The 144,179-nt window shown below is 41.5% G+C and overlaps 6 protein-coding genes across 7 annotated transcripts in view; 5 read left to right on the top strand and 1 right to left on the bottom strand.

Annotated features, from left to right (window-relative positions):
- fam161a (FAM161 centrosomal protein A) overlaps nucleotides 1-3,230 on the top strand; it is a 12,516-nt gene extending 9,286 nt beyond the window's left edge. Inside the window, exons 5-7 of the mRNA XM_072383612.1 lie at nucleotides 486-585; nucleotides 2,141-2,280; nucleotides 2,811-3,230. Of these exons, the coding sequence (XP_072239713.1) occupies nucleotides 486-585; nucleotides 2,141-2,280; nucleotides 2,811-3,078 (508 nt within the window). The 3' untranslated portion in view covers nucleotides 3,079-3,230. The remainder of the gene's footprint in view (nucleotides 1-485; nucleotides 586-2,140; nucleotides 2,281-2,810) is intronic.
- Nucleotides 3,231-37,316: 34,086 nt separating this feature from the next.
- On the top strand, nucleotides 37,317-72,719 carry akt3b (v-akt murine thymoma viral oncogene homolog 3b). 2 transcript variants are annotated; one of them, XM_072383628.1, is made up of 14 exons: nucleotides 37,317-37,603; nucleotides 45,389-45,856; nucleotides 58,596-58,721; nucleotides 58,802-58,913; nucleotides 61,536-61,680; nucleotides 61,906-62,037; nucleotides 63,033-63,098; nucleotides 63,190-63,258; nucleotides 63,977-64,099; nucleotides 64,215-64,343; nucleotides 64,802-65,016; nucleotides 66,288-66,375; nucleotides 67,134-67,236; nucleotides 69,634-72,719. In XM_072383628.1, exons 2-14 carry the CDS (start codon nucleotides 45,811-45,813, stop codon nucleotides 69,717-69,719), a joined length of 1,440 nt encoding a protein of 479 aa, XP_072239729.1. In that variant the 5' UTR covers nucleotides 37,317-37,603; nucleotides 45,389-45,810; the 3' UTR covers nucleotides 69,720-72,719. The 2 variants fall into 2 exon arrangements, with proteins under 2 accessions (XP_072239729.1, XP_072239730.1); XM_072383629.1 differs by lacking the exon at nucleotides 37,317-37,603 and adding an exon at nucleotides 45,020-45,220.
- Nucleotides 72,720-73,887: 1,168 nt separating this feature from the next.
- Nucleotides 73,888-101,193, bottom strand: pus10 (pseudouridine synthase 10). Its single transcript, XM_072383627.1, has 18 exons — nucleotides 101,079-101,193; nucleotides 88,162-88,289; nucleotides 85,703-85,963; nucleotides 85,528-85,614; nucleotides 85,407-85,441; nucleotides 85,202-85,316; nucleotides 84,967-85,028; nucleotides 84,069-84,114; nucleotides 82,365-82,429; nucleotides 82,207-82,289; nucleotides 81,996-82,121; nucleotides 79,515-79,571; nucleotides 78,545-78,621; nucleotides 77,062-77,117; nucleotides 76,842-76,959; nucleotides 76,440-76,582; nucleotides 76,231-76,330; nucleotides 73,888-74,528 (listed from the first exon to the last, which is right to left on the bottom strand). Exons 2-18 carry the CDS (start codon nucleotides 88,285-88,287, stop codon nucleotides 74,490-74,492), a joined length of 1,596 nt encoding a protein of 531 aa, XP_072239728.1. The 5' UTR covers nucleotides 88,288-88,289; nucleotides 101,079-101,193; the 3' UTR covers nucleotides 73,888-74,489.
- A 506-nt stretch (nucleotides 101,194-101,699) lies between these two features.
- Nucleotides 101,700-110,324, top strand: cct4 (chaperonin containing TCP1, subunit 4 (delta)). Its single transcript, XM_072383616.1, has 13 exons — nucleotides 101,700-101,982; nucleotides 102,598-102,650; nucleotides 102,736-102,825; nucleotides 103,260-103,368; nucleotides 103,645-103,909; nucleotides 103,991-104,123; nucleotides 104,430-104,569; nucleotides 104,654-104,750; nucleotides 105,475-105,585; nucleotides 107,004-107,134; nucleotides 108,436-108,670; nucleotides 109,941-110,054; nucleotides 110,175-110,324. The coding sequence occupies exons 1-13, from the start codon at nucleotides 101,865-101,867 to the stop codon at nucleotides 110,187-110,189; spliced, it is 1,611 nt and encodes a 536-aa protein (XP_072239717.1). The 5' UTR covers nucleotides 101,700-101,864; the 3' UTR covers nucleotides 110,190-110,324.
- Nucleotides 110,325-112,680: 2,356 nt separating this feature from the next.
- Nucleotides 112,681-130,984, top strand: ltv1 (LTV1 ribosome biogenesis factor). Its single transcript, XM_072383630.1, has 11 exons — nucleotides 112,681-112,831; nucleotides 118,476-118,607; nucleotides 120,225-120,428; nucleotides 122,479-122,566; nucleotides 122,781-122,913; nucleotides 123,578-123,812; nucleotides 124,175-124,302; nucleotides 124,450-124,580; nucleotides 126,983-127,035; nucleotides 129,057-129,257; nucleotides 129,749-130,984. The coding sequence occupies exons 1-11, from the start codon at nucleotides 112,829-112,831 to the stop codon at nucleotides 129,857-129,859; spliced, it is 1,419 nt and encodes a 472-aa protein (XP_072239731.1). The 5' UTR covers nucleotides 112,681-112,828; the 3' UTR covers nucleotides 129,860-130,984.
- Nucleotides 130,985-134,329: 3,345 nt separating this feature from the next.
- atpv0e2 (ATPase H+ transporting V0 subunit e2) lies at nucleotides 134,330-142,399 on the top strand. Its single transcript, XM_072383635.1, has 4 exons — nucleotides 134,330-134,540; nucleotides 135,010-135,057; nucleotides 137,625-137,723; nucleotides 139,754-142,399. Exons 1-3 carry the CDS (start codon nucleotides 134,437-134,439, stop codon nucleotides 137,716-137,718), a joined length of 246 nt encoding a protein of 81 aa, XP_072239736.1. The 5' UTR covers nucleotides 134,330-134,436; the 3' UTR covers nucleotides 137,719-137,723; nucleotides 139,754-142,399.
- Nucleotides 142,400-144,179: the final 1,780 nt, after the last annotated feature.

The raw sequence follows: 144,179 nt of genomic DNA, 5'->3' as shown, positions 1-144,179 counted from the left end.
TGAAGTTGGATCAGCCTGTAATGTGATTTTCCACTTTTATTTTAAGTATTATTCCAAGTCCAGACTTCCATGGGATAGTAATTTTGATTTACATTGATCATTTTTGTTATTTTGTTCTCAATGCATTCCACTATGTAATGAATAATATATTTCAATATATTATATTATATTATTATATTTCACTCGTTGAGATTTAGGAAGTGTTATTTTAGTGTTCCCATAATTTTTTTGAGCAATATTAATTGATATCACATTTTGATATAAGTGACAGGATTTTCATGTAACTATATGATAAGGTTGCAGTAGACAAAGTATTTTAAGCCATTTATGTAGAATATTTATAGAACGCCTGTAGTTTTAATGTTGTAGACCCACATCGCAGAATTTTTCCTAACACATTTCCTTAACCCCATGACGTTTTCCATGAAGGCAAGGAAACAAGCTCAGGAATAGACTATATAAGTTTTTCTTTTGTTTCTCTGCAGGAAACAAGACCTTCAACGCAGGAAGGAATATCAGCAAGAGATCAAAGAGATGAGGGAGAGGGTGAAAGGAAGGCCGCTGCTGTTGGAGCAGGTTGCTCAGGTGAATTTCTGCACTGTTTAGTCTTTTTTTTGTTTGTTCTCATCCTCTAACGTGCAAACTGTTGCAAACTCATCTAGAAATAACAACAAACTTTGTTTTGATAAAGAAGACTGAATATGCCCTAATGAACAACTGCAGTATCATATTTATAAATGTGCACCTCTGGGTATGTCATGGAAGGCTGGATTTTTGTGGGTGTCCATTTGCCCAGAAACCCGTTGTACATCACGCTAAATAGAAACAAATCAACTCTCATTTCTCTCATAGGAGAACAGAGAGTTGCTAGCTAAACACGAGTTGTTGTTTTGTTTTTTGTTTTTTTTGTTTTTGTAGTTCTTGAGCCAAAGCTTTGGAGGTGAAAATGGAGAGAACTGGATCTAAGCAAGGCTCTGGCATTGAACCAGCACTGTAAGAGTGTTAAATGGAGAGGGGACACTGACTGATTTCTCCTGTTGTGATGGTCAAATAAAAGGCAATTAAAAACTCTGATGTTGAACCCCTCAATGAAGCAAGAGAACAATCCAGAAAAAGTATGAAAATACAGATATCTACTGTAAGTGCACAAAAAAAACAGTTGGTCAAAGCTCAGGTATTTAGATTTTCCTTTAGTCTCTTGCTTACCTCGTGAGTAATTGATCTGAATTAATGCTTTTAACTAGTTATTTTAATTTTTTTTTTTTTTTTTTTTTTTTTACAATCCCAGTTCTCCAAAAAAATTGTGACACTGTAAAATGTAAAAATATTATAAATCAATATCTATTTCACTGTAGAACATAGAAAAAATATCAAATGTCCTGACATCTTAAACATCTGGGAACTGAGTCCAGTTGCTTGACCTTTGGGAGAGAAATGTTGACTCGCTGCTCAAAGGTCTTAGATCTTATTTGTTGTTCATTTCATGTTGCGCCAAATCTTTTTAGTTGGTCAAAGGTCTAGACTGCTGGCAGGCCATTTGAGCATCCAAACTCTTCTACTACAAAGACACTGGCTCTTGTAATGGATATAGTATGCCATTTTGCATTGTCTTGCTAAAAAAAACAAAACATGTTGCTCTAAAACCTGTATATACCTTTCAGTATTGATGTTACCTTTCTATATGTGCAAGTTGCCAGATCCATAGACAGGAATGCACCCCCATACCATAAGAGATACAAGCTTTTCAGCTAAATGTTGCTAACAAGCCAGATGGTACTTCTTGTTAAGCCAGAGGACATGGTGTGTGGGACTTCCAAAAATAATTTTTCATTTCATATCGTCTGACCCCAGAACAGTGTTCCACTTTACCTCAAACCATTTAAAATGAGCTTTGGTCCACAGAAGACAACACTGGCCCAATTTTTGTTGAAAATTATCCATTCTACAAATTTGAAGTCTCGATTGTAGTATAACTGTAAGTTCAGCTTGGTTTGAATAACAGAATACAGTTCAGTAAACGAGGAGATACTTGACTAAAGATGGTCACTGTAAAGGAAAGTTAAGGTGGTGTTCTTTTTAACAGCCTTGATGAGTATGTCAAAGATTGACCAAGCTTTCTGAACCTGTGAATTGATAACAGAGGAATGCCAAACAAGCAGCAGAGAAGTGCTTCATCAAAACCCTGCATGGATGTGATGTGACTGAGGAGTTTATCAGCAGTAAGGCAACTAAATCGGCAACACAACGCACAGCCTCCCTTTTAAGTGACAATAAGTACAGGTAAATCTAACATCTTTGTCTTGCAACCTATCATAAAGATTTTGGTATTGAGAAGGTATAGTGACATTCATCAGTAATTCTGGACAGTCAACGATATGAGTTGCAGAGTATCAAGTCATCCTATCAACTGATGTAATTGGAATAAAATGTTTCTCAGGATGGTTTAATTGTGTCAGTAGTGGGAAATAAGATGGCCTGCGCAAAAATTGGGTGCATTAATGCTTGTCATACACTGCATTGCTTGTACACTGGTTGACTGGCTCAAACCGTAGCACCTGAGTTTGCATCTCTTTAGAAGCGCTCAATAATCTTTGCCAAAGCCAGAAATTAAAGTTAAATATGAAAGCCTATTTGAAACTTGGTCAAATTCAGCTTTAATGTGGATTTCAAATGTTAGAAATATAAGAATGTAAGAAGTCCCATCTTATCATAAGCTAAAAATATATGAAAATGCTACTGGGTTTAATGGTGAAAATGTTTCTGTAATCTGAGACTGGTTCTCTGCTGATAATTTTTCTCTTGTGGATTAGTGACCCGGGAGAGGCAGACACAGACTATGAACGTGTTCTCTACAGAAAAATCTTCCTGGATAGTGAAGACATGGATGATCCTGCTGAGAATGAGGAAGGAAGTGAGGAAAGTGAAAAACCATTAAACTACCAAGATGGAGACACTGGCAGTCATCACACAGAAGAGGATTATCATGACAATGATCACCATTATTCTGATGAAAGTTACCACTACTCAGACGATCATGAAAATTACTCAGAACACAGTGACCATGATGCTGACAGTTGATGGCAGGAAGCAGGAGAGTGATGCCAAATGTCACTTGGCATGAGATGTGTACAGGAGCTCTGACAGACAAAACCTTTTTAAAGAAATGATAAATCAAGTTATGAGGATAACTCTTTTGCTAGGAATATAAAAATTTTATTGTCTACCGAAGTGTAGAGAATGAGAATAAAACAATGTTGAACCTGATGTGATGTCATTGGTCTAAAATGTCTCTGGTTGCTTGGTTTTTTTTTGTTTGTTTGTTTGTTTGTTTGTTTTTTCCTCGACATGTTGAACTCTTTGTAATGAGCAAGATTAAGATTTTCAACCTATCAGTCATTATTATTTTGCATCTTTCCTGGGACAGATCTAGTGTTTTATAAGAGTGACAGGCAATGGCCATTTGCACTGTACACATAAAAACCCATGAAAGTTGGGGAAATTTTGCAGTTACATCTTAAATATTTGTTAATTTGCAAGTACAAATAAATAAGTTTCATTGTCTTCACCGATAGTCTTCATTGTATGTTGAAAATGCAAAGAATTTTTGTAGAATATACAAGTAAGGCCAAAGGGTTAGTCTGTCCTAGCAAAGTTGTGTTGTATTCATCTTTGTGCAAAACCCAACCAGAATATCATCAATAAGTTTCTAAAGAAAGTATTTCACAGTATTAGATTGCTTCCTGCAACTACAGTGTATAATATTGTAAAACGTTTTTGTAAGTCTGAGGAAATCTTAATGAATAGACGTATGGAATGGAAACCAATGTTAGATCCATCGAGGTTAATAACTTGCCAACTTTACCCACCGCTCAAATGCCATCTGACATCTATTAAACCTCATTGTAGGCACTACCATGGGTTAAAATAACCATCACCTGTGTCAGAAGGGTGTAAGGCTGTATAACACTTGCTGGTATCTAATAATGATCTCCACCTGCAGCAAGTGAATTTTAATGTTTTTGCCCAATATTTCTGAATGGTCTCACCAGGTTTTTGACATTGATTTTGTGTCTCATTAAACCAATCAATCAATTAAACTTAAAATTTCCGGAGAATCTGTTCAGTTTCTTCATATTAAAGAAGCTACAAGGAGATACTTTTCCATGTCTGTGAAAGATATTTGTATGTTTTCTAAATATTATAGACGTATTACATTGTTATGGTATAGACTAGTTTTAATCTATTTTAAAGATTCAAATTATGAAAAAATTATTAAAGAATTTTTTTTTAAAACATATATTTGTTTTTTGTGTTAATACAAGAACATCTAACAATTAAACCGTCGTCAACACATGGCAGTAATGGGAATAATAATGAAAATATTAATAAATCTGAAGAGGACCAAAATGAAATAATAATGAAAACAAATAAAGAAAAATACAAATAAATAAAAAATAATTCTTAATGTAAGATAAAGCGCACATTCCCAACAACAAATTAGATATTTTCCATTATGTCATTCTCCCAACGCCTCCCCCATATCTCCACTCCTCAACAGTTCCAGAAATAACTTCCAAATGTTGTAAAATTCAGAAGTTCACTCCTGTTGCTTACTGTTAGAGTTTTCCTTATAGTTTTCAACCAACATGTTATAAAACCGGGAGACCAGTCTTTTACCAAAACAATCTTTTGTAACATCAGAATGGAGAATGAAGGTTGTTGCACTGAATTGTTTAAGTGTGCCAGAATAAAACTTTTAAGTTGTAAATATAGCGAAGCATTTATATCAAATTAAATTACATTATATGCAGTATGTCAAAGTTTGCCTTTAACTCCGTGAATGACATTAGAGTAAAATTATATATCATTAGAGGTTCCCCAATGACATGTTGATCAGCACTACTCATTGGTCTATATAGGGATTACAGGGAATTATTTACTGAGGCTGGTCCTTTTTTTCTTTAGCACAAGTTTCTTGTGATTACCTGGAATCTAAATCTAGCCTAGCTAGTGACTACTGTGAATAGGGCAGCTGACAACAAGGGAAAGACCATATGACAGATTGGAAAGACAGCTGACAGGAGGCAAAGACCCCAAAGGTGCTACCATGGGCTAGCAATCTATGGTAGCAGTAGCGAGGCTTAGCAACCTTGTTACAACTATCATAAGCTACAAGTAAATTAAGGAGAATACTCCTAGGGTCAGCGAGAACAGGGGTGTAAGATGACTCACAGGCAGACTACATGGCAACTGACACTGGAACGAACACGACTATGAGGTGGAGATGTGACTCAGTGAAGGATAGGGGCACGGACGTATTCTCTAGGGCTAGAACTGGGCAGAATAGTTCTCAGAGCAAAGAGAATGTAGCTGGAGAAAATAAAAGTGGTAGGCTAAAGGGAAATAAGCTCCAGGTTTGTCCTTGTAGCTGGCAGAAAGTAATGTCAGTTAGAGTCCTTAAAATGCATCAGGGAATAAAGAGATGTATGGTAAAAGAAGTGCAGTTTTTAAGACGTACTGATTGAAGAAGCAGTAGGTTGTATGCAGTCCAGCGGCAGGTAGAAAACCACAGTCCAAAGGATATCAATAACACAGCTGCGGAGGTTCTAAAAGTCAAAAGTCTAAATAAATCAAATTTATTTATAGAGCACATTTCATGTACAAAACAATTCAAAGTGCTTTACATAAAATAAAAGCATTGCAGCAGGGAGAGGAAAAAGCATTAAAAATATGTAAAAGAATATAAATAGAAAGAAATAAAATAATTAAGATTAATTAAAATTAATAAAAACAAGCAACAGTCTAGATAAGTTAGAAGATACCGTGCAGATTTCATGCATAGACACATGAGAAAAGAAATGTTTTTAACCTGGATTTAAAAATGTCTACATTTGGTGACAGTTTAATTTCCACTGGCAGTTTGTTCTACTTGTTTGCAGCATAACAGCTAAATGCTGCTTCTCCATGTTTAGTCTGGACTTTGGATTGGACCAGCTGACCTGAGTCCTTGGATCTAAGAGCTCTGTTGGGTTTATATTCTCTGAACATATCACAGATGTATTTTGGGCCTAAACTGTTCTGGGATTTGTAAACCATCAGTAGGCTTTTAAAATCTATTCTGTTAATGACTGGAGGCCAGTGTAAAGCTTTTAAAACTGGTGTGATGTGTTCAGATCTCTTAGTCCTGGTTAAAACTCTAGCAGCAGCGTTCTGGATGAGCTGCAGATGTTTAATGCTCTTTTTGGGAAGTCCAGTTAAAAGATGATTACAGTAATCAAGTCTACTGGAGATGAATGCGTGGATGAGTTTCTCTTGGTCTTTTTGGGAGAGAAAACCTTTAATTCTGTTGATTTGGTTGGTAAAAAGCTGCCTTGGTGACAGCTTTGATGTGGCTGCTGAAAGTCAGATCTGAGTCTATCGACACTCCAAGGTTATGAACTTGGTCAGAGATTGTAAGGGCCCGAGTCTCAAATAATTTACCAATGCTGACCCTCTTCTCTTTGCTACCAAACAGAATGATCTCAGTTTTTTATTCATTTAATTGTAGAAAATTCTCTCTCATCCAGGAGTTTATTTCCTCCAGACACTGACACAGTACATCTGCTGGGTTGCAGTCATCTAGTGACCGAGACACATAAAGTTGTGTATCGTCTGCATAACTGTGATAATTGATGTTAAAGTTCTGTAATATCTGACCCAAAGGTAGCACATAGAAGTTAAACAGAAGAGGTCCAATAATTGACCCCTGGGGGACTCCACAAGTCATGGCCACTCGCTCACATTCATAGCTGCCAATTGTAACAAAATAACTCCAGCCTTCTATATAGGATCTGAACACGTTAAAGACCGCTCCAGAAAGTCCAACCCAGTTTTCCAGCCTGTGCAACAGGATTCTGTGATCTACAGTATCAAATGCAGCACTGAGATCCAACAGAACCAGGACTGAAACATAAACAGACTCAGTATTCAACCTAATGTCGTTTAACACTTTGACCAGAGCTGTTTCAGTGCTATGATGGCGTCGGAAGCCTGATTGAAAGTTATCGAGTCTTCCACTTTCATTCAGAAAGTCATTGAGTTGGTTAAATACAACTTTCTCAATAATCTTGGATATAAAAGAGAGATTAAAAACAGGTCTGTAGTTGTTCATCACAGAGGCGTCCAGAGTTCTCTTCTTTGGGAGTGGCTTAATGCAGCTGTCTTTAGTGACTTGGGAAAAATGCCTGATGCCAGTGAGCTGTTAACTATTTGTAGGAGAACACTTTCTGCTGAGGTAAAAACAGTTTTTAAAAAGTCAGATGGTATTATGTCCAGAGTGCAAGAAGGGATGCAGCTGATACTAAGATGAATAGGCCAGTTAGAGAGTGAAATATGGAGCAGAAAGCTAGAGTTAAATGGCCTAGGGCAAATAGCAACAAAGAATGGGAGGTGGTCAATAAAGATTCATCGATAATATTAGGTAGGTTAGGAGGAAATGCAAGCGATAGGCTAGAGAAGATGGGAGATATCATTTACTCCTATGGTGTAGAAAGATTTGGGGTGCAAGATAGAAAGAGGGTTGAAAGAGTACATTTAGTTAAGTCTAGACGGCAAAGACAGATGAAGATATTGAATAAGGAAAGAAGAAACTTAAGAAAGCAGTGGAAAAGAGCTACAAAAGAAGAGTGGGAGGGAATTGATGTTTTGCAGGAATAATTGAGAAGCAGGCTAGCAGTACTCAGAAGATCTGAATATCTTAGGAAAAAGAGAAAGAAGATAGAATATGTAAGGACTGCGTTTTACATGGACCCGTTCAAGTTTGTTAAAGGGTTATTTAAGCAGGAAAAGGGAGGGCAGCTTAAAGCAACAAAGGCTGAGGTGGAAGAGTATCTAAGAAATACATGTTCAGATCTTGAGCAGTGTAGAGTAGTAGGCCATCTACCTGACATGCCACCATTAGGAGAGATAGCTCATAAGATGGATGTTAGACCACCTAGGTGGAAAGAGGTTGAGGAGGTAGTCAGAAGTGCAAAGGCTTCGTCGGCCACAGGGCCAAATGGAGTCCCCTATCTGGTTTATAAAAGTGCACCTGATATCCTAAAGTTTTTGTGGAGGCAATTAAGAATAGTTTGGGAGAAACAGTTTATTCCTAGAGCATAGAGTAGGGCTGGAGGCGTTCTTATTCCAAAGAGAAAGAGTCCTCGGACCCGAGTCAGTTCTGGATGATCTCTCTCCTAAATGTCGAAGGGAAGATTTTCTTTGGTGTAGTTGCACAGAGATTAGCTAGTTATTTAGAAAAGGATAGCTTAATAGATACTACTGTGCAGAAGGCATGAATACCAGGTTTCACATGGTGTTTAGAGCACACTAGCATGATTTGGCATTAGATTCAGACAGCGAAGATTGAGAAAAAAGACTTGCATGTTATATTTCTGGATCCAGCAAATGCATTTGGTTCATTGCCACGTAGCCTTATTTGGAAAGCGTTTGATTGTTTTAGAGTGCCTGTAGTTATTGTTAACTTAGTAAGAGCATATTTTCAGGATATTAGATTGTGCCTATTTATAGCAGGTTTCACAACATGGTGGCAGAGGCTAGAAATAGGCATTATGGCAGGGTGTATGATTTTCATTAGCATTAACGTATGGTAATTTCCAGTATCATTAGTAATTACAATGGTGATGGAGATAATAATTAGAGCTTCCAAGTGGGTTGTAGATGGAGAGAGATGTCAGGATGAAGAGGAATGGTAGCATATGTAGTTTTTCTCACCAAAGAGAAAGGCGAGAGAAGTAGAAAATTAACAACTTGGAGGAGATGAGGTAGAAGGAGAGAGAGAAGGGCAACAGAAACGTGACAGAGATAGAATACAAGGCCAAGGCGACCAGGGACATGAGGAGGTGGGAGAACACCACAGCAGTGAAGATATGGAGGGGGGAGAGCATCATCAAGATGAGGAGGGAGAAAGCGAGAGACAATATGTTGTGCAGGACTCAGACAGTGAAAGGGAAAAGAGAGAGCCCGAGCTGGTCCATATGGTATGGAATTTTTTGCTGCATAGTTATATATGAATAGGAAGAAAAACATTTTGCTATAAGGTGTATTTAAGAGACATTGCTTAGATTTCTTTAGATAAATGTGAATATTCATGTTTGTTTAAATATAAATAATTAGGGAAACTTGTAAGTGTGAAAGTGTGATAAGATGGGGACAGAGTTTTAATATTTTGTGTACAATGTATTTTAGATCTATTGCTCAGGTTAATTTCCAAAATTAAACAAATGAAGCTGAAAATACTAAAATTGTCACACCGTAATGAAGTGCGGGCCCCGGTGCGGTCACAGAGTCAGGAGGACAAGAACTCTTAGTTCAAACAAAAGTTTATTAGTTAACAGAAAATCTCACACAGAGGAAAAACCTGGCCTGGTGAGCAGGGAAGTCGGCCTGCAGAACCGGAACAAAAAACCAAGGTAATCCAAGAACTGAAAATAATCCACAAAACATCAAGGGTCAGGATCCAGGTCGTGAACCAAACAGGCATAACAAATACATTAACACACGAGCAAAGAAAGGTGGAGAAGACCAGGTATTTAAACTAACGGGGCAATCAAGGGAAGGGAACAGGTGAGTTACGAACCAGGTGTGACAGTACCCCCCCTCCGACGACCGCCTTTAGGCGGCCCACCAGGCTTGTTAGGGTGGGTTCTGTAGAAGTCGTGATGAGGGCATGGTCCAGAATAAACCGACGTGGAACCCAAGAACGCTCCTCCGGCCCATAACCCTCCCAGTCAACCAAATACTGGAAACCCCTGCCACTACATCTGACATTCAGAATCCGATCAACCGAGAAAGCAGGATGGCCATCCACGACCAGGGGGGGAGGAGGAGGTTCAGCTGGAGGACCAAGTGCACAAGAGGTGACTGGCTTTAAGAGGGACACATGAAATGTGGGGTGTACCTTAAGGGAGTCTGGGAGCTTAAGGCGCACAGCCGAGGGATTAATGATTCTGACCACTGGAAAAGGACCAATGAAACGAGGGGCCAGCTTACGGGAATCTACCTGCAAAGGCAGGTCCCTGGTGGATAACCACACCATCTGCCCAGGCTGATAATTAGGAGCGGGCGAACGCCGACGGTCCGCCAACAGTCGGTTCCGGGCAGCGGACCTAACTAACGCAGCCCGAGCCTCCAGCCACACTCTGCGAACTCGTCGCAAGTGTTCCTGAACAGAAGGGACGGACACATCATCCTCCTGGGAAGGGAACAAAGGGGGTTGAAAACCATACATTACCATGAATGGCGACATACCAGTAGCAGATGTGGAGAGACTGTTATGAGCGTACTCCACCCACGGTAGCTGAACACTCCAGGAGGATGGGTTACGTGCACACACACATCTTAAAGCGGCCTCCAGGTCCTGGTTGGCCCGTTCTGTCTGGCCGTTCGACTGAGGATGGTACCCAGACGATAGACTAACCCTCGCCCCCAATGCGCCACAGAACGCTCGCCAAACCTGGGAAGCAAACTGGGGTCCCCGATCAGAAACGATGTCCATGGGGATACCATGGAGACGAAAAACATGATGAACCAAGAGCTCAGCAGTCTCCAGAGCAGAAGGGAGCTTCGACAGTGGTACAAAATGCACAGCCTTAGAAAAACGATCGACAATAGTAAGGATGACAGAGTTACCTGCAGAAGGAGGCAGACCAGAGACAAAATCCACCGCGATGTGAGACCACGGCCTTGAGGGAATGGGGAGAGGGTTCAGCAAGCCAGCGGGCCGTTGGTGCGAGGCCTTCCCTCGGGCACAGACAGAGCACGCTGCCACAAACTGATTGGTGTCACGGACCAGCGTGGGCCACCAGAACCGCTGTCGAATGAGCTCAAGTGTGCGTGCAGCCCCAGGATGGCAGGCCAATCTGGAGGAGTGCCCCCACTGCAGCACCTGAGACCTAACGTTCTCGGGAACGAACAAAGAGTTAGGTGGTCCGATCTCTGGACGGGGACAACGGGAAAGGGCCCTCTTAACCTGCTGCTCAACCTCCCAATGGACCGCTCCCACAAAACAGCTTGGAGGGAGCACAGGCTCAGAAGGATCAGTCAATGGTTGTCTCTCTGTCTGACGGGAAAGGGCATCAGGCTTTAAATTACGGGAACCAGGTCTATAAGAGAGTGTAAAATTAAATCTGCCTAAAAAAAGTGCCCATCTGGCCTGTCGAGAATTGAGACGTTTGGCTTGCTGAAGGTAGGCCAAGTTCTTATGGTCCGTCCAAACCACAAATGGAATTTCTGCTCCCTCCAGCCAGTGTCTCCACTCCTCTAATGCCAGAACGACTGCTAAAAGCTCCCGGTTGCCCACGTCATAGTTGCGCTCAGCCGGAGACAGCCGGCGAGAAAAATACGCACACGGATGCAACTTCTGTTGTGAGACCTGCGAAAGCACGGCTCCCACACCACTGTCAGAGGCATCCACCTCCACTACGAACTGCTTAGAGGCATCAGGGTGGATGAGAACAGGCGCAGAGGAAAACAGCTCTTTAAGTCTTGAGAATGCCTGGGCAGCTTCAGAGGTCCAGGTAAAAGGGCTGGAGGTGGAGGTAAGTTGGGTGAGTGGTGCAGCCACCTTACTAAAATTCCTAATAAAGCGCCGGTAAAAATTAGCAAAACCAAGGAAACACTGAAGTTGCTTGCGGTTCTCAGGTGCTGGCCACTCAACCACCGCCCTTACCTTGGCTGGATCAGAGCGAATCTGACCTCTTTCAATGAAAAAGCCCAAAAAAGAGACTGACTGGACATGAAACTCGCATTTCTCAGCCTTGACAAATAATCTGTTCTCAAGCAATCTTTGGAGAACTAATCTGACGTGCTTGCTATGTTCCTCCAGTGTGCTAGAAAAAACTAAAATGTCGTCCAGATAAACAAAAACAAAACGGTTGAGCATTTCACGGAGTACATCATTAACTAAGGATTGAAAAACTGCCGGTGCATTAGTTAACCCAAAAGGCATGACCAAGTACTCAAAATGGCCAAGAGGTGTGTTGAACGCCGTTTTCCACTCATCCCCCTCACGAATACGGACAAGATGGTATGCATTCCGAAGATCTAGTTTGGAGAAGACAGTGGCTTGATGAAGGGAGTGAAAAGCTGAATCCAATAGTGGCAGGGGATATTTATTTTTGACAGTGATAGCGTTCAGACCACGATAGTCAATGCAGGGGCGCAATGTCTTGTCTTTCTTAGACACAAAAAAAAAAACAGCACCTACAGGGGAGGAAGAGGGGCGAATGATACCTGCTGCCAATGACTCCTGTATGTACCTCTCCATGGTCTCTCTCTCGGGACGGGAGAGAGACCAAGGCGGCTGGAGGGGAGAGGAGACCCAGGCAGTAAGTCTATGTGGCAGTCATAGGGACGGTGTGGTGGGAGAGAGAGAGCTTGATGTTTGCTAAATACCTCAGCCAAGTTATGATAACAAGGAGGAACCCCAGAAAGATCAGGAGAGACGGAAGGAACTAAGGCAGGAGGGCTCAAGGCTGGAACAGCAGATCTAAGACAATTATTGCGGCATGCTACACTCCAGCTAATGATTGTGCTCTGTGTCCAGTCAATGTTGGGATTGTGCAGCCTAAGCCAGGGGAGACCTAAAACCACAGGAGTATGAGGAGCAGGCATAACAAAAAAACTGATAAGCTCATGGTGGTTACCAGAGATAAGTAAAGATAAAGGAACAGTCTGGTGAGTAATTACCGACAACAACCTACCGTCTAGAGCATTTACCTTACGAGGTGCTGTAAGTGACACAACAGGAATATTATGTAGTTTAACAAAATCTACGGAAATAAAATTCTCATCTGCCCCAGAATCCACAAACGGATTCATAGCCACCTCCTTAGAGTCACAAAACAAAACGGCAGACAACTGAGTACGTGTGGAAGGCAAACAACTTGAATCTTGGCTCACCTGGGTCCCCCCCTCCTCAGGTGAGCCTAGGCTTTTGGCAGATTGGGGCAGTTCTCTCGAACGTGGCCGGGTTGGCCGCAATAAAAACAAAGCCTCGCCTGAAGTCTCCGTTGACGCTCCGTCGGAGTCAATCTGGCCCGTCCAAGCTGCATGGGTTCAGGAGGGGGCAGGACAACAGGAGTGTGAGCACCTGCTGGAGTGGACACCTCCACCTGTTGGCCAGAGGCAGGGCCAAACAACGGGGTACAGGCGGAAGCGATGCAGCTCCGGTCACGCTCCCGGCGTCTCTCTCGCACGCGGTTGTCCAACCGCCTCGCAAGGTCTATTAAATTGGCCAAGGATTCTGACTCATCCCGAGCCGCCAGCTCATCCCTCAAACTGTCATTCAGGGAGCGAAGAAATATTCCCATCAACGCAGCCTTATCCCAGCCGCTCTCCGTCGCCAGTGTGGAGAACTCAATCGCGTGGTCGGCTACTGACCTGGAGCCTTGGCGCAGTGAGAGCAGTCGGTTGCCCGCCTCTTTACCACGAACAGGATGGTCGAAGACCCCTCTCATCTCCGCCACGAACCGCCGGTAGGAGGAGCAGAGCTGGGGGTTGCCTTCCCACGTAGCCAGCGCCCACTGTGCAGCCCGTCCGGAGAGGAGGCTGGTGATATACGCCACCTTGACGCGGTCCTCCCGGTACATCCGAGGCTGCAACTCAAACACCAGAGCGCACTGGAGGAGGAAACGTCCACAGGCTCCCACGTCCCCGCCATAACGCTCCGGCGTCGGGAGATGGGGCTCAGGAAGAGGGGGCGTTGATGGCAGAACCGCGACAGGTGGCGGATAAGCAGCACACAGTTCCAGTCTCTGAGAGAGGGAAGCGACGCTAGAAGTCAAGGACCCCAACGCCTCCATAATGTCCTTGAGGTCCTGGTGTCCCAATAAAGAGCCCTGGGCGGTCAGCGCCTGGTGAACCGACTCTGGATCCGCAGGGTCCATTTGGCTCGTGTGTTCTGTCACACCGTAATGAAGTGCGGGCCCCGGTGCGGTCACAGAGTCAGGAGGACAAGAACTCTTAGTTCAAACAAAAGTTTATTAGTTAACAGAAAATCTCACACAGAGGAAAAACCTGGCCTGGTGAGCAGGGAAGTCGGCCTGCAGAACCGGAACAAAAAACCAAGGTAATCCAAGAACTGAAAATAATCCACAAAACATCAAGGGTCAGGATCCAGGTCGTGAACCAAACAGGCATAGCAAATACATTAACACACGAGCAAAGAAAGGCGGAGAAGACCAGGTATTTAAACTAACGGGGCAATCAAGGGAAGATGGAACACAGGTGAGTTACGAACCAGGTGTGACAAAAATGTTAGTGTTAACACAGTCAGATGGTTATAACTAATCAATGACAGTTCCAAATTGATTATATTTTTACTAGTTGTATTTTATAAGTAGTTGTGCAGATGTAATGCAGTGTAAATCTTTCCTCCCCTCCATCTTCTAGACGTATCCAAGTCTAGATATGAGGTACCAGTGCAGCCAGTGTGGGAGAGTTTCCCTAAGACCCTCCAGGGAGGAGCCAGGACAAGCTGATGAAATGATGACCTCAACAGAATCTGCAAATTTCTGTATTTATCTTTCTTATGCAACAGAGAAAATCTGATATCACCTTTAATAAAACCTAAAGTGTGAGGGGAAAAAAGTTTAAAATGTGACACTGGTGTAAATCCTGCTGAACATGAAGTGGTATTGTTGTTTTTTAATGTCTCTTTTGTATATACATTATAAAACTGTCCAGAAACAAACTAAGTTTGTCTGTATGTGAGTTTGTAAATGGCGCCCGTGCCCTTGTGTAGTGTATACGTACTATTTCTCATCAAACTGATTAAATTCAATATATATATACACATACATACATACATACATACATACATACACACACACACACACACACACACACACACACACACACACACATCTGCCATATGTTGCCACCCGCCCCTGCAAGGCACATAGGTAAGTCCACTCTTTAAGGAGACAAGAGATGTGATCATGAGATTAAGAAAAATATACAATTTATTTGAAACAGTTTTCTTTAAAAAAAGTTTCAACCTCATTCACACCAAAGATAATCAAATAAGGGGACTGGAGCTGGTGAATGGACAAGGCTAGGTGTAAGGGGGAAAACACACCAAATTAAGAATAACAAACTTAAACCACCGGACATGCGTGACACACACACACACACTCAGTGAAGGGAAGGGCCCTCTTCCCAGGACACAGCAGACAGAGGGAGAGGGAATACCACCACCCGACCACCAGCACCGCCACCACCAGGCTCCAGCAACTAAAAAAAAAAACAAATGAATCAACAACAAGATGAAAACAATTTAATCCCTTCCAAAATCATCATTATAAGACAGACACCTAAAACTCATTCAACCAAACACACAAGTGTTAAAACACACGCCTGGTTAAAACACAGGCGTGAGAACAGTTGGATAAAGCTGATCTGCTTCACAAACGGGGGATGCCAAGCAATACACCGTGGTGACCAATACTATTCGTGCCAGAGCAGGTTTCAGAGGGAGACCGGCAGTGGGCAGGCAGTGCAGTAAATGGACTTGTACTTGTATAGTGCTTTTCTAGTCTAACTGACCACTCAAAGCGCTTCACCCCATTCACACACACTCATACACACTTACACATACTAGTTAAGATACACATAACTACGTGCTTGCTAAGCATTCACACACATTCATACCCCCAATGATACACTGGGGGGGCAACGTGGGGTTCAGTGTCTTGCCCAAGGACGCTTCGACATGTATCCTAGGGAAGCCAGAGTCGAACCACCGACCTTCCGATTGGTGGGCGACTGCTCTTCCTCCTGAGCTACAGCCACCCCATGTGTGGAGACAAACTTTGGTGGAGACAAAACAGCAGCGACCCCAATCAGCTGATGACAGCGGCTCCTGATTACAGGAGAAATACCATTACTGTTATTTATAGAGTACTGCCGTTGCTCGTGTATACTAAAAACACACATACCTGTTTCCGGTCACACGCTCGCACAGAAAGAGGGACGGAGAGAGGACACTGGCTGATGCTGGCATTTACCTGCGACCACCCTATTGTTAGCCCTGAGATAGCATTGACAACGCCAAGAAAGAGATGGACACTCACTAAGCCACATCACCACTGTACATCGAGGTGCACGCCTAAAGTCGCCCTACAACCACACAAAATGCCGTGAGCACAGAGAAGAGCCTAAGCGTCCAAATGTGGAGAAGCAGCAGGCAGCCATACCTTACCAAGCACCCTTTGGCCCGGAAATGACGCACCAATGCGGAATGAGGAGCAAGAAGAAGAGCCGGTGGAGGAGTGCCCCTTTTATACTGGCTCACCTTATGACAGTCACCTGTCACTAAATTCACACAGGGTCACCCTGTAGCATAGCGCTTCTATACCGCTACACAGGCAATGCAGTTTTGGAAAGATGTTGCTGAGTGACTGAACAGAATAGATAAATCAGGGCTTTCAGGAAAGTTGTTGCTGTGGTGTCTGCAATTTGAATGGTTTCATTGGTTGATGTGGCCACTGTCTGTGTATGAGATTCTGTTATCTGTTGCAGAAAAAATGGAAAGATTAGTTAGCTTTTACATTATGAAGTGGCTAGGTGTTCCTAGATGCTTAAGTACTGTGGCACTGTATGGGAAAAGCATACTCAAACTCCCAGTATCTAGTATAGTAGAGGAGTTTCAATGTACTAAAATCAGGACAGAGCTCCTATTAGCTGGGAGTAAAGTTGTGGTAGTTAGTAAGGTGATTCCAAACCCAACCAAGGGGAGGAAATGAAATGCAAGAATGGCAGCTCAAGAGTTAGAAGCAAGACATAGACATACTCTTAGACATACAGAAATGTGGGTAATGTTCAAATAGGCGGGGGAGGCTTGGGGCTTGGCCCAGGCAAAACCGTGTGGAGTAAAGCAGGTCCCAAGGAGAAAAGACAGCTAGTTGTAGAGCAGGTTCATAGATGGGGAAATGTTAAGGGGTACAAAGGCAGTGGCTCAGGCTATGCAGGGATAGTGGTTGAATTGGGAAGGTGTAGAGGAGAAAAAGCTTAGTTGGAAAGAGCTGTGGAGTATGGAGGAAAGGAGTATTAGATTAGGGGCAACCTATGATGTATTGCCAACTCCTCAGAACCTAAAACTCTGGGTAAATGGAGACCTGTTATGTTCACTATGTTCACATACTGCAACTCTTAGGCATATTTTGTCAGGTTGTAAGGTTAGTCTGTCACAAGGCCTGTATACGTGGCGACATAACTAAGTATTAAGAAGCTTAGCTGCAGGTATTGAAGATAAACGAAGGCAGGTAAATTTAGGAGGGTCTAAGGTGAAGAAAGTGGCAATTCAGTTTGTCAAGAGGGGGAGAAAATTTATAAGATAATAAGGAGGCAAGGCAGCTTAGAGGATGCTTGTGATTGGGACATGCAGGTAGATTTAGGAGGAAAGCTAGTTGTTCCACAGGAAATAGCCTCTACAACTCTGAGGCTTGATATAGTCTTGTGGTTTAGTAGTAGAATGAGAGTCTATTTCATAGAGCTGACTGTTCCATTGGAGGAATTAGCATATGAAAAGAAAAAGCTTAGGTTTGTGGAATTGGGGCAGAAGCAGAGGATGGAACGTTAGTATATTTCCAGTGGAAGTAGGATGTAGAAGATTCGTTGCGAAGTCTGTTGTCTCATTGTTGAGGAAGTTGGGTATAAGTGGAAAATAGTGTGAGGAAAATAGTGAAGGAAGTGTCAGATGAGGCAGTAAAGTCCAGTCAGTGGATTTGGATTAGAAGAAGCAATAGTAGCTGGGGGCCCAGCAGGGGGAGCACCTTGGGTAAACAGACTCTTGGAAGAAGCAAGGAAGAAATCCAGGATATTTTTAAGTGGACGATGTGGCCCATGTGAGCCTTTTGAAACCAGGTGGCCATTTTAGGTGAGTTGGCCTGCATGGCCTTGTTTTTGCTGGCATTTTTAGTGATTGTGGGTTTATTTGAGTTTGTTTGCTGAATCTGCGAGTGTAGCTTGTCCTGCCTCCACCTCTGGCACCCTCTATACTTTCATTACCCCCTAGATAGCTATTCAATGGTAACCCTTTCAATTTCTAACCAGGGAAAGAAAACATCTCTCGTAAACCAAACCATGAAAAATTTATAAATATCTATCGGAAGCCCCTCTGGACCTGAAGCCTTACCTCCTCTCATATTTGTAATGGCGTTAGAGATGTTCAAATTTAATTCCCTCTCCAATTCCATCTTCGTACCCTCAGGACGTAAAGGGAATGATCAATTCATCCAGGAAGCTATTTTGGTTTACCAAGTCTAGTGAACTGTCAGACTTATAAAAGGTTTTATAATACGAGACAAATGTGTTATCAATTTCTGTGGGATCTGTTAGTGTTGTAGTACTCGAGATCGGTCTTGAAGGTCTCGGTCTCATCTCTGAATCGACTGCATTTTTATTCGTTCTTGGCTCTGTCTCGGACAAAGTGAACTTGGGATTTTATTTCAAGACCGGTCAAGACCATAGACATTATAAAGAGTAGATAGCCACATAGACTGCTAGGGGATGAGAAATACAGCCACCATCTTGGTCATCCTACCCATAGACAGCGGGTATTTAAGATGCCAGAACATGCTTGGCCCTCCCGGGTATTGGGTGGGGCCTCTGCTGGGGGGGTTGGGGGCACTCGAGCTCTTGAGGCCCGGGTCCGGTGCACGGCCCATGTCGGTGGGCTGTTGCCCCTGGCTCCCGGGGGGCCTCTGCCCTATGCTTCTGGGGGCTCTGTCTGGGGGCTTCCTCTGCAGTCTTCTGGGTGGATGCGTGGTTGTCCCTGCGGTGGGCTTCCTGGGTTCTGTGCTCCATGGGGGCTGCTGGTGGCCTGGGTCTTGTGGCCCTCTCTGCCTGCTTCTGATTGCTTGGGGGGGCTGTGGATTGTGGCCCTGTACACTTATACACTCATAACTAAGCACGGATATCATGTAGGTCCTGTGCCATGGGTGTTGCATGTTCACACACACACACACACACACACACACACACACACACACACACACACACACACACACACACACACACACATTCATTAGTCCAGTAGCATGGTCGCTAAGCAGTTGATGTATTATCATGTCGTCTCAGGTCATCTATATCCACAGCTGTGTTGTATGCGATTGCTGCTACTTGTGCTTGTTTTTGTTTGTTTGTGTGTTTGTTTTTTCTCTGCTTGTCTGCTTTCAGGTGCTCCTGGTGGCGCTAAGGCTGGATTCGCAACAGAGACCATGGATTGTTGTCTGTTTTGTTTTTTACAGGTGTAGCAGCTGGCTGTCTGGTTTTTGTTTCTATTTTTGTTCCGTTTTCTCCTCTTTCCTCTTCTTCTTTCCTTGTCGTCCGGTCCGGTTTAGTTCTATTACATGTTAAACAATGTCGGACTCCGTAGTTTTCTCTGGTCCCCTGCCAAATCTGACCAGTGATGACATGTTTAGCCGCATGTCCTCATTCAATCGCTGGTTGTCTAGATGGTGTCCAGCAAACAATGTGGGCTACATAGATAATTGGCAATCTTTCTGGAGAAAACCTGGTCTGATGAGGAGAGACGGCATCCATCCCACTTTGGAAGGAGCTCTTCTCATTTCTAGAAATATGGACGAATTTATTAGTCATCCAAAAACATGACAACCCAGGGTTGAGACCAGGATGCAGAGTTGTAGTCTTACACACTTCTCTGCGGCTTCCCACCTGATGCTGCCCCCCCCTCAATCAAAAAACACAAAAGGAGCAAATCCTCTTGTGCAAAAAAAAATATTTAAAACAAAAACTTTAACTGAACAAAAACATCAAACTATTAAATGTGGTTTGCTAAATATTAGATCTCTCCCTTCGAAGTCTCTGTTCGTGAATGATTTGATTTGTAATCATCATATTGATATATTTTGTTTTACAGAAACCTGGCTGCAGCAGGAGGATCATGTTAGCATTAATGAATCAACTCCCTCTGACTATTTAAATGTTCACGTTCCTCCAACCACAGGTAGAGGAGGAGGAGTGGCAGCTATCTTCAGATCAGGGTTACTAATCAGTCCTAGACCCAAGATTAGTTTTAGCTCTTTTGAATCTCTGATTCTCAGTTTTTCCCACCCAAAGTGGAAATCACAAAAACCTCTTGTGTTTGTTGTTGTGTATCGTCCACCTGGCCCTTATTCTGAGTTTCTCTCTGAATTCTCAGAGTTTTTATCCCAGTTAGTGCTGAGTACAGATAAAGTCATTGTAGTGGGTGACTTTAATATTCATGTAGATGTTGAAAATGACAGCCTAAATGTTAACTTTAATTCTATATTAGACTCTATTGGATTTTCTCAAAGTGTTCACAGACCTACTCACTGCCTTAATCATACCCTTGACCTTGTGCTGACTTATGGCATTGAGAGTGAACAGTTAACAGTGTTCCCTCATAACCCTGTCTTGTCTGACCATTTTTTAATAACTTTTGAATTTACATTACTTGACTACACGGTTTCTGAGAAGAATTCTACATATAGAAGGTGTCTGTCAGAGAATGCTGTAACCAGATTTAAAGAGTTGATTTCATCATCCTTTTCTTCACTGCCATGTGCTGATATGACAGAGGACGGCTACCTACATTTTACTCCAGTAGAACTTGACTCTCTTGTTGACAGCACTATAGTTTCAATGCGTACAACACTGGACAATGTTGCCCCTCTGAAAAGGAAGGTAATCAGTCAGAAGAGGTTGGCTCCTTGGTATAATTCACAGCTGCGTGCTTTAAAGCAGACTGCAAGAAAGCTGGAGAGACAGTGGCGTTCCTCTAATTTAGAAGAGTCTCAATTAGTCTGGAAAGATAGTTTAATAACGTATAAGAAATCCCTTCATAAAGCTAGAACTGCTTATTATTCATTATTGATAGAAGAGAATAAGAATAATCCCAGGTTTCTTTTCAGCACTGTTGCCAGGCTGACAAAGAGTCCGAGCTCTGTTGAGCCATGTATTCCTTTAACTCTCAGCAGTGATGATTTCATGAGATTCTTCATCAATAAAATTAATTAATGGAATCCTTCCCACTATTATCACTGATGTATCATCAAGTAGAGCAGCTTTAGAAGTATCTTTCGAACCTGAATTGTATTTAGACAGCTTCTGTCCCGTTGATCTTTCTGAGCTAACAACAGCAATAGTCTCTTCTAAACCATCAACTTGTATGTTAGACCCAATCCCAACCAGACTGTTCAAGGAGGTTTTCCCCTTAATTGACACTTCCATATTGGATTTGATCAATCGGTCTTTGTTGATAGGATATGTACCTCAGACTTTTAAGGTTGCTGTAATTAAACCTTTACTTAAAAAACCTACTCTTGATTCAGAAGTGTTGGCTAATTATCGACCTATATCCAATCTCCCTTTTTTGTCTAAAGTTCTTGAAATAATAGTTGCAGTTCAACTTTGTGATCATTTACATAGAAATAATCTCTTTGAAGAGTTTCAGTCAGGATTCAGAGCGCATCATAGCACAGAAACAGCACTGGTGAAAGTTACCAATGATCTCCTGTTAGCTTCTGATAGCGGACTTGTTTCTGTGCTTGTCCTGTTGGATCTCAGTGCTGCATTTGATACGATCGATCACAGCATTCTGTTACAGAGACTTGAACATGTTATTGGGATTAAAGGAACTGCATTAGGCTGGTTTAAGTCATATTTATCTGATAGATTCCAGTTTGTTCTTGTAAATGAAGAATCTTCCTCACATGTTGGCGTATGTCATGGAGTTCCTCAGGGTTCTGTGCTTGGACTGATTCTTTTTACTTTATACATGCTTCCATTAGGTAACATTATCAGACAGCATGGCATAAATTTCCATTGTTATGCTGATGATACTCAGCTGTACTTATCTATGAAACCAGATGAAACCAACAGGTTGGTCAGACTACAAGCCTGTCTTAAAGACATAAAGACCTGGATGACTCAGAACTGTCTGCTTTTAAATTCAGACAAAACTGAAGTTGTTCTCTTTGGACCTGAGCGCTTCAGGGAGAAATTGTCTAGTTATATAGTTACTCTAGATGGTATTTCCTTGGCTTCTAGTTCTACAGTGAGGAACCTTGGAGTTATTTTTGACCAGAATTTATCATTTGACGCACATATAAAACTGGTTTCTAGGACTGCCTTCTTTCACCTTCGTAATATTGCTAAAATCAGGAACATCCTGTCTCAGGGTGATGCAGAGAAACTAGTTCATGCATTTGTTACTTCAAGATTGGACTACTGTAATTCCTTATTATTGGGCTGTCCCACATATTCTCTGAAAAGCCTCCAGCTGATCCAAAATGCTGCAGCCAGAGTTCTGATGAGAACTAACAGCAGAGATCATGTTTCTCCAGTTTTAGCTTCTCTTCATTGGCTCCCTGTTAAATTCAGAATAGAATTTAAGATTCTTCTCCTCACATATAAAGTTCTTAATGACCGAGCTCCATCATATCTTAAAGATTTAATTGTAAGGTATTTTCCTAACAGAGCACTTCGCTCCCAAACTGCAGGTTTACTTGTTGTTCCCAGAGTTTCTAAAAGTAGAATGGGAGGTAGAGCCTTCAGTTATCAGGCCCCTCTCTTGTGGAATAAGCTGCCAGTAAATGTCCGGGAAGCAGACACCCTTTCCACTTTTAAGATTGGGCTTAAAACTTTCCTTTTCGATAAAGCTTATAGTTAGGGATGGCTCATGTAATCCTGAAACATCCCGTAGTTAAGCTGCTATAGGCTTAGACTGCTGGGGGACCTCATCTGTCACACCTTTCCTCACTTTGCTCTCTTTTTCCCCCTGTTTAATTTCACAATTGATTTTATGTACATGTGACATTATTGTGATTATTAACGTATGTTTCCCTGTTCCAACAGATATCCTTTGAATGGCGTTATGGTGTTTTTCCCCCTTCTTTTCCCTCTTTTCTATCTTCTCAAACCCCAGCTGGTCGAGGCGGATGGCCACCCTTCCTGAGTCTGGTTCTGCCAGAGGTTTCTTCCTGTTAAAAGGGAGTCGTTCCTTTCCACAGTTACCTCAGGCATGCTCAGGACGGGAGATTGGACTGAAGACAACTTTCGGTGCAATCTGTTGGTTTCCTTAGCTAGGATATTAATTTTTTGAATTGGCTCTATATGAATTGGAATGGATTATGATTACAATTAATTGAATTCCAATTGGCTTGAATTGGACTATATTACTTAAGTGCCTTGAGATGACAATTGTTGTAATCTGGCGCTATATAAATAAAATTGAATTGAATTGAATTGAATTATATATTGTAAACAATTCTGCTGCCATAATGCTGAACAGGACAAGGGGAAAAAAAAAAAAAAAAAAGATCCCAGAACACTGTGCGGCGTATTTCTGTGCAAATTAGCAGACGATTGCGAACAGGGTTCGGGAGATTAGTTTTCACAAGTAAGATTCAACATTATTATTGGTTGAATTTTGTGAATAGAATATTATTGTACTGTTTTTCTGTCTGCCACCGAAATCGTAGCCAGCAAACGTTAAGCTAGGCTATGCTTATAGCCGATCCTCACCCGGCTATTAGGTCAACTGAGACTTTATAAATCATATATTCCATAACACAGGCTTAGATTACAACTGACACAAGAATGCTATTGTAGAAATAATGCAAATATTGCTGGTATAACATTGACCAGCAAATTTTACACTGGTGACACAGGCTGTATTGTATTCACATGTAATTCTTTCATCCTAATAAAAGTAAGATACCTCTCATGTCTCATACCCGCCCCACTTACTTAAAAATACAGACAACAGAACATCTGACTGTAGAATAGTTTGCAAACAAGCTTATTTACAATTTCCGCAGCTTTGGTTTATTATCAGTCAATCAACTTTTATTTATATAGCACATTTAAAAAACCACAGGGGAAACCAAAGTGCTTTACATTGAGACAAAAAAAAAGGTTAAAGATTAAGATAAAAGGCATGAAAACACAAATACAAAAACACTTAAAAAAATTGTGTAAAGGAACAAACAAGCTCACTGCAAGTGCTTTTTAGGGAATGACAGACAAAATTTAAGGTAAGGTATTCAACAGATCTGCGTCAAAAGGGGAGTTTTGTTGACCCTAACCCTCTTAAGAAATTTGAAGGAAGAAAATAAGCTTGACCTCATTTTTGTTTTTATGTTGACTTTCTCGAATCTCACGTTTTTATTTTGAAGGTTTCCCAAAGATAAAGATATGAGGAAGAAGTGGGAAGTTGCTTTGAGGAGGGAAGGATTCACTGCAAGCAAGTCATAAGGCTACACCATATTGCCAAACTCACCTCTCAGAAAGGGAGCACCAGAAAGAAGCTCTGCAAAACAGTCCCCTTTCAGGGTTTTAGCTAATTTCATGAGCAACTTTGTGTAAATATGGTTTGGGTGTTGGGTGGTGTCATGTTCTTGTTTAACTTTCTTTCTCTATCAGCATGCTATCTGCAATGATGGTTGATACCATTCATGCCAATAAAGCCAATTTGAATCAATCTTGATATAAATTCTCATTTTTTCTAAAATATATGTAGATATATATATATTTTTTTTCTGATATGTAACTTCTGTCTATTGTTTTATTTTATATATGGACATGTATTATTTCTTCATTTTTCAATTTATTAAAATAGCTGTGTAGTACACAATCTGCTTCTACTTCTCTATCATATATTAGTATTTTTATATATATGTGTGTGTGTATTATATTATATATCGTGTGTCTTTTGCAAAAAAGCCTACCTATCATACATAACATATCACATACCAGAATATTCTATTACTGTTAAGTCTACTATGAATATTAAAATACTGCGAATCATGTGTCCAGTATCATGCGTGAAAATCAGTTTTGTATTCAGTGACAGAGGGCAGAGGGAGATGCAGACTATAAATACACATGAAGGGAAATGGGGAACAGGTGAAACACTCGGGGATTAGGGAAGACAATCAGACTGGTGACACAAGGGAAGGAAGGAAGGGCACCTGACCTGGAACGAGAGTAGAGTTAATCCTTCAAAAATAAAACAGGGAATGACGAGACAAGACCAACTAAAAATGAAAAGACCTCAACGTAGTGTGACACCTACCACATAGCATATCACATGCCAGAATATTCTATTACTGTTAAGCCTACTATGAATATTAAAATACAACTAATCATGTGTCCAGTATCATGCCTACATGTATGATATTTGCAGAAAAAAAACCCCTGTGAAAATCAGTTTTGTATTCAGCGAGTTATGATTGATTATATGCGTTGACACTTCATTGTGCCAGCCAGACAGATTACACTGAGTGTAGCAGGTGACCGGTCCAAGATGGCGTCAATAGGCACTAGCGGTCGATGTGGCGTCTATTCTTTAGACACAGTCAACTCTGACGTAAACATACATGCCGCGCCGAGTCAGCAGTCTTCACAGTGGAGACAGAGTAACATAAATGCTTTGCTTCTATAAAGTTACACATTAAATATGCTTTGCCTGGCTATAAGCATACATCACATACTTTAAGAGTGCTAATTTTGGGGTTGAATACACAAACAAATATATAGCTAGAGCTCCAACACAAGAGCTTATGTTTATAAGTGTTGTAAGTTCCTCTCTGGCTCAGTCAATCACTCAGATTTTCTCACACTGTGTGTTGGATGGGTATTTAGAAAAATACACATTTGTCCCTTTTATCCCTTTTCCATGGAAGTTTATTCACATTAAAGGTGATTGTTATTTCAGTGTTATGGTAAGAAAATTGACTGGTTTGGCCATATGGTACCATGTCAATCAGATCATTGTGTAAGTATTTGAAAGCTATTTGAAAAAAATAGCATGTGTTTATCATTCGTGGTGCGCATGGACTTAAATGTTTTGCATATGATGGCATCATTTTTTAAACTGCTTGCGCAAATTTTTTTACTATATTAGATGGATGGTAAATCGTTCAGTACAGTGTTAAATAAAAATGGGTAAGTTGATTTCAGCTCCTTACTGTTTGTATTTGTTTGCTTATAGAAAACAAAGGAAAATTCCCACACATGAAATTCATCTCTGCCGTGCCTTTTGATTATTTTATCAAGACATTTCATTATACAGACATATAATAAAGGTAAAAAAAAGAGGTGAATGAACAGGAATCTTCATTTGTTTTCTGCAGGTGTTTTTATGGGAATGTGGATTACTTACAGGTGTATTTTAGGGGTGCCTATGGTTTGCATGTTCCACATTTTATCATAAGTGTGACACAACCTGGCTCACAGGTCGCATCAATAAGGAGGAAGCACACGGTTTTAAGGTTTACAAAATAAGTATTTAATTTATTAAAGTAATCCAAATCCAAAACTAAACTGAATATGCAACAAAAGAGTAACTATGAGGAGTGGCAATCAGTTGTCAGTAATGTAGTGATGTTGTACATGGAAAATGTGCTGCCAGTGTGTTGTATGGTGCAAAACCTAAAAACCAAAAGGTAATGCCAACAGAACCCAAAATATGCTGCTGTCCTCAAGGAGCATGGTCTCTACCAAAGGGAAAGGGACAGAGCTTGTCTCAGTCTCGACCCCTCAAAGTCTTGGTCTTGATACACTGTGGTCTTGGTCTTGTCTTAGGTGGTCTTGACTACAACACTGGGATCTGTAGATAATTGTCTTTGTTCGTTCCTAAATATATATTGATGGCTCTGTCACATTCCAGTTTCTTTATCTGCCAAGCAAGCAATTTACCCGGCTTTTCACCCTGTCAGAATCTTGTAGCCATTTAGGGTTTAAGCGCCAGTTAGCCAACTGTCTATTCACTTGATCAATAGACAAAGATCAAAATAGTGAGGTTGGGGCATGATCTGACATAACAATACTATCATATATACAATTAGACATACTGGGTGACAGAAGAGAAAATTTAAAAATAAAATATTCGGGAGAGGGTTTTAAATACCGCTGAGTAGCATGAGAATTCCCTTTTGTTGGGGTTTTGAGTTCTCCACGGATCGCAGAGATTTTCACACCCTGTGTGATCACAGAGGTCTTTCATATATTGTTGTATTTTCTTTCTCATTTGAGACGAGCGATCAAGCTTTGGGTCTAAAGCACAATTTAAGTCACCTATCAATATTATCTTACCAGGGAGGGTGGCCATCAACAGGAAGAAATTCTCAAAAGGTTATGGGTTATCATCATTGGGGCCATATACATTAACCAAATTTATACTTTCTCTCAAGAGAGTTCCTTGAACCACCAAAAATCTACCAGCTTTATTATAAATAGTGTTGTTTACTTGGAAAGGCACCAAATTATGAATTGACACCATAACCCCCCTCGAATGAGAAGGGAAGCAGGATGCTAGCACTTTCGAGCTCATCGAGTTTGTTCATGAGGAGAGTCACTTGTTTAACAAGCGCCTCAGTCATGCCTTTCTCTGAGTTAACTGTCCTCTATGTTGCTAATGCGCGTTTCTGCTTCATCCATGCGCGCTGAGAAGTCCTGCACGTCTCTCTTAACGTCCTAAATGGCTTTTAGGACCACATTAATCTATGTGGAATAGTCATTTCTGATCCCTTCAAGTATCTGAATAACATCCATGTTGTGGGTAATTCCAGTATCCACGTCCATGCTAAGCGCGGTGCTAGCATCACCGGTTGAGTGATGCTAGCACTGTTGTGTGCCTTAGATTTGTTTTGTGCTTTCTTTGCCAGCATATTCTCGCGGGTATAAAGTAACAAGTTGCCACAAACGATAGTTATCACTGCAGAGATGAACTTTACATGACCCATCTGTCCCTCCACATTTAACTCCTTGTCCATCTCTTCAGTCCTGCCTGATTTCCGCCCATTCAGCCTTTCATCCTGCTTCCCTCCATCTCAGTCTCTGTGGTTTTCTTCTGCTTCCCTTCAGGCTTCCTTCACTCACTCTGTAAGGATAATATCCAGGCTAAACTCTTTAAAAATAGCTAATCAACTCAACAATAAAACCCTTTCTGCTGTGTATATCATCCTCAGGGACACATTTCTAATGATTTTGTAAAAAAAGAAATGAAAAAGTATTAAAGCCTATGGAGGCAGGTTTTTGTAGGAAGCAGACTAAAGGTCTTCTGCTTGTTTCTCAGAGAGAATCAAATCAAATCTTCACGTCACAATGAAAATACAAAGCACCAGAAAAAAGCTCAATTCCCTCAGATTTTTCCTCAATATATTCCTCTCAGTGCATGTTAAAGGAAAATTTACAGGATTTTACTAGAATATTGCCAGGGGCAAAGACGTGTGCTTAGTTCAGCGCCATAACCACGCCCCCCTGGAAGACACTTTATCATTCCAGCAACAACAATACTTATGGACAGCTAAAGATCCTGGTCAGATCGACTGTCCATCATGTTTATGTTTATATATTTAACAAACAAATGAGGATATAACGTTACAGCTAATATCAAAGCTAATAATAAGCTACATAGAAGGAAACCACTAGTCAGACTCTTTCAGAGGTGACAGTGTAGAGATAGAGTGCAGGCATAGAGGGAAGTACTGAAAGATAAAGTGCAGTAGAGGGGTTGGGGAAGTACAGGGTAAGTACTAGGATAGGAGATGCTCCCTGAAGAGCTAGGTCTTCAAGGGTTTCTTGAAGATAGACAGGGATGCCCCTGTTCTGGTAGTATTCGGTAGGTCATTCCACCATCGTGGAACGACACATGAAAAGAGTCTGGATTGTCTTAGGTGTGGTGTAGGCACTGCTAGACGACAATCCTGTGACGACCAGAGTGACTGGGTTGTGACATAAGCCTTTGCATAAGCATTCAAGTAGATGGGAGCCGTTCCATTAAGGACCTTGTAGGCTAACATCAGTGACTTGAATTTAATGCAGGCGGCTATGGGTAGCCAGTTAGGAGAGCATTTCAGTAGTCAAGGCGGGAGATGACCATAGCCTGCACCAGGAGCTGGGTGGCGTGTTGGGTTAGGTATGGCCTGATCTTTTTTATGTTTAGCAATGCGAAGTGGCACGATCAAACAACGCAGGCAACGTGATCTTCAAAGGTTAGTTGGTCATCAATCATGACACCCACGTTTCTAACTACCTTTGATGAAGCAAGAGATAGGGATTCAGTTTGAATGCAGATACTGTGGTGTATGGTTGATTTGGCTGGAAAGACACGCAGTTCAGTTTTCGAGAGGTTTAGTTGGAGGTGATGGGCTTTCATCCATTTTGATATGTCTGAGATTCGTGCTGAGACCATGTGGTCGTCAGGTGGGAATGACAGATAGAGCTGGGTATCGTCAGCATAGCACTGGTATGAGAAGCCATGTGATCGGATGATCTAGCCCAGCGAGGTGGTGTATAGGGCAAAGAGAAGAGGTCCCAGTACCGAACCTTGGGGGACCCCTGTGACGAGGTGGTGAGTTGCAGAAGTGTGACCAAGCCAGGATACTTTGAATGACCGACCAGTGAGGTATGATTCAAACCAGGAGTGTGCTCTCCCTGTGATGCCCATGCTAGAGAGTAAGAACAAAAGTATACAGTGGTTGACAGTGTCAAATGCAGCCAATAAGTCGAGCAGGATAAGTACTGATGATTTAGCTGTTGCTCTGGCTTCTTTGAAGGCTTCCGCCACAGCTAACAGAACCATTTCAGTGAAGTGGCAACTTTTAAACCCAGACTGGTTTGGGTCACGGAGGTTGTTTTGTGAGAGGTAATCAGTGACCTGCTTAAAGACCACCCTTTCAATGGTCTTAGACATAAACAGGAAGAGAGACCAACCGATTGGTCTGCACATGAGTTGGAGGGAGGGAAGGTTTTTTCACACACACAAAAAAGTCTCTTCACAGGAAGTTGGCCATTTTGAGTGGAAGATGCAAATTGGTGACGTTTTGCCTGTTTCTACACCTCGCATATCATCAAACTCCTCCTACAGATTTAATGGTAACAGCTTCAAACTTGGTCAGATTACTCTTCAGCCATTGGAGATTAAAAGTTGTGATCACCTTTCCCAAAGTCTGAAGGGTGTGGCCGTGGCAGACCCTCAAACTTTAAGGACTCGCTGCTGCTCACCACAAAACACAAATCAACAAACGTGTTCATACAGTAACCTAGTGCAGAAGTGCGCCGGGGAAAAGGTGAGGCTGATTAAGACGTTTCACACTTTATCCACAGGGTTTTTAACATTTGCACACGGAGACGATCAGGGGCTTGGTAGAAAGATCTTAAGCTGTTGTTTAACCATCAAAAAACAGCAAGTTACTAACTTTAACCACCAACTATGATGCTGTGAAGATGGGATAGAAATTGGGGGCGCAATGCTCAATGCACGTCTCAGGGAATAATATTAGGACAAATACATGAATATAGTTACTCACCAAGAAGCCACCCATCATGAACAGTGCCACCTTGTAGTCTGTTCCCAACAATTATTTTACTGAATGTATGAATCGTGCGTTGAACCAGGCCACCCCCATAAAGCATTTGCGCATCACATACTTGCTTTTATATCCACTCGTGTAATTACAGACACATGGGTGTGTTAACTGTTCATCAGTGTTAATTGTTCATGTGTCTCAAATGAGCACATCACTCAGTCTGAGGACAAATTGTGTTCACATTAATTTATTATAACAGTTTCCCAACATCACCTCTAAGTGTCGCCAAAGAATCAACAGCAGTAGAAAAGTGTGTACGCCAGCCCTGAAGTTTGGGTGAGGCACTGCACATTTCCACGGTCATTTCGCTCTTGATACATCTGATCTTTCACGTGAAAAAGAGCGTACGCCATTTTTATCTGAAGTTCTGGAAGCTGGGCCAGTCACATCAAGACGATGGTGGAACCATCACTCGATCTTCATCCACAAGTGCTTAGTGAGAGCCCAAAAGGATGGACAGCAGAGTAAGCAATCCACCCCAACTGACTGAAAAGCAGATTTGAAGAATTATTTGCCACCAAGAGGCCGCCAAACTTTCAACAATACAGCCTTCAATCGTTTCAAGAAATTGTGTCTGAATTCTCTCCTGAATTGTCCTTAAACTAGATTAGTTAGGGGAAAGGGGTTGGTAAAGACCCCTTCATAGAATAGAAGTGCTCATAACCCCTCCTTCCTAGCTAGTTCCAGATCGTACTGAACTGATGTTCAGCCAGAAGCTTAAACTTAAATAATTTGTCAGTTTATTACTTCATTGGATCACTACTCATCATTGTATCTCAACAAGGTCATATGTTCATGTTCACATGCATCTCATTAAATGTTGTTCATTAAATGTGTTTTGTTTCATTCCTTCTGTTGATTGGTCAATGTCCTGAGTTTTATTTGGTTGTTTTTCATCTGTCTTTTCTTTTTTTCTCAATATGCTTTTTGTTTTAATATTTGGTAAATTCTTCATTTATTTGATTTTTTCATTTTTGAGAGAACTACTTGTAGTTTTTCAGGCAAATTGTCCTACTACAAAAGTCAACAGTTGGTAGCGATACCTTTTGGAGTTCAGAGATCAGGGATTAGTTGCCACCAGGGGGATGGGGCCATAGGAGAATTTTCTCATCAATAAAGATATAAAGAGAAGCATCTGGATGGATTTTTCACTCCTATACGCTGCGAACTGTGGATTCACAAGATGGTAAAGGTTAATTATTTAGTTTTATTTTATTAGGGTTTAAGTAGTGTTTTGTTTTATCTTAACTTTTTTTGAAAGTTGTGTTTTTTTGCTTAGTATTTTCTTTTTTGTAATTAGCTTTTGAATTTAGTTAGCTTTCTTTTTTTTTTAGTTCGCTTTAATTTATTTAGTTAGCTTATTAAAATCACAGATTAGTAATTTCAGGGGGATATGTGGGAGGGAGCAGTGCATTACCACTGCTTATGCCACATATTGTCCACAGTCAGGGTGTTCTCTGGTAAGGTCAACAGAAGATGGTTGTGGAAATCTAAGACACAGTGGCGTCAAGTAAAGATTGGGTTTTGGCCATGTACGTGCAGAACTTTATCAGGTGTAAGAGAATATCACAGTCTGCTGTCTTTGGAATTTCCTTATACACTGCCGTGTAACATGTATGTATGATAATAAATTCCCCTATGGGGCTTCCAAGGTGAGTCCGACTACTCTGGTCTTTTCTACACAATAGTGGACAGAGACATCAATTGATTCAAAGCCTGTGGCCAGTTGATTGGGAGAAGCTGGATTAAGGGAAAGCCTCGCTTATCTCGAGAAGTCTGGCTCATTTAAGAGAGAGTTCCGTTCCACAAATGTGGCTTATTTGAATGCCCGCTGAGTAACCTTGGTAGTTTATGTCTGAACTAGCCTGCTCCTGGGCAAGCTAACGTTCAATAGTAGCCAAGTGGCTATCATATCACCATTTTCAATGTCTCGAAAAAATTTGAAAAATCAAATCAATCACTCAGTGCCAGTGCAACTAAACAAACGCAACTATACTAGTACTGAACATGAAATTGAGTTAAAAAGAACATGTTCATTTAAACTAATTGATACCTTATTACATCTTCGTCCCACATTTCACAAACACCCGACCTACACCCACCCAGGACCATACCCCAAAAATGGGGGACAGGTCCTTTCAGGCATCTGCTCCACATTTACAATAGCCGATAATGTAAAACAAACTACTGGCTGACGTATTTGCATTAAGTTCATCATCACCCTCAGGCTTCCAATGTTATCGGTGCAAGAGACTGTACCCATGTATGCATCCAGGCTCCTGCTGGACCTGTGGAGGTTGACTACGTAAACCAAAGTTTTTTTTCCATAGCCTAAATGTACAGGTACATACTGGGGATAATTGTCCATAGACTCTGAACTGGATTTCTCATTTTGAAAAACACCACATCAACCCCTTTGAGTATTGCTGAGCAATGTTACATTAATGCCCTGTGAAACCTAGTACCTCATCATGGACTCCTATCCTCCATGCATACAGATGATCTGTGATGAAGGCGATTTAATTTCGAACATTTAGGCTAAATGGCCAGGATCAGTTAATAATTCTAGGATCTTCCAGCATCCTCACTGGCAGAGTTTTGCACAAGGCGCGAGAATTTTTCTTACCCAAAGGAGTGTACTTTTGAAGCAAGGTGTATATAGCATAGGGATAATTTCAGTAATCTAATGAGAGGTCAGGTGTAGAGGTAATCTTAAAGAAGTGCTCGTGATACTTTAATATAGATGCCGTATAAGGCACATATTGTATCAAATTGCCATGTCTTAACACATGTATATCCAACAAACATTTCTCTTATTCTGCAGGAGAGTTCAATGGTGTTCTGCTTGGGGACAGAGATTTTGCATGCTGGCGGTACCTCCTCACGCCATATCCTGATCTTGGAACAAGGGTGGAGAGGGAATTCAACCATGCACATGCTAAAACAAGGGCACGGATAGAAATAACCTTTGGCCAATTGGGTTAATTTCTTAAAGTTTTTAGGCACCATGGCTGACAGAGCAATCTTAAATTAATAGTATACTTCATATTTTGTCTTGTGGACAACTTTTCAGGCTCGAGTCTTTTCTTGCTTGATTCCCTGCAGGTTCCAGTGCCTGAAAGGACTCAGAGTTTCTTGTAACCGGGCTTGTGACCTCGTCATTGCCTGTGCCATCCTTCACAATGTAGCAACAATACGCCGGGAGAGACTGCCCACCACAATGGTGGAGGAACAATGGGAGGACAGACATTCCTGAACAAATGGATGGAAGAACAGTGAGGGACCTATACAGGGACACAAATTTCCATTAATCCTTATTGTTGTGATCTTTGAGTTGGAACTTCTTTTCATAATTTATCATTGACACAGTAGCAGTTTAAGTAAGAGCGAGTGTAAGAAGGCTAAATGAATAGACATTAGGTCATGGCACCCCACTGTGAATATAAATATATAAACAAATGTCTAACACTTTGCATGAACCATACAATAATGACAAGTTTCAAGTTGTATTTAATTCATTTTCATTCATTTTTCAAGCTGTGGAGAGAAAACAGAATTAAACACAGTTCACACCATGACCTTCTCTTTTGTCAGAATTTATACTTGCATCCCTCTCCAGTTTCATGAATTCCATATCTAGTTTGGTGCTCTCTATACCCAACAGAAGTTTCCGTTGTTACAGAGTTCGGACATCCTGTGATAGAGGAAATGTGCCTGTGAGCAACTAAGTATGTAGGTAGTGATAGTAATGTGAAGAGTTACTTCACTCTTTGCTGCTGGAATTTGTGTTCCTGTTGCAACCTGCAGTAAAGTGTATTGGTGATAATTAGGCCTAATGGTATAGAATAGGTAGACTGCAGATGCATCCAAACCATTTTTCAATAATAAATAGCCTACCTGTGGCATTTCTGTGTCTACAGACAGTTTCATCATCGAATGCCTGAGACGTGCTGAGGCCAAACTGCAAACAGAAACACTGCAGTTGTTGAAGTAGGAGATCACAGGGATGCATAGTATTTCCATTGAAAAAAAATTAATTGAATACAACTACTCACACATGGGTTAGGGATGTCCTCTGTGGTCTGAGGATCAAGCAGGCAGATGGTGTCTCCCACCACTGACAGATATAGGCACACCATCATAATTGAGAGAAAGTGATCAATACCCGAACTACATACTGATCCTGTACACTTTTGGGAATATAGTGTGAGGAGTTCCCTCCCTCCATTCCTTCCAGTGGCTGCCCTCGATTGCTGGTTAGAGCAAGTTCCTCTGCTGGTGTGGGAGGAACTTTTTTTTGTTTTAAACCTCTGATACGATCAGATTTTTATTTTTTTATATATTTTTAAAGAAATAATAATAATAATAATAAAAAAGCGATATAGATCAGCCCATTGTAACCAATCTTGAATTTTCTTTGATATCGGATCGGTGCATCCCTAGTAGCTACAGTATAACATATTTACAGTTCAACACATTTTTTGGACAAACATTTGTTCAAAGGCTACTTACCACTCTGAAATATGTTGTACTTTACTTTCACCTGCTGCCAGGTACGCTTTTGGCTGTTAAGATGCAACAATGAAGAATTAATATGTGGGTCACACACTCAGATAATATAGTCACCAAGTATGATGATGTGTGCTGATTATTGAGTTATTAGTAAACTGAGCAGGGCCAGTATATTTGTGCAGTACATCTCAAACAGAGACAATTCAGCATGCTTTATGTGTATATATATATATATATATATATATATATATATATATAAAATCCACAGCTGTATTACCTTTTCTGTTGATCACTTTTAAACTCATCATACAGCTTCATCAGCTCATCAGTATTTTTTTTGTTCAGGAGCCGAGAAAAGTACAGCTCTTTTATTGCTCTCCTTTTCTGCCATCTCCTTTTTTCCACCATCCACTCGTCAGGGCGTCCTCGGGCACGTGCACATAGCCAGGCTATGTAAGCCTCGCTTGAATCAGCCTCGATTAGATGCAGCTGAAATGTCTTAGTGGAACGACTTGAGACTTAATTGGGAGATGGCGTTAGTTTAAGCAAGGCTTTGCCAATACAGCCTGGCTTTCTTTAGCTATGTTTGTGGAACACCCCTCAGGTGTTGCTGCAGGACAAGAGCCTGGGATTGCTCCTCAAGCTGTGGCAGATGAACAGTCTCTCTGCTGCCAGGTGTGTCAAAGTGTGCAAAGCAAATGTTTAGAGTGTCAGGCAGGGTGAGGTCGTGGCTAATCTTGAGGCGGAGGAGGAGACATTCAGCAAAGGGCCCCAGGCTGGGACACAAAACCTGGGTAGTTGCAGCCTCTGTGTATGGGGTGCCAGCTTAACCAGTTGAGCTATATAGCACTGGTGTGGTTTATAAATTGTAGTATTGGCTTGTGTAATGTATGATAGATTTTATTTAGCAAAACTGAAATTAAAATATTTCTATCCAAATTTTACCTAAATTGTCCTCTACAACTTTATTTCAAAACATGATTAATAATTTTCAGATGTCAGTGAAAATTCAATAAAAGTAAAATTCTTGTTCATCTTCTCAAGCATGTTTGTTATGAAGTCACTTACAGTCATAGACAATGTAGTGTCTAATGGCAAAACAGATAAAAACAAACTGATCAATTCTGCACAAAGTTCTAAGTGTATAATTTTAAATTTTGTTCCAACTGCACAAAGATGATATTGACAATTGTGAGAACATGGAAGTTTATATATATATATATATTAAAGCAGAAAAATATCCTACCTCTGTTCCTTTGTCACAGCATGGTGTGGAAGGGAGGACCCAGATGCAGAACTTAAACAAAATCTTGATTTATTTTAAAAAACGAGAACAAAAGCCAAGAACAAAAACCTATCCACTGCCCTAGTTACACAAATTCCATATGGCTTGAGATTATCAAAAAAGTCAACATGCCAAACAAGGTTTGGTGATATAACCAACATCTGAGACGATTACGTGGTCAACACCTCGGGGATCAAGACTTTTCAGGGTTAGGGTTACACTTGCTGGGTAACACAGAAAGACATTTACTGCCCTGCTATATGCATCTATATAGATTATATGTTATAGCCGGGGTTTTGGTCTTATTTAAGGGTTGGGAGATAGGCTGAGCCTATGACATACAGTACTATGCAACAGTTGAGCCTCTCCTCGTTTCTTTACATACTATATATTGCCAGGAAGAACGGGAAAAAGTTCAGCGATGTACTGAAACATGTGCAAATGTAAAGAGAAACACAGTTGTGAAGCAAAAACAGATTTTGAACAATTCTATCAATACTGAAAGCTATTATTTGCCATGATCACCAACCTTTTCTCTAACAGAATTTGAAGCCTCTTACAAATTTTCTTGAAAGTCGTCCTCTAAGTACTTTTCCGAGCTTGAAGGGCATTCTAAGGCTCAATGCTCATATTTGAATGCTGCCTGCATGTCTTCCATTCTCTGCCAACATAATCCCACACTGCTTCAGTGATGTTGTGGTCCAGGCTCTAGCGTTGATTCATCACTCCATAAGGTCTGTTGGGACTAATTTTCAGGCTAAAGTATGCCAAATTACTAAAGGTCTAGACCTTTAGTAATTTGGCATACTTTAGCCTTTTTTTTTTTTTTAAGAATGGCATCTTAACTGTCACTCTTCCATGGAGACCATTTTGATGAAGCTTGAACTTGAGGATCTTTTCCTTTTCCTAAAGGACATCCCCAAAACGCATTCCATGCAGACCGGGTCTAAAACATAATCTACTGTTATTGGAACCACAGTGGTGTTACCACTTTAAGCTCTAAATCAGAACACGAGGACAATTTGCTCCAAAAAACAGATTCAGACACAGTCAGTCGGTTGGATTAATGGGAGCATGAAAGATTACATTTCCGACAGCATTTGAAGGCAGCGGGGTCCTCCCATTGAGATCCGACTGAGCCTTGCAGAGTCGGAGCCGAGCAAGGTTTCCTAACGGAGCTGCTAAGGGAGCGGGAACTCTGCGGTTTGTCTGCCTGCGACCGCAGTCTCTGTTTGGGACACAAAACCTTCGTGCTTAGGCTTTCGCGTTCTGGAGTCGGCATCTGGAGCGACTATGGCTCTATTGCTGTCCTCCTGTTTTCGCAACTGAGGGATGTTACACCTCCTGTAACCATAGAGGAGAGAAGGAGGAGGAAGGGGCATCCTTATGAGTCTTCGATTAACAGGTGAAATAATTGAATGGTATGCCATAATATATTGGGGGTTGAGATGGGAAGAAAGGAGGGAGCATTCGTTTTAAGGGTATGAACATGAGGTTTGAGTTGAGCCCGGACTGGGTGGGAGGTTAGCATGCTTGCTAGCTTCAGTTAGCGGACGGCTGCTACGTCATTCGCCATTCTGGCGTCGGGATGCTGCTGCTGTTTCAGGAGGTAGTTGAGGGTAATAATGGAAGCGATACAGTCCTGGCCGTTCTGGCCTGAACCATCTTCATTATTAACGACACCCCCATCCTCAACATCCTCTCCTCCCCCAAATGACCCTCTCCCCTGAAAAAACACAGCGTCTTATTTCTATCTGTAATGAACCAATAAGGCGAATAAGATTGTCTGGTAACAGCCATTAGAATAGAATTACTTTAGACTGACCGTTTCCAAGTTGCAGAGCTAGCCTGCCTTTTAGCCAGGCATTAAACTAGCTAGGTGGTTGCTATTAACGCTAACACCCCCCCCCCCCCCCCCCCCCCCCAATCCTAGACCTAGCATCCGTGGTTAGCCGGCATGTTCCATCCGAGCCATCACAGGCCAGCCTGTTTTGCACAAGCGTCTGACTGCCGTTTCACACAACCTGCTACACTTACAGTAACTAATTGCCACTATAAATCGCAACCCACATTTTTTCTTGTCTGGCCCATTGAAATGTAATGGAGCACACCAAGTGAATTTAGTTATGTAACAGATAACACCACACGCCCTTGAAACAAAAGGTGTTTTTGTGTTTGTTTTTGTGTGGTCCAAGGCCCATTCATGGACAATAAATCTGAGACATGGGTGTGCTTGTCGTACCGAGGGTTGCAGCTTTTAAAAGACTTCTAGAATATGCAAAGGCTGCTCCTGTCGGGCATTGTTTTTGTTGTCATCGTTGGGGTTGGGATGGGGAGCCTCACGTTTATCTTCCAGCTCTGAATCTTTATTGATGGTTTAATTGGTTGCTTTGCTTTGCTACAGGGAATGTTATCACAACTCGTAATGTATTAGGTTTATAGAGGGGCTAGGATAATTGTGAAATATTGTTTCATTGCTAAATTACTTAGAACATATAGGGAATACTGGGGCATAAATGACTTTCTCATGATGGTTACAAGGTATAGGCTGATATGTGAAGTGCGCTTCTTTGCATTGATATTCCTCTATGAATCATCTTATCTGTGAAAATGAATGGAAAAACATTTACGTTGAAGGTTTCTGGGTCAGGCTTTTATGTAGCGCCATCCAACAGCTTGGGCACCACAATGTGATTTTCCAACATAACTGGAATGTATTCGAGAAACATTTAAAACCACATTGTAGTCCATTTGTGTATGTTCTATAGAGTGATTATCACGATGATACAACTTTTAATTTTTTATTTTTTATTCTGTAGGTAAAACCTTACGAGATTAGTTCAGTTTGAGCTTCACACATAATTGTGGCACCTTGCACAGTTGACCACAGTTAACTGATTAACTTTAGTGTGATAATTCTGTACTTTTGGCAAGTATGTGACTGATTTCTACTCTTGATCAGGGGCCTTTTGTGTATAAAACGGTGCACATTGAGCGCACATGCACAAGCTAGTAACCTCACCTTGGTTCCTTCCAAAAATGACAAAATTAAGTAGTAGAACACACCACCCTCCTGTCATGCATTGTCCAACAAGTATTGCAGACATTGCTGGTAAATCGAGCTGCTATGAACAAGAGAAACTTCACTGAGTGTGAGATTGAAGTACGGATCATAAAGATGGAGGCCTGAAAAAGAAGTGTAATTTAGTTGTTTATCTGCACGAATGCAGAGATTTAATTCAGGAGTGTGGCTGATACAGGTTGGCTTGCATGTAATCCAGAGCTGACTGCACATGAAGAGGGCATAGCTGCTATTCTTTTGATATAAGAATGTAAACAATTTTCACTTAATGCATGTTTTGTGCACTCTTCACCCCCCCCATTTTAAACAGAATTTCCTTTTTTGCTTTAGGTTATCAATCACAACTTATCTGTAACATAATTATGAACAACTAAAAAGATCTATTTGAAATCTACCAGCGTAGGAGACAGACACATTTTTTAATGTTAGCTTAATGTTCAATTTGTAGTTAAAACATGTAAAAGATTAAATTATTGTCCCTAAAAAAAAATTGGCTCCAGCATTGCTCAGAATGCTTACTTGAAATGAATATATACACAGCGGCAAATGTTTGCAGAGACAGACAATGCAATAATATATGCACACAGACAAAGCTGCTGTCTTTTTTAACTTTGTGTCTTATTTTCTAACATCCACTGGCTACATTTATGGTCCCAGTTACAAAGTAAGTTGAAACTGACGTTATATATAGTTAAGGATTCAACCGCCTCACTAACGTGAGTAAGAATCGTGTGTTACTCGTAGTAGCACATATGTTACTGTCTTTAACTTTCTAATCCCACACTAAGACACCAGGATAGTCCGGGGGACTCGGTTTGATTGGGCGGGGAATGCTGAAAAATGTCATTTAATTTGCTTTGGTTCAGTTGTACACTTCACTTTTGAAAGCGGAGCATGGACAGCGTCACACAGTTACAACCGCTGTTCGTTTGGAGCTATCCAGCATGTTGCTCTGTACATCAGACGATTGCAGCAGCACCAAAAAATATGCCACTTCCTCTCTTTGGTTCCCTGAATTGTCCATTTGCATATCCCACTGTAAGCGAACCGCACCAGGGTTCTCTTGCAAGTGAATCGAGTCCGATGCTTTCAGGCGGACCAGAGGTCACTTGTTTGGTCCGCACCAGAGTTCGGTTGAGCTTTCAAGCTCATCGCAGATAAAAAGCACAGACAATAGCTACATTGGGCGTCTTAATTATTTTTAACGCTTAGTTCCTCTCCACCACAAAGCAGTTGTTTGTCCACTAGAACTTCTCTCTTTTCTGCTTCAGGTCAAAGCTAAAAGATGAACAACAAAAGTAAGCTCCAACAAAAGCATGCACATATAGCCGAAATCACTGCTTAGACATAGACTTAAAGTTCATTGAATGGTAATTTTGTTAGAAAATGCTGTGGTTATAAAATCAGGATTTTGAAAATACAAACTAGAAAGACTTTGTCCTTTTTTCACAAATTGAAACAATTTACTTCAGTCCCAATAAAATGTGTGACATGCTTTGGTCAAAATAGCACAGACATTACAGTGGCTCCTTTTTCAACCAAGGATTCACACCTATATTCAAGGACGTGGGGTGACTCACTCAACTCCACTCCGGTCCTCTTCTTCTCGGGATCTGCCTCTGTAGAGATCAGTTGTACTCAACTGGAACTCTTGGTCCATGTTATTATTGTATCAAAGAGAATACAGTATACAGCCTGAGAGCTCAGACCACACTCCACATTGATAGAAAAATACTTGACTGGCAATTTTATTCTCCAATACTTACATTTCTTAGTCTGCAGCGTGACCTTGGACATCTGGTAGGCTACTGATACCTCTTTTAGGCATAGTGTCATTGCCAGTCGTGCTTAGCTGGCCCAGATTGTTGAAACACGCCGCAGAACTTAACAGTTGCTGGCTGGTAAATAACACCATTGAGAACTCATGTTGTAATTCCACCATCACATACGGGTACCAACTCTGGAGTTCTCTGTCTCCCCATTCCTTTGTGTTTTAAGTTTTTAGTTGCTAACATTACGATCTGTTGCTCGTGAATTATTGTTCACATACGTTTGTTTTCGTAATGAGTGTTACCAGCGCTGCTCTGATTGAGTATTCAATGACAAAGGGAAAATCAGAATTTCCAATTTCCGACTGGTAGAAAATTAAAGAACACCAATAAGAGGTCAGATTTTTAAACTTCAAAGAAAGTACTGATGTCGATAATGTTTGAGCGAAGCTATATCTTACTATTGCTGTATGCTCTCTCCGCGTCATGCCCAAGAGATCTCGACCAGGGTGCTATCTGGTAAGGTAAATAACAGAAGATGTTTGTGCAGACGCAGACATGGAGGTGCCAGATCATGGGTGTTTTTGGCCACATATGCACTAATGGTATCTGAAGGTAGAAATGATCCAAGAATCTCTTGTGTTTGGGAATCCTTGTATGCTGCTGGGATTTCTGACACCTTGTTGCATGACCAAAGGGAGTTGAGAGGCTGGTTGCCACATTCGGGATGGGGTCATAGGACAGTCGTTCATCTCCTGAACATTCTCCCCTCTTTCCTCATCGTTTTCCCTGCTCTGGTCAACACTGCATTTACATGAGGATAAAGCTGTATGGACACTTAACTGAGGCTTTGAGCAGATAAAGGCAAAAGCTGGTTCGTTTTCAGCAAAGGCCCTCATGTAATGTTAACTTTAACATTAACCTACAAGACGTTAGCATTTGAGCTAGCTGAAATCTGCCCAGACCTATTTTTAAGTGGGGAAGTGAACTCACCAAAAGGCTCAAAGAAATTCTTCACAGATGTGATGTAGTTACTCATTTAAGCTCCGGTAACGTCACCTATCCTACCTGCTGTCATTTTCCTGGCATCGCTGTAACCGGCTCAGGCTGACTGACAACGTGGCTGAAAATTAAAAAAAACCAGCGCAGTGCTCTAGAATCTTTGATCACAATAGTTCTAATCAGAGCTCTGAGGAGTTCCTGGTATTCGGTTTACCACCACAGAACAGAAGCAGCCAGACAGGTTTTCCGCTCCCACACACTGCAAACTGATGGTGATTTCACATGGTGATATTTATTCAGTATTTTTCATAAAAAAATCTTCTACTTAGTATGTATGGTAGTGGTTTATATCAATTATCAGTCAAGTTGATTGAGTCTTTGGTTTATATCAATCTTTGATGAATTTACTATTCAAATCACTAATTAGTGATTTCAGATTGGAACATCTATATCTTACTATCACGCACGCCATATGCTTTATGGTCTCTGCGTCACGCCTTAGAGATCTAGGCAGGTTGTTCGTAAGGTAAATGACAGAATATGGTCAAGGTTGCTTTTAGTCACATATGTGCAAATATTACCAAAAGGTATGAAACAGAATCTATTGTCATTTAATTTCTGTTGAATGTGTAAAAAGATTCCCCAAAGAAAGTACAAAGACGAGTCCCGACTACTCTTTTCTTTCTTTTTTTCTCACAACAACAAGGAAAGAAGCAACTTCCTACTTTTGAGGTACAGTGAAAGCAGCCTCATCTGAGGTGGAAGTTAGGCAGAGATACAGAGGGAAGAAGCTGGATAACCTTGTAGAGTTATGTATCCCTGCCAAATCTGAACCGTCAAACTGTCAGTGTTGTGTTTTTGAGTTGGTCGTGTCTTCACTACACAGAGAAAAATGTTGGCTTTTTTATGTCTCATCTAAGTGGGTGAGAATAGATTCATAGTCTTAATTGGCTGCTTTCAGTCACAACTCTTGGTGTGTTTAGCTGTCTGACAATAGAAACAGAAAAATATGTGAATGAAAGCAACATTATTTGGAGTATTAACTTTACTGGTTTTACAAAAGCATATACGCTTATTCCTTGTGCTTATTCTTTGTTGTTTCTGGCGTCTGTGTAATGGATGGGAGCATGCGCAGAGTTCTTAAGCCTATTTGAGTCTAATTGAGCAAATACATGCTAGAGTGATTTGACCCCCAACCACATAATGTGGGTGTGTTTTTCCAGCAGAACTGGAGCTGAGAACTTCGATTTTGTATGGTTTCGGTTGAATGAACTTGTTTATATGTATTTTTAAAGGCTGGTTTTAGTCTGATTAACACAGTTTTTCATAACATCAAAGTACTGGATATACATGCATAAGGAGACATGAAACACAGGGTAGACGCAGGAGTGGGATTGAGAGTGGCAACTGCTGAAGGAGGGATATGTCTGGGTCTGTTGCCCCAGTGGCTTGTGTGAAAGAGAGGCTGGACGATACAACAAAAAATATCACAATATCATTCTCTAAATTGATCAATCACAATATGTTTGTTAATGCTGTCAATCTCAAAAGTATACCAATAATAACTGCAACATAAAACAAGCATAGTTAACTTTAGAACGGAGTTTATTACCCATAGTTGAGTGACACCAGTAAACACTCAACTGTCCAAACATACTTTTTCACTCTTGCACTACCAGAACTGGTGCACCGAGTTGCTTCAGTCCACATTTTCATGCTTTCTGCATGAGGTGATACCTTTTCAGGTGATTAAACAAATGTGTCAAGTTTCCCGTTTTTGGCATTCACCATTGCATTAATTAATCAGTTCTTCATCATTTTTACTGAACTCAAACCACTTTGACATCACTGACATAGTGGGACCTTTTTTTATCAACTACTTTGAAAGTTTGGGAACGTGAGTTCAGTTTAACACCCCCCCCCCCCCCCTCCCCCCCCCCCCCCCCCCCGCCTTCCATGGCTCTCATTGGCTACACTCATTCTCTCCTACATTGCTGCTCAGTTTCCTTCCTCAGTCCGCTGGTAGGTCATTGTATTCTATTTCTTTTCCTCTTTCCTTTTGGGTTTTCTTGCTATTTAGGAACCAGCTTAGAGAAGCGTTACTGCCATCTAGCGAACTGGAATGTGCTGAGGGATACACAGTGGGCTCTGTAGATGGATCAACAGAAAATGTCTTATGCTTATTGCCAAGACTAGCATAAATTTATTCGCAATCTAATTTTGAGATCGTTTTATCGCCCAGTCCTAGTATGGAGGGAGATAAATGAAGTTAGATAGAAAGGTCTAGTCAAAAGAATAGGGGACATTAGAAAGAAAGACGGAGGGGAAACTCAAGTGTGAAAGCATAGGGTCTTTTCAGGTTTGGACTCATGCACCTTCATTGCACATGAGAGGCAGCAAGGGGGGGTTCAAGCTGCTCTGCTCTTGATATGCCTCAGAGCCCGCAAGGGAAATAGTGACAAAGGTGTGAAAGACCAACAAGTATGCAAGTAGAAGTCATGACAAGAGCAGTCGGAATTGTCCAAATCCTAAGGAAAGAAGCTCAAGTGGTTCTTTTGAGATCTCCTCTAGCATTGGATACTCGGGACCATTCCTTGGAGCTGCAACTTTCATAGCAACTCAGTTATTTTCATCTAGTTGTTCTGTGATTCGTGTGAATACATATGAAGACACAAGAGTGAGTGTGAATAGCCTGTGACAGTACAAAATTTCACTCTTTAAAATTTAGTTTTCCATTTTTAATGAACCTTTTTGATAAAGTTCTTATTTATTACCTTTATTATATAAGATAACCAACATGATGGTGTGAGAGGTTGCATCAGACAAAGTATCTGAAGCTCTTTTTGTGGAATATTGAACAGCTGTAGTTTCAGTGCTTCACAGCCACATCACAGCTTAGTGTACGTGTGGTTGAATTATCATAAGTTGACTTCCCTTAAGAAGTCCTAAAGAATTTTCCTTTTCATCTTTCCATAACCTTGTGACAGTTTCTAGGTCAAGGAAAATACAAATTAGGTAATTTTTTTGACAATTTGAACAGACCCATGGAGTAGGTGAATGATGTCAAGTGAGTGAAGGAGTGTAAGGGACCATAAAGAAAGGGAGAAAATAAGTTTGTGAAAGACTGAACAGAGAGAAGAAATGTCTACGGAAGAGATTGAGTTGCTGGGTAAGTAAGGGAACGAAAAGTAAGAATGAAAAGGTAGGAGTAAAAATGGTAGAAAATGTGCTAAAGCTCTAAACAATGAGTGCTTGCTTGCTGTATTTGTTGTGTGAAGGAAACTGTCCACTGACCTGCCCCCCTCACCCCTCCTTTTCTGCCTCTGTATCCTTCCAGGCTGACTCACCCCTGGAGTGCCTGAATACAGAAGTGGAGGAAGAAGAAGTTTGAGAGAACAAGAGAACAGAACACTGAGAAACAAAACGTGAGAAGGGAGGTGAGGAAGGGTGGAGAGGAGCACTAAAAGGTCGGAGAGACGGTCGACAGCAGGAGAAAGTTAGGTTGAGTTGGCACGGTGGCAGGAGGTAAGAGAAAGTGATAGTTGGGAATAAAGGGAGAAAAAATACAGACGCAGAGAATCATCCGGCCAGCAGGGAGCAGGTGGAGAAATCTGAGCTTAGGTGAGTGAGGGTGCAGATACGTTAGGAGGTTGAGCCTACAGACAGGCGTTTAGAAATTGACACTGTCCTCGGACACCTCAAACTACTGGTCCTTCACGCTGGGAGAACTGAAAGAACTGATATTCAGGAGAAGCCACCATGACCGATCAGAATGTCGTCAAGGAAGGCTGGGTCCAGAAAAGAGGTGAGATTACTTTTTTCTTTTTCAGTTTTTCCCATCAAAGAATACTTCTGGTGACACATCAGCTTGGTTTTTCTTTGTTCCTGTTATAAAAAAATGAATCGCATGTGCCTGAATTGAATATTTTTTCTAGTGAACATGTTAACTAACATTGCAGGTTGACTTTGAAGTTTCAAACCTATAATGTCTTACCTGGCAGGAAAGAAGGTAGACTTTACAGGGCTGCAGCCTAGTCTGGGCTGCACTCGGCTGGTGTGCGTTTCATTTCCCACGCTGGTTTGTGGAAGCGTGTAGCTTTGTGTTCATTAGAGGTGTGTTCTTCTCGTCTGAGCTCATGGCTTCTGGCTGGCAGGCAGGACGAAGTTTTCTGTGGCACCATGAACATACAGACGATGACTTAACACTTTGGTTCCTTCCTTTCTGCCCCCCCTTATTTGTTTCTTGCACCTACATGTGAATGCTCTTGTTATTCAGTCTTAACAGCTGTTACAGGGTCTCTACTGTTTTTATAGGATTAAAAAACCTTCAGGTGTTCCATCTCTCTCTCATACACTTGAATTGAATGCCTTACCCTAACCCTATCACTAAACCTAACCTAACTCTAAGCCTAAAAACTAATTTTGACCCTCAGAAATCCCGTAAAACACGTGTAAGTATAGAGGGCTCCTCGTTTCTTGTCCATATTAAAATAAAAAACAAGTAAATACACACTCAAAGGAGAATTGCATGTTAATTATAAATGATTGAGGGGAAAAACGAGAACAAAATAGTCTTGTCTGGATATACATTTTGAATTATGTAACAAAGTTGCATAAAAACAAATCTAAATTTTATTTGTTGCTCTGACTTTAACTACAGCTGAAAATGCAAGTTTTGAGTTGGTTCAATCAATTCTGAGTATGGTCACCTTCTGCTAAAAAAACCCTTTTTCATCTTGTCAACATGTCCATGATGTTTTGCTTGTTTCCTTCGAGACTTATCATGAGCTAAATCGGACATCAAATGATAATGCTTCAATTATTTACGTTTTAAAAAAGCACTAAAATGCCATAACTTAAACCTGCAGCTCAACACAGGCATGCTCATTTTCTAAACCTTTGTCTTTCAGTTACAGTGTGTTGATATTGATTGTTATTTCAGTGTTGATGGACACATGCCGGTACATAAGGAGAGCACGGCTGACTCAAAGACAAACATATGCGCTCCCTGTACAAGGGAGCCAGCAGGCTTTGAAAAGTGTGATTTTTTTTTTTTTATTGATGTATAAGATGGAATGGTGGAGGTGATTCTCTAAATTTGCTTATAGTTTTCAAGTAAACATACAAATTTAGCAGAAAACATCTCTAATCCTCTCTTCTCTCTGAAGTAACTGAAGGAGGGTAAGCCTATAGTTTACTATGTATTGCACTAATGCTTAACTTGTTAACTTTCTTATGCAAATGTTAATTTCAAGAGAGCGTTGCACTGTATTTGGCAAAGAGTGACAAGCTTCCTTTTAGTACTTTTCAAGTTTTCAGCGGGTGAAAAGTTTAGGTGCTCACCTCTTTCAGTCATCACACACAGCTGACTGTTGTGTAGTCAGTGCTCTACACAATCTGAAGGTCTCATGCACTTTCTCAGAGGGTGATAAGAATCGGCTCATACCTCAGGACAAAGGGAAATTTTATTGATTTTGATTCAGTGACTTTTTAAAACTGTTGTATACCTTGAAATAGGAAACAAACCTGTGCTTTTTTCAAATTGAGTTATTTAGCTCATGTAACAAGCTTAATCTGACTGACTCGGATCGGGTTACTTGCGATCGAATTAAGACCCCGGGATAGCTCGATCCAAACGTGCACTGAACGTGCACGTAGACGACAGTGGATCGGATCGAGCGTTTTGCGCATGCTCCAGATTTTTTCCCGCGATCGTCACCCGGAAGTCGAAGGAGACGATATTACTGTTGTTGTCGCCGCCGTCAGAAACAAACAAACAACGCGATGGAGAATGCGCCGTCGTGCATTTGTGCCATAACCAGCTCATCACAGATGGAGAGGGACGCAGCTTCATCTTGCTCTTCGTTCGCCATCTTTCTGAATGCCTGAGTTTGTTGTTGTTGGTGGTGAAGACGTCAACAGGAAGTGGCTCTATTAGCGATAGCTGAAATGGGGACAGCGCCACCTATCGTACCGGGGTATGACATGCTTTGTGCCAGTGATTCCATTCATTCACCGCCATATATCCAAGGACGATTACCCTCAGATAAGGAGCAGAACCCAACTGTAGCTATAATCCAGTTAATCTCATCATTTAGACCCACTGAGTGATTTTGCTAATCCTGACGATGGTGACACAACTCATACTGCCAGTCAAGAGGCTTTGACAACCCAAAAAAGAAAGAAAGAAAAGAGCTATGACAAACATTCAATGCTTTTGAGCTTGTTGTTCCCGGAGATGGATTTGCTAAATGCTTTTCTTTTCTTACACAGTAGGTGAACTGTGTCTGGGATGATAACTGTTGTTGTCAGTAACTCCATGTTTTGGAGTGGTTGTATGAGCAACAATTGGATACTTTTGGTTGCCTAGTGAATAAATGTATTCAAACAAAGTACTGTTCTACCCCTAGATGACTTTTTACTCAGTGTACCCATGATGTTCGCACTGAAATGTGTTCATGAATGCCAACACAACACACACATTTGAAACGGTCTATTTTACCGTTTAAGGTTAAGACTCATGCCCCGTTTAGTGTTGAAGAGCCTCGACTTTAAGGTTCTGTCCCCCTGCAAAATGAGCATTGGGCCATTCATTTGAATCAGGTGTGGTGGAGCAAGGAAACATGGAAACCATGCAGGGTAGTGGGCCTGGAGGACCAGGGTTGGAAACTCTGGGGTAGAGAATATGGTCATACAAGCAAATCTAGGAACTATGATGTGATTGGGGGCATGGTGGCACAAATCTGGGACTCCTGGATAAATCAAGTTCCTTTTTCATAAAAATACTAAAACATGCATTATTTTCAGGGTTGGGTGATACATCACATAACATACATGTACCATAGCCACACCTCTCAAACCTCATTCACAGAATGAAAAAATAGTTATGCAGTAGACAGATTCTTATTTCATTTAATTTACCAACTCTATATGAATGAAAGAACAAGAAAATTATATATTTGTCGTAATAAAGAAAAATAAAAGGAAATATTTAGTTTTAAGTTGCAGTTGCGGTCATTTATATATGAATTTTTAATTTTACAAAATGTTCTTAAATGCTGCATGTCTCACAGTCTTTGATATATATTGCAAAGTACATATCAGTATTATTTAAGGTGTACGGTTGCAGATCTGGCAGGAGCTGAGATGTGTGTGTGCTTTTGTAAGGGAAGAAGAGAGGAGGATCGCGAGAAAGAAGGCAGGGTTAGTGTACACTGGTGAAACTCAGTTGTGCTCTTGTCCCCACACAGAAGCCTCAACACATGCGACTGTGGTCCTTTACCTGTCAGATTCAAACAGCTCGACTTTACTTGGTGTAAAATGCTCCAATAACTACCTTTTAGTATGGGTACCATTACAAAGCTCAAATATGCAGTAGTTAACATTAGAGATAGACCGATATGTTTTTTTCCAGGGCCAATACGATTATTAGTAGTCAAGGAGGCTGATATTTGGAGCCGATATTCATTTGCAGTAAGAGTAAAAAATTTGGCGTCAAAATTTTGATTGATACATACTCCAACACTTACATTTGTTTAAATGCCTTTTAAGCATATGTTTATTAAACAGATTTTCAGATAACAGGCAAAGGTTTTTTTTCATAGAATTTTAAAACAAAGATGTCTATTGTCTAACAAAAAGTGCAGGGAGCTCCAAGGCTCAGCAGCATGTCTTATAAAGTTAACTGAAAATTTAAATAAATAAATGAATAGCTTCCTGAAGTTTTATAAAGTAAATACAACTCTCTCTCTCTCTCTCTCTCACTCACTCACACACACATACGTCTACTATCACGGACTATTTCCATATCGATATGTTCAGCTTGAGGGACTGTGAGCGAGCAGAGCTGCCGCCTATGTTTGTAGAACGTTATTGGGTTACTAGTAGTTGTGAGTTGTAGAGGGCTGGGATGTTTATTACAATTCCGGTAGAGTCTGCTGCCTTAACTTACTTCCGAAACATATATCTGCTCTCCGTAGCACTCTGAGCACTGTGCACTGTGAGCAGTGTGCGTGCACAGCTGTCAGTGCTGATTGGCTGCTACCTGGCTCTGTGGGTAACCAATCAGATGGTGCTGTGGGTGGGACAGTGCTGGAGACAGAGTAGAGACTACAGACAGAAGCACAGCTGCATCAGAGCCAAAAGAAACAAAAAATTTAAAATTGATCTCTTATTGGCCGACGGATTAATAAAAAGGTCGATGCCAATGTGCATGAAAATCAAAATGCTGAAAATCGGACATGCTGAAAAATGACATGCAGCAACAAAAAAAAAGAAATGACCACCAAACTTGGTAACTAAAGGAGTCGGTGGTCTGACCCTCAATACGTCTAACACGAGAAGATTCAATAGCAATTTACACACTATAATCTGAAAAAACTATAAACTGAAAAGTCTGCCTACAGAAAAATATAGAATTTAACAAAATGACAGCACACAACAACATATTAGCTCACATTTCAGTCCCTCATTCTGAGACCACAAACTCATTATGCTGCCAACACCTCCAATCAGCCATGTTATTTTCCATAAATGTCAAGCTCTAATGGGATAACGATATGGAATTAGAGTATTTATGCCTAAAGCACCAAATGCAAGTCACTTTTTATTCATAATAGATGTAGGAAATTATGCACTTACAAAAAAGTGCATAATTTCTGTTTATAGCCTACAGTGCCAGGTCACTGGTTGGAGAATCCTCACTGCTGTTTCTCAGGTAGTTTTTTTTAATAATGCAGACAGGAAAAGCCCCCCCCCCCCCCCCATAGTTAAGTATCTTAAGACGTGCTGTATGAATGTGTGTGAGTGGGGTGAATGCGGCATGTAGTGAAGCGCTTTGAGTGGTCAGTTAGACTAGAAAAGCGCTATACAAGTACAAGTCCATTTACCAAATTCACCTTTGTACGGCCTTGTTAGTGACAGAAGCTGTTTTTGGGCGGAAGCTGGAGTACCCGGAGAGGACCCACGGATACACGAGGAGAACAAGCAGAAAGAACCCAGCCGGGATTCCAACCAGGAATCCTCTCGCTGTGCGGCAACGGCACCATGCCGGCTGGGCAACATGACATGTTTTTATTAACAGTTTGTAAGAGAGAAGTGGATATAAATATGAACGTACAGACATAATATGATACAGTACATTGTATGAGAAAACATCAACAAAATCTTTTACAGTAAAGTGATTTTAGAGAGATGAGATACCTTTATTGTCCCTGACACAATGAAATGGCAGCTGCCCAACACAGTGGTATTTAAAAAAGAAAATGAAATTGAAAGAAAAAGAAATGCACATCTTATGACAACATAAGAAATACGTAACATAATATACAACGAGTGTAGACTTAAGACAACATTTATGAGAAAAATAAGGTGATGACTTAGGAGTGTTCCCCTGTTACGTAGTATAAATATATAGATACTGAGTCATCAATACAGATGTAATACAAATATTGCACTTTGGATGTGGATGAGTACAGTTGGAGGATGTCAAAGTCAGTGTGTGTGTTTGCTTTCGGGGGAAAAACAGTGTAATAGCCAAATGTGTTTCAGTTGACCTGTATCGCCTTCCTGAAGGCAGCAGTTCAAAGTGAAGATGACCAGGGTGTGAGGAATCTTTTGTGATGTTTTTTGCTCTGGATAGGCAGCGGGTTTTGGAAATGTCCTCTAGCTCAGGAAGAGAACAGCCTATGATTTTCCCAGCTGACTTTATGACTCTGTGCAGGACCTTTTTGTCAGCTGCTGAGCAACCTGCGCAGTGATGATGCTCTCTATGGCAGAGTGGTGGAAGGTCAGCATCAGTTTGTAGTTCATATTAAACTTCTTTTGATCACGGAGGAAGTGCAGGGGTTGCTGTGCCTTTTTTTTACAGCGGCCATGGTGTTTGTGGACCAGGATATATTGTCAGATGTGGATACAAAGTAGTGGGTACCAAATTTAAAACTATGGACAATTTCCACACAGTCTCCATTGGTGATGATGAGGTTGATGATGGTGAGGTTAAAGGTCAGTTCTAAACTTCCTAAAGTCCAGGATCATTTATTTTGTTTCGCTTGTGTTGAGTGACAGGTTGTTTGATGACCACCACATTGTCCGTTTGTTAATCTCGTCTCTCTTCCCCTCCGGAGATGAGGCTGACCAATTTAATGTCATCTGTGAATTTTATTATGGAGTTGGTGGGATGGGAGGGTGAGCACTCATATGTGTGCAGTGAGTACAGTAAGGGGCTTAGCCTGCAGTCCTGTGGGAAGCTGGTGCTGAGAGTGGTGGTGGAGGAGAGGTGGGAGCCCAACCCGACAGACTGGGGTGGCGGTTGGTGAGAAAGTCCATGATCCAGGAAGAGAGGTGGGAGGAGAGACCAAGATGGAGTAGCATCCTGATGAGTATGTCTGGGATGAGTGTGTTGAATTCAGAGCTGTAATCTACAAATGGCATCAGGACATAAGTCCCTCTGTGTTCCAGCTGTTGCAGGGCTGAGTGGAGAGCAATGGTGATGGCGTAGAGTAAAGGTAAATTGGTGGAGTTCAAGTGTGGGAAAGAGGCTGGTCTTGATGTGTTTCAGTATCAGACACTTGGTGACAATGGGAGTTGGAGCATGGCTGGCTATGGCAGGCTGCTTTGTGACTGGAACGATGATGGCTGTTTTGAGGCAGGGTGGAACAGTTCTGCAAGTGTTAAAGATGTTAGCGAAGACACCAGCTTCATAGGCACAGGTTTTGAGTATCTTTCCAGGGATGCTGTCTGGACCAGCAGCCTTTCTTGGGTTCACTGCTTTAAATAGCAGTGATTGATGTTTTAAATAAACATTGTCTGTTCCTGCACAGGCAGGACTGTAGCAGGGTTGCATGCATGAGAGGACGGAGTGTTCACAGTGACAATATCAGTGCAGCTGGTAACATAGAACAGCACTGATTGTGTGTACACTCCCAGGACATGATGCTCAAAAACCCACTATTTGATTCTTTCGAAGCAGTCGTGTAGCTGGGAGATGGCTCCCTTGGATCAGGTCTGGGCTTTGACCATTTCCTGATAGTTTTGGTAGCTGGGACCAGGATCAGGCAAATGTGGTCTGATAAGCCCTGGTATGGAGGGGACACGGCTCTATATGCTTGCTTGATGTTTAATGATAACTACCATCGGCTCTCTCAGCAAGTAAAAAGGCCTGTGTATGACTGATAAAGTCTCTAAGCAGTCCTTATCGATGATGCGAATCTGTAAGCACCAGTTATTATGAACATGTATACATATTCTCCCATCCCTGTTTTTGCCAGAATCTAAGTTGCAGTTCAGGTGAGTGTACGGCCTGGTTGCTGCACTGTGATGTCGGGAATCGCTGGATGTAACCACGTCTCCGTCACAATAATCACACAGCAGTCTTTTTAGATTTTTTTAGACTTTTTAGACTTTTTTTTAGACTGCTTTTAGATTTTACTGATATTAGACAAGTCTTTACCACAAGATGGCAGTACACTTGAACTACAGCTGCAGCATAACCATACTTAGAGTTTGCAGCTGTGCCACACAATATATCTAATTAAGATGGTTTAAAATTACACTTACAAAAGGATGCTTCATTTGGAGAAGCAACACCAACCAACACCGTCTACTAGCAAAGTAGCAGCTCTATGCCACAGCTGGCAACCACTTGCAAATACGTGGCAGAGGCAGAAAGAGAATTATTATTATCATTCACTGACATTTTAAATCATTCATCCACTGTAGACATGGTAATCCATATATGCAATGTCATTCGAATGATTAAAGTAATTAAACATTTTCCTAACCACTTGGCTCACGGATTATAAACCTCAGACTTAAGATGGCTTCTCTTACCTTACCAGGGATTCACTTGGGATTAATGAGCTCCCTGACTGGTAAACATCATCATCATTAGCTTTAGTTACCTGGTATCTGCTGTTTATGGGCCGCTGCAGGGTTTCTGCATGTACTTTACATTGGGAGAACGTACACACTTCCAACACTCTCATGACAGAGCATGTGGTAAGTGCAGGCCAGTGTTATGCAGGGAAAGTCACCAAGCAGGTGATCCTTGTAGGCCTCATGACAGCAGATTGACCTGCCAGCGACCACACAGTCATCAGGTGTTGTTGCCACTCCACTCCAGACTTAGGTGAACCAGGTCTTCCTCCAGAACTTCAGCTTGAACGTTTCTGCTCCTCACTGACTAGAACACATAAGCCAGAGTGTTTATGGAAACATAGTCAAAATCTCTCTCAGGTTCATGTCCTGCTGACATTTCCATGAAAGTAGAGCGAAGCTACTGCTGTATTATTGATCTGACTTTCCAATGGACACACTGTGTGTGGAAAGTCCATTTAGTTTTTTTTCACCAAAGACTAGGAACATGACTAGGGTGACCAGATGTCCCGCTTTTTCAGGACGGCACTGGCATGCAGCACGAGACATAGTCGGAAATGGAGGAAAGCACGAGTCGCGATACAAGCTACAACAAAGACTGGGAAACTATCTTAATTGTACTCAGTCGGGTGTGTTAACTTGAGAGGCAGTGTGAAATAGTATGAAAGCTCCATGCTCACTGTGTTTTCTTGCGTGAGAGAGCTTGGGAAAGTTGCATTTAAATAAGATATTTCTTAAGTTTTTATTTGCAGTCTATTATGTGCTACTGAATCAACTAGATCGCATAGTAATGTTACAAGGTAAGGGGCAGAATAGAAAGGTTTTTGAAAAAAAATTTTTTATTTTAGACTACCTTGATGCATTGTTAGCCGACATTGTCCCACACAATCATAGTCTTTGTCCCACATCTGGGGCCTCGTGTACAAAGGGTGCGTACGCACAAAAAAGTGGCGTACAAACTTTTTCACGTCAGCGATCAGATGTATCAAGAGCGAAATGACCGTGGAAATGTGCGGTGCCTCACGCAAACTTCAGGGCTGGCGTACACACTTTTCTACAGCTGTTGATTCTTTGGCGACACTTAGAGGTGAGGTTGGGAAATTGTTATAATAAATAAATGTGAACACAATTTGTCCTCAGACTGAGTGATGTGCACATCTGAGACACATGAACAATTAACACTGATGAACAATTAACACACCCATGTGTCTGCAAATACACGAGTGGATATAAAAGCATGCACAAAGTGTTGCAGTGCATACCATTAAAAACAATGGCTGCTTTAGTGGTGTTGGAAGACATTGTAAATGGTGCAATTGGAAAAGAGCATGTGTTCAGAGACTGAGGGGATTTACTGGTACATGATGACAACTGGCTCATTAGCCGTTTCAAGGGCAATCCTCCTGGAACTGTGCAGAGCTGCGGCCGGCGCTGGTGCGCAACACAGTGAGGAGCCATGCACTGCTTGTGCCACAGGTGATGTGCACACTGGGGTTCCAAGCGACCGAGGCATTCCAGAGGGAGCTGGCCAACCGATTGGGACTGTGCCAGATGACCCTGAACTGAGGCATGGCATTCATACATTCAGTAACAGAATTGTTACAAACTATAAGCAGGCACTGTGCGTGATGGGTGGCTTCTTGGTGAGTAACTTTATTCACGTAATTGTCCTAATATTATTCCCTGAGACGTGCATTGAGCATTGCGCCCCCAATTTCTATGCCGTCTTCACAGCATCATAGTTGGTGGTTATAGTTAGTAACTTGCTGTTTTTTGCTGGTTAAACTACAGCTTAAGATCTTTCTAACAAGCCCTTGATCGTCTCCGTGTGCAAACGTTAATAACCCCGTGCGTAAAGTGTGAAATGTCTTAATCAGCCTCACCTTTTCCCCGGCTACTTCTGCTCTGGTTACTGTATGAACACGTTTGTTGTGAGTTACACAAATATAGGTATTTACCTTTAATCAGAGTCACCCACACTCCCACACCCACCACCCCTGAGAGAGCAGTGTCACCCATAGTTGTGCCGACTCTCTGTTCAAACAGAGAACACTTCGGCGGTGAGCAGCCAGTCTCCGCTTCACATCCACCTTAATATTGGACCACTTCTTTTTCACCTCTGCTTGTGTGCACTTTTCAGACCCCACAGCATTAAAGGCCTCGCTCCCGCTCTCCCACCCACTCCTCTTACGTTTGCTGCTTATATTGTAGGCCAGCGTGCCAAAGAGCATATTTTTGCGGGCCTCAACTTCAGAAAGTAGCACCTCTGTCTGGATTTCCGTTAAGTTATTCTTTTTCCCGTCTTACTCATTCTTTTTTTCATTATTTTCTGATTGTGCAGAGAGAGGAATTGCAGGTGCAGGGCTCATTTAAGTATGATTTGCATATTTAAGTAGGGACGTGGACAGGGAGGAGTCGGGTACTCCGACATGTGCGCTCAATTCCACGATGATTTGGATGTACAAACAAAATGTGCTTGGATTCATGCGTGCACACAGATAGATACATCCGGATACTTTTGTATGTTGGAGGGCATTTGGTTTGAGCATACGCCATGTTTCAGTAGGAAATCCACGCAAGTCTTTGTACATGAGACCCCAGGTGAATTGGAATCTGGTCACCCTAAACATGACCCGGCAGCTCTCTCTGCTCTGTTTAGGCTTTGTTGGCTACACGTTCACAAAGCCATGTTGAACTAAGGAAATGAAAAGGGATTTTATGTGTAATAGTGTTTTTCTTTTGTATGCTTTTTTTCCCCCACCTATGGCCATGTGCTTGTGTTGGTTTTTGCTCATCACAGTGAATACACCTTCAGTGGAGTATTTCTTTGTTTTCTTCAACATTGCATTAAAAAAAATGTCACAAGGGTGTATCTGTTTTAACCTGCTTCACCTGAATGTCGAACTTATTGAGACATTATTTTCTACACTAGTATTACCAACTGAAGGCTATTTGTCACTTTGTCATGGATCGTTTAACATTGGATGATGAGAATGCCCTTTTAGATTTTGAGCCTAAACTTAGTAACCATATTAATTTGAAATTTGCATGATTAACACTTTCCTCTTCACTGCAGTAGTATCATACTTGTTTTTTTTTTTGTCTTACCATTGGTCCATCACTTAATAGCATTGCCACTGAGAGAACAAAGAGCAGGTTTGCTTTTAAATATAGTTCTTTCTGACTACAAAATGAAAAATCAAGCTTAATAGACTACATTATATAGCAAGTAATGTTGAACCAAAGGTTTAGGGTGACCAGAATTGTTTGTCACTGTAGCCCAACAGCTTCTGGACAAAACCTGAACCGTTATCCAAAGATAACGGATATTACAACGGTGGTTCTGATCTTTCTTTGTATAAGGCATAGGGTTAATAACCCAGGGAAGACTTCACTTTCAGGACTTTCATCAGAGTTGGAGGCAACAGAACCACCTGCTTTCTGATAGAACAGCTTGATTTATGGTTGAGTTGTCACTGGCCGATCAGATGGGTCAAAAAAAAGAGTTTTACCTGCACTTTTCTGCTGTGTATCTGTGAACAAATGCTCATGGGAACACTTCTGTTTGTTTTGTTTAAGTCCACTATTTCCACATATTTTTGGGGATTTATGACAGAGAATACCTTTCTCAAAACTCAAAACAGTGTAGACTGCCCCACATGTTTTCCAGATGGTAAAATACTAATAAAAAACTAAACAAAAGCAATCTGGTTTCCCCAGCCCCCGCAGCTTGGACCCCATAAGATAAATACAGTAATATCAGAGAAAAAACAAATGCATTGCTTTGCTATGAAAATGGCATCAATTGAACAGACATGTAATGTACTGCTTATGGGAAAAAAATGAAGCCTTAAAATAATATATTCAAATCCAATTTTATTTATATGGCAACTTTTATACTTTAAAAGCAACACAAAGTGCCTCACAGAGGCTAAAAACAACAATGATAAAACATACCAACCCTCCCACCCCCATAAATACCCAGAGAGACAGACTCAGGCTCAGACCCACAGCACCTATCAGACAGAGACATCGCGGCACCCAGACACCTTGGGGGGGCCGACTACACTGAGAGGGCTCCTGGCCCACGACCACAGGGAGCGCCGCCATAGAGACAGTCCCGACCCGGGCAGACAAGAGGCCCCACACCAAGGTGCAGAGTCCTCCAGCCACCCGGGCCAGAGCAGTCTGCAGGACAGTACACCCGTCAGTGGACCAAAAGCAGCTCCCAGTGTGGTCGGCCCCCATGAGGAAACACTGGAGCTAAAAACTGAAAGACTAAAACAGTTAAATAATATAAAAGGGTATAAAATGAACAAAATAGATAAAATGCTTTTCAGCTCATATAGTTAAAACATCTAACTAAAACATGGAGTTAAAACATAAGTAAAATAATATAGAACAAAAATTAAATATGATAAAAAGTTTGAATGAAAGGAATAAAGAAAATCGATAAACTCAAATAAAAGCCTGATTAAAAAGGTGAGTCTTGAGCCTCCTTTTAAAAACATCAACAGTTTATTAATAAATATGAAGCCAATACCAACATGCGACATAACTCTGGGACACAGTTGCATTCAACAGCTTGTAGAATGTAATAACTTAATAGGTGAATGGTTGTTGTAATGGCAGCTTGTAACCCACTGCACTCATTATGTTCCTCCCTGCAGGTGAGTATATCAAGAACTGGCGACCGCGTTACTTTCTGCTGAAGACAGATGGCTCTTTTATTGGCTACAAGGACAAACCCCAGGATTCAGACCTGGCCTACCCGCTCAATAACTTCTCTGTAGCAAGTAAGACACAAGCAGACTGTGACGGCTGTAAATCACTGCAAACTAATATCTGCTGAACACAGCCCATCTGGTACTTTCAGAATGTCAGCTGATGAAGACAGAGCGGCCCAAACCAAACACCTTCATTATCCGCTGTCTGCAGTGGACCACTGTCATCGAGAGGACTTTTCATGTTGACACTCCCGATGAGAGGTGAGACTTCATCTTTTTCCTTCTCATCAGATTTTCTTTTAACTCGCGTGTCTATAAACCTGCAGTCTGCCAGAGGTAGTACCCCTCGCAAAAGAGGTAAAAAAAGAAACCGTTTAAATTCTATGCTACTGAAGACAATGTTGTACTGGTGACCAAGTTAGCAGGGGAGGGTGCTTGGCTTGGTAATGCAGATATGCTATCCCACCCCTCTCAGTTACGTCTCTTTGAAGTAAAATGGCACTCTTTGACATTTGATCAGCTAAGTAGCAGAGCTCATTCTCCAGCAGACTGATTCAGCTCCACTGTCACAAAGAACGGTTCAAGAACTCTTTCTTGCCGTTCACCATCAAACTCCTTAACAGTTCTCCTTTGGGCTACCGATGACAGTGTTGGCACATTCATTTTTGGACTGGATAGTGTAGGTGACCCTGGTTCAAATCCCCTGCATGAAAGGTACTACCTCCAGGTACCTGCCTACCTGTAAGTCGCTTTGGATAAAAGTGTCTGCCAAATGCCTAAACATAAACATTTCTCTGTTTGCACCTATCCATTTGGGTTCAGCGTTGATTTGCACAATAAAAAAAAAAAAGAAACTGTTTCATAACCAGTTTATTCTGTGAATATATATTTATTCTGGCTTATCCTCTATTCTATTTTGTTGTCAATAATATAATTTACTATGTGTACTGTTTACTGCTGCATCGAGAGAATTTCCTCTTGCGTGGTTAATAAAGATTTGATTTGATTTGATAAGTGCTCCTCACATTTTTGATACTTTGTCCAAAGTGTGCTGCTGGACATTGAGACACCTGCCATCTTCCCTTTGTCTTGCATCTCGTAGATTTTCGCTTTCCTCTCCCAACTCACAGAATCTCTAGTCAAAAACCTCTTGGGTTGCCTTGTACGATTTGCTTTCTAAGAAGAGAAAACTGTCAGGCCTTCGACCCATCTGTAATTGTTGGGCATCACCTAAAAGCATTTTTGCCTGGAAACAAGATGTCTCGCTTTAGGGAAGCAGTCAAATTCTCTTTGTCTCTTCGTTCTAACACGAAACACCGCTTGGATTCAGATCAGGGAGGCTGTTCCTCCCAATCACGCCCCTCCAGGTCACTCTATCATTGCCCACATGGGCATTGAAGTCCCCCCTGGAGAACAATGGAATCCCCAGTTGGCACCCTCTTGAGGACCCCACCTAGAGGCTCCAAGAAGGGCTGGTGAGCTGCAGTTTGGAACAAATGCACAAACAACAGTCGGAACCTTCCCTCCTGCAACTTAAAGCCACAATGAGGTGTCCCTCTCACTCCCTGGGGTGATCTGCGAGTATCTTTCAACAGTCACCATGTGTGAAGCAAAAAAAGTGAAATTTTCCTCAGTGCACACAAGTGTCAGTCTGTGCAGTGAGGTTAAAGTTCAGGAAACCAGGGTATAGGGCTGAATACCACGTGTTGTGTGTATATTCATATGGTGAAATAGACATGAGCTGTTTCCTGATGCTTAAGGGTTCGATATTAACAGGAGTTAACTGGCAATGTTTTTCAATTTTATTTATATCGCGTCAAATTACAACAAATGTCATCTCAAGACACTTCAAAGATACAATCCAATTCAAGCCAATTCACTGTAACACAATCATAATCCAATGAAATTCAGTTAATTCAATGCCAAATTAGTCTAATTCATACATAAAGCCAATTAAAAAAGAAAACCATCAGATTGGACCGACACTTCTCTTTGAACCAATCTCCGGTTAGCCCCGGAACTCTGGGCCTATAGCAGCATAGCTATGGGATGTTTCAGGCTCACCTGAGCCATCCCTAACTATAAGCTTTATCAGAAAGGAAAGTTTTCAGCCGGATCTTAAAGGTAGAGAGGGTGTCTGCTTCCTGAAGCCAAACTGGCAGCTGGTTCCACAGAGAGGGGCCTGATAACTGAAGGCTCTGCCTCCCATTCTGCTTTTAGGGGCCTGATAACTGAAGGCTCTGCCTCCCATTCTACTTTTAGAAACTCTGGGAACCACAAGGAAACCTGCAGTCTGAGAGCAAAGTGCTCTGTTAGGAAAATATTGCAGTATGAGATTTTTAAGGTATGACACATGACGAAGTGTCCTTGGGGCTCCGGTGGTCCATAGCGTGTGAATGTGTGTTATCGAGAAAAGGCACAGCATAGCTGTACAGACTAAAAAGTGGTGTGTGGGTGTGGCTTGTAGTGCAAAGTGCTTTTAGCAGTGAACTAGACCAGAAAAAACGCTATGATTTTTTTTATCAACATCTCAGATACTGCCATCATCTATAACCTATATAATCCGAGAAATATGAGTAGAAGTGATCTCTTTATGAATTTCCATTCTACAAAGCATACAGCGCTTTTTATTATATATGTATATACTCTGTAGAGAAAACAGCGCTGACCACTGTGGCTGTAAGCAGTCACACACCAATGAACATAAAGCGCAATATGGGGTTCAGTTACTTGCCTGAGGACACTTCAGCACATGGATGCGCTGGAGATCAAACCGAGGAACCTTCTGGTTGGAAGTCCTGGTTGGTCCACAGTAGCTCAATAAGTAGCTGTATGAAAATATAAAAACCCAAACATATTTTTACCCTTTACTGTTTCTTCAAGGGATGAATGGGCTGAGGCCATCCAGATGGTAGCAGAGTCGCTGGCGAAGCAGGAGGAGGAGGGTATCCTGTGCAGCCCTACTTCTCAGATAGAGAACGTCAACGAGGAGGAGATGGACACCTCCATCAGCCACTACAAAAGAAAGGTGCACAAATGTTTTTGTACTTTTATCTCACAACTGCTGTGACAGAGACATGAAAAGTTGGAAAACTGAGTGTAGCAAATGGTGCAGGAGGCAGAGAATTTTGACTGTTTTAGGATATCGGTTTCTTTCTGCCTCACTGTGGAAGAAAATGTTTCAGCTGATGGAAGTATTGAGTGGAGCATGGTATATTGTTTCCTTGTGTTTCTCTTCTGTATTTCTGTGCAGACAATGAATGACTTCGACTATCTGAAGCTTCTGGGAAAGGGCACTTTTGGAAAAGTCATTCTGGTGAGAGAGAAGGCAAGCGGCACCTACTATGCCATGAAGATCCTCAAGAAGGAAGTCATTATAGCCAAGGTCTGGATGATCTACTTTTAGTTCTGTTGTTTTATTGGTTGGGGGAGAGTAACATGCTTTCATATTTTAGGGACGTTCTTGCATTACCCTTTACATGATATTATAATTGCTTTATCTTGGTGCGGGCTGCATCTTTCCCCCAGGTACCTACCATTTCCATACACTGTGGCTGAACAAGACCATGTGCATTCAGTGGCAACAAGCCCATTTTTCAAGTGGATTCTCAGAGTAATAGACTACCACCAGAGCATACGGAAAGCATTTTCATTCCATCAAGTTTGTCTAACAAATAAACACTGTGTCCTGCGTCAACTCATCATTCATCCTGCAAAGCAATAGGTTTATAATGTCAGTTGTGTTTGGAACTGACTTCATGTTGGGGCTGTGCAGGATCGTTGCCTTTTTGGCGAAATGTGCTAAAAATGATCAAATTCTGATGGTGAGTTTTTGTGGTTCTGAAACCCTCAGCTGACCGTGTCCATGCCCGGGCTGCATCAGTGCTGCAGAGCTCAAAGGCTGCTGGCAATATGGCAAAAAATATCATCTGAATATTATTTTCTATATTGATCTCAATCTTATTCGCAACATAGGAAATTATAATTATGGTGTGTGAGAGTGTGTGAAGCTTAGGCTTTGCAAGACAATTTTCACAGTGGAGCTTGTAACCAGTATTGATAACCTGACTCTGGTGTAATCTTTTATAAAAGTTTTACCAAGCTGGCATTGTGGGATACTTAAAAAGCTAAGATGAGCACCAAACGCTGTACAGACTCATGTAGTGTGCACAGCTGTGTGTTGATGCAGCAATCTAATATTAACATGCTGCTCAGCCCAGCTTGAAACGCAGGAGTGCAGATGTGCACATGTTGCAGTCCAATGTTTCTGTATGTGGCAGAAAGAGGCTGTCCAGATGCTTAACACTATGATCAACCAGCTACAGTCCATCTGCAGTTCCTCTGATCTCAGTCACTCTAATCTTTTTTCTTTGATCACAGGATGAAGTTGCTCACACGCTGACAGAAAGTAGGGTATTGAAAAATACTCGGCATCCATTCCTAACTGTAAGTACAACAGAGCACTTATATTATCAAGTTTTGTCCAAAAGATGTTGGAACAGCTGACAGAATTCATACTGTTCATATTGTGTTGCAGTCTCTGAAGTACTCATTCCAGACTAAAGACCGGCTTTGCTTTGTAATGGAGTATGTCAACGGAGGAGAGGTAGGAGGCCGCTACTAATGAATGTTTTTATTTTCTCTTTATACATGCAAGTTATTTCAATAGCCATTAAAGAAAGAGGTTGTGTTTTAGGCCTTGCCGTGTTGCATTTGCATTGTGATTGTATGTTGGTGGTATCAGCCTGTTGATGGATTCAGAGTGTTTAAGTTCAAGCCCTCTGGTGAAACTCACTAAAGAACTACAGCATTCTCCAAAACTGAACATGAAAAATGGCCGGTAGAGATGGCTGCCCTCCTTGGTCTAGCTCTGCTGGGTGTCTCTTCCTGTCAGAGTTGTTCCTCGTCTCTGTGGTCTGCCGCCACCTGTGCCATCAAACTGTTCGACGCATCACTCGGGGGAGGAGGGGTAACAGAAAGACAGAGGCTGGGGAGGAGCGTTAAGCCTTGATTAAAACAGAACTGTGATAACCTAGAACTGTACAACATGCAACATATCTGTTAACATAATGTTCCTGATCTGGATCTACGACAGAATTGGACTGAACTGAGTGGCTTTGATTGAACGTGTTCAGTTGGACTTGAGCTGAACCTGTTTATTTTCTCTGTAGTGCCCTGAGATGACAGTTTTTTTTTTGTAGTGAACTGGCAATACAAAGATAAACTGAGAGGTAGTGACAGTCAGGCTTGTAATCTGGTCATGTAAACCTGGTTTAATGGGATTACCCTGTTTAAACTGAACTTCTGTTGTTGACTCTTTGCAGCTGTTTTTCCACTTGTCAAGAGAAAGAGTGTTTTCAGAGGACCGCACCCGTTTCTATGGTGCTGAGATAGTTTCTGCTTTAGACTACCTACATTCTGCCAAGATCGTCTACCGTGATCTGAAGGTAAATGACACGTGCTCTGAGAGAGGCCTGAAGAACATCCACAGTCAGACACCCTTTTCTGCTGTAGCATGTATAAAGAGACTGATGGGAAAAAATGGTTTTTGTTTCCCATCAGCTGGAGAACCTCATGTTGGACAAAGATGGCCACATTAAGATCACAGACTTTGGCCTCTGTAAAGAAGGCATCACAGACACTGCCACCATGAAGACCTTCTGTGGAACACCGGAGTACCTGGCTCCTGAGGTCAGACAGCCTGGGTTTTCAGAATTACTTATGAGGACTTTGGACTGATGAAACCTACTGTGGTCGTTAATAATTCTCAAACAGAAAATATGATAATGAAAGATGTCTGAAAGTTTTAAAGTGTAATATCAAACTTTTCTGATTTTGTCCTGAATGATCAGGTTAGGTTTTTTTCTTTTTGATTCTCGCTGTTTGTTACTAAGCAGCAAACACAAAGTCCAACGTGGATGTACTCTGAGAGCCAGTTATAGGAAAATATCAGGAACTGATCTCACTTCTAATGTGGATCTTGGAGCTTGACGTCAGATTAGTTTCCCGTTTGACATTTTATTATCCACAATCATTGAAAAGTGTGTTAATGTCAGGTGAAGAGCTTGTACGTAATAATAACTTCTTCAGATGAATTTTGACTAATACTGGTATCCATCGGCTAAATTGCTTTAATTGAACGTTGTCAGGTACTGGAAGACAATGACTACGGGCGGGCGGTGGACTGGTGGGGTTTGGGTGTGGTGACATACGAGATGATGTGCGGCCGCCTGCCGTTCTACAACCAGGACCACGAGAAGCTGTTTGAGCTTATCCTTATGGAAGAGATCAAGTTCCCACGAACCCTGTCAGCTGATGCCAAGTCGCTGCTGTCAGGGCTGCTGATCAAGGACCCCAACAAACGGTACTCACATAAACACTCCCAAACTTCCTTCATACCAACACTACCGTCAAGGCTTTTACACTAAGTAAGCAAGTGTGCCATGGAGGTGCTAAATTCTAACTTTGGCACTTACAGTTGTGTTCTAGTAAGATTACAGTATGTGTCCAGAGGGTTGGCCCGTGGGTGAAGGAAGATCCTGCTCAACATCGTGTGTGAAAAAGTGGCTTAAAGGAAAACCTGCGTGTAAAATTGACTTCACTGTTCTTTATTTTCCTTGAAATAAGTACATTAGTAATTGTTCTTTCAGAAATCAGACTTCAAAGTATATTTTTTTCTGAAAAAGCATTTTTCTCTTCAAAAAACAAAGTCTTACAAAGTACAGAAAATAAAATATTAGAATTAATATTAAAATCCAAAATAGCTCAAATTTTTGTCCTCATTTGGTCTTATTGTTTACGTTAATGTGAGCATTTCCTGTGGTGTATGGAGGGTCGAACCTGCCATAAAGACGTGTACAAAAATCTAGAAATGTTTACGTGATGATTAATGCTGATTAAAGTGAAGTGAAAATAATCTGCAATAGTAACTGATTGTGAAATTCTGTTTCAGCTGCATTCATTTAAGCTCTTGTTAATGCAACAGTTTTATTATTTCTTTTTTATTGGAATATTTTCTTTCATTGTATCAATCTATTTATATTCTCAAAATGATTTAATTATCTCCTCTCACTTCTTATTATTGATAAAGTATTATTGAAATTCAAGCCCAAGGTTTTCTGATATCAGCTGGATTTTTGCACAGATGTGGTTTGCATGAAGAAGATGCGTTGCCAGATTTCATGAATGACAAGTGAAATACTTGAGTGGCTGTTTAGTATTGTCATGACACGGTGTGTGATTAAGCATCAGTGTGTCACCCCTAAAAGGCAGACAGGAAAATATTCCCCAAAATGATTAAACACATATCTGTCTCTCTATTTCCATTATCAGTCAACAGAACAGGTCCAAAGCCACGACTGAAGTGTGGCCTATTCAATAATGATTAGAATGATCTATCTTGAAATGTCATGTACATCAAAGTAAGTAAGAAAAACTATCTGGCAAGTCCTGTTAGCATCCAACACTTCATCCCTGAGGCGTTTTCCATCTCTTATAAGAAAACTGTTGAAAAGAGCAGCTTCACGGAGTGACAAGTCATTATGGGATCAGTATCCTCCTCCAAAGACTCTATCGGAACACATTTGATTGGACTTAAAGTTCAACATCTTGTCCTCTCTGTGTGTTTGTTGACAGGCTTGGTGGTGGACCAGATGATGCAAAGGAGATCATGCGGCATAGTTTCTTTGGCACAGTCGACTGGCAGGACGTTTACGACAAAAAGGTGAGAGCGGGATTAGATGCCATCGTAGTGGCAATTCAAACGGCATATCTGAGATACCCTGATTTTCTAAAGGAAGTGCGGTCGGGGTGTACTTACTGAAATAAAACAGAAAGGTGTGTGTTCTTCCATGATATCGCAGAAACTCCTGGAAGAAATTTCTTCCATTTTGACACAAATTCTCTTCGACTTAGAATTTAACTTCTGAAATATGTGTTTTCATCCATAAGATAAGTTTTTTTCTGAAAGCTTTCACAGTGGACATTTTGACTTGTTGCATGAAAAGCACTAAAGAATAATGAGTAATGAATGACATTAATAATGACTAAGTTCCTTTTAGTGCTCCGCTAAACTTGTACAAAGAACCAGTGCGAATAAAAGCAAGACGGAAGTTCTGAGAAGAACATATTTGTAGCAGAACCTGTGTGAGGCATTAATGCAGCACCTAAACATCACATTCAGTGTTACGACTGATCAGCAGAAAAATAATGGTGCTCATCAGATACGTTTCCAAACGTTTTAAGTCATTACAGATTTTATTCCCTAAGACTACTAAAAATAACGTGAAATGAAAGTCATTATGTCATTAATATAGTGGATGAAGCCTTATTATCTATATTTAGAAAATAACCTCTGAATGATTTCTGTTATTATCTTGATGGCTGCTTTTTATTTCTTTAACTAGATTTAGCTGTTGTGTATGTGTTGCCGAAGCTGTGCCAAAAAAACGTACTCATTCACCCGTTTCTGGTCTGTTCAAGTTGGTCCCGCCCTTCCAGCCCCAGGTCAGCTCAGAGACCGACACTCGCTACTTCGATGAGGAGTTCACAGCACAGACCATCACCATAACTCCGCCAGAAAAATGTAAGGACACCTTAAAAAGCCCTGTGTGTTGATCACTGTGTAACAGTGGATTACTTCTCATGGGTACGGACTACTTTCAGTGTGTTTATTGGCTCAAGGAAAGTTTGACCACTTCAATGAGCTCATTTATTTCAGATGAAAAGGTGGGAACTGTTACGACATTAAAATGAAAATGTATCCATTTGTAAAACAACAAGCTTCATGGAAGTGCAGCACTACATTTCTAAACCTCTTAAAGGACTCGACTTCAGTCTTTCAGAAACTCTGTGGAACCTTTTTCAGAATGGATCAGACCAAAGATGAGAGAGAATTAAAAAAATGTGGAAAATATCTCATCGCCTTTTAAATTAACTATCTTCAACACAGTATCCAATATGAACCAACTTCATAATGCGTCTTCTCAGTTACTCACTACCTAGGACTGTAATATCACCCCCCCACACACACTTTTGCACTGGTCTGCAGTTTGTTTTCGAATACGTCTCATCTCAACCACACTTCGGATGTTTCCGTTTTTAAAAACTGACCAAATCTCTGAATGTTAGAAGTTTTGTATTTAATGAACAGTGAAATTGATAGTTTGTGGTAAGCTGTTAAAGTCCTCCTTTGAACCTGGTGGCATGTTGCTGTTTATCTTAAATTTACCAGAAACCGGAGTTGTTGGCAGACAAATGAAATCATTTCTTCTTTTTCTACTGATGTGTAAACTTTTCCCGTAGTCCGCACAGTTACTCAGGCATAGAAGTATAGTGGACCGGTATGATCATCCTAGGAGCTTGAATAGAAGGTAACTAGTGTTTTTTTTTTTAATCACCTCTCATCTGAAAAGCCTCTTCAGTTCTAACTTCCTGGTGGGGAGTTTCAGGCTGTGTTTAGCTGTTGAAAGAACATTCACACTTGAGCTGCATTCACACACTCACTGGAGTCCTGAAATGTTCTTGAGATATTATGGAACAGTGGCATGTGGGAACACATCTCTTACAGAGATTTTCCACCCAGTCCCCCCTGTAGAATCTCTGGAACGTCAGCGGGTCAGATGATGTATAAACATGGCATTAAATATTCCAGAGCATTCACTGTGTGCATGTGCTATATGTGCTGGGGAGAGTTTTTCCTTTCTGCTGACCTGTGTGCTACTTTCTGCTCACTCCCCACTATTGTGGGTACATACAGATACATGCAGTATCCATGTGAATGATTTCTCATTAACTTTTAAGTCTCAAATTATCAGTCTTTCAGATGAGAGGTGTAACTGGTTCAAGTTCAAGCTCTTAGGATTACTGTGACCTGGATGACTGCAAATCTACACCTACATATGAGCAGTATGATAGTGGTATCAAATATACAAAAAGATTTTGAATATGGCTTTGATGGTGTAGATTTAGGTGCAAATCAGGAGATTTGTATATGTAACCTGTGTGAAGAGTCTAGCTCAAGTGTCAAGAAAGATGGAAGGTAGGCAGACAGACTCAGCAGACCTTTAAACGTCTTTAAGATGAGTCATTTCTTTTCAATTCCCTCCAGTACACACTGAGGAAAATCTCTCAGCATAGACAAGACTCACGTATATGTAGTGGCCAACTGCATTCAAAATTGATCACCTCTTAAGTCCCCTGGAGCCCAAAATCTAACTTCCCATATACAATTAAATTCACACCTGTTCAGCTTTAGACTTCTATTCCCAAAAGGTCAATTTACAGAGTAACCTCATTTCAATCCAATCCAACAACTTTAAACGTAATCAAAACTACTAAAAATACATCAGTTCTGATACATTACATCAAAATAAGTCGAACACACGAAGTAAAGAAAACCCTCCAACACCAGAAGTCAGGAAGTGACAAATAACACTCCTGACAAACAAAGGACAAATAATGTTCAATGTGAACAAAAACGTCCAAACACTGAAACCTGCAACCCAATAAAACCCCATGGAAATACCTAAAGACAACTGTATCACAATACCAGCACAAACGAACCCGGGATAGTAAGGTTACAATGGTGGTGGCAAATTAAAGCAAAATGTAAAATAAGGATTAATGGTACATGTATAAGGGACAAGTGGTGAACAGATGAAAGCGCACCCACTTTGTCACAGGCAGTAATTTCAGATATATGTTTCAGAACAAAGTGCAACAGGCATTATTTTATTTTTCTTAAGATCACAACTGATGTGACACAGCCAGAGGCAGTAGCCCATTTGTTTGTATGAAATTAGCATTAAACCTGAAGTACAGCTAATGGAGTAAGTATGCAAACATACCTTCCTAATTACGGTAAAGCTGTAATGGCGTGCATCTCTTTACATGTGAAAAGTCAATATTACAGGGAACTGTCAGCCAGCTGATTTATTTATTTTTTTTTTGGCTCTGAGGTATCTGTGTTTTCTCTCCACAGATGATGAGGATGGAATGGACGCAGCAGACAATGAGCGAAGGCCTCATTTTCCACAGTTCTCTTACTCAGCCAGCGGGCGGGAGTGAGCACACCGGCCCAGCCAGCCAGTATTGTCCCATTTCGTGGCCATTTTGAGGAAAACACGTAGCCATTCTTGAGAACAAAACAAACAAAAAAAAATTCTCCCTTCGTTTTCTTCTCGTCTGCCACCTCGCAGATGATGACAAGTCTTTTTAGGGACTTAAAAAGAGGTTTTTGCACAGTGGGATAGACTCAAGCTGGTCCCCCCCCCCCCCCCCCCCCCCCCCCCCCCCCCCCCCCCCCCCCCCCACTCCCACACACAAGTTTTCTTTTTTCATATTTTCAGCACTGTTTACTGCAGAAGGCAATGTTTTTGTTTGCTTTTGTTTTGTTTGTCCCTCTCAGTATTGATTTGTTGACCCATTTTGCAATAATCTTTTTTGTTTGTGACCTTTTTCTTCTTCTTCTTTTTGACTGTTTGCCCTTGGTTTGGAAGAATTGCTTTTTAGGAAACAAGAAACCAAAAATGTTGCCTTATGTGTGCAGATGTTTCATATTGTTATGTACAAGGTGTGTTTTTTCCTTTTTTAGAGAGAGGTTGGGAAAGTTTTTGGTTGTTAAAGGTCATTCATAGCTTAGAGTAGGTGCATGACTCATGGTTCATGCATATAAAATAAAACAATATATCTTCCTCATAAAATTGCCATGGCAGTAAACATTCCTCAATAATAATTAAAAAAAAAAGTCTACAGGTTTTAAAAAAAAAAAAAAAAAAAAGTAGAGGGAGAGGGAAAATGACCACCTTGCTGTGTCACTTTATTTTCATGTTCCTTGTTCTAAAACACTAAACTGCTTGAAATAGCACAGTTCATTCAAGCGCCACAGCACAACCATGTCAACCAGACACAGCTAACCATTGAAACGTTCCACAGCCAGCAGGGAAATTAGGTCTTCTCTGCTCTCTCATCATCGCGATAGGACTAAAGGAATGGATGTTTACACAGAGATGTCGCAAGTACGTATGGATTTACAAAACGCATGTTTAAACTTCAAAGTTGTCTGAAGTTGACCCCCAACAGACTGGGATGTGGTGTTTTCTGAAAACAGACATCAGAGTTGCAGCTGCAGGTGTGTGTTTATCAGCAGGTCTGCCAGGTGATGCACCTGCTGGTGAACACACACCTCCATCTTAGTTAAACCCTGCTCCCACCAATTCTTTTTTTTTTTATTTCTGTTTCAGTTATGCTGCAGCACCTTCTGTATGTAAATCCTTGTTATTATTTTTTCTATGAATTTTGAGGTTGAAGAAATGCTGCTATAATTTGAAGTCTTTTATATATGTATTTATTTCCCTAAAACCTGTCAAAAAACACTGAAATCAACTTGTGAAATAATTACTTTGTACAATGGCTGCAAATTGCCAGACAACTGAACAGGACACGGTCTCAGTATCCCCAGTAATAGCCACTGCTTTGTATGCATGCAGGGTTTGTGAAGGATATCCATCAAAACAGATATCCTAGTTTTGTTATGTTGTGAACAAATTACTCACTCATGACCCCTGTGTGAGAAAACTGAAAATTGAAAAAGAGAAGTTTTACAGATTCTGCTGGTCATCTAGGGTGGTTGGTAAGGGTCCCACTGATCCTGTATAGGATCTAATTTTCTCTTGTTACAATGTTGCAGTCTGCTGCGTGGAACAAACTTTGAGTCTTACCAACTACTGGCCTGATAGTTGTGGGACAGGACTTAAAAAGCTGAAAATCTTTGATTTATCTAGAAAAACTCAATGAGTTTGTAGTGAATACGAAGTGTCTCTACGCCGTACATTCACTGGCTATTTTACCTTGAAAACATTTGAGATTTGATTTGTTCATGGAGAGTACTGCTGTCATTAACAATATTAGGGTTCCTGTAAAGGTCTAGGGTGATTGAAGAGTTCAGATGTTTTCCAATACCCTTTCTGATAATACTGTTACAGAATATTGCTAATGTAAAGAGCAGAGAAGCAGTGACTGAAAAGCTGACTTATTTGGAAAGGTTTACTGCAGGAACCCGGAGAGCAGACACCGGCAGCAGCCAGCAGGAGTCACTGTTCAGTCTTAATTCAGCAGAGAAATTCATGCCCAAACTGTTTTAGATGGAAAACCATTGAGAAAGTTAAATTGATCACAGTGACTGCCAGAAATGAGGCACCCAGCTCCAGAGCCATGGATTTCTCTAGCAATACAGAAGAAATCTGAATTTTCACACAATTTCACATCAAACATGAGTGTCACAGAATTATCACTTCCTAATTAAGTAACAGATCACAAGAAAACTTGAGGTCACTCATGAAGACTGAGTACTGCTAGGAAAAGTTGAGCCACCCCAACTTTCTTCATATATTTATGCAATGCCTTTTTTCTGTTCTGTTCTTTAGGGGAGGGGGTGTTAGGAGGAGCTTGCCAGTGAGAATAGCAGATTAAAGATGGAATCACTCATTCAAAAACGTGTATATATATATAAAACAATATATAAGGACTAGAATCAACCACTGATCACTTTTTAAGTTGCTAACTTGACACACTATTGCTAATGAAGGATATTTCCACGGAGAAACCCCACCCTAATCTTCCTTATGTCACTGTGGTCCCTGAAAACGATCGGTTCCTGAAATCTCTGCGTGGACATGAGTATAACTATGGCGTCCACATTTTCAATTTCTGTCCGTCTCCCTTTCTCCATCAGTGAGGGGGGGACTACTGAAAGTAGGACCATGGCAGAGTTACCTTTTCTTTTGCAGTGCTGGTTTCATTAGATTAATTCCACCATTCATTGCTCATTTTCCCCACCTTTTTGTACCATAATGTTTTACATAAGTTACCTTGGATGTTTTTTTTTTTAAAGACATCTTTTAAAAGTTGACTGAAAGATGATTATAATGATGGATGCATTAACTGAAGTTCTTTTTTTTTTCTTTTATATTTTTTTTTCTTACCAAAACATTAGAGCAAGAACACAAAAGTGGACTTGCATTGCTGTGGTAGTATTTATTTTGAATTAAATAAATCAATTTCAGGGTTTCTGCTGTTATAGTTGTTATTTTGGATCAGTTGAAGTTGGACCAAATGAATTCGGCTGCTTCTGAAGTCTAGACACTGAACCCCACGTTGCCTATTGATGCGTCCATCGCTGTGTGAATGTAGAAGAAAGCACTGTGCAGCTCCGTAGACTAAGACATGTAGTGTTACAGCACAGGCACGGAAAGAAAATTAAGGCAAAAGATTGGATGTTTTTAGGGCTTTTTGTTTTTTTACCTAAAGATTAATAACGTAGAACAAACGGCACATTTAGATTTAAAATATCCAATCGTTCACTCAGTGGTGCTGAAAGTTCCAAAATGTCTTTCTGGTAGTGCCAATGATTCTGTGCTGCTGGTAGCTTTTCTGTTGATGGAAAAAAAGATGTTTGACAGTACTCAGGCTTAATCTATGGTGTACGACAGGTAAGTCCAAAGAGCTCAGTCCAGATCTGAGAAAGTGGATTGTTGATTCACACAGGTCGGAAACATCCCTTTGAGCCATTTCTAAATACCGGACTGTATTTCACACAGTTGTAAATCTTAGTGGAAACTGTACCCACTTTACGTCTTCTTCCATACCTTGGCAAACTGTCATACTCAGAGGAAATGGGTCCAGATGAAAAACATCCCAGAATCTACTTTACATTGGCCTGCTGTGAACTGAAAGCTGTTGGAAAGGCAGTGTTACCCTTTACAGTCAGGTGGGTTTTACATTGCCATGTTCCAGGAGGCTGCCACCTCAGAAAGATGCCTGCTTCAAAATGAACAACCAAGGGCTAAATTTAACTTTGCAGTTTGGATTCAAGTTTGGTCAAATGAGATGGGAATGGTATATTGGCTCCAATGTGCGAAAAGTATTCAACCCAACGAAGGCTGGACCAAGCGTTGGTGGTGGTAGCATCATGCACTGTGGCTGTTTAGCTGCTAACTGACCGATTGCTGAAAATGGATGGAATAATTAGGCAGCATAACCTCAAAAGCTGTTTAAATACAGACCGGATTACAACAGAACAAACGCCACAGAATAAAAATAAGTGTATTATTAAATGTGTGCTACTATCTTTCTAAGGTAAACACCTAAAACACTACATGTACAAAAGCCAGGGCTAATGGCGATAAATTAATAAGAGACATTCAGTCTATGATTTGGTGTAATATTTTATACATTTTTGAGCCGACCCAGAAAAACAAAGTACAGTACAAATTAAGTAAACCAAAGTAATGAAAAATATGTTTACAGTAGAAAAAAGGAATCTTAGAGGACATGCTGGTAGTGGGACAAATTTCAACAACTTTATGATGATTCAACTTCAAATATTTTGCATATTCTGAAGCTCCTGGATGACTCAACTCTGCCACGATACTCAGGACAAACTTTACCTGCTTTTTATTAAAAATAAAAGTACGAGCAGTGCAGTATGTGCAAAGACTGATAGATGGTAAACTCTTAATAAAGTTTTTATGGTTACTGATAGAAAATTGGTGTAAACAAGTCCCAACAGAACAAGGATACTGCTAAGTTCTAATGCCTAAGTGGCGTTTTCAGACTTAAGACACATTCACATTTGACCTGTGAGGAAACTAAAAAAGCAAATCCAGAACCAAAACAAACAAGGCTGCACATAGCTTCCCAGCATGACTGCTTGTTCAGAGCTCGCGGTTTACCTTCCCTAAACGTGTCCGACAGATCAGTGCCGGACTGCCTGAACTTGTCCACTTACAGCTGCCTGAGGCTTCTCGGTACAACATGAGGCCAGCGGCGGTGTGGTGTTCACTCTGGTATGACAGGAGGCCAGTCCACGTCCACTGACTGAGACAGAAACAAAAGTTAGAATGAGCATGCAGGAATACATTATTAACATTACTGGTCTAACAAAAGAAGAAAAAAAAAACTGTCTTTGATATAATGGATCAAGGAAGGCCTTGATCCATTATATCAAAGACAGTAGAGCACTAAGGTGTGACCTTTAGTCTCAGAGATCGGGTTAATATTTGTTTCAGGTCACCAGGGGAGCGTATAGTTGAAGACTCAGATTCAATTCTCTAAAAACATCTACTACAGATGATCACGATGGAAAGAATACGGCACCATAACACAGCTACCGAGAGACGAACAACAACCGAAATTAATTGGAGATGCAACAAAAAGTAACCCTGAGGGAGCTGGAAAGCTCCACAGCAGAGTGGGGTGCCCCTCCATAACACCACTGCAAGCTGTATACTCTACAGAGCTGGGTTTCACAGAGGAAAAAAAAAGAAACTATTTATGAACAAATGAAGAAAACATGTTTACAGTTTGCCAAAAGTCATGTGGGAGACTCACCAAACATATGAAGAAGGTCCTCTTGTCAGACTAAAACTCATAAAAGGTGAACACTATCTGGCACAAACCCAACACCTCTCATCAACAGTGAGTGGTGGCAGCATGATAATGGGCGAATGATTTTGTACTGGCAGAGACTGGGAAATGGGTCAGAATTAAGGGAATAATGGATGGTGGGTAAAAAATGAAGGATTATTCTTGAGAAAAAGCTGCTTTGAGACCGGGACGTGGGGTCACCATTGAGACTGACAATGCCCCCAAGCGTAAAGCTAAAACAAACACTCACATGGTTTAGGGGAAACATTGAAAGGGTTGGAACGGCCAAGTCGAAGCACAGATCTTAATTCGATTGAGAATCTGTGGCACGACTTAAAGATTGCTGTACACAAGCAGAGCCCATCCTACTTGGAGGAGCTTTGAAGAATGTGCAAAGATCCCAGTAGCTGCTTGTGGAAAAGACACAGAATCATGCCCGAAGAGACTAACAACTGTCATTTCTGCAAAAGGTGGCTCTCCAAAGTACTGACTTTGTTGGGGATGAACTCAAGTTTTCTGTTATTCTTTTTTTGCTTGCTTCACAATAACAAATGTTTTGCACTTCTGTAAATCAAATACCATCGTAAGACACTGTACTTCAACAGTGTGTGGCCAAATATGTTGGTTATTCAAATCGGTCTAAACTTTGGAGCAGGTACAAGCTAAAAGGGTAGATTGTAAAAGGGAAACACAGTGGGATGTACATTCAGAACCGACATCATCAAAACCTGTACAGGATTCCAGAGGGGTCAAGAGAAGTAGCATTTAGTGACAAAGCTGCAGTGTGATGATGAAAGGTACTGAAGGGGACCCTTTAATGTGATGCAGGGATGCATAATAAAAAAGCTCATTTGAACAATCATTTATAATATGGAGATTCATTTTCAGTCAGGACTGGTGGGAGATGGTACTCAACATCATCACACCCTCTGCAGCCAGGATCCTGATGAGAGTTCACAAATATAAGCACATCACCCCCATCCTCCACTGTCTCCACCAGGCTTGAGTACAAAGTTTCCCTCCTCACACAGTGTCCTCACTAGTGTCATATATGCATTTTTTCCCCTACAAAATCGAATAGCTGAAGGAATGTCCCACACTAGTGGTGATCCCATTGTTTTGCTAGTTGCGGTTCATGTTGCATTTCTCCCACCTCCACATCCAGCTCCAGGATGTCTGTGTCCGTCTTCAGCAGCCAACACAAGTTTGGTGTAGTGCGGCCAAAGTCTCCATGGACAAACTCTTTTATGTAGCTGTTTCTGATCATTAAGACGTTTTTCACATCATGTTTCACACATTGACATTGGTGGAGTCATCACTTTCACACAAAAAAGGAAGACATTTAATTTATAGTGAGGATACGTCCCCGCCTGCGTTTTCAGTCCCAGGTAAAAGTGATGAGAGTCCAGAAACCGGGTGGTCATGCTGTGGATGACTCGCTGTCGTATGGCTAATGCCCGTCGATGCAAAACCCTCAGAGGAGTCTTTTGGTCAAGAGTCAGATCCTGACAAGACACACAAACAACAGTTACAGAATTCCCGAGTGCTACTTGCACTCAGGCACAGCCAGATGTTGACCAACTAAAAGGCTGGCAATTCGATTCTGGGCTTCTCCAGTCAACATACAGAAGTGTCCTGGCAACATGATCGTCGCCAGAGTAAGAAAGTGCTTCTTATTCTAAACGTTTATGCATTTCCCTACCATAGCAATACTGGACCCACATCAATGAATGCAAACCAGACAGATGTGTGAGATGTACGGACCTTAACGTTATCAATGAAGGTGATGTCGTCTCTCTCAATGGGCTTCTGGGTCCAGACGAGCGCTGTGTAAGACTTTGTCTTCTCCTCTTCTCCCTCCTTCATCCGACACATGGCCTCTCTGCAGTTTATCACACAGAATAGAGCACTTTTTCTTCAGCTGCATGTAATACTTACTCACTGATGGAGATTTTCACTGTGCAGGAGTTTCATAAACACTCACCTGGTAACAATCTGCAGGTCTCTAACTCGGATTTTGTCTGAGGACTTGTTTATTGTCTAAAACGAACAACAAGTTGCAGTAAACATGAGGACATTAATACTGGTGCTGTTCATATTGACAACTTCTAACATAAAGAAAGACCAACCCCCCCCCCCCCCCCCCCCCCAAAAAAAATCCACAAGGTACCAGGTTAGATATCGGAAAATAGAGCGATAGGTTTGGATGCCGTTTGTGTGTAATACGTTATTCATAGAGAACAATGAAGGCACAGTTAAATCACAGGCTGCTATACTGATGCAGAGTTTATGTTTTACTAAGACAGAGGGAGTCAAAGCAAATACGATCCTGCAGGGGTAACATAAAAGTTTTTATTTTCACATGTAACATCGTAGTAGAAAACTTTATTTGAATTTTAGGCTTAAAATGCTTTACATTTGGTATTTACTGAAAGTAACAAAGTATTTAAGTTTCAAAGTCTCACTTAAGAGGCATTCCTCTTGGTATTTTCTTTTAAGTAAGACAGGTTTGTATTTTGAAAGTTACACTAAACAGTTCTTCCTGTTGATCTATTCTTTTAAGTAATTCCATATGGTAGATGTTTAGATTTTGAAAGTCAGATTCAAGAGTCATTCTTGTTGGTAAACTACTGTAAGTATCATAGGCTTTTACTTTCAAAGTGTTTATCTCTTGTCGGTATAATCCTGTCAGGAAAATAGGCTTTATTTTGAAAATCAGACATAAAGCGTCATTCTGCTTCATATTTCTGTGAGGTAACAGGGGCTAGAGTTAGGATTCCTTTAAGAAGAAGATTATTTAAATGGACTTCCTGTTGGTATTTTACAGATTATAAAAGTCTTTGAGAAAGTCAGGCTTAAAAGGGGAACTCCGGTGTTTTTAAACCTTATTTCTGGCATGAAATACGTTCATCTACTCACCGAGAACAGTTTGGTGAAAGTCGGCGTCCTTCAGAAGATATTTAGAAAACTTGTGATCCATATAACGGAGTGAACGGGGCTTAGAGGATGCAGCCTCTAAATAAGGCATTATCTGTCTTTATTTCACCAATACTTTAAGAAGAATGAATGAATGAACGTGTGCTATAGCTCTGTTAGCTCATAGCTGCTGTTATGTGGCTACTTGCGGCTATAGGAGAGCTAACGGAGGGATTTCTACACAGGCACTCTACTGGGACCACTTCATCCAATAAATACAATAGTTATGATAAGACAGGGTAAAAGCCATGATTAGTTGAGCAAAATTTCCAGAAGTCTGTACAATTTTTCAGTTATGGCGCAAAAAAGGAAAATGGATATTTATGGTTTGCTCATGAAGACTCACTATTGAACCTTTTCTATAAACTCTTGCTTGTGCACTGATAAGATAAAAAAATCAGGACAAGTTCTGGCTGTTATTGCCAAAACATTTTGCTAAGGAGCTTAGTATCAGTTGAGCAAGAGACTGATTTAATAGAGTATTTCAGCACCTCCTGTAGCTGCTTCATCTCCACTTTGCTGAATCTGGATCTATGTGGATTCAGCAGCTCCATTGCGAATGGACGTCCTGCCAGTGGAAATCAGGAAAAAAAACAAAGTTAAATGACTAAATAAATAAGTGAACATATTTAAGTTCCTCACATTTCTTATGTGCTTCAAAGTTTCAACATGACAGATTTAGGACCAACCATTAGCAGAAATGCAATATAATACTCATAACTATGTTTACATTTGTCGAGAGCAATGTGAAAAGAACTGTTATATTTTCAGAAACTTACATCTAGGGCTGGGCAAATATCAAATTCTTTAATTGCCTTAATCGCATGATTTCCTGTGATTAATCAAGATTAATTAATCCAATAATGAATTCAAAAGCAGCGTTTAACGCACTTCTATTGGAACTGTACAGTCATTTGATTGAAGTACTCCGGTGATAAGACAATTCAACGTTGCAGTGCTTCCAAATAACTTTGGCTCTGTCGACCGCGTCGTCTGGAAGAAGTTTGAAATGAAAATAGCCATGTAAAAGTTCCTTAACCTTCTCCATGTTGGTTAGCCTTCTTCATCTGCCATTCTTTTCTTTTCTGACTGTTTGCTGTGAGCGCTGCAGCAGGAAGTGACATACTAGGCTAGTTCACGATGGACTTTTTCAAAATAAAAGCTGGTGAGCAACAGACGTTTACAAACTAAATAATAAATAATAAAAACTGGGGTGTTATGGGGAGACAAATAATTGTCGGCGATAATGAATTCATTAGTTAACACAAAAATAACGCGTTAATGTGCCCAGCCCTACTTACATCTCTAAAAGCTGCAAGTTTCCCTTGTTGACCCTGTGCCATGCAAATTAGCATTTTTCACAGCTGTAGTTTCACGAAAGGTTTGGACATTCAGTTGGATGCACACTGGGCAGCAATATGTCCCCACGTCCTATAAAATAATCTTTTTAAACTGTCTCACCGTTTCCGAGAGTTCGGACGTCCACATCCTCCCTACCAGATGAGGAAAAATTAAATCCTGCGACACAAAAAAATTGAGCCAATGTTACGTCCCGCATTATTCTGCAAGAGATGTTTACACAAACTACGTTTGTATTTCTGTTTTTTCTTATTATCATCATTGTTATTTTGAGATGCAAAATTCTGCAATATCCTCCCATACCCCCATGAACCACACACAGAAAATATATATTATGGGTCTTGTGTACCAGTGCAAAGCATCTCAATAACTCCTTATATCAAGGCAGCCCCAAAATTGCCCTGAATAGAAATGAATAAAGTTTGATACACATATGTAACAGCACAAGACCTAAAAGTCTACACGTTGCATTTGAACAAACTTGTCCTAGGAATTTCATGGGACAGATGTGCAATATATAAATTGCAAAGGATTTTGGTTTTCGACATGCCATGCACCTGTGGTGTTGTGGTTTGATTGTTCGCCATGTGAAAGGTAGCTGCTATAACCTGCACATGCTGGTCCAGTGTAATCATTTCACATGCCTGAAAGGAAATGCATGGCAATATGGCTAAAGCTGTCACACTGCTACCTAGTGGCACCAGAAAGTATTGTTGTGAGAACGCATTAAGGCATTCTCACTATTGTTTTCCTGTTTCTCTTTTTTGGCACTTAACTACTCCTGCAATCTTTCACCGATTTCAACATTTTTGGTATCAAAACGTTCAGCTCCTTCGGGAGATTTATGCTATGACTTTTGGTGTTGATATTTTTTAAACTTTTTAAACTATTTAACTTTTAATTCAAATTTTCCCATCATTCAAATGAATCGAAATTTCTTTCAACTCTTCAAAAACTTCCTCCTCTTTCCAACCTAACTAGTTCAACATACATTCAGCTGGAGACACCATTCAAACTTTAAAATGTTCACAAGACATTCAGCTATTACCAAATGATTCAGCTTTTTCAAATATTAAGCCACTTTTGAAATATGACAGTTTAAAAAACATGAACATTTTTGCTCCTTCTTGATTTTTATGAATGAGAAGATTAGAGTGGCACACCGATCATTTTAACTTTTTCTTATATTCAAACAAATTCCTCTAACTTTAATACTGTTTAACTCAGATAAACAAATTATACCTTAAAATGTAGGTACACTTGTCCTCTTTCAGCTGATGGAACTACTAAAGAGCTCACATTTACAGAATTACAGCTATAAGCCTTGAAGCGAGAGAAACCTTTCAATTTCTCTCACTAACTCCAATGGAAATTTGGTCTGACGCCAGAGAGAGGTTCAACTGTGTTCAACTCGCTGCTGTTTAAATTTTTTTCACTCCATTGAAATAAAAACTACATTGCCGTGTTCCTCCAAGCCTTCTGCTTCTTACGGTCTTCAAATTATTTTCCTCGCTCTTCCAGTTTTCTCACAGGAGGTCATAGTATCCAAAAAAGCAATTTCTGCAGGTTATACAGGGAGAGAGCTCGTTAAGCTGCAGCTGTTGACAAACATTGCTGTCACTGATGACATCACTCTTCCACTCCCTGCTGTATATTACACTGAAGCCATTTTAACTATTACTCACTTGATTTCTGCAAAATTTTCACTAGATTAAGCTTTTGGAGCATGTTCAACTAATCCCATTCAACTTAAAAAGCATTCTCACAGCTGTTTCGCAGGAACAGCTTTTTTTCTAGTTTTTTTTGTTTTTTAAACTCTTCAAAGTAATGTTACTAGGCTGTTATGATCCATCAGGGACATCAGATGGCAGTATTTGTTCCATTTCCCGAGCAAAGGGATGTCTTCATATCACAAATCAGATTTTTCGACACCGTTTTAAAGCATAACAAGAGAAGTTTGAAATTTCTTTGCTCTTGACAATGTAACAATGTAGCGTCATGTTACAGGACTTAAAAACTGTGATAAATGTGAAGAACAAACACACTCGCAATGCCAAAACAAACCAAAATCCAAGTTATAGTGTAATATGGGTTACATCTTTTAAGGATGTGGAGTGTTTGTGAAATCAATATATGTGCAACAGAAGTCTCACTGCACACACCACAGAGAACCCTCTCAAAGGCTGTACATTTCAAACACTTTTTGCAGGAACTTTGCAAAAACTAATCAAACTATTTTACGTGAAAAACGTATTTGAAAGTGAGTCTGAAACAAGACTGGGGTGGCTAACAGAGGCTTCTCATTTCAGTGTGCATCATCTTTATGGTCTCTTCCAACTTTATTTGTAATAGTAAAAGTGTATTTTTAATTTTTTTTTAAATCACGGAAAGAAATGTACGCTGTTATCTAGTTTTTGGCGTTTGTGACGTGCTACCACAAAGGAAAATGGAGTTGTTTAGCTGGGAACTGCCCCATGGCACCCAAGGTCAGTTTCAGGCCAGAGAATGTGCATGACAAAAGTCTGTGCATTTTGAAATGAATCAGAAGCCCGTAGGTTTAGGCTTCAGTTGGTGTGGACTTACCATCAGCTCTGAAAGCAGACAGGATAGGCACTGCAATCAGCTCCTCCACGGAGGACTCCATCCTCCTCTCCCCATCAATCACCCAGGGAGTCTGAGGTAGACTGCGGCAGAACTTGTTGTACCTCCCTGAACAAGAGAAGTTTTTTTTTTTTAAATTCTTTTATCTGAACTTGAAAAGATTCAAAAGACGTTCTTAAAAGTTCTATATTACCTGCTATAAAAACCGAGACGTGGAGACAATGGACGTTCTGAGAGATGCAGCTGGTTGGTTGCGTGGGAGGACAAGGGTAGAGTCTGAAGCCAAACAAACAAAGAAAACAGGTAAATAAATTAACAAACACATAAATAACATGCTGAGGTGATACTTACTTCAAAAACTTGGCATCAGGTATTTTTTCAAGAGCTTTGATCACAGCTATGCGAGTGAACACAGACTGCAGAGAGGAGCAACACACAGCTGTGAGATTACAATGACAACCCATTTATTCCTCTAAACTTGTGGTTATCAACTCTTTTCTGGCTTTAGAAATTAAAGTTTACAATTAGCTGTCCAACTTTACGATACCCACAATTTATTTGCCATGTCTTGTGATGCTTGCCACCTTTATGCCACCACCTGACCTGCCAATGACAGAGTCTTTAAGTCGGTGTTCTTCAGGGTTTTAAAAGTTTTAATTTCCTGGAAAACGACGTACTGTTGATAACTCCTACTGCATCAGTGGTTCTAATTCAATTAGCCTTTCTTTTTGACATCCCTTCCCATGGTTATAAAGGCAAGCAAAAGGGAGTGTTGGAGTAAAGAATTCATTGTGATTTGCGCAGTCACTATGTCCTCTATGGAGCCATTCTATTTTCATGAAAAGCAACTATCTGCATATAGTCACAAAAATAACAACCATGTTAATGGCCCACAGAAGTTCTGAAAATATATCTTTATAGTTTATAGTGAAATGCAATGTGAAGGAAAAAACAGTCAGAAAAGAAACTTAGCTTCACTCCAGGACACCAGACTTCGCTTTGGCAGTGACATCAGTTGAGGCACTGGTTGAAACTGGTTTAAAGTGGTTGAATTCTCTAAATATTAGTTGTTAAACGTTTGTGTTTCACTATGAGTGGTGAACAACTGAATGAGCTTGTCTCAAAGCAGTCCAACAGCAGCAGTGCAGGGAGCAGTTGGTGTAGGATGCCATCTACACACGATTTAAAATTCCAGGGCTTTCAAGCTTGATTAGGGAACAATCTTAAATGGGACTCTTTTTTTTTTGGTGGAAAATCAAAACTTCAAGAGACAATTATTAGCGTCTCTGGTCATTTAAAAAAAGACTGTGCTTTGTCACCATCACGTTATAATACGGAACTTTAGCATCAACAGTAAGTGTGCAACCAATATACTCCCACTGTCATTCAAGTTAGAATCTGATTTTTTTTAAATATTTTGCAATTTAAAAAAAAGCCCTGGAAAAAAAACGTGGCCATGGCTATCCCAGCACCTTTACAGAGGGTTCAGAGACCATTGACTGTGCACAAAAAGGCTGCTCAGAGCTCTCTGAAAGAAGATGCTGAGTGCAGCACTTTGTCTGAAGGCCACTACATGCACTCTGTTCTTAATGAGAACTGTTTAAAAAAAAAAAGGGTGTGGACAGCAGACCAAAACTGGACATATGTTCAAATATAGTATTCATCAAACTAATTCATGGAAATTGAATGCTAATTTGTTTTCAACAATTTCACGCTGCAAAATGAAATGTCAAAAAAGGTGACACAAACAAAATTTCCTCAGCAACTGACAACCTTTTTAGGGTTCTTCTCTCGGTGGTGGTCAGGTTAACCCTGACGCAGTGTAGGAAGGAATGAACAGATTAAGGTTAACCCTGACCACCTCTGAATGCAGGAAGTGAGGTTTTAAACACTTGGGAATCATTACCAGCATTGCTCTAAAATTAACTTTGAAGAAGTTGCAAAAAAACATTCATCGCTTATATCTACTTCTAATTACTTCTAAAGTACCTGTAATTCTCAATTCAATTTATCCTAAACTTTCAGATTATTATAAAAACTTATTTGCCTCCTTACCGGTTTGTTCTTGGTGGATGTGAAGCAGTCAGGACAGGCTTTGGCTCTGCAAGAGGAACCAAAAACCGCAGAAAGGCTGTAACTCAACCAATAAAGCACCAGTAGAGACTCTGCCTTTTTTTTTCCTTCATTGGCTCTTCCTACAGTTCCATCCATCCATTTTCTATACCCGCTTAATCCAACTCAGGGGGGCTGGAGCCTATCCCAGGTGTCTTTGGGCGAGAGGCAGCGTAAACCCTGGACAGCCTGCCATTCCATCATTGGGCCACACAGGCACAAAACATGACACAACCATGCACACCAAAGGCCACCAAAAACTTTCAAGTGACAGTATAGGGTAATATTATGGGACGTAACAAGAAAGAAAATGCACCTATATAATCTATCTATCTATTTATATCTATCTCTGATGAATAACAGGAATGAACACACTGCTGTTATTATGCATGTCCTTTTAGATGTGAAACAGATCACTGAAGTGGATGTCTGGTGCATCTAAGCAAATTTCATTAGTTTTATTTTAGCAATCAAACAAAACTTCCAACTCCTCTGACTTCAAAAATACACAGAGCAGAGGGAAAGAAAGACCATGAACGTAGTCTTTTCATGATTAAAAACCCACACAATCAGAACCTTTCCCAATAAAGCCAAGGTTTCCCTTCTCGACCTGTTGCTTCCGCCACCCAACCTCCGAGGTGAAAGATAATGAATGGATGGATGGACTGATATACACGTGCAGACTTTTCGCGATTTACTTGTCTAACCCCAGTAATGTTGGTCATCTTCAATGCACATGATTTAGGAATTTTGTTTATAATCTGCTCTTACTTTAAATCAATCTAGAAGTCCTAACAACAAATCAGACCTATTCAGACCTTCAAAAGAGTTGAGAACTCACAGGAAGTGGCAGTCAGAGTCAGTCTCTGGGTGAGAAAATTCCATGCCGACCTCAAACGTGCTCTGAAAACAAAATTATCTCTATGTCATTTGATGTGAATGTAGATGCCTGTGAAATGGTAAACAATCTGTTCATGATTTCCTCTTCCAGTGTGTTCCAGAGCAAGACACTGAAACTTCAACAGTGGAAAATCAAATTCACTTGCTGATTAATTTCCATGATAGATATTACCTACCTTGGTAACCACAGATATACCTCCCAGCTCCTTGCCAACCAGACTCTGCATGATCCACTTGAAGGCCTCCTTCACCTGGATGACATCATTTTTGTCAAGAGTCAAACCCTTCTCTCTACAAGAACCAGTAAGAAAAAGAAAAAAAGCATCACATGACTTCTGTCTGTCACACTGAATTTCAACATGTCAAGAGAAATAATTTTACCTAATTTTCATCTTAGCATGGAGCCAACAGGAGTGCTGCAAGATGAAAATGAATGTATTAACAGAATGAATATTCAGTGAATTAAAGAAAGAAAATTAAATAAAAAAAACTGGCTTCAGACCTCACGGACACTCAGCTGAGCAGGCAAAGAGACAGACATCATAAGCGTGTCAAACTCGTAGTGCTGTGCCTTCACTGCCTCTGCTATCTGTGGACACGAACCAGAAAGGTGAACTCAATCTCAGTACATTCTGAGAATATTCATAACAAATCAATTCATATTTTCCATCACAGACCTTGACTGCCTGGATTTTGCCACATAAATCCTGCAAGATTCCAAAACACACAACGCACACGCGTGACTCCTCAAGCTCCTCCAGCTGAGTAGAAGTCCCACTAGGTTCTAGTTTGACTCTTTTGCAGGGTGGGTCTTGATGCGTTTCTGATACTGCTGCATCATGGGACTTGTTTTCAAGAGTAGAGTCTTGGTCTGCTGAATCCTGAACTTTGCTGTTTTCTGAATCCACGATAAAAGCCCGAAGTTCCTTAAGTGTCTCCTGTGTAAGAATAAAGATCATCAATCTTAGCTGCAATAAAGAAGGACATTGTAGCATTTTATTAATCTGCCTGAAATCACTTTGCATTTTGCTGAGACTTCTTTTTGTGATATTTCTTTTATGTTTTGCATGTATTAATGTTTGTAGAAGTTTCAGCAAAACAAGTAAAAACTGCCAAACTAAATACAAGCCACCTGGCTCAGCCTGAAGAAGCAACAGGAAGCGTGGGCTCACCACTCCCAGGGAGGAAAATTGATATTGCAATGTGAGCTGGGCAGTGGAAAAGGCAGGGGCCTGGGCGTGCTGACTCTTAGCGTTGCAAACTGGAGCGGTACCAACTAGATGTAGTTGGGCTCACCTCCAGTTTGGGAACCTCAGGATGGAAACTCTACTTTTTGCAGATGATGTGGTTCTTTTGGCTTCTTCAAGCCAAGACATTCAGCACTGGAGCAGTTTGTGAGTGTGAGGCAACCAGGATGAAAGTCAACTTCTCCAAATCTGCCGGCATGGTTCTCAACCAGAAAAAGGTGGAATGCTTCCACCGGGTTGAGGATGAGTCCCTGCCTCAGGCGGAGGGGTTTAAGTATCTTGGGTTCATACTCTTCATGAGTGTTGGCAAGTTGATGTGACAGATTGACAGACATTTTGGGACTTTGTCAACAGTAACGAGGGCATTGCTCCAGTCCGTTGTGGTAAAGGGGGATCTGAGCAGGAAGGCAAAGCTTTTAATTTACTGATCTATCTTTGTTCCGACCCTCATCTACAGTCACAAGATCTGTGTAGTGACCGAAAGAATAGAATAAAATAGAATAACCTTTATCAGCCCACAAGTCAGAAAATTACATGTTACAAAGCTCTCTGTGATGAAAGAATGTACACAAAAAAAATAAACAAATGGATGAAGGTATGTACAGGATGTAAAATAGTATAAACAAGATATGAACATGGTAAGATGCAGGGGAAATAGTAAGTAGCAGCAATGTGATGTTATGGAGTCTGACAGCTGCCGGTAAGAATGACCAGCAGTAGCATTCCTTCCTACACTGCATGTGTCGCTGAACGAGCCTCGAACCGAGGCCCTTCTTATAAAGTGTATCAGTATCTGTGGACCAGTCCCGTTTATTATTGTGGTGAACACCCAGGTATTTGTAATCCGCCACGGTTTCAAAGCCCAGTCCTGAGATGTTCACCAGTGTGAGGTGCCTTTTTACGGAAGTCGGTCACCAGCTCCTTCGTCTTGCCAGCGGTGATGCAAAGGTGGTTCTGTTCCCACCAGTTGACTAAATCCCTGATTAAATCCCTGATGACCCCTACATTCCAGCTCGTTCCCCTCTGACACCCAGCCAACAATAGCTGTGTCATCAGAGAACTTGTGGATATAGCAGCTCTCTGTGTTGTAGCTGAGAATGAGGTCATGGATATAAGCGGGTGAGATGGGTTTCCTTTGGAGGGTGGCTGGGTTCAGCCTTCGAGACAGGGTGAGGAGCTCGGCCATCCAGAGGGAACTCTGAGCAGAGCTGCTGCGCCTCTGCGTCGTAAGGAGTCAGTTGAGGCGGCTTGGGCATCAGGTTACGATGCTTCCCGTTTCCTCCCTGTGGAGGTTTACGGGCATATCCAACTGGGAGGAGTTAGACTCGCTGGAAGGAGTACATATCCCTTCTGGCATGGGAACGCCTTGAACACATTGAAATTGCTCCAGATTCATTGAATAATTTAATGATACATTATGTATCAGGAGATATATGCAAGTCACATCCAATCTGTGTTGGAAGAACATTGATTTCAGTTATTTTCTCTTTCAGTTGAAGACAAACTAGCTATCCTCTGGCCACCTTTGCTCCTCAAAGACTCAACTTTTCTTGTATACAGCTTTTATTAACGCTATTCTTTTTTTTAAACAATTCGTGATCACAATCACCTATTGAAGCTTTGTTTGAAATAACATATTTATTAACTATACCTTGTTTCTGTCCCTAAATTGCACCTATACCAACTTTTTTTGGGATATGTTGCAGGCCTAAATACATGAACAGATATATATATTGACAAATTAAGGCAGCTCACGAGGCAAAACATTAAATAAATTGGGTTAACATGGTCTGCAATTAAATAAATATCAAAGTAAATGTCTTTTGTTTTTCTTTTTATAAATAAGTAGAAAGGATGCCATCTGGATAAGAATTCAACATGAGTCTTACCTGTTGTGGTTGTCTGTAGGCGGCCTGAACACTCACACAGCAGAATCTGAGGACACAGCGAGCACAGCAACCAGCAGACAGCAGCATCTGAATGATGGGTTTATCCTTCTCCTTCAGTGGCAACATGACTGCAAGAAAGATGAGGAGCATGAACAAGCATCCAGTCAGTCCCTGTAAACATTTACCCACCTTTACAGGTTCTTCTTTCTCATATATAAATGTTTAGACTTTTCACTCAAAGTCTACTTTCACGCATCAGTGGCACCTAGGCAACAAAGTGCCCAGTGGAGAAGAGAGAGACGCACAACTTGTCAGTCACGTTGAAAGCCCACGGAAACTCATCTACAAACAGCTGACTACTAGAGAAAGGCCCTGAGACAGTGGAACCAATAGGCAAAGTCAAATTTATTTGTATAGCACATTTCATGTACAAAACAATTCAAAGTGCTTTACATAAAATAAAAGCATTGAAACAGGGAGCAGAAAAAGCATTAGAAATATGTAAAAGAATATAAATAGAGAGAAATAAAATAATTAAAATGAATAAAAACATAACATGACAACAGAGACCACTTGAATACCACTGGCCATCAACCGAGTGTGTTCACAGCTGACGAACAGGCCTAGTGCCAACCGAAAGTAAGGCCTATCACCTTCTTCTCCCCTTCCGACGAAACAGTGGTGTCAAGTAGGGCTGCATGATTATGACCAAAATCATAATCACGATTATTTTTTATCAATATTGTAATCACGATCATTCATCATGTCTGGAAAAACATGTATTTTTATTGCACCATTTCTAAACAAACAATGTGCCAACAATTTTTTGTGAAAAATTAAACTTTAAATTAGAATAGAAGATAAATAATGCCAAATAAAAACAAAAACCCAATAATTTAAAATGTTAAAGTACTAACTGAAAATGTTATTGCAGAGTGCAACTCTGCACGTGGATTCTCAAAGTGCAACTTAATGAAACAATTACAACTAATAGAGAAAATGCCTTGGTCTGGGACATTAGGCCTACAGGTTTTTGGCAAGTAACACTTGCCTGTTAACATTTTCTGGCTTCAGAGATGAGCGCAGGCAATGCCACTTTAGAGAAATAATTGCGTGAGGGAATCTTGTATTTTTTGTCCAGTGTTTTGACCATTTTTCTGAAGCCTTCATTGCTCACTGTATTGATCAGACATGTCTTTAACCAATTAAAAATATATTGCGTCTGTTATTTCTGCATGTCTTTGGGAGGTAGATGGATAGGGTACTGTCCGGTGCAGGGTTGCTGTAATGGTTGTTTGGGTTGGCGCTGGACACGGACGGGGAATTTGTGAATTAACATTAGCTTTGGCCTTCATGCATTCCTCATATTTAGGTTTGTGATGTTTTTTCAGGTGTTTGAACAAATTAGTGGTGGTACTCTGGGGCAGACACTACTTTGTTGCACTCTTTGCAAATAACGTGTTCTTGTTTAACGCCACTTGCCCTGAATCCAAAACAAGTCCAGACAATGGATGTCACCCCGTTTTGAGGCACAAGCTCCTCGACATCCCCAGATGTTACTGTATTCTTCTCGGCTTTCGACACAACTTGCTTTCAGCAGTCTAACTCATAGAATGTCTAACTCAGTGCTGCCAGGTGGGAAATGTAGTATCATCGTACCAGAGACATAAAATGATCGTATTTTGAGGGAAATTATCGTACACCCGTCACAACCAAAATAACAAGTCTATTGATGCGCTATAGTCACTCTAGTGTTGAATAGCGTCTAACAGGCACTCACCGCTTTACGTTAGTACGGAATGGATTCATCAGCAGCCCCACAGTTGCATTAGGCTAAATATCGAGTATATATAGTCCATAGTCAATTAAGTTTTTACTTTTAAGACTGTTCTTGCTTAAAGATTTCAAGAAATAGTTATTATATAAGTCCTTGTTAAACGTTTCTTTATGCAACTTTGGTCATTCAATTCAAACGAGAACTCTTAAGTAGATCTGTGAGACTGAGTAAGATTAATGATAATTTTCCTACTGTTGAAGGATAGTGCCCCTGTTATCGAGGTTTCTTTGATTGAACAGTGAGTTCATCAAGACATAACACAGAAATTCCAAAAGATTGTTATTCCATTTGTGTCAGGGCTCCATTATCTCAGTAGCTGCGCCTACTTTTTAGAGAGTCCACTGCACCCGGTAGTGCTGCTATAAATAGTTATAGGACTGTGTTGATACTACAATTTGCTCACACAATGACCAATGCGGTCGGCATTATTGAAGCTTGGAGGGTGAGTTTGGTTTTCCTTAAGTGAGATTGTGTGACATACTAATATGTAGTTAGTATTGTGGGAGTAAATCGATAATCCACACCATGTACTGTCTGAGGTCAGGTGGTTCTCGGTAAAGTAAACTACAGAAGATGTTTGTTGAAGACATAGATATGAATGAACCAAGTCAAGGGTGTTTTTGGCCACATAAGCCAAAATGTTGTTAATAGAGATAGAAAGGGTCCAACAATCTATGGTCGATGGTCTTTGGGAATCTTTGTGTGCTGTTGTGTGACATGCATCTCTGATGATTTTGCTAATACAATTTTCCCTAAGATGCTGCCAAGATGAGTCCGACTGCTCAGTTTTTTCCTCCAACACAGTATCTTACCTGCATAAGGCAGCGGTCAGATCTCTGTCTCGAAAAGCAGGGAGGAATTGTCCTGGGAAACCAATATTGGTCGTGTTCAACAGAGACAAGAGAAAAGCTCATTTTAGCCATCTAAAACAACTCAAACCTAAAAATTTCATAGCGACTCAGCTCATGCTAGAATTTCACAATGCATCAGTGAATCCTGCTGCTGATCAGCTGAGTCTGCCAGAAGTCGTCTCAGATTTGTTGGAATATTTTCCTTATCGGCATTACTTCTGCAAAGATCTTCGATACGTCTCACAGTTACTGTTGTTTTAGTTACGATTGTAACTGTGAGTCACAACTGATCAGTGGCAGGAAACAACAAAAACCAAATTACAAAGGATTTAAAAAAAATAAATGAATTAATTTTAAATCTACAATATATTGTTCACTGAACCAAACTGAAATTTTTGAGGCCAAGTTGTTTTAAATGGTGAAAACTCATTCCCCTTTTGTCCCTGCTCTCAGAAGCTGTTAGCTTGGCTCTCTGCTGCCCTGCTTCTCCAAACAGAGCGCTCTGACTGCTGCCTTCTGCAAATAAGGTAGTAACTAGGGCTGGACCATAAAACCATAGACATATATACATAGACGCAGCATTGACTGTTGCCGCTTACTCGAGGGGCGTACCTACAGGGTGGCCATCTTGGTACAGTGCCACTCGCTCCTAAAGTACATTACATCTATGGAGGAATGGTGTTTCTACACAATAAAAGTGATCATAAGTCACTCAGTTATCAAGCTATTTTCAGGAGGTTTGTTTGTCAAACGTCAGACATCACAGACAGACATGGAACGAAAAGAACCCAGAAAACGTTCAGGTGTATTCAGGTCTTTATTCAAAGAACCTATATAAAATATTCAAATTAGTATTTTCATTTTACCCGAGTAGCATTCAGGTTTTAATATGACCTTGGCCTTGATGCTCTCATGTGTTTGAAAAATATTACATGCAAATACTCACAGCATTAGAATGAGGTTCACCTTCAGGGAAATGCTTGGGCAAGTCCACTGGAAGAAAACCAGCATTTTTAAAATATCCAAGCACCCATCATAGCTACATGTGTGAATACATTTGAAAATCGGTCCAAAATTCAGCAAATAATTCTATTTTAAGATTGAGGAGTACCTCTCTCCTTCATAAATTCATGCACCGCTGCCTCTGCTTGCCCTGTACCAAGATGGCGGCGCTTTAGGCACACCCTTCCACAGTCGATGCGGCGTCTATATGCCTATGTATAAAACGATAACTATCGAGGAATCATTTTTCCTCAATAGAGCTATGAAACACAGTGTTGCCAGATCTTGCAATAGATACAAGCAACCAGCTCCAAGAAAACAAGCCAATTTTTCAATATTTTTTTTTCAGTCAATTAACAATAAACACAGTCCTCATAAACACTTTGAATAACTTCATTTTTCAAACTTTGATAGAAAAAAGAAAAGTACATATGTCTTAGGCATAAATAAATTGACAATTGTGGAGACGTAAATAATATTGATGAAACAGGAGACGGAGGTGAGTCGAGTCCGTTTACTCTCCACAAATATATTTGTCAGAATAGAAATAGAATCTGTAACCGGCGCACCCCTGTTGCCTGGATTGTGGCTCTGTACACTTATACACTCATAATTAAGCAGGGTTATGATGTAGGTCCTGTGCCATGGGTATTTTACACACGCACGCACGTTTCTTGTGCTTGTTTTTTCGGGTGCTCCTGGAGGCGCTAAGGCTGGATTCTCCACAGAGGCCGTGGATTGTCGTCTGTTTTGTTTTTACTGGTGTAGCAGCTGGTTGTCTGGTTTTTCTTTCTATTTTTGTTCTGTTTCCTCTTCTTTCCTCTTCTTTCCTTGTCCCCCGGTCCGGTTCGGCTTTATTACATGTTATATATTGTAAACAAAAATAAATAAGTAAATGGGCAGTTGATGGGCATCAAGGGGAGCTTTACATTTATAAAGTTTCCCTTGGCAAAACAAATCTGGTTCGCATAAAAGGTATTTAGATTACAATTCTGCTGCCATAATGCTGGACAGGACAAGGGGGGAAAAAAAAGTTCAAGGTACTAGCCCTCTGGTGAATGTCTCTCCTAAATTCCTTATTGTGGGTCACTACACAGGCCCCCCAGAATGCACCCGGAGGCCAAAACCGGGGGACGTCCCCGCCGTGGTGGCCGGGCCAACTCATTAGGCTCTTCCATGTCCAAATGAGCAGGATTAAGACTATCTATTGCGACCCGCTCTGGTTTACCCCCCATGTCCACCACAAAGTTTTAGACCCCCACTCCAAGACACGGAAGGGCCCATCGTAGGGGGGATGCAGCGGGGTCCGTTGACTGTTGTGGTGGATGAAAACATACTTGGCTGATGGGAGATCCTTGAGGACGTAGGACTGGGGGAGGCAGTGGTGAGATGTCAGCACGGAAGCAAAAGCGCCGGCGGTGCCTTGAGCTGCAGTCTAATGGGAGTCAGCTGACCAAGGAGCTGTTGCAACTGGGAGAAACTCCCCCAGGACCAGCAGTGGCTAGCCATATACCAGCTCAACAGATGAGGCCTCAGCAGATCATTCTTGGGGGCTGAGCGAAGCCCGAGCATGTCCCATGGAAGACGGTCAACCCAGCTGCTGCCCGTCAGGCTGGCCCGTAGGGAAGCCTTCATAGCGCAATGAAACCTCTCACACAGCCCGTTGGCCTGCGAGTTGTAGGCCGTAATGCGGTGGAGCTTCACCCCCAGGTGCTTGGCGACTGCTGTCCAGAGCTCTGACGTGAACTGTGGGCCCCTGTCCGAGGTAACGTCCGAAGGTGTGCCAAACTGGGCTATCCAGGACGCGATGAATGCCCTGGCCACCTCTGCTGACGTAGTTGAGGACAGGGGAATTGCTTCCAGCCACCTGGTGGTCCTATCCACTATGGTGAGGAGGTGAGTGAACCCGCGGGAGCGAGACAGGGTACCCACCAGGTCCACATTCACATGGTCGAAATGCTTCTCGGGAACTACAAAAGGTGCTTTGGTATGATGTTGCACCTTAGCACGCTGACATGCCACACAAGATACTGCCCAGGCCCTAACATCCTTAAGAATGTCCGAGTCTGTGGCTTGGTCCTTCGCCATTGCAGCATAGTCCAGTCCTAGGTGAACAGACAATGCACCCGCCTGGGAAAGACAGTCAGCGACTAAGTTGTCTTTGCCTGCCAGGTGCTGAATGTCTGCGGTAAACTCAGAGATTGCAGAGAGCTGCTGCTGCTGAAGACCAGACCATGGCTCTGAGGTCTTGGACATTGCGAACGTCAGCGGCTTGTGGTCCACAAGCGCAGTGAACTGGCGGCCCTACAACAGGAATGGCAAGGAATAGACCCAGGAGCTCTCTGTCAAAGGTGCTATATTTTTTTTTCACAATCGCGGAGCTGCTTATTGAAAAAGGCCAGTGGTTCCCAGGCACCACCCACCCACTGTTCATACATCGCCCCCACCGCATAGTCAGAGGCATCTGTAGTGAGGGCGACCGGGGCACTGGGAGACGGGTACACCAACAGAGTAGCGTTGGCCAGTGCGGTCTTGGTAGCATAGAAGGTGTTGTCCCTCTTTGATGACCAATCCACCTCATTATTGGCTCTTTTACCTCGCAGGGATTCGTACAAAGGACACATGAGGTGGGCTGCATGTGGAAGAAAGCGATTATAAAAGTTCACCATGCCCAGAAACTCCTGAAGAGACTTTGTGGTGCGTGGGCGTAGGACACCAGTGACTGTCTCCACCCTGGCAGGAAGTCGAACTGCTCCCTGGGGAGTGATGTGGTGTCCCAGGAGGGTGATGGATGACTGTCCAAATTGGCACTTGGCAGGATTGACAATAAGCCCGTTATCGCTGAGCCTTTCAAAAAGCTGCTGGAGGTAGCAAAAAGGCTGGACGGCAACTTCCTCTTAAACTAGCATAGTGGTTAATTTAGCTAACAAAATGGACAAATTTGTCACAAAAATATCCACCAACCCGATACTGTCTTCCAGTGAGAATTCTACTCAGTCAACGACTGAGTACAGAAGCAGTGCAGATGTTAGGCAGAAAAAAGGACGGACTTTTCAAGCTAGCTGGAAAGGTAAATACCCATGGATTGACAACAATGCTGCAAAAAACTAAGTATTTTGTCAGATTTGCACTGTTGGATTGTGGATTTTGTTTCAACTTTATCTTCATCAGTCTTTTGCGTTATGTTACATTGACATTAACTTCTCGTATGCATCACCAGTGTGTATATGCCGTCATATAATCGTTTCAAAATGCGTGCGCAACTATCAACTGAACGTGTCAGTCGCGCCCCTGTGCAGCAAACCGAGCCTCACGTGTAATGTGGTGTCATCAATGACTTATAACGGTCCCCTGTTCATAAACACGTTCACCCGTGAGCACTGCTGCACGCCTGTAATCACACGACGCGTAGTGACTACGCATAATGCTTAATTTATACTTCTCCATAATGTCGACATGACGTCGTCATTGAGCATTCGAAGTTCTGCATCGAGGGAACACGTTGCTCTGTAATTCACCATGCTGCTGGGGAGGTGTGGCTGTGTGTTTTCAGGGGTTATAGCTGAAGCTTTTTCTTCCGGTCACAGTTAACAACAGTAAACAATAGCAACTGAGGTGGAGCAGCTGTATTTGCAGTTGTAGCTCATCAATATTGAAGAGCAAATGCCATCCATCCATCCATCCATCCATCCATCATCTGCCCCTTATCCGAGGGTCAAGTCGCGGGGGCAACAGCTTTGACAGAGAAACCCAGACGTCCCTGTCTCCGGCCACTTCTTCCAGCTCTTCCGGGGGGACCCCGAGGCATTCCCAGGGCAGCCAAGAGACTTAGTCTCTCCAACGTGTCCTGGGTCTTCCCCAGGGTCTCCTCCCAGTGGGACGTGCCCGGACCACCTCACCAGGGAGGCGTCCAGGGGGCATCCTAACCAGATGCCCGAGCCACCTCATCTGACTCTTCTCAATGCGGAGGAGCAGCGTTTCTACTCCGAGCCCCTCCCGGATGACTGAGCTTCTCACCCCATCTCTAAGGCCGCTTGTATTCGCGAGCTTGTTCTTTCGGTCACTACCCACAGCTCGTGACCATAGATGAGGATGGGAACGTAGATTGACCAGTAAATAGAGAGCTTCGCCTTCTGGCTCAGCTCCATCTTCACAACGACGGGTCGGTGCAGAGCCCACAACACTGCAGACGCAGCACCAATCCGCCCGTCAATCTCACGTTCCATTCGTCCCTCAATCGTGAACAAGACCCGGAGATACTTGAACTCCTCCACTTGGATAAGGATCTCATTCCCGACCCGGAGAGAGCATTCCACCCTCTTCCGGCTGAGAACCATAGTCTCGGATTTGGAGGCACTGATTCTCATCCCAGCCACTTCACACTCTGATGCGAATGGCTCCAGTGAGAGCTGAAGGTCACGTCCTGACGATGCTAACAGAACCACATCATCCGCAAAAAGCAAATGCTTATATTGAAAATGTTGAAGCGCAGGTGACAGAGAAGACGTTTGTGGAGGGGGTCTGTATGACCGGTCGAGGCAGAGAACGGCTGAATTTACAACACTGGTTCAACCACTGAGGGACCTGGATGAATAAATGGACTTTTGATACTTTTGAATGTCAACGGGCTGATTTGACAGCTTCTTTGCCGTGTACAGCCATTAAGACCGGAAAAAGCAACTGCTGGAAATCATGTTCTAAGCGGACCAATCACAGCCCTTACAGTCCGTGTGTACGCAACGTGTAGTTATAATTTTTGGAGGTGCATGTCAGGCTACGGCGTAGGGATCCACGTTGACGTTATGGAGAAGTATAAACTACGCCTGACATTCATGCGTTTTTTGGCGAACTCACACATTAACGCTCGCATTAAAAGATAATAGAACATTTCTGTCACGCGCTCACCCGTACCGTACGACGTGCGCAAACTCACATGTGACAAGAAGCTGCGTATGTATGAAGCAGCGTGTATTGTATGCGGATACTGGACTGCTATGACAACCTAATTTTCCTTTGGGGAACCCTTGATGCTTCACAATTTGATGACAGCAAAATTAAATTTTTCACAAGACTTCCCAATTGAGAATAGTGGTGGCCTATGTTTCTCAGAATTAATCAAGCCTCCATTGACACGAGGGAAGAAACAGCTTAGCCGAAAAGAAATTGAATCTGAATGCAAACCACTCAAGGGCATTAACTTACTTTTGTACTGTCTTGTGTGTTTGATTTTTCTTGTGTGTATAACAGCAATGCTGACCATAAGTTTTTAATTGTACTGTTTGTATGAAAGATTAACACTAACAAGGCCTATAATACACCCAGCAAACAGTATAACCTTTAGGGAACGTTCCCTAAAGGTTCTTTAAAGGTTACATTGTGAAGGATGCTTGTAACCTCCAGTGATCCTTTTAGGGGGTGTTCACTAAAGGTTACAGGCTGTGTATCCTTTAGAGAACATTCCGGGATGTTACCTAAAGGTTCCTCGAAGGTCAGAGTGAAAACTCCAGAACTTTCAGGTTTATATAATACATTTCTAGAATTCTGCATTATTACTTATATGGTTGTCATCATTTCCTTGCTGTTTCATTTATGTGCCACACTAAGAATTAAAAAAAATAACCCAGAAAAGACCCCATATCAAGTATTCCCCCTAAAGTAGCCTTTAATCACCATCAGCTGTGTTTTTATATCCTGTAGGCTCCAGTGAAATCAGAAAGGTGCACAAACTGCTATGAGCAGGTTTGACGGGAGTGAACGGAGCTTAGACGATGCAGCCTCTAAATAAGGCATTATCCGTCTTTACTTCACCAATACTTTAAGAAGAATGAATGAATGAACGAACGAATGTGTGCTATAGCTCTGTTAGCTCATAGCTGCTGTTATGTGGCTACTTGCAGCTATAAGAGAGCTAATGGAGGGATTTCTACGCAGGCACTCTACTGGGACCACTTCATCCACACGCCCCCCTGGAGCACAGTTTATTTACTCCTTTCTCTGTGACAGTCGGCAAACTTCACACGGAGTTTGCTACTGTTAGTTTTGTGCAACATGGCAGGATATTTATCAAATTTTGACAATGTGAAAGACCACTTTGAGTAAGATGGACGTTCTTACCGGAGTGAATAAGCTGTGCTGCAGCCATGCGTGTGGATGAAGTGGTCCCAGTAGAGGTGTGTGTAGAATTCCCTCCGTTAGCTCTCCTATAGTCGTAAGTAGCCACATAACAGCAGCTATGAGCTAACAGAGCTATAGTACACGTTCGTTCGTTCATTCATTCTTCTTAAAGTATTGGTGAAATAAAGACAGATAATGCCTTATTTAGCGGCTGCATCCTCTAAGCCCCGTTCACTCCGTTATATGGATCTCCAGTTATCTAAATATATTCTGAAGGACGCCGACTTTCAGAGGAACTGTTCTCGGTGAGTAGATGAACATATTTCATGCCAGAAATAAGGTCTAGGTTTAAAAATACCGGAGTTCCTCTTTAAGATTTTTTTTTTTTTTTTTTTTTTTTTTTTTTTAAATATGAAGAGAGCTGTTCCTTTTTATCTATTTGTCTCTTTGTAGAATGTAATAACTCCAAACAACATGACTGAGTACCACAACTGAATGTTTTCATTACTCCTGCTGAATTGGACAACAAACAATAACATGATCAACTTTTAATAATAATATCTTTGCGTTTTATGAAAGGGTTCATGGTGTAATAGACCTATTTGTCTCTGTGCAGAAAGCACAGGTGTTTTGATTGATTAGGTCCATTAAGGCCTCAATTATACTCTCTGTTGGGTTTGCACATGGACAGCTGGGTCTAAGGCTACGTTCACACTGCAGGTCTTAATGCACAATTCCGATTTACTGCTCAAATCCGATTTTTTGTTTGGCTGTTCACATTACGTCTTTAAATGTGGCCCGTCTACGGATTGCTGTGTGAACAGCTCACGTTCCTGAAGTGATCCGCATGCGCAGTTGATCATTGATGACCTCATGCCCATAGACCACGTCACAATGGTGTTTACTGAAGCGACCATGGCAACGGCACTACAGGACTGTATGGCTAAATGCTAAAAATCAGGGCTCTCAAGTCTCACGAGACACACGCATTTCAACAAGTTCTCACACTCACATGCTACAAATGGTATTTCTCACGCTGAAAAAAATAAAGTATAATATAAATTTCTCTGGCGTGCCACTATCGCTATTGAAACGGCAGGAAACAAGCACGTCTCCCATGAGTCTGAGCAGAGCAACACTAACAACAACACTAATAATAAAATAAGTAATGAAAGACCTGTCCAACTACCCCAGGGAGACGATCTCCAGGAGGTGCTACGAGGCTTCAGGCAGAGGTGGGGTTTCCCCCAGTGTGCTGGGCGATGGATGGGAGCAGTGCAGCGGGGATCAGCATAAACATAAACATACTAGTAGCTCTTTAGGTTTCGTTTCTCAGGTGCATGCAAGGTTCCTAGCAAAGGAAGCACACAGTCACAACAGTTGGAGGATAAACACATCAACTAATCCTTGTGCACATGCAGTGATGAGGAAATCTAACACACTAAAGACCCAATCAGACCGTCAGACAATTATGATTGTGGAAAGCATAACGTGTCCCATCAGACCATGACAGGTAACCAGCATGCACCAAAGCAACACTTTCCTTAAGTGAGCTACATTCTAGACCAGGGATGTCAAACTCCGGTCCTCGAGGGCCGCTGTCCTGCAGGTTTTAGATGTTTCCCCACTTCAACACACCTGATTCAGATTAAATGGATCTCTTCAAAAGATTGTTACATTCTGCACAAACCAGCTAATGAGGCATTGATCTGAATCAGGTGTGTTGGAGCAGGGAAATACCTAAAACCTGCAGGACAACGGCCCTCGAGGACCGGAGTTTGACATCCCTGTTCTAGACTAATACACCCGAGTTGCTCTACTCTGACAGGATAGCTCTTTTCAAACAAAGATTGCACCGTAACTTCACTAAGATGACTCCTTGCTTATCCTGTCATTACTTGCCTTTGTATTGACCACACAGAGGTGGCTTAATGTTGTACCGATGTTTGGTTTCAAATAACATGCCAATTTTGCAGAATGAGGTAACAACAGCATTGATTTCTACAGGGGCATGTCTGCCATTCATGTTCTGCCTTGCACAGAGACTTCAATTCAGCTGTGATTAACCCTGCAGCAGGTCCACTGTACAGTCTCTGTACCCTAAAAATAGAATGTCGACGCAATGAAGACACCACAGCCCTGTTTGGGAGAGGCTGCATGCAAAGGACTGATGCCTGCTGTGAAAAACATTCTGTGATTTATAGCTTTATCACTGTTTATATTGACTCCCAAGAACCCATATGACTGCATGGACACTGGATAAGGAGCTGAACATGACTACAATCCATTTGAAAGCTACCTAAGATAAACACCTCACACACTAAGATAAAAAAAACCACGTAAAAAAAAAAAGTTGAACGAGACAATCAAATGGCAAAATGTGTCAACTTTTTGTAGAAGCGTTGCTGCCATCAAATTCTAGATGAGCCAATATTTATCATAATGGAAAATGTGCCATTTTCAACATTTGGTATGTTTTCTATCTTTTATTATTTGTTGGCCATAATTCAGTGACATGCTATACATGAGCAGCGTGTTTTTGCCGACACTGTGGGCAGTGGGCGATCGGGGAGAAGAACAAGAAAAGTACACAGGCGGTATCGTGCCTAGCAACCAGCAATGACACTTCCGTACACGCACACATATCTCTATATACATATATAAATATACATGTATCTATCTGTGCTGTGGCAGCCCGTAGCACCCTATGGCAGCTGGCTATGCAAAGCTGTGGAAGCTCAGGCTGTCACCAGAAGTGCCGTTGCTAGTTATCACTGCCACAATTTGAGCTTGCTCGCTCGAAATGTAAGCGAGGCGAGGGGACGAGGAACGTTGTGCTACCGGTAAAATCTGAAGGTTAGCGACACGTTCGAGGAACGCTGCCTTGTTAGCGAAGCATTGTTGCCTCTCTTGCAAACCAATCCTTTGCCAGAACATACTGGTGCAATCCAACACAGAGGCTTAGAAGATCCACTGGTAATGCACTATTACTTTTAAAACTCTAACAACTGCTAAGCTAAATGTGCTTACACTACACTTTTAAAATTAACACTGTAAACTTGACAACGCATACAACACAGTTACATGAAGCAAGAGACGCTAAATTCACCTACTTTAGAAAGATGAATGTTTGTGTCCAGTGCTGTGTCAAAGTCTGTTTCCCAGTGGAGATCCGTCCACACGTTGTAAGAGGCGCACGCTCCAAGAAATCTTGTTTCGACGCACTCCGCTTGTACCTCGGCTAACTACGGAATGCGTGAAGGCCCATACTTGTTTTCTACGCTGTCTGGTTACGCGGTGTGTTTCTTCTATTTTTTTTTACCAGCCGACAGTGTTTCATACAGTGTCAAGGTTTCAGAAGTGTACAGTGTGCAGCAAACATATATATATTTATACACTCACACAAGAAGTCCCCTACCATTATCTTTTTTCTCCCTGCACCTCCTATAAAACAGAACTATTTTTACAGTGTGGGTCTATTTCAGGTAAAATGAGCTAATTTGCGTTATTGAACAGGAACCCACATTAACTTAATGTGTTTATTTTGTTTAGTGACTCCTGAATATAAAGATTAAAAAGGGAATCGACTCAATATCAAGGAAATTCATACATTTCTAATAAAGTATACGGCTGTCTGATTTAATACTTCTTAATGCAGCCACAGAATACCAATCGGCTCTTACTATCTAAACACGTCATCTCCAAGCGACGGCGAGTTTGACATCCTGGTCCTTCTCAGACTTGTAGCAGTCGGTGCATCTGGAAGCTTCTTTCGAGGCATGTGTTAGACATCCGAACCCAAGTCCATCCGAGGTCGAACTACGGTATTTCATCTACGGAGTCCATTGGCCCCTTTATTTAGACCCCCTTTAACATTTTTAATTCAATATTAAGTGACGATGCCCGAAGCCATGGCTGCACCGAAATTCTCAAACGGAGGCAGAAACAAAGGTGGGGCGTATGTGGACCGCGACAAGCCGGCCCAGATTCGCTACAGTAACATCTCTGCTGCCAAAGGTAGGCTAAAATGCTAATAAGATGTTACACGCATAAACTTATGAATGTTCAGGAATCACCCCCCAGCTCAGTTTGTTGATTCTGGTCTGGGTACGACATTGTTTTCTTCATATAAGAGCGTCTGCCCGATCCAGACAGTCTGAAACTGAAGTCCGAAAGTGACAGTTGGATGGTGCATAAAAAAAGAAACCCAACAATGCACTTTATCTGAACTGAGACAAAAACTGCACTACGAAGTAGGTTTTTGAGAGATGATTCTGCATTAGCGAACTGGTGGAGGCCTCAAGCTAGTCTTTCAATGACTGTGCAAAAAGGCTTTATTAGGATGGAAGTCTTGTCCTCTTATGGGTTATTGGTCGTTTGGAGTCTAGATTCCCCTTTATTGTGGTAATGATCCTGTTTGTAAATTTTCCATATCCATTGTTCATTGACAGATGTGTACGTTTGTTGCTTGATCAGTGTTCTTACTAATTTTAGAAATTCTTTCTTCACACTAAACTGAAATTTCAGTAAGCTATTCAATTGAAAGTTAATTCAGGCAATTTTTAAGCTAGAGTTATTTTTGTTGAATTGATTGTTGCCACTGTACAGACCCATGCCTTGCTTCATTCACAGCTGTTGCTGATGCCATCAGAACAAGTCTGGGACCTAAAGGGATGGACAAGATGGTCAGTAAACCAACTCTACCCTGCACCTCAATGAAATGCTTATGTCTCAGGCGAGGGTTTGTTAATTTGTTCATTTTTGTTTTAGATTCAGGATGAGAAAGGTGATGTGACCATTACCAATGATGGGGCCACCATCCTGAAACAGATGCAGGTGCTCCACCCTGCTGCCAAAATGGTGTGTAACCGGAGAGAAGTGCTCTTTGACGGTGCTTCTTTGGTGACTTGTGTTACACAGAACGCGGGGCGATGTCAATCTTTGTGAAAATTTGATTCGACCTGTCCATCAGCACCAACCAATGTGACAGTGGCCAATGTGTCTGGCTTTTACACTAAAATACAAACCAATTTAGTACTGCAAAACATTGTTTAAGCGGCCAAACGAGGGCATCACGTTGTTTATGTGATATGATTATGACTGTTAATTCATACACTTGACAGTTTGATCTAGTTCTGTATCATGATTAAAATTGAGGGGTTTTTTTGTTATTGTTTCGTCACATCGCTCAGATACAGCTAAGAAGCATCGTGAATAAAACTTAACACTTCAGTGCTGTTTTTTTTCATTGCATTTTGGGTTTCATTAACCAAACGGCTGATTGTGTGTTTTAGCTGGTGGAACTGTCCAAAGCCCAGGACATCGAGGCTGGTGACGGCACCACCTCTGTTGTGGTGATTGCTGGAGCACTCCTGGACGCCTGTTCCAAACTGCTGCAGAAAGGTGAGAAGGGCAGGAGACTGGAAGAAAGGTTGATAAACGGATGCAACTGGATATAAAATGTTGATGTCCTGTTGTCATCGAGATCTAGTAGGATCATTAGAGAAACTTTATTCACATGCACACTTTAAATGCACGCGTGAAAAAAATAAGAATGCTTGATGCAGTGCAGGTTTTCTAAAGTAAAAATGACATTTTAGAGCAATTTTGTGCAGAGAGAGACTGATCTGTTGGCCATGCTTTAAGCTAAAGTATACGTTTTGTTGTGCCATTGGTCAGGTATCCACCCAACCATCATCTCGGAGTCGTTCCAGAAGGCCGTGGAGAAGGGCATGGAGGTACTGACGGCCATGAGCAGGCCAGTCGAGCTGAGTGATCACGAGACGCTACTCAACAGTGCCACCACGTCACTTTGCTCTAAGGTGGTATCGCAGTACTCCAGCTTGCTGGCGCCCATGAGCGTGGAAGCTGTGATGAGAGTCATTGACCCTGGCACAGCCACCGGCGTCGACCTGCAAAACATTAAAATCATAAAGAAGCTTGGGTTAGTTTATTTCCTCAGATAATTTGCTTTTAAGATTTTTTTGCATCTCTTCGTCACATCTGTGTTTTCTTGTGTGTTCAGAGGCACCATCGACGACTGTGAGCTGGTTGAAGGCCTGGTGCTGACTCAGAGGTTGGCCAACACTGGTGTGACTCGGGTGGAGAAGGCTAAAATTGGCCTCATCCAGTTTTGTCTGTCACCTCCCAAAACTGATGTGAGTCACTTGACAAATATGAACTGAGATCAAACAGTTGTCTACTTCTACACTTGGGCTGTCAACTTTTCTAAATGTTTTGAATTGGCTAATGTTGAACTTTAAAAGAAACGCTGGTTTTGACTCAGTCTTGAAATAGCAGAGTAGTGTTTTCATTGTTGCATTGTGTTTTCATTCATTTGCAGCATGTTTCCAATTTGCTTCTTTAAATGACTTGAGAATTTACCTTTAACATGTCAGTGTTGTTGTTTTTTTTAAAGAAGGTACACTCATTTATCTGTTTTTGTGGTGGTGGGATGTATACAGATGGACAACCAGATTGTGGTGTCGGACTATGCCCAGATGGACCGTGTACTGCGCGAGGAGCGTGCTTACATCCTCAACCTGGTGAAGCAGATAAAGAAAGCCGGCTGCAATGTTCTGCTCATCCAGAAGTCCATCCTGAGGTACAGAACAATAGAGAAGATGGTAATGTGTGTGTTTAGTTGGATTCTTGACTAAACATTTTTCTCCAAACTGTCCTCTGACAGAGATGCACTTAGCGACCTCGCTCTGCACTTCCTCAACAAAATGAAGATCATGGTAATAAAGGACATTGAGAGGGAGGACATCGAGTTCATCTGCAAGGTGGGCATTACCCACAACTTCACTGCTTTGTCTCATATTAACACTTTTTGACTTTTCAGCACTCTCTCTCTTATCTTTGATGCTGATGTTGACATTTATCCCGGTTGATACCTATCTAATGGGAAATTCTATTAAAACTTTACTAAAAACTTAAGTGAGCATTTTTAACACAGATTTTCAAATGAAAGTGCAAACAGTTTTGGTCCAGACTTTTTCTGCACTTGCTATCAACATGTTTTATTGGTGGTCGCTTTCTGCTGAAGATGCCCTCCCACAGCCTGACACATGAGCGATGGGTGTGACCTGAGCCTGCACGGTAAACAGCATGTCCTGCAGAAACCAGGCTCTGAAATAATTTTTCCTTGTACAAATGAGACTTCTTGTTGTGTTTAATACCTCATGTACAGTAGCAAGGAGAGAGAGGAAAGCAGCACAGTTTAGTGGAAAGTAGAATGCAGGAGCAACTCTTAGCAGCATGCACACACATTTCTCAGGAATATTCACTTTGTCTCACCTGCTGATGTTCTTGAGTTTTTCCCAGGGGGCTAGATGGAAAAAATGATGCAGATATTTGTTTGCGCACATCTCCTCTCTAGTGACTAAAGTGACCTGCCTGAACTTTTTCTTGTCAGCCTTTTTATTTGAGTAATAATCTTGATCTTTGTCCACAGAAATATGGTATTATTACAGCAGTTCGGTAAAATGTTCCTTTGTTCCTCTTCAGACCATCGGTACCAAGCCCATCGCCCACATTGACCACTTCACTCCAGAAATGCTCGGCACAGCGGAGCTGGCAGAGGAGGTCAGCTTGGATGGTTCTGGCAAACTGGTCAAGGTACATTCTTTATGGAGGTCCTGGATGTTTTGTAGCTTCTACTAAAGAAGAGTTAATTTTCCACATTTCCTGGTTGGGATGTAAAACATTACACACATGATAGCACATGATTTTGTGTGATTTTCTGTTGAGGTTGACTGTTGACTGGTGGTTACTGACATTCAATTGTTGAGAATTGTTGCTGGTGTCTCTAATGCCACATTTCTGACTATAGAGCTGCCAATTACCAGCGTTTCATTCTCAGCAGGTGTGTCACTGAGTGGGGAAAATTGAATCGGGGATAGGTTGGTGGTGAACCACGTGCCTGACTTTGGGGTTATGCCTCCTCGTCTTAACCGTCACCTAGCCAGCTGAGGACCTGGCTGTAGGGTCATCTTAGGTACAGCTAATGGGATTAGGATCCACTAGAGGGTTCTTGGCTAGCTACTGGGTAGTTTTTGATCTTTAAATTCCGAGAGCCTCGTCTTCAAACCGACAAAAAGACTACATTTGTTACGTGCACCACTAGAAGCCACCAGAGTGGTTACACAACTGACACATAGAACAAAAGAAAGCAGGAGATATCTTTTAATTCAGTTCAGTTACAACTTGCCTGCTTGTAAAACCTTCTCGATCAATAGGTTTAAAATGCTTTCAGCATGGTTAGCTTTTGATTGACACCTCTGTTAGGAATATAGGAGCTTCCAGGCCCAAGTACAGCAAGAAAAACACCTGGGTTCTTCTGCTGGGTACGCCAGCTGGAAATTAACTTGTTCATGTTGAGGCACATTAGGATGATGACCTCCAGAACCAACTGGACAGACCCAGAGGTTTAAAGCTAGGCTCTCTGCAGAAGATAACATGAAAGATGAGTATGAGGTTTTCTGTGAATGAATAATCCACGAAGTTTGACTCCACTTTTTGCAGATTTGGTAAGAGTCCCAATTTATTTATTTATTTATTTTTTCCCAAGAAGGTCATAGAGCTAGAAAGCATCCTGGTGGTAATTGTGCTTCGTGGAATCATGCGAGGTCAGAAGGTGGTCCAAGCACGGATTGTGTTCAGCTTATCATAAGAATGCGAACAGATGTGTCAGACCACCTATTTTTAGCCCCATCAACTTGCAATCAGATCACTTTTTAGAGATGTCAGCCCCAGGTTTGAACTCAGTCTTGGTACGTGGTTCCTGGGAAAGGTTCCTGCAGTGGAACTGCAGCTAAAGCGTTGCAATAACCTGGTCAAAGTCCAGACCCCAGTCCAACTGAAAAGTGCCTGCAAAGCTCAATGAACTGAAAGGAATTACATTATTATTATTAAAAGTTCATCAGAAGTGAGGAAGTTTGGCCCGCTTTCCACATGACTGTGGTCCACTACTGAAGACAAAATAGGAGCAGACAGCTTCATTCTTGAAATAAATTTTTACCTACTGCTTGTTCCAGATCACAGGCTGCACGAGCCCTGGGAAGACGGTGAGCATTGTGGTCCGGGGCTCCAACAAACTGGTGATTGAGGAAGTAGAACGCTCCATCCACGATGCGCTGTGTGTCATCCGGTGCCTTGTCAAAAAGAGGTCAGTCATTTCTGACGTTGCGTGGACAGCTTAAGCCTTTTATGTCAAGTCAAGTTTATTTGCAGCACATTTCATGTAGAGAACAATTCAAAGTGCTTTACATAAAATAAAATCATTGCAGCAGGGAGCGGAAAAAGCATTAAAAATAAGTAAAAGAATATAAAAAGAAAGAAAGAAAATTATTAAAAACAAGCAACAGTCTCGATAAGTTAAAAGACACCGTGTAGATTTCATGTATTTAAAAATGTCTACATTTGGTGTCACTTTAATCTCCACTGGCAGTTTGTTCCACTTGTTTGCAGCATAACAGCTAAATGCTGCTTCTCCAGGTTTAGTCTGGACTCTGGACTGGACCAGCTGACCTGAGTCTTTGGATCTAAGAGCTCTGCTGGGTTTATATTCTCTGAACATATCACAGATTCTGGGATTTGTAAACCATCAGTAGGCTTTTAAAACCTATTCTTTGACTGACTGGAAGCCCGTGTAAAGATTTTAAAACTGGTGTGATGTGTTCAGATCTCTTAGTCCAGGTTAAAACTCCAGCAGCAGCGTTCTGGATGAGCTGCAGATGTTTGATGCTCTTTTTGGGAAGTCCAGTTAAAAGACAATTACAGTAATGGAGTCTCCTGGAGATTAATGCATGGATGTACAGACATATAATATGGATGATTTTTGTGCACTAACAAAGAGGAGTTTTGGTGGGTAAGGTTTTTAATCTCTGGCTTATTTGTGTGATTGTCCTGTCCTCTCATTCCTACTCAATTGACGCAGGTGGCCACTCTCTGGGTTTTGTTCTCCGAAGGTTTTTACCTGTTAAAGAAGAGTTCTCTTCCCCTCTGTCTCCCACCACCATGTCCATTCTCAGACAGAGGATTAAATCCAGGTGATCACTCAGTGTGATCTGTTGGATTCATTAGCTAGGCAGCCTGAAGTGATATTATTAACTAATAAACTGAACTGAAATTAATTTGAACCTAATTCAGGTTACAGTTGAATCATAATGAATTGGACTGTGTTAATAGAGTATTGTGTGGAGGACTGAAACTGACACACAGTTAAATGGATACAGTTGAAAATGAATGCTTTCATGTTCAGATTAACCTAAATTTTAAGATCTGATGGGGACCAGACAGTTTTTGTTTGTTTTTTATGACTTTGTTTTGATTTGTGAATCCAGATAAACTAAATGGGAAGAAATAAATAAACCCTTTCTCATTTAGCTTCTTTGGTTTCACACATCAGAGTTAGATTTGTTTTCCTATGATAGTCCGTTTATGGCTTCTCATCCCCATGTATTTCAGGGCTCTGATTGCTGGAGGCGGTGCTCCAGAGATTGAGCTCGCTGTGCGTCTGGCAGAGTACTCGCGTACCCTGGGTGGCATGGAGGCCTACTGTGTGCGTGCGTACGGTGATGCACTGGAAGTAATACCATCAACACTTGCCGAGAATGCAGGCCTTAACCCCATCTCCACTGTGACCGAGCTCCGCAACAGACATGCTCAAGGAGACAAGATGGCCGGCATCAATGTCCGCAAGGTTTGTCAGCTTTGTTTCCTTTGTTTATTCTTTTCAGTGACACGAGGCTCGTTGTTTTCCATAAGACCAGAAAAGAGTTGGTTCTGGTGTAGCACCAGTAGCACCGGGTAGTCTGGTACGCCCACAGTAGCACCGGGTAGTCTGGTGCGCCCACTGTAGCACCGGGTAGTCTGGTGCGCCCACAGTAGCACCGGGTAGTCTGGTGCGCCCACAGTAGCACCGGGTAGTCTGGTACGCCCACTGTAGCGTCGGGTAGTCTGGTGCGCCCACTGTAGCGCCGGGTAGTCTGGTACGCCCACAGTAGCACCGGGTAGTCTGGTGCGCCCACAGTAGCACCGGGTAGTCTGGTGCGCCCACAGTAGCACCGGGTAGTCTGGTGCGCCCACTGTAGCACCGGGTAGTCTGGTGCGCCCACTGTAGCGCCGGGTAGTCTGGTACGCCCACAGTAGCACCGGGTAGTCTGGTGCGCCCACAGTAGCACCGGGTAGTCTGGTGCTCCCACTGTAGCACCGGGTAGTCTGGTACGCCCACAGTAGCACCGGGTAGTCTGGTACGCCCACAGTAGCACCGGGTAGTCTGGTACGCCCACAGTAGCGCCGGGTAGTCTGGTGCGCCCACAGTAGCACCGGGTAGTCTGGTGCGCCCACAGTAGCACCGGGTAGTCTGGTACGCCCACAGTAGCGCCGGGTAGTCTGGTACGCCCACAGTAGCGCCGGGTAGTCTGGTACGCCCACAGTAGCGCCGGGTAGTCTGGTGCGCCCACAGTAGCGCTGGGTAGTCTGGTGCGCCCACAGTAGCACCGGGTAGTCTGGTGCGCCCACAGTAGCACCGGGTAGTCTGGTACGCCCACTGTAGCACCGGGTAGTCTGGTGCTCCCACAGTAGCACCGGGTAGTCTGGTGCTCCCACAGTAGCACCGGGTAGTCTGGTGCGCCCACAGTAGCACCGGGTAGTCTGGTACGCCCACAGTAGCACCGGGTAGTCTGGTGCGCCCACAGTAGCACCGGGTAGTCTGGTGCTCCCACAGTAGCACCGGGTAGTCTGGTGCGCCCACTGTAGCACCGGGTAGTCTGGTGCGCCCACAGTAGCACCGGGTATGCTTAGTTTATTCTTTCCTCTCTTCCTCCTTCACCTGCCAGTATTAGAGGACATCCTCTTTAAGCGTAAGCTCCACCAGCAGCCCTTATGACAGGCCTGGCTTTGAAATAAATATTTTTTTATAATTTTTTTTTTTTTAATTTAAAGTACAATAAATTTTGTGTGTGTGACAGGGAGGAATCTCCAATATCCTGGAGGAGCTAGTGGTGCAGCCTCTACTGGTTTCCACCAGTGCACTGACACTGGCCACCGAAACGGTCCGCAGCATTCTCAAGATTGACGATGTGGTAAAACAAAACACCTAGATTTCTTCTTTTCTTTGTCTGTTTATTTTTACCAGTAAGAATTCTACAGTATATAGCGCAAGTTGCTTCATGTTGAATATACTTTTGTTTGCTTTGTCTTAGGTGAACACTCGATAGGTCTGCCCATTGAGATCAGTCATGAAGCCTGCTTGTTCTGCGAGGGATCAGATGACTAACCGCATTCTGCTCAGATGTCCTGTGTAGCTGTTACTTTGTCAAAGTTAATTAAAAAGGCTTGTTTTTGACACTCCATTTTTAGCCTGTCATATTTTTTCCTTTTTCAGCCCATACACAGGGTACAAATAGACTGATCTCTTTTTTAAGTAAATGTTTTAAACTTATTGCCTACACTTATACTGTCTTTGAGTCCTTTACCCAGTTCATGATTTATCTTTGAACAATAAAACCCAGTCAGGTAGGAGGAGAGACTGGTGTTATTAGAATCCCCCATTATTGCCTGATTGCATCACGATGGTGGGTCTGAACTCAAGACTGTTTCATGGATGTCATCACATGCTGCTGCTGCTACAGCCCATGTTGGAACATAAACAATAGCGACAACTTGTAGAAACTCCATTGGTACATAATTCGGTCTAATAGTGGCTGCCAGTAGTTGAGTATCCTGGCAGCAGATCACATACGTCACCATAATTTATCCGAAATAATACCATCTATTGTTCGCAAGCAGAATCAGTCACCCATCTTCTCTCCTGCCAGAAAGAGACGGTGTATCCTGTTCTTGTCAGCTCGCACAGTGAACCATGATAAGCCCACCCTGGTGTTGGGTGTGTTGTTGCTAAACCACGTTTCCACAAAGCGCAACACTACACTCCTGGTAGATGTGGTGGTTGCTCGTGAATGCCTCCAGTCAGTTGACATTCCTCATCATGACCGCCAGCAGAGAAGGCTTGATGAGGAAGATATTGAGAGTCTGACCTCATGTCTGGTCCTTTGTAAAGCCAGAAGTTCACCACTTATGTATAATACTTTATTCAAAGTTGTGCTCATCAAAATGAAACCTTCTCAAAAGCTTACACTTTAAACTACTCTGCTTCGCTGCCATGCAGTTCGACATGGGCTGTTTTCAACCTGAAGAAAATGGATGGATTTTTTTTTTTTTTTTATGGAAAAAACGGATATGGTGGACTTAGTATTTTAAGAACTACAGGTTGAACCACAGGTTCTTGGGAATAAAACTGTGGCCGGGTGTACATACATACACCAAATTCTGTTGAACTAACTCACTCACTCACTCATTAATTTATTTATTTTTTTATTTTATTTATCATGATTGGGACAACTCAAAGACTCTAAACTGAGTAATTAGACATTTAACCCATGTGCTATCTAAAACTTAGAGTAGATCAGTATACACTGATATCATACAGTGCAGACAGTTCAATTTATCAAAAGCCACATTGAGTGTTTCTATTTAGAATGAACTTTTTCCATCAAACATAATTTTTTAAATGTCAACTTGTACACTCTACATACGTATATTGGTTGTTATTACAGTTATGTCCAGATTCTTATTGACAGATAAAACAAAATTGCATTTGTTATTCTTGAATTTTCTATCAAAGTAAATAAAACAATCAGTGTGAGGTCTGTTCACACAAGAGAAATAACTGCATTATTGTTAGCAGTAGATTGCATTGAAGATCAAGATCATTAAGATCATTAATGTGTTCAGACTCTAGCTTATCATTGGCTAGTTTGGAGAACAGTCATTCAGACAGCAAAGCAGAAAATCTGAGAGAAACACAACATCAACATTCAGAATTAGCTTGGTTGGGCTTAGAATCATTTTTCTTTGGGCAACTGCTCATAATTGCTACAATTAAATGGAATTGCAGATAAAGTTGCAAAAAAGTATCAAAGTGATACAGTAGTTAACCTCAGCAGTGAGCACCATAAATAAGAAGCTGAAAGAAAGATGATAAAAGTTATTGAAGGAGAGAAAAGATGTTTGGTTTTGTTGAATTTAAAGGAAGTAGTGTACAGAGGAAAAGGAAAGATTACATAATACTGGCAGATAAACCTAAGACCTGAATGCAACTACAAGGTTGAAAGCGGACAAATTATATAAAGTTTACAAGCATACAAATAGGAAGATAGATTCAAGTTGGATATAATAGACATTCTAGTATCTAAGCAGAACTATTTCATTGGGCGAATATACACCATAAAGCACTGAATATTAAGAAACATTAGAAAATAGCCTCAGCTTGGTCACACAGTATACCAGATGATGGCGGTAATGCAGCAATTTGTGCTTTTGCCAGCCGCCAGTGAAACTCAAGAAGGAGACAGAGCCTTGACTAAAATGTCCATATTATCTCATTTCAACACATGCATCAGAGTGAAATAAACCCCGAACAATAGTTCATATGCAATGTTCATGTTATGTTGGTCATCTTGACATCACTTCACTGCCTTTCGACATATTTCTTCTGTTTATGGTGGCATTAGTTAGCAGTCAGGAAGTGGCATCATGGTGAAAAGGGGAGCATGATGCCAAATTCTATCAGCTGTGGAGGGAGACCACGCCTACATTAAGACGAACTACCAATCACAGCAGAGAATCCCTCCCACTTCGTCCCCGTCTCCGATCCAATCTCGCACGAGTCAGGGAGAATCCAGCATGCATCAGTAATAGCTGTAGCTTCCGGATTTAAAAGGGCACATTCTCGAATAGGTATTTTAATCGAATTTGGGATTTTGATACTTTACCTGTTGGATAAAGTCGTCAAAAAATGGTAAGATGACATTTATAGATTAAGCTATCCGCCATTAAAGTCGTCGACCAAGATTAACAGCAGTTGTGGAAACTGGCCAAAGAAAATTGTTTTGAAATTAAAACCAACCGAGAAGGTCTGGACTTTTAAAAAGCGAGCTATGGTTTTTATTTTCATTCGTGCTGGTAACGTGAACTAAGTAAATATGGCAAAGTGGTGTTTGATGTAATGTGATGTTAACTGGCGACAGTCAGTCACGTGGCATTCTTTCTTTACATGGCACGGGACTGTGGGACTCAGCATGGCTTATCCAGAAATTAAAAGTCGATAAAGATAAATGGGCTCATGCTTTTTAGTACCTTTAAGAACACAGCTATCTGCCGATATCAGTAGCTACTGTTACATTTCCACAGAAAGACATTTAAAAACGGCAGCCTTTCTCTTTTCGGGGCTGCTTTTCTCGTCAGGGGTGCTCATTTCGGCACAACACCGTGGGAGCGCGCGCCGCTTGTTAAAGCCGTGTCTCATGTTTTCTCTCGGCTGTTCCTCTCGGCATCAAAAAGACACGACACGCAAATGTACGTGACATTATGTCGAGGGTAACGGAACGTGCTTTTTGTGAACCGTTAGTTCAGAGGTTTGCGTTGTGCTCAAACAGGCATGAGGCTGCTTTACCGTTACAATAAGCACGAAGAATGTGTTAATGATTTATTAAATAAAGATATTTTTGTGAAAACGCTCAGTCATCCAGGAAATCATAAGAGCTTGAATAAGGGCAACTGGACTTCTTGGATCTTGAAGGTTTCACCCCTCATCCGAAAGGCTTCTTCAGTTCTGAACTAGATGGTGGGGAGTATCAGTGCACATTGAAGAGTATGGAACTCTTAACAATGAGATTTACAGGAAACCCACACATACTGACCAGTACCTGCTTTTTGACTCACATCATCCACTAGAACACAAACTGACTGCCATCAGAACTCTACATCACCGGACTGAAAGTGTACCTACTAAGTCTGAGGGAAAACTTTGAGTCTTTGAGGTCTGCAGTATGCTACCATCTCAAACTTTTTATAGGCTTCTCCAAGACAATTGGTATGTGGTAACCACTAATGGAGAATCTGTGGTTGAGAACCCGGCCTTTCATGATTTCTTTCTGGGCTTGAATGCCATTCATGCAAGACTGATGTTCTCGTGCAGCTTATCCAATAGGCGTTTAGTGCACGCTTTTGTAACTGTCGTCAGGTCATCCATGCATGCCCTGATTGATGGGACGTGAGTCAACGGCTCCCCTCCAATGACCCATCGTGATGCCCTAAATATAAGCTCCACTGCCATGGTAAAAGCTAGGGGGAAATGGTGCAACCTGCCATTATGCCAATCTCAACATGTTGCCAGTAATCTGCTGTGCTGTTACACAAAACTAGAGGTCTTGGTAGTAGGCTTTAACTACAGATGTTATTGCCTCTGGAACATGGAAGAAGTTGAAAGTGCTCCACAACATTTCATGTGGTACTGATCCAAAGGTATTAGCAAGGTCTAGGATGACTACTTGCAGACTTATCTTTTCTTTTTTGGTTACCTGCAGCTGGTGCCAGACAGTTATTGCATGCTACAAGCATGTGGAAAAAACACCTATTCTTGTCTTCGGCACTGAGGAGTCAATATAGGTGTTCAGTCTTTGGGCCACTACACTGAAAAAGATTTTTCCTTCCACGTTGAGGAGATTCATCTGGCGGAACTGGTTGATGTTTGATAGAGTTTTCCTTTTTGGGAATCAGGATCCCTGCTGCTCTATGCCACAATTGTGGGATAATTACCTTTTTCCAGGCCACAACCATTAGTTTCCAGAGATACCTTAGGATGCCCAGGGTGTTCTTATGAAACGTATATGGAATGCCGTTTGTTGCAGATGCATATTGATGATATTGCCTGCTTCACCGTGTGAACTTCATTCCATGTTGACGACTTTGTGTCCATCTGGTGCTCTGGAGGTTGAATTGGTGGCATGTCAGCTGGAATGGTAATTGGTGTGTGTCTTTGCCTGTTAGAAAAAGTCTTCCTCAGGTACTGCTCCAGTTCTTTCATGGATATGTGCAGGTCCCAGATTTCTCTTTGCCAAAGAGGTTCTTGACAAAGTTGCAGGGATCTCTATAAAAAGCTGTCCTTGTTTGCCCCCTTTTTGTTGCTTTCTCAAACTTTCTGCTCTTTGCAATGTTGCCAGACACTGCTTGAGATCACTACAGTGCCTCAAGAGCCTTTCTTTCAATGTGTGAAGCTCTCTTCCATTGATTCCTCAGGCTTCTTCGTTCTTTCACAAGTCTATCGATCTGTTGCTGCCTTCTGGATCTGGGTTGTGCTGGGGGTTGTTTTGGTGTTCTTGAGTTCTTGCTACTCGTCCTGAATCTCTCTGCACTATAGGTACAGATGATCCCCCAGCCTTTTCTGTTGTCCTTTGCACATCTCCTTTCTGACCTTTTTAGTAACCAGACATGGTCTAAGTTAATGGTTGCCCTTTCTTTCTTTTAGCATGCTTTAGGCCAGAGTATCTCAGGCTTTCTTCTGCTGTCTGTAGCTGTCTCTAGGCTTTCTAGAATTGGATGGAATTTTCAGTAAATTTTTTATTTGATATTAATTTGTACAGCATTCTTCTTTTAACAGTAAACCCCAAGGGCTCTAGAGCAGTCACCAGCACAGCGTAAGCTTTCTCTCTGTTTGTTCAGTTTCTTTGAGTCATTGGCTATGACGCTGCTGCCCCAATAGATCAGTGCAAAGCAGATTGCCCTCCCCACTATGATATGAAGATATGCAACATTTTGATGCAGACTTTGAAGGACCATAGCTTCCTCCGGAAAGATGGTCGGTTATGTCCTTTCTTGTAGACAGTCTTGGTGTTGCATTCCCTGCTTGCTGAAGCAGGTAGACGATGGTGTCTTCAACACAAACCCAAGGATGATAAGAAAACTGTAGTGGGTCCTGAAATGTTTTATCTTGCTTATCTGGGAAAGTGAGAGGAAGACTTGGTTGAAATCTCCAGAAATTGCTATGAATGTTGTGTTTGTAGCCTGGCAACGACTGCAGGTAATATACGCTGCTCAAAAAAATAAAGGGAACACTAAGATAACACTTCCTAGATCTCAATGAATGAAATATATCAGTTGAAAATGAACTATTAAATGTTATTCATTACATAGTGCAGTGTTTCTCAATTTCCACCACACCTGATTCAAATGATCAGCTCGTCATCAAGCTCTGCAGTGGCCTGATAAGGAGTCATTCATTTGAATCAGGTGTTGTGGAGGGAGGGAAACATCGAAAACATGCAGGGCACTGTGTCATGAGGACCAGAATTGAGAAACACTGACATTGTGGAATGCGTTCAGAACAAAATAACATTAAAAAATTATTATCCCATGGAGGTCTGGATTTGGAATCATACTCAAAATAAAAGTAGAAAATCACATTACAGGCTGATCCAACTTCAGTGGAAATTCCTCAAGACAAGTCAAAATGAGGCTCAGTAGTGCCTTCACGTGCCTGTAAGACCTCCCTACAACACCTGGTATGCTCCTGATTAGGCGGTGGATGTTCTCCTAAGGGATCTCCTCCCAGACCTGGATTAAAGCGTCAGTCAACTCCTGGACAGTCTGTGGTTCAATGTGGCGTTGGTGGATGGAACGAGACATGATGTCCCAGATGTGCTCGATTGGATTCAGGTCTGGGGAACAAGCAGAACAGTCCATAGCATCAATGCCTTCATCATGCAGGAACTGCTGACACACTTCCGCCACAGGAGGTCTAGGAACCGAATTAACCCAGGGCCCACTGCACCAGCATATGTTCTCACAATGGGTCTGAGGGTCTCATCCTAATGGCAGTCAGGGTACCTCTGGCTGTGCGGCCCTCCAAAGAAATGCCTCTCCACACCATTACTGACCCACTGCCAACCCGGTCATGTTGGAGGATGTTGCAGGCAGCAGAACGTTCTCCACGGCGTCTCCAGACACTGTCACATGTGCTCAGTGTGAACCTGCTCTCATCCGTGAAGAGCACAGAGCGCCAATGGCCAATCTGCCAATCTTGGTGTTCTCTGGCAAATGCCAATCGCCCTGCACGGTGTTGGGCTGTCAGCACAAGCCCCATTTGTGGATGTCGGGTCCTCATACCACCCTCATGGAGTTTGAGCAGAAACATGCAGATTAGTGGCCTGCTGGAGGTCATTTTGCAGGGCTCTGGCAGTCGTCCTCCTGTTTCTCCTTGCACAAAGGAGAAGGTAGCGGTTCTGCTGCTGGCTTGTCCTCCTACGGCCCCCTCCACGTCTCCTGGTGTACTGGCTTGTCTCCTGGTATCTCCTCCATGCTCTGGACTCTGTGCTGGGACACAGCAAACCTTCTTGCCACAGCTCGCATTGATGTGCCATCCTGGATGAGCTGCACTACCTGAGCAACTTCTGTGGGTTGTAGACACCGCCTCATGCTACCTCTAGGGGTGAGAGCACTGACAAAATGCAAAAGTGACCGAAACATCAGCCAAAAAGGATGAGAACAGAGAAATGGTCTGTGGTCACCACCTGCAGAACCACTCCTTTATAGGGTTGTCTTCCCTCTAATTTCCACCTGTTGTCTGTGCCATTTGAACAACAGCAGGTGAAATTGATTCACAAACAGTGTTGCTTCCAAACTGGACAGGTTGATTTCACAGAAGTGTGATGGAACTTGGAGTTACATTGTGTTGTTTAGGTGTTCCCTTTTATTTTTTTGCGCAGTGTATAAACCGCTATCAGAATTACACGGGTACAGTCTCTTGGTAGATAATATGGCAGTAAATTTACAGCAAGCAGTTCAATGTACAGGTCCTCTCCTTGACAGTGACATGTCCAGAATGACACCATCTGTTGTTAACAAGCACTGCGATACCTCCACCTTTGCGTGTTGCAGCTGCAACTTGCGGCCAGCTTGGTCTTTGTCGTATTTTGTGTTTTATGTTGCACAAATTTTTTGCCAGGTCTGGGCTGCAGGCAAGCAAGACCAGCACCCTGACTCTTCTACTACCCCCTCAGTATCTGGTTGAAATATGCAAGGCCTTTCTTGAAAATACTAAAAGCCTGTATGAACGTTTCAGCACCAATTGTGCCTTTTCAGGCGTCTAAGCTGACCGTTCAGTAGACAGCAGTGCACCCTCATACCATCAGATGCAGCACTAATATCAAGCTAGATGGTACTGTTCCATGATTTCCAAAAGAATCTCAAATTTTGATTAATATTACAGAACAGTTTTCCACTTTTTCTTAGTACGTTCTAAATGAGCTGTGTGCTATTCCTGGTAAATGTTCACATATGCCTTCTTTTCAAGGTAAGACTGGAGCTTGCTTTTGTGGATGGCAACTGTGTGCACAGACATTGATTTCTGAAAGTGTTTTACATGCACATGCAGTATTTTTCCAGGATTTTTCATGTTTTCAATGCATTGCCAGCTGAGTACATACATGAGACACCACTCTACACTACTCAAGTATGACTTAAAAAAAAAACCCAAACATTCTTCAAAGAACGGCAGTAAGTTTGGTAACGGAATGTGTGGAAAAAATGTGGTGTAAACGTTGTTGTTTGTTTGAGGGCACCTTTTACAGGTTTAATAAGGAAGAGGGTTTTTTTTTCTTTTCCAGCCTCATCGGAAGAAGAAATCATTTATTGAAAAGAAGAAAGCTGTAACCTTTCACCTAGTCCACAGAAGTCAGAGGGACCCATTGGCTGCAGATGAGAAAGCACCACAGCACGTCCTCCTACCTGCCACAAAGGTATGGATTCACCGTCTTTTCTCGGTAGAAGCTGCATTGACCAGATTTACTTTGCAGCCAATTTAAAGGGACATATTATGATATAATACCTTTTTTCTGTTCTTGAGAGCATACATTAGGGTGTCTGAAATCACCAGCAATTGAAAATCTCCCCAAAAGTGCCATTATTTTAGTGCTCTTTTTGTTTGAAAGGTCAACAAGGTTACAACAAGCCATTCTGATTTTTATTTCAAAATGATGTCACCCCTAAAGTTCACTCCACCTCCTCTGCTAAGCTTTGACCTCTGAGCCCCACTACCATCCACCCTGCTAGACAGATGAGGCGACCTTTGCTAGGAATGTCCTGTTGTCAGCTATACATAGAAGCATGTTTCTTGCATTTACCACCTGCCTCAGAGGTGATAAGAGCACAGTGAATAAACTATATTTGAGGTTGATTTACCATCTCGTGTTAGTCTGTACAAGAAACCACTTTTCATTGAATTGTTTTACCAACATGGTTCAGTTCAACACTGGACTTAAGAAACCGAGCCCCAAAGAGGGATCAGTTCCAACTCTGTGCCTGAACTTCAGATGGGGGAAATGTAAGCATTTGAGAAAGGGTTTATTATTCATTTTGTTTAGCAGTAGCTTGTGCTGACAGCATAGGTAATGGAGAGGGCACACAACTACTTCTAGTTACTTTTTGAAAGATTAACATGATGGATGCAGGATTACTTTAACTGAAGCTTTCTAGTTGAACGGTTCCGTTCTGTAACTCAGACAACCTGCAGCTGTGTGGTCAAGGTGTGTTTTCAACACAACACTCTTTCAGCTTCAGACTGGACTTTTATTGCCTGAATAACAATATGGAAACCGACTGGTCAGCTCATGGTCAAACACAGCACTCGTTCGGCACAGCTTCATGAAAGAAAGTCAGCAAGTTTAGCTTAGCCTTTGAGCTAAGATCGCTAACAATAAACATTATATTATCCTTACAAAATAAAAACTTTTCAACACATTTAATTAAATTCAATGCTATTGTTATTATTACATTACATACAGTTTCAGCATAACGCTGTGCTTTGTGTAACAAACTTACCATGGGCTCAGTCCTCGTATACTGGCTCTGCGTCTACATCACAGCCCATATTTATGCGCTGATGAGAGCCCTGCCAACCAGTGAGCGTCCATGATACATGAGTATAGGTAAATATGATTGGCAGTCACTGTGGAAGTGGAATCAACAGCCAACCCGTTACACTAGCATTACATTATCAACATGTATCTGACAAAAAAGTAGGTCTCAAAGTACAATTATGCAATGACATCAATATGCAAAAAAAACTTTAAACGCAGTAATTAACAGTACACATGCATTACTACAAGTGCTGTGCACATCTCTGGCTGGCTCCACACAGGAAGCCTCGTTTGCTTGCATCTGAGGCCAATTTGCAGCGACAGTGCTACATAGCTTAATGCTCAAATCAGTATGATAACAGTTATATTGACAGTTCTATGAGCATAATAAAAAGCATAATATGTCACCTTTAAGTCGGCCTAAAAATAGGGCAGCCCTGCACTCCTGAAATGTTATTCCTCAAGTTGTTCCATGACTGTGGTTTTGGTATTGGCCAGGTGGAAGCAGAGACGAGGCGTGATGAGCAGAGAAAATTTGGTGTTTTCTTCGATGATGATTACAACTATCTGCAGCACCTGAAGGAGGCATCTGCCCCATCTGAACTCGTTGCAGCTGTCTCCTTGGTCCATGACAGAGACCCTTTAGACCTACAAGATGAAGAAGAGTACGAAGGAGAAAGAGACGTGAGCAAGGACACTCCGGTGAGTTTGCTTTAAACTATCAGAAGAAACAGTTGATATATTTAGATGGTGGTTCTTATTTTGTTATTATCTTAAGTTACTTCTATCCAAAAAGCATGTGTGCCAGACATCAGTGGGCTCTTCTGGAAAAGTCCTGATATCCCTTTTTCTCAAACTAATTTGGGAATAGTTAGCAGGGTCCTATCTGCAGAGCTCCGTGGTCAGAAAGGTACATTCCAGGCAAATTAGTAAATTAATAACTGAGATTATTCCTCAACTCTAACCCAGAACTCCAAATGATGCAGTGCGATATTGTGGTTGATTGAATTTAAATTAACAAAAATTGTGCAGTGTCCTCTATTTTCACTGAGTAGTAGGCCATCAGTCTCCTTCAAGTGCCACCTCAGTACTATTATCTGCTCTAAAACCAAAACGTCTATTCATTTTAATTTAATTCAGTTTGTTCATATAACACCAAATCACAACAACTGTCGTCTCAAGGCACTTCAAAGATGGAGTGCAATTCAATCCAACTATAATGCACAAGGTGACTGTGGAGAGAAAAAACTCAGGAAGTTTTAACAGGAAGAAACCTCTGGTATAACCAGAATTAGGGAGGGCAACCATCTGCCTCAAATGGTTAAGGGTCGGGATACCTGCTGAGAAAAGAAATGCAAATTGATTACAATAATAATGGTATATGTACATGGAGAGTAGAAGGAGCAAAATAAAAAATGTTGCATTATAGGAGGTTCCTCAGCAGTCTAGGCCTATACCAGCATAACTAAGGGATATTGGAAGGCCACATGAGCGAACCCATGTTACCGAAAATAAATATGATCTCTCCTGTTAGTTCTCATCAGAACTCTGGCTGCAGCATTTTGGATCAGCTGGAGGCTTTTCAGAGAATATGTGGGACAGCCCAATAATAAGGAATTACAGTAGTCCAATCCTGAAGTAACAAATGCATGAACTAGTTTCTCTGCATCACCCTGAGACAGGATGTTCCTGATTTTAGCAATATTACGAAGGTGAAAGAAGGCAGTCCTAGAAACCAGTTTTATATGTGCGTCAAATGATAAATTCTGGTCAAAAATAACTCCAAGGTTCCTCACTGTAGAACTAGAAGCCAAGGAAATACCATCTAGAGTAACTATGTAACCAGACAGTTTCTCTCTGAAGCGCTCAGGTCCAAAGATAAGGACTTCAGTTTTGTCTGAATTTAGAAGCAGTAAATTCAAACTCATCTAGTTCTTTGTCAAGACATGCTTGTAGCCTGAACAACTGACTGGTTTCATAGATAAGTACAGCTGAGTATTATTAGTTTAACAATGGAAATTTATGCCATGCTGTCTAATAATGTTACCTAATGGAAGCATGTATAAAGTAAAAAGAATCGGTCCAAGCACAGAACCCTGAGGAACTCCATGACTTACTCTGGTGTGTGAGGAAGATTCTTCATTTACAAGAACAAACTGAAATCTATCAGATAAATATGACCTAAACCAGCCTAATGCAGTTCCTTTAATCCCAATAACATGTTCAAGTCTCTGTAACAGAATGATGTGATCGATCGTATCAAATACAGCCAGGGCAGGGATTATGGCATTGTCATTCACAGATGAATTCTGGCTCTGTAAAAAAATAGAAAAAAAAACTAGTGGTTTGTTGCTGTGAGAAGTGTCTTTCGTTTCCAAATGTCTCTTAAGTTTAACAGGTTTAAAACTTTCATGTGCAAGCACCACAGAACAGATAAAACACTGTGGCTTAGCATGGAAATCCATATTGAAGAAAGTCAGGGTGAGACCTCCGAAGCTTGTTGGGCACTTGGGACAGCTGGCTCCTTGCGTTTTTCAGCTGATGGTGGAGCTATCAGACTTTTGGATTGAGACTCTTCTTGTTGGCTCAAGTCTTGAGCTGGAATACTTTTTCTGAGGGGCCATCGCCAAAGTTATGCCTTTTTTTTTTTTTTTCGTTTTCATTGCTTACATTACCAAAAAGTAAGCCATGTCTGATTGACTGAATGCCCACACATTGCCCTAAGTTGATGACTGATTTGTTTGATGACCAGGCAGCTGCAATCCACCTGCCCTCGTCAGTGTTCGCCTCAGAGTTTGAGGAGGAGGTGGGGCTTCTGAACAAAGCTGCTCCTGTTTCAGGTAAATCGGCTCAAATCAATAAAAGTCGTGTATGACCTTTTTTTTCAGATTAGATTTATTCCCTGTATGTTTTCAAACTGTATCAGATAAACCACGATAATTCATTTTCAGTGTAAAACTATGTTGAACATAGAACATAGTTCAACATATGTTGTATACACCGTTTAGTTCTCTTCATGCCCAGATGTCACCAGGTTCTTGTGTTTTCTTTCAGGACCTCGTGTGGACATGGACCCTGACATTGTAGCTGCTCTTGATGAAGACTTTGACTTTGATGACCCCAATAACATCCTAGAAGATGACTTCATCGTCAAAGCAAATTTTGTTGGTGGAGCCCTGGACATGGGGTAAGACACAAGATGTCACAACATTTTTCCTTTGATTCCTCAAAGTTTGGTGTGAAGAATTTTTCTTTCTTAGCTTGCTTTTGAGAAGCTGTCATTTAAGAAATCTGACGACTTTTCTCCAGGCTTAGATACTCCGCTCTGTGCTTTCAGGACGTCCAGTCCCGCCCGGTCCAGGCTGCAGTTGTTAGTACTTTAGCAGCAGAGCCAGCGTAGAAATCTCGGCATGCGTTTTACCATCTTCAAAAAGCTGTCCAATCATATCTAAATGATCCTCAAGTCTGGCCATTCTGTTGTCCCAGCCACTCCCGGGTCACGGTCATTTCCGGCTCACTTGCTTCAGATCAAAATTGGATGAAACTGGAAACACTCGTTATCCATTTTTTTCCCATTACTCATTTGAGCATAAACTCGAAAACTGAAAAAACAAAGTGGTTATCTGTTTTTTCATTTGAGTTTCATGAATACTGAAAAAAGTTGTTTTTTCGTTTTCTTATTTTTGGTTTTATTTGCAAAAACGAATAAATGAATGATACAGATTTTTCAGGCCAATTTGTAACCTGATGCTAGAAATCAGAGCTTTTATCTTATAAGTCTAATGTTTTCAAGACAGTTTTTCCAATATGGAGATGTTACTAATTTCTTATCCGTGTGTAATGGGTGACAGAGAAGACTGTGACAGCATCGAAGATGATGATGAATGGGAGGACACAGACGAGGAAGGCAGCGTTAACTCCAACGGTGCTTTTTCAGCCAACGAGCACATGGAAGGGGAAGGTTGTAGTCGAGAGTTTCTTTTCATGGATGAGGAGACAAAGAGTCGCTTCACAGAGTACTCTATGACTTCGTCCGTGATGAGGAGGAATGAGCAGCTCTCCCTGCTTGACAGCTGCTTTGAAAAGGTAAACCTTGTTAATGTTTATGCATTTGACAGATGCTTTTATCCAAAGCGACTTACAGGTAGACAGATAGAGGGTACAGGGGTCTTGTCTAAGGAGGGGATTTGAACCTAAGTCTCCCACATGGAAGGTGGCAATCACCACTACACTATCCAGTGAATGTTAATATGTTCCACAGACTCATCAAGCTCAGGGGCTAAAATATTACTTCAGCCCTGGGACATTTCCACAGATTTCACATTGGAGATTTGCCAAAGAGATTTACATGCTAATAAAACCTGGGTTAGAATGTCTAAAACTATAACAGCGATGTAGCAGAATGAATATATTTAGCATTGAGCCCCATCTGCTGTATGTTTTTTCAGTTTTACGAACAGTTTGATGATGACGAGATCGGCGCTCTGGACAACACTGAGCTGGAAGGCTTTATAAAACTGGACAGCTCTCGCTTGGAAGAGGTCGTCAAAGACTATTTCAAACATAAAATGAAAGAGTGAGCTTTTTTTTTCTTTCATCTTGATGTTATTTAGGCATTTGTATTTTGATAAACCATGTAATTAGACCAAGATTTTCCCAGCTGATTGTTTTTTGAACAGGATTAAATTCTAGCTTATTAAAGTTTGTCCTGTTTGTGGATCAGCTGTCTTAGGCCTGACGACTTTAGATCCGAAGAACTTCCAGCTGTGAAGGAAGAAGAGGAAGATGAAGAAGAAATGGAGACTGTTGTTATACAGACTCCACAGGAGAAGTGGGACTGTGAGACCATCATCAGTGAGTATAATTTTCTAAGTGGCTGAAATGGGTTTCCTTCAGAGGGTGGCTGAGTTCAGCCTTAAGCGTAGTTTATGCTTCTCCGTCATTTCGTAGCTACGCCGCTCATGTGGACCCCTATGCCGTAGCCTGACGTGCACCTCCAACTGTAAGGGCTGTGATTGGTGCGCTCAGAACGTCATTTCTAGCAGTTGCTTTTTCCGGTCTTAATGGCTGTACACGGTGAAGCTCGTCAAATCGGCCCGTTTACATTCGAAAGTGCATTTGTTCATCCAGGTCCCTCAGTGGGTGAACCAGTGATGTAAATTCACTCATTCAGCCTCGACCACCTCTGCAAACGTCTTCTCTGTTGCCTGCGCTTCAACATTTGCAATTTAAGCATTTGTTCTTCAATATCGATGAGCTCTATCTGCAAAAACAGCTGCTCCACCTCGGTTGCCATCGTTTACTGTTGTTAACTGTGACCGGAAGAAGAAGCAAGGATTCGGCTATAACCTGAAGCCCCACAAACACACAGCCACACCCCCCTACCGGCATGGTGAACTGCAGAGCAACGCGTTCCCTCGACGCAGAACTTCGAATGCTCGATGACGGCGTCACGTCGACACCATCGACGTTACAGAGAAACCTAAAAATTGAAAGGAGTCAGCTGAGGTGGTTCAGGCATCTGCTTAAGATGGCTGCTGGTCACCTCTCTTTGGAGGTTTTCCAGGCACGTCCAGCTTGGAGAGAGGAAGCCCCGGGGCAGACCCAGAGCTCGCTGTAAGGATTACATATTCCTTCTGGCACATGTATATACGTGTGTGTGTGAGAGAAGAACAAAGTCACATACTGCCAATCATCAGATACCCCGATGGAATAATAACCGAGCCAAAGGAGGGATATAAAAACAAGAAAGCTCTTTAAAATGTATTGAGAGTTTCACCCCAATTCCAGCACTCTGAGATTGTACACTAAGACAAAGGAGGGGCGTGGAAGTCCTATCAGTGGCTAGAAAAAACTGGGCTGACAGACAGCACAGACGCATTCATGATGGCAGCTCCAGAACAGGCCCTAAGCACAACAACAATAGAGGGCGGGGTCTGCCACATCAGGCAAGACCCAGGTGTGGGCTGTGGAAAGAGACTTCAGTCCAGCACACAGTAGCGTGCTGTAAGATGCAGGCAGGTACAGCATACTTAAGGGAATGCCACGACAAGGTGGATAAGTATTGGTATTCACTGCATGGATGATTATCTTTCACATGGCACCAAGTTATTTAACCGTCAGTGATGCTGTGAGTAGCTTCTCATTTCTTAAGCAACCATGTGGTCGGGGAAAAGATATTAGTCTGTTTCAGACGGGTCAATTATTGGCACGCATCAAGCAAAGAAAAAATCTCAGGAGTTTGCTGAAACTTCCTAAAAGAACTGTCCAACGCATTATTAAAAACTGGAAGGATAGTGGGAAACACTCATCTTTGAGGAAGAAATGTAGTCGGGAAAAAAAATCTTGAATGATCGTGATCGGCGATCACTTAAACCGTTGAAATCAAGTTGTAAAAAAACAAAAGTAGAACTCACAGCCATGTTTAATAGTGAAAGTAAGAGCATTTCCACACGCACAGTGTGAAGGGAGCTCAAGAGATTGGGACTAAACAGCTGTGGAGCTGTAAAAACATATTGCTAGGAGCATAAAGATTGGACTCTGGAGCAATAGAAGAAGGTCATGTGGTCTGAGGAGTCCAGATTTACCCTGTTCCAGAGTGATGGGCACATCAGGGTAAGGTACGATCTGGGGTAGCTGCAGTTGGTCAGCAACGTTATGAGCCCAAAGAATGAGATCAGCTGATTGCCTGAATATACCGAATGACCAGGTTATTACATCAGTGGATTTTTTTTCTTCCCTGATGGCACGGGCATAATCCAAGATGACAACGGTAGAGTAGAGTGGTTCAGGAAGCATGAGACTTGATTCTCACACATGGATTGGTCAACACAGAGTCCAGACCTTAACCACAGTGAGAATCTCTGAGAAGACTTTGTGCAGCGCTCCCATTGTCACTACAAGATCTTGGTGAAAAATGAATACAACTCTGGACGGAAATAAATGTTGTGACATTGCAGAAGCTTATCGAAACAAAGTCACAGCGAATGCTAAAACGATATATTGGTGTGTGATTTTCTTTTTGGACGGGCAGTGTATTTAGCGTTTGCAGTTTCATTTATTTTTTTCATCAGTCATATGGGATGTTTATTAGCTTTGAAATTTTAACTTAAATATTAAGAAGAAAACTTGTACTGTACCCATGTTGTGATGTCAGCTTTAATGTTTGGTATTCATGCTGAGAAATGTGTTGGTATGACATCTGATAGAAGTATATCTATCCAAGTATATGTTGTTTACTTCTTTGTCTTCTCTAGGTACATATTCCAACATATATAACAGACCCAAAGTCATTGAAGAACCACAAAAGGTATGTGAAAAATATATATATACACAAACCCATTTCCAAATAAGCTGGGACATTGTTTAAAAATGTAAACCGAACAAAATACAGTGATTCTCAAATCCTTTTCAACCTGTTTTCAATTGAATTCACTAATAAGACAATATTTAGTGTTCAAACTGATGAGCTGTATTGTTTTTTGCAAATATTCACTCATTTCAAATGTCACCAACAAAAGCCAAATCTGTATCTATATACACACGTGGACAAAAGTGTTGGTACCCCTCAGTTAAAGAAGGAAAAACCCACAATTCTCACTGAAAGCACTTGAAACCTACAAAAGTAACAATAAATAAAAATTCATTGAAAATTAAATAAGCAAAATCAGCCATCACTTTTGAAATGTTGATTAACATAATTATTTAAAAAAAACAAAAACTAATGAAATAGGGCTGGACAAAAATGATGGTACCCATAACTTAATATTTTGTTGCACAACCTTTTGAGGCAATCACTGCAATTAAACGGTTTCTGTATTTGTCAATGAGCGTTCTGCAGCTGTCAACAGGTATTTTGACCCACTCCTCATGAGCAAACTGCTCCAGTTGTCTCAGGTTTGATGGGTGTCTTCTCCAAATGGCATGTTTCAGCTCCTTCCACAGATGTTCAATGGATTCAGATCTGGGCTCATGGAAGGCCACTTTAGAATAGTCCAACGCTTTTCTCTCAGCCATTCTTGGGTGTTTTTGGCTGTGTGTTTTGGATCGTTGTCCTGTTGGAAGACCCATGACCTGCGACTGAGACCAAGCTTTCTGACACTAGGCAGCACATTTCTCTCCAGAATGCCTTGATAGTCGTCAGATTTCATTTTACCTTGCACACATTCAAGACACCCTGTGCCAGATGCAGCAAAGCAGCCCCAAAACATTGCTGAGCCTCCTCCATGTTTCACCGTAGGGACAGTGTTCTTTTCTTCGTATGCTTGGTTTTTGAGTCTATGAACATAGAGTTGATGTGCCTTACCAAAAAGCTCCAGTTTGGTCTCATCTGTCCAAAGGACATTCTCCCAGAAGCTTTGTGGCTTGTCAACATGCATTTTTGCAAACTCCAGTCTCGCTTTTTTATGATTTTCTTTCAGCAGTGGTGTCCTCCTTGGTCGTCTCCCATGAAGTCCACTTTGGCTCAAACAACGACGAATGGTGCGATCTGACACTGATGTACCTTGGCCTTGGAGTTCACCTTTAATTTCTTTGGAGGTTGTCCTGGGCTCTTTGGATACAATTCCAACGATCTGTCTCTAAAATCTGTCATCAATTTTCCTCTTGTGGCCACGTCCAGGGAGGTTGGCTACTGTCCCGTGGGTCTTGAACTTCTGAATAATATGAGCCACTGTTGTCACAGGAACTTCAAGCTGTTTAGAGATGGTCTTACAGCCTGCACCTTTAAGATGTTTGTCTATAATTTTTTTTCGGATGTCCTGGGACAATTCTCTCCTCTGCTTTCTGTTGTCCATGTTCAGTGTGGTACACACCTTTTCACCAAACAGCAGAGTGACTACTTGTCTCCCTTTAAATAGGCAGACTGACTGATTATGAGTTTGGAAACACCTGTGATGTCAATGAAAGGACACACCTGAGTTAATCATGTCACTCTGGTCAAATAGTTTTCAATCTTTTATAGAGGTACCATCATCTTTGTCCAGCCCTATTTCATTAGTTTTTAAAAAAAAAATAATTATGTTAATCAACATTTCAAAAGTAATGGCTGATTTTGATCATTTAATTTTCAATTAAATTTTATTTATTGTTACTTCTGTAGGTTTCAAGTGCTTTCAGTGAGAATTGTGGGTTTTTCCTTCTTTAACTGAGGGGTACCAACACTTTTGTCCACGTGTGTACATGTGATCATGTATACGAGAGTGAGTAATACCAGATAATACTGAAATACAACCTGTTTCAGAAGATATCTGAAAACTATGCAAGACAGAGTTGTTCAGTCTTATGTCTAGTGACCACATCAGGGAACTCTCATTTTTTGTTTGTCCTCAGCCAAAGCTAATCCGTGTGTCTAATAAGACGGGCATCCCTCTAGATGTCCTTTCCACCAGAAGCTCTGCAGCCAAGCTGGTAGAGACCAAGACCAAGATCAGTGAGTCAGACCGGCCACACATGTCGTCTCAACCCAGAAGCAAAGAAGAGAGCAAAGAAGAGAAGAGGGCGAGGAAACAGGCCATCAAAGAAGATCGCAAGGTAATGAACACTCGCTGCTTCATTAAAGGCCACTCTGACTGAGTTAAACTGGATTTTGAATTTTTGAACTTTACATTTTCATTTTGAAGGTTTTGACTAAAAAGGTGTCACAGTGATGTCTTACAGTCGTCTTTTTGTTTTCTCCTGATGAATGAATTGCCTTTTTGGGGGGCCTGAACATATCCAACAATACACAAAATGCAAAGTGGTGCTTCTTGCAGCTTTAATTTGACCTTGTTCCACAAACATGGTTCACGTGAGCACTGAATGTGAATTTATCTGTGGCTGAAAATATTTCTGCAAATTTTAGAGCATAGGAATTCTACTTAATTGAACAATGATCATAAATAAAGATCAAATATTCACTGAGGGAATCATCTGTCTATTTAATAGACATGAGTACTTCTAGTTGGAGAAGAAGGGCTGACAATTGAGATGAAAAATATTTGTACAGTACAATATGTTAAATCTATCTTTTGTGTTTTGTTCAGGAGAGGAGAGCTGAAAAGAAAGCCAACAAGGTGGCATTCAATGAGGAAAAGATACGACAGGAAAAGCAAATGATGAATCTGAGAACAAGCGTTCAAGGCCTGAAGCTTTAGTAGCCGACACTCAACGCATCCCCACTTTCTGCCAGTTGATGGAATGATCAGTCAACAGACTGGACTTTATGTCAGTGAAGCTCACACGATGGGAATCAACGACAGACATGAGAAATGAGTAAATGCTGGGTTTCAAGACTTAAGGAAGGAGTTTCCCGACATCAGTTTCAATTAATTTCACAAAAAGAATAAAAACAAGCCAACATTTTTCCTTTTTTCAAAGAGGTTTTTTCTTTTCTCACATCCAGCCACATTTGATTGGTAATTTTGAAGCACGTACAGAGTCATGTTTGTTTGTTGGCTAACAGTGCTTCGACTAAAACAGGGAAGCACGCCAACCGGGCTCTTTAATGGTTTACTTTGTGCTTCAAAAATGTGATTCCTTCTTCACCATTGCACCATTGTTAGTAGTGCAGACAGTAGCTTTTGATAAATCCTGACCCACTGATTCCACTTGTTTCCAGTGTATTTGTGCTAAGCTAACCACCAGTATGTGGTTGCTTTATATTTAATCAGCAGACACAGTTGACATCAGGCTTCTCATCTGACTCCAGGCTACAGAGCACACTGATGCATGTCCCAAAATGACCAGCTATTTATTTGCTAAGAACGTTTGGATTCTTTTGCTAATGGAATAAAAGGGATTTTGTGGGAGAGATACTGCTTACCTATTCAGCTGAACGACTGCTTTCCCAAAAAAACAAAACAGATGTGGCAGTTGGTGTAAAAGTATGCCTTTCCCATTTAATAATGGCATTGCTTGAAAACTGATGGCAATGGGCTGACTAGGATCAACTTTTTAAATTGGAAAACCTTTATCCCAAATGGCAAACCGTACTAGCAGTAAAGCTTTTTCACCTCAAGTGATCAGAACTATCCCCCAAATGCTCATTACGTCCAGCACCTTGCTGGTCTTCCACTGGCTGATATCTATGCTCTCGTCCATCATGTTTAGAAAAGACAGACGCAGACGTGGTGACTTCTGCCTGCACAGGATTGATGGTGCATAGAAGTTGCATGAATTCCAATTTGACCGTACAGACTGAAAAATTCAATCTGAATGCGATTTATGACCACATACTGAAGTGGCGATAATCAGAATTGAATAAACTGGATTCTATGTGACTTGTGCTGTTCATTTACAAAAAAAATCATATATGTGTCACATATGAGCAAAAATTGTATTTGGGCCACATTTTATATGTAGCCTGAACATGGTCAAATCTGTGGTGTGGGTCTGCAGCACTGATTACTACTGTTCAATAGACATTCTACAAAAATTGCTTTCGATAATACAATCGCACCACACTGTAACATGAAGGCGAACTCAAATAACATGTTAGTGAAAATGTGAAATGTTACCTTTATATCAAGAACAATTTGGAGTGAAGTATAGTGTTCCAGTCTGCTCACTCTCATTTGGTACAACTGGATAAAGATAATTGAGCATTGTGGTGAAAGTTGCAACTCCAAGGAATTGTGGGATGGAATTATCTCCTTTCTTTCATAAAGGAGGTCTGGTGTAACCGATGTTAAAGGAGATAAATAGCATTTGGAGAATTGGAACAGCTGCCACTTTGAGACTTATAGATCATTTCACTCTGGTAGGAAGGTTCCTAAGCAAAATAGACTATTCGATTGTCACAGTGGAACCAACAAAGCCAAGGCACAACTCAGTGCAGCTGCAGAAATGACCATTCCAGTGGGAACCACCTCGATCTGGTATGTGTTTATCTGGAGTTCGAGCCACACACTTCCACCACCACCTTAAGGTTGGAATAATTGCCTCCTCGAGGCTCTGTCACCTTCTAAGTGCTCATAACGTCTGTTTTGATGCACAAATATGTTACTAATTCCATTTTATTTCTTATTTGATGTTAAATACATTAATTCTCTTCTTAAGCTAGGCCAGTAAAATTGATCTCCATAGTTTTATGAGCCAACATTTTTCTTTCACCACACAACACCTTTTGGTGATGTATTTGAACACAGACTCATTAATTAAAGTTTTGTCTGTCTTTTGTAACTGTTGTAAATAAACGTGCCTTTATATACTCTTGTGCTGGGTTGTTTCTCATTAAAATCATTGAAATGCCCTCAGACTTGATTAATTCAAATAAATACAATTCAGTTTTATTAATATCTTATAGAACTTCAGAGATGCGGTCCAATTTCTTCAAAGCCAATTAAAAATTTTTAAAAAGTTGCTTAATTAAGGAAACTAACAGATTGCACCTAAACTTCACTTCGATCCAATCCTCCCATCCTGAGTGTGCAAAAAGTGACGGAAAGGTAAAAAATCATGGGAGGTCCCCCAGCAGTCTATAACAGCATAACTACGGGATGTTTGAGGGTCACCTGAGTCATCTCCAACTATAAGAACTGTCAAAAAGGTCAGTTTTAGGCCTAATCTTGAAGGTACTGAGGGTGTCTGCTTCCTGAACCCAAACTGGCAGCTGGTTCCACAGAGAGGGGCCTGATAACTGAAGGCTCTGCCTCCCATTCTACTTTTAGAAACTCTGGGAACCACAAGTAAACCTGCAGTCTGAGAGCAAAGTGCTCTGTTAGGAAAATATCTTACAGTGAGATCTTTAAGATATGATGGAGCTCGGTCATTAAGAGCTTTATATGTGAGGAGAAGAATCTTAAATTCTATTCTGAATTTAACAGGGAACCAATGAAGAGAAGCTAAAACTGGAGAAACATGATCTCTGCTGTTAGTTCTCATCAGAACTCTGGCTGCAGCATTTTGGATCAGCTGGAGGCTTTTCAGAGAATATGTGGGACAGCCCAATAATATAGAATTACAGTAGTCCAATCTTGAAGTAACAAATGCATGGACTAGTTTCTCTGCATCACCCTGAGACAGGATGTTCCTGATTTTAGCAATATTACGAAGTTATATACAATATATATAACTTGATTTCAGATATTCAAATAATCCCTTAAAAATAGCCATCTTTCGAATTTTGTTTTTAATAATAAAAAATCCTTGATTATGACTGACACCGTTTCACACACCACCTCCTAAGCCCAGAAATTCTGGGGAATTTCAACAAATTTTACCTTCTAAATCTTTTCAGCTCACTCTCAAAGTCAGAACATCAGCTGTCAGCATGTTGTCTTCCCTCTTTCTGTGCCGACAGCCACCGCTGAGGCTGCCTCTGATCCCCCTCTGCTAATGTTCAGTGACCCGCTGTGAGTTAGCTACCATTAGCCAGTTTTAATTCAACATTTAATTCTCTCATAGTAATTGTTTTAGACATCTGATGGTCCCCCTGTAAGCTGACCTGTTTAAGTAAGGAAAGCAACACTTTCTGCTCTGGATGAATGGAGGTATCTGGTTATATGAGACCATACAGAGCTTCAGGAACCTAGACTGAAACCTTTTTCGCTGGGTGTTTTTTGTGTTGGGTGTGTTTCAGTGTTGAGAGGCAGTAAGCATTTGCCAGCACAAAAAACGATTAGATGTTGAAAATGCTCAGCTGCTCTTCCTGTTTTTCCTCCTGTTACTAGTAAAATATGTTGATCTCCAGTTCTTTGAGGTTGACAGGCTTCCCTGCCATTGCTGGGTTTTTTTTGTACCCTCCACAGATTCTGGCTCAGAATCTTATGTCTGGATTCTGAATAGGTGACAGTGACAGGTGACAAAATGTTGATAGTCATCTTTTTCAAACGTTTTTTGACCACTTAAGCTGCATGTTAGTGATAACTGACTTACTGGAAGGTTCTGTTTTTCTACAGCATACTTGATATTTTCCTTCCGAATCTTAATGTTGTTACTTGACACCATTAACTATGACTATTGCCTCAACCATTGGCTGAAATAAGAGCAAGCTCAAGAGCCCAAAATGATCTTTTAAGATTCCCATAATCTGGTTTGAACACAGATGGTGTTCTTCAGGCTGAATCCTTCTTCTTTTTCATCAGAAAAGATGAAGCCAAGAACTTCTGTCCAAGCAGCTGAGTTTTCCTTAAGTAATGGACAGTCATAACAACTAAATCCAACAAATTTAAATCAAACTAAACTGTACTATCTATCTATCTATCTATCTATCTATCTATCTATCTATCTATCTATCTATCTATCTATCTATCTATCTATCTATCTATCTATCTATCTATCTATCTATCTATCTATCTATCTATCTAGATCGTTAATAAAATGTTTTATGTTTTCCTAAATAAGTAGATTAAGTTGGTTACAAGGCAATACATTAATTGCAGTCAGTGTCTTTGTTTCTATGTTATTTTATCCTACTACAAATAACACTCGTTTTGAGTTGAGAATAATCTATAAAAAGATTAATAAAATTTTAAAAAAGAAATTGCCATCAATCTGCTGGCACAAATATATATCCAATCCGCTCCATTGTAATACTGATGGGCAGCTAGTTACACCAATTAGACATCGCAATTGCAATACTCTGGACCAATCATATCCCACATCAGCTTATTTGGGCGGGACCATAGTGGAAGCGATTGCGAAGCTCAGCAGCCATTGATGCGCTCAATTCTAAAGAGGATAAACCGACAGAAAATTGTGACATATCTGTGGTTGTGTGTGAACTGAAGCTATGGTGTCTCATTCTCTCGCCCTGCCGATGATCTGCTTCACCACGTTGTGGGGGCTGGTGGGGGTTGTGGCTCCGTTTTTAGTGCCTAAAGGACCTAACCGCGGGTAGGTTGGATGTCCGACTCTAATTGGGTGCAATTAACTGCGTAATTTTACGTTTCCCTTTATTTGTTACATTGACATTAGTATTGAAGTATTTTGGCTTCTTTAATTCTTCAAACGGATGTTTTCGCTGTATCCAGTTGCATAGCATCTTTGGTAGTGCACGAGCTGCTCCTGTGATGTAGGCCTCGCGTCATTCAGGGATGTTATCCCAGCATCCATCCCTGCATCCATGCCTGTGTACAGACACTGTATGTGCAACACCGCCCAGAGATGTCTCATACAGACCTACTTTGTTGGAAATCCCACATATTTATTGTCTTATTCTTAAACACAATCACATGCTCACTGATTGTTACCTTAAGTGTGGAATCCTTTACTCATATATTGAGCTAATGCAGGAGAAGCAAAAATTCTCAGTAAAATGACAACACGGAAGTGTGACTGATCGACTGCTTTTTTTCTCTCACAGTGTGATTGTCACCAGTCTCATCCTCACAGCAGTCTGCTGCTACTTGTTGTAAGTACAAACTTTGTCATTTTGTGTATTGCTGTGAATGCAACACACGACATATTACACTGTCATTATTTATTGAACAAGAACTGAGACAAAATGCCGAGGCAATGTGTGAAAAACTAAGTGAACCTTATGATCCAGCAGCTTATAGAAGCACCTTTAACAGCAGTGAGTTGCAGTAATGGTTTCCTGTGGGACGTTATCAGTCTCTCTCATATTGTGGAGGAATCTCGGCCCACTCTTCTTTCCAGCGTTGTTTCAGCTCATTGAGGTTTGCAGCATTGGTTTCTGCACAGCTCTCTTAAGGTCCCACCACAACATTTCAGTCAGGCTGAGGTCTGGACTCAGACTGTACCATTGCAACACCTTGATTCTTTTCTTTTTCACACATTCTGCTGTAGATCTGCTGCTGTGTTTGGGATCTTTGTCCGGTTGATGAGCCAGTTTCAGCCCAGCTTTAGCTGTGGGACAGATGGCCTCACATTTGACTCTAGAATACTTTGGTATCCAGGGGAGTTCATGGTGGACTCAATGACTGCAAGGTGCCCAGGTCCTGTGGCTGCAGAACCAGCCCAGATCATCAGCCCTCCACCACCGTGCTTGACAGCTGGTATGAGGTGTTTGTGCTGATATGCTGTGTTTGGTTTCCTCCAAACGTGCTGCTGTGCATTAGGACCAAACATCTCCACTTTGCTCTGGTCTGTCCAAAGGACATTGTTCCAGAAGTCTTGAGCTTTGTTCAGATGCAGCTTTGCAAACCTAAGCTGTGCTGCCATGTTCTTTTTAGAGAGAAGAGGCTTTCTCCTGCAGCCCTTCCAAACAAGCCATCCTTGTTCAGTCTTTTTCTAACTGTGCTGTCATGACCTTTAACCTTTAACATGCTAACTGAGGCCTGTAGAGTCTGAGATGTAGCTCTGGGCTTCTTCACCTTGGGGTGAACTTGCTGGGACGTCCATTCCTGGGAAGATTGACAGCTGTCCTGAATGTTTTCCACTTGTGAATAATCTTTCTCTCTGTAGAATGATGGACTCCAGATAGTTTGGAAATGGCCTTATAACCCTTCCCAGACTGATGGGCAGCAGCAGCTGCTTCTCTAAGATCATTGCTGATGTCTTTCCTCCTTGGCATCGTGTTAACACACACCTGAATGCTGCACCTGGCTGCTACTTACCCTCTTAGTTCCTGTGAAAGCAGTGAGGGTGGACTTCCACCCTAACAAGGACTTTGAGGCTGTTGTGTCTTTTAGCCAGCACCATGCAAAAGTTGCTAACTCACTTTTATTGGATTTTTTAAAAAGTGTCCATTACTTGAAAATTGTCTGTAACCGTTCATGGATGAAAATAGAGAGTTTGATCAATGACAATCCCTGAGATGTTATTAAGGATTTTACTGAGACTGCTGCAGTCACACAGAATATAAGTTTACTGAAGGAATCTACAGGTCCATGTCAAATCTGTGAAGTAGGATGATCTTTCCACCACTAGAGAGAGCCCCCACTCCTTCAAAGGGTACCTCCAACCAGAGAACAGCAGCACTGGATTAAAAGTCTAAAATGTAGACAAGTTGTTTAGCATGAAAATAAGGATAAAGAATGCATATAAGGTGAGTGGAGTGGCTTGCTGGGATAACTATATACAAATGGAATTCTTACTTTTTGTGTATAAAACCATATTTCTTTATTTCTAGCAATGAGCCCTTCTTAATTTCCTGAACGTCATCTTGTTTTCTCTGCTTCAGAGTCTGGAAGTCAACTCATGTTTATGATGCTTGATGCAAAGTTATGATCTTTGGCGTTTGGCGTCCAGGATCCGATCACATCACTCCATGTGAAAGTGCTTTCTCAATGTGATATTACAATTTTGCAGCTTTGATTTGACCACACAGACTGGAAGGGTATGTTTGACATTTGGCGTGTGGAGTCTGAGGGACTGCCTGAACTAGCAGCAGAGGGGCAGGAATTCGTCCCTGTGTGTTGGGACCAAAAATCTGACAGTTATGGCTGACTTTTAAATTGTAATGATTAGACACGCTCAGCTAGCTTTACGCTGCGTTCTGTAGTATACTGGGGTTTTACAGCTGGTGTCTGTGACCACATTCCCATGCTGGCATACTGGTAACAAGTAAGTCAACCAGCAATGAGCTGAGGAGAGGAGTAACCAGAGCAACGGAGACGTAGATGGCTACAGCTGATAGGAGTAGGTGGAACCAATGGTTGGGCTGGGATCTGATGTTGGGTTTTTTTTTTTCCAAACTGATATTAACTTGGAAAATTTATTCACACAATGGGAAAAGGTTTATATCTGAATTGTAACGACCTATTTACACTTCTAATCTAGTGTCTCTCATAGAGCTGTGAGTTACTCTGGGCAAACTGTAATATTTTTAATCTACAATGTTGAAAAAATGCTCCCATTGTGGCTGGTTGCTGGGTCCACTCAGCCATCCTGTCCCCCCAGGAAAGGATGGGGACATAGAGGTGGGACTGAAAGTTGCATGATAAACTGTTTGTGTGCACCTACATGTAGCATCACCTTGTTGACCTCCCCACCCTTCTCTCTCTTTTGGCTCAGTTGGTTGATAGCCATCCTGGCCCAGGCCAACCCTCTGTTTGGCCCTCAGCTGAAGAATGAAACCATATGGTATCTGCGCTACTTCTGGGAGTAAACGGGGTGAGTTTACATCTTTATGATGTACACTTTTTTCTTTTTTTTGGGGGGGGGGGGGGGGGGTAGTTTATAGTCTTTCATGTGCTTATCCAATTAAGATATGACATAGCAAAAATGTGACTGTCATGACTGATGGTAGGAATGCTCAGCTGTTTGGACTGAGAACAGAACAGAGGCTAAGACTGATCATGCTAGATGAGGGAAAAAAAGCCTTTCCTCTGATGACACCACACAGCCTAGTTTGTTTCAATCTGCAAAACCCAATTCCAGGCTGGGACATTGTGTAAAACGTAAATAAAAACAGAATAGAATAATTAGAACATTTTCAACTTGTATTCAATTGAATACACTACAAAGACACAACATTTAATGTTCAAACTGATAAACTTTTTTTGCAAATATTGACTCATTTGAATTTGATTCCTGCAACATGACTTGACCACGTGGACCAAGGAACACCCAGGAACCATATAGCAACAACACCCAGAAACTCTGCCGGTTACTCTGGGCCATCTGAGATGGACTGACGCAAAGTGGAAAAGTGTGCTGTGGTCCACATTTCATATTGTCTTTGTAAATTCTGGCCTTTGTGTCTTCTGGGCTAAAGAGGAGAAGGATTGTTATCAGCGCAAAATTCAAAAGCCAGTATCTGTGATGGTGTGGGTTTGTGTTGGCATGGGTACCCTGCACATCCATCAATGCTGAAAGGTACATACAGATTCTGGAGCAACATATGCTCCCATCCAGGCAGCGTCCTTTTCAGGGATATCGCTGCTTTTTTTAGCAAGACAATATCAAGCTACATTCTGCATGTGTTACAACAGCGTGGCTTCATAGCAGAAGAGTGCAGGTCCTAAACTGGCCTGCCTGCAGTCCAGACATATCTCCCATTGAAAATGTGTGGCGCATTATGAAGTGCAAAATACATCAACGGGGACCCCTGACCGTTGAGCGGCTGAAGTCGTACATTTAGCAATAACGGGAAAGCTCCAGCAGTTAGTGTCCTCAGTTGTTAAAAACAAAGGTAATGTAACACAGTGGTGAACATGCCCCTGTCCGTGTTGCAGGCATCAAATTCAAAACGAGTGAATTTCTACAAAAAAAACAATAAAGTTTGTCAGTTCGATGATTAAATATCATGTCTGTGGTATATTCAACTGAATATAAGTTAAAAAATGATTGTATTCTGCTTTTATTTACATTTTACACAATGGCCCAACTTCATTGAAATTGGGGTTTGTAGTTAGTTGGTTAATTTTTCTTTGCTGTCTTTCTGAAGTCGGCTTTAGTTTTACATGGTCAACCTGAGAACGTGTCATTGTCACATGTGTCTAATCTGACCTCAAATGGCTAATAGAAATCCTGTTCACGGTTCTTTTACGTATCTTACCAGCCACCTGAGAGTGATCCAACAACATGCTTTTATACAAAAGCTCACATGGTTGACGTCTGTGTAAAAGCAGTGAGTTTGACAGTAACTCCATTTAACTTTTTCACAGGAAAAAAACGCATTAAAGAATGAATTTTAATCAAAACCACAGCTGATTTTGAATTATGATGAATACAGAAACACAAGTTATGTCAGGAATCCAATTCTTTGACGTCGTGCACACATTCACACATCTTACTGGGCCTTAATTGGGTCTCTGACTGAATAAATGTTTATTTCACTTACTTATATTTTACATAAGATATCGAGAAAAAGCTGAAATTTGAAGGACAGTTCTAACCAGTTGCTTTTGTATATTTCCCAGTGTGTTGGCTGCTCATTTATTTTATAACCTGCCCCTAAACTTCCTGTGGTGACGGCAGCTACATCAAAGAATTCATTTTTATGAACGTCACAAAAATATGAGCTGGCTGAGAAACTGAGAATCCTGTTATGAAATCTCAGGGGCATGTCGCCTCCTGTTCTCTGATAAGTTTGGACTGGTTTCCACAAACATGTTGTTCTACATCACAACGTATCATTCCTATACGTACGTTAATTGTGTTAATGTCTGCCTCTGTCCTGGTGTATGTCTCTGTTGCAGGACTGTGTGAGGGACGCCTCTTGATGCCCCCCCCCCCTCTGAGATCCTCACACTCTCACCTCCAGTCTGCAAAAATGATGGATTACATCATAACTTGCAGGATTTTGCTGCCCAAAAACCAACATCTGTCTTTATTTAGAATAATGTGCAGCTTCTGGATGCTGAGATTTAAAGATCACTGTGACACACGTGTTCTTGTGTGAGGACATCTTTTTTTTCTGTGCTTACACTCAAATCAAAATGAGGAAACGAAAAGCCCCAACATCCTGTGTTAGAAGTATAGATATTAATCTTCTATTTTGGAAATGTGCAGTGCTGTAGTTCACTCTGTGTTAGTTGACATTTTTGGTTTTGTGTTGCTGCCATCAAGGAACAAGAATTTCTTAGTGTATTTATTTTGGCTGGACACTGATGTGAGTTTGTTGTAATCACCTCGGTGTCCACACCATCTATTATATAACTGTTATTATCTGTGATGTAACACCGTGTGTGAGCGTGTGTAAGCATGTGAAGGGTTCATTAGTGTGAGTATTTGGACTGCAACCACGAGAATCTCCTAAAACTGTGTAGGTGAAGAGCGATTCCCTCCACTTTAAACCACTTCAGCATGAAACTCCCTCCCAAATTCCACCTCATGCTCCACATCTTGGAGGTCCTTGTTGCCATGGTTATTTCATCACCCCATTCAGTCCATCTGCACTTGACTCCTTTTGAAAAAATCCAGCCCATTCTGAGCCTTCTGTGTACAGACGTGCTCAGGTTGTTCAGTTTTTGGAGGGAACTTACTGGCCGCTGCTGTCAGATTTGCTGTTAACATCTTTTCATCTTTAGTTAATCAGGTGATTAAACAGCATTCCTATCATATTTCTAATTTAAACTCTGGCAGAAAGATTCTTTTTGGCTCCTCTGGCTGGTTTATTTGGTATCTAACAGGTCAGGAATTCTACTATATTTCCATCATCCATCCATTTTTTTGCTGCTTAGAGAGCCCCACATACCTCTCTTTCTAGTCACCTTCACAAGCAATTCTGGGAGTACACCAGGTGTTCCTAACCCAGCCAAGAGATCTCTCCTGCAAGTCCTGGGTCTGACTGAGGTCTCCTCCATGTCCAAAACACCTCTCCTGAGAGGAGTCCACTAGGCATCCTGACCAGATACCCTCAATCACCCTAACTGGCTCCTTTTGATGTGGAGGAGCAGCAACTCTATTCTGAGCTCTTCACCCCATCACTAAGGGTGAGGGTTGGAACGTAGTTCGACAGCTTCACCTTACACCGGTCCAACCACCCCCCTCTCCCACACACACACTCATGAACACAAACTAATTCCCAACCCGGAGTGAGCATTTCAACTTTTTCCAACAAAGGAACATGGCCTCAGACTTGAAGGTGGTCATTTTGATCCCAGGTGCCTCATACTCAACAGCTGCATGCCTCCCTAGGAGTTTCTTTTTAATGAATCCAACAGGACCACATCATCTACCTTTATATGTGAGACCACTTATTCTCTCTCAAAAATCCAGTATATCTTCTCCCGAACTGTAAGTCTTCCCACGCTGTCCATGAAAAGGTTTCCTTGCTTGTCGTTTAAAACTTCTCTTACGTTTGCCTTGGATAAGATGCAGGTGTTGTTGTCATTTTGACACATCTGAGTCCTCTGTGGAGCTGCCACAACCACAATTGCACCTCCTCTCTCCACTCCCTATCTCCAATTACCCCCCCGACCCACCCACCAACCCACCACTCATCCTCCCTATTTTCCTCTCCAAAACCACTTTGCTTCAGCCAAAAAGAAATTAAATCAAAATACAGCTACTTTTTAGAAAGACCAAATTGCGTTGTATCTTTGCCCCCCAGTACCTTTTTTGTAATTGTGGTCGTGGCACACATCTGGTACCTTTGTAGGACAATGCTGCTGACTAATTTTGCCTGTAAAGCTGATTTGGTTGCGGTCAGTTTTTAGTTTCGTTCCAGATGAGCCAGAGGTTGTATACCTCTTGACCCCACAGCTCAGATATTGGACAGCTTTGATAACGTATTAAGCTGCAGGGTTAGAGATTGTGGTACTGACAGAGCGTTAGAAACCAACTGACTCAAAAACAGGTCATGTAATTTAAGATTTGTTCAGCACATGCATCAGTGCACACTCTGGGGATGTATTTTGGGTTAGTTTCCTGTGGTTTCTTAGAATTACTCTGAACTTTGCTAATCATGGAACACACAACAGTTTGCTTGCAGAAGTATGAAGCTACATTTTCACTGTCAGTGAATCATCAGTCACCAAATGGCATTATTCTCACCATGTTAAGCACACTAAACTAAAGGAGGGAAGAGCAGAGACTTGAGCTACTACCCACATAATGGCAGCGTTTGCACCCAAGTAGTTTGCTCAAATCTGCTGGTTCTCTTCTTTTTCTGTTAAATCTCTTCAGTTCCCGTGATAACTGGCGACTGTTCATCAGCTAAATGTCCCTGGCAGCATTGATGCAGATGGTTATGAATTGTGTTGAGTCACCATGGTAACAAAATTGAATAAATTACTCATCTAAATGTTGACTGAGATGTAACCCTATATTAGTGTGAAGTGAATGATTCTGCTTGAGTGGTGTTGTATGTGAAATACAAAATAAAGATCTTTTGTCTCATATAGTCAAATTACACTTTTTAAATTATTAGAAATCCTGAGATCCTCACAGGTTTATTCTTCTGTTGAAGAAATACACACACACAGAGAGAAGAACACACTTGTGTTTTCAATGGGGAAAAAAGTATATCATCGAAGTTTGAATGGTAAATGGACTGTACTTGTAAAGCGCTTTTCTAGTCGAACTGACCACTCAAAGCGCTTCTAACACTACACGCCACATTCACCCACTCACACAGAGCACGTCTTAGGATACACATAACTGCGTGCTTTCTAATCACTCATACACACATTCATACCCTGATGGATACATCAGGGGGCAACGTGGGGTTCAGTGTCTTGCCCAAGGACGCTTCTACATGTAGCCCGGGGAAGCCAGAGTCGAACCACGACCTTCCGATTGGTGGGCGACTGCTCTTCCAGGTTCTAGATTCCATGTAAAACATTTTTTATCAAAGTAATCATAACCCAAACCCTCATACAGTTTTCATTTTCTCACAAGGATGGAACAAGTGCACATGCATGCACAATAAACAAAAGAAGACGCTGTTTGTCTGCTGATGCTGGACACCACAGAGGGAGAAGCCCCTGCTGCAGGACTGAAGCACTTTGATCAAGTTACCTTGACAATCAAGGACAAAGTCTACCAACTGATGGATCATCACAATGGTTCAAACCAACACACATGTATGACTCAGTCATCTAACTCACCTCATTCATCAGCAGCCTGGAAATACGTCACAATAAATATCCTGAAGTCCGAATACCTGTTCCCTCCACACATTTAGGAACCAAAGAGGTAAACTGTCTGTTTTTTAGCTGGAGGGGGAGGACACTGATAAAATAAACTTTAAGGTGCTTTTACACAAGAATAGAATGATTTTTACTCAAAGGCTGAAATTGATATTTACATTTGCGTACCTAAAGTGCTGATACGGCCAAGCAGATGAAAAATAAGGCTTATTTCATTCTGAATTAGATCATAATGTTTAAGCAGAAAAGCCTCATGACATGATGTACCGTACAATGAGACTAATATTCTTAAACATGACTAAAAAAAATGAATAAACTAACCCCAAAAAGAGCATGTGCACATTTTAAGGTTCAACGCCACACTGTGCATGGAACGCTGATCAGTTTGCATCCACGCTTAATAGCAACAACCCACACAGCCTCACTAGCGATTGGAACATTAAAAAGAAAATATTTCAATTCTTAAATGGATCAACACCAAATAGATAGGTTTGAAGGCACACTTACAAATGGTCAGCCTACAGGCCTATGGGCTTCAACTAACAGACAGATAAACATAATCAACCCACCTGTGGAATATTCAGAAATGTTGTTACTTAATTTGCATCTGCGGCATGACAACCCACTTTCCTCTGAGAGTGCATTAAGATTTAACTATCTTTATGGAAGCAGCCATATGAGCTGACCTATATACCACCATCTGTACAAAATATGGGTCATGCTTCATCATAACAGAACAGCTGCAAGCTTGGTGATTCATATTTTCACTGCACACATATGGTTACAAGACAAATACAGATATTTGGCAGTTAGATACAGTTTATTGACAAAATTTATTGATAGACTAATAACATTGACAGTTAATTCTCAGATGAAGTTAACTGGAGTCTTCCGTCTTCGTTATTGTGCTGTGCTCTATTTGCCTCAGAAGCTAGAACTTTGAGTCTGGAATGTCATCACACCCAAACTGACTCTTTTCCAGCTGCCAGTCAGAAAACACCAGACTTGATTGTAAAACAAAAGCTTTAAG

The sequence above is a fragment of the Leuresthes tenuis genome, unplaced genomic scaffold, assembly GCF_036924035.1.
Source record: "Leuresthes tenuis unplaced genomic scaffold, fLeuTen1.0.hap1 SCAF_4, whole genome shotgun sequence".
Classification (NCBI taxonomy): Eukaryota; Metazoa; Chordata; class Actinopteri; order Atheriniformes; family Atherinopsidae; genus Leuresthes; species Leuresthes tenuis.
This window is presented reverse-complemented; position numbering and strand designations above follow the sequence as displayed.

Coding starts and splice junctions, on each gene's coding strand:
- akt3b (XM_072383628.1), top strand. CDS start 45,811: ATGACCGATCAGAATGTCGTCAAGGAAGGCTGGGTCCAGAAAAGAG. Junction 61,681..61,905: donor TCAGCCACTACAAAAGAAAG/GTGCACAAATGT, acceptor ATTTCTGTGCAG/ACAATGAATGACTTCGACTA. Junction 63,099..63,189: donor CTCGGCATCCATTCCTAACT/GTAAGTACAACA, acceptor ATTGTGTTGCAG/TCTCTGAAGTACTCATTCCA.
- pus10 (XM_072383627.1), bottom strand. CDS start 88,287: ATGTTGCCACTGAAGGAGAAGGATAAACCCATCATTCAGATGCTGCTG. Junction 85,317..85,406: donor CATGCTAAGATGAAAATTAG/GTAAAATTATTT, acceptor TGGTTCTTGTAG/AGAGAAGGGTTTGACTCTTG. Junction 76,960..77,061: donor GACCTGCAGATTGTTACCAG/GTGAGTGTTTAT, acceptor GATAAACTGCAG/AGAGGCCATGTGTCGGATGA.
- cct4 (XM_072383616.1), top strand. CDS start 101,865: ATGCCCGAAGCCATGGCTGCACCGAAATTCTCAAACGGAGGCAGAAAC. Junction 104,124..104,429: donor TGTCACCTCCCAAAACTGAT/GTGAGTCACTTG, acceptor GGATGTATACAG/ATGGACAACCAGATTGTGGT. Junction 108,671..109,940: donor CCGGCATCAATGTCCGCAAG/GTTTGTCAGCTT, acceptor TGTGTGTGACAG/GGAGGAATCTCCAATATCCT.
- ltv1 (XM_072383630.1), top strand. Junction 118,608..120,224: donor TCCTCCTACCTGCCACAAAG/GTATGGATTCAC, acceptor GGTATTGGCCAG/GTGGAAGCAGAGACGAGGCG. Junction 120,429..122,478: donor ACGTGAGCAAGGACACTCCG/GTGAGTTTGCTT, acceptor TTTGATGACCAG/GCAGCTGCAATCCACCTGCC.
- atpv0e2 (XM_072383635.1), top strand. CDS start 134,437: ATGGTGTCTCATTCTCTCGCCCTGCCGATGATCTGCTTCACCACGTTG. Junction 134,541..135,009: donor CCTAAAGGACCTAACCGCGG/GTAGGTTGGATG, acceptor TTTCTCTCACAG/TGTGATTGTCACCAGTCTCA. Junction 135,058..137,624: donor GCAGTCTGCTGCTACTTGTT/GTAAGTACAAAC, acceptor CTTTTGGCTCAG/TTGGTTGATAGCCATCCTGG.